The sequence below is a fragment of the Theobroma umbraticum genome, unplaced genomic scaffold, assembly GCF_002168275.2.
Source record: "Theobroma umbraticum cultivar Fairchild unplaced genomic scaffold, ASM216827v3 scaffold_56.0, whole genome shotgun sequence".
In the NCBI taxonomy this organism is placed as follows: domain Eukaryota; kingdom Viridiplantae; phylum Streptophyta; class Magnoliopsida; order Malvales; family Malvaceae; genus Theobroma; species Theobroma umbraticum.
The window spans coordinates 9,487,104-9,595,027 of NW_018397256.1; the positions used below are offsets into that span (position 1 = coordinate 9,487,104).

The 107,924-nt window shown below is 35.3% G+C and overlaps 14 protein-coding genes, 1 long non-coding RNA gene and 1 pseudogene across 30 annotated transcripts; 8 read left to right on the forward strand and 8 right to left on the reverse strand.

Moving 5' to 3' along the window:
- Positions 1–1,734: 1,734 nt before the first annotated feature.
- Positions 1,735–2,904, reverse strand: LOC110410937 (profilin-4). The gene is made up of 3 exons (XM_021420886.2): positions 2,661–2,904; positions 2,379–2,516; positions 1,735–2,223 (listed from the first exon to the last, which is right to left on the reverse strand). The coding sequence occupies exons 1-3, from the start codon at positions 2,787–2,789 to the stop codon at positions 2,089–2,091; spliced, it is 402 nt and encodes a 133-aa protein (XP_021276561.1). The 5' UTR covers positions 2,790–2,904; the 3' UTR covers positions 1,735–2,088.
- Positions 2,905–3,418: 514 nt separating this feature from the next.
- Positions 3,419–6,866, reverse strand: DER1 (DERLIN-1). The gene is made up of 7 exons (XM_021420851.2): positions 6,697–6,866; positions 5,622–5,757; positions 5,079–5,152; positions 4,841–4,934; positions 4,375–4,503; positions 4,100–4,260; positions 3,419–3,862 (listed from the first exon to the last, which is right to left on the reverse strand). Exons 1-7 carry the CDS (start codon positions 6,711–6,713, stop codon positions 3,745–3,747), a joined length of 729 nt encoding a protein of 242 aa, XP_021276526.1. The 5' UTR covers positions 6,714–6,866; the 3' UTR covers positions 3,419–3,744.
- Positions 6,867–11,370: 4,504 nt separating this feature from the next.
- On the forward strand, positions 11,371–14,633 carry LOC110411523 (DUF1005 family protein (DUF1005)). Its single transcript, XM_021421718.2, has 2 exons — positions 11,371–12,329; positions 13,467–14,633. The coding sequence occupies exons 1-2, from the start codon at positions 11,740–11,742 to the stop codon at positions 14,125–14,127; spliced, it is 1,251 nt and encodes a 416-aa protein (XP_021277393.1). The 5' UTR covers positions 11,371–11,739; the 3' UTR covers positions 14,128–14,633.
- A 2,523-nt stretch (positions 14,634–17,156) lies between these two features.
- Positions 17,157–21,247, forward strand: LOC149527538 (uncharacterized). Of its 6 annotated transcripts, XR_016350837.1 has the most exons (8): positions 17,157–17,430; positions 17,543–17,653; positions 17,751–18,067; positions 18,211–18,276; positions 18,414–18,672; positions 18,750–19,211; positions 19,394–19,490; positions 19,853–21,247. It is a non-coding gene; the product is annotated as an uncharacterized LOC149527538 (long non-coding RNA). The 6 variants fall into 6 exon arrangements; XR_016350833.1 differs by having other exon boundaries at positions 18,750–19,490; XR_016350834.1 differs by lacking the exon at positions 19,853–21,247 and having other exon boundaries at positions 17,158–17,430; positions 19,394–19,549.
- A 6-nt stretch (positions 21,248–21,253) lies between these two features.
- Positions 21,254–23,535, forward strand: LOC110411151 (HAD superfamily, subfamily IIIB acid phosphatase). Its single transcript, XM_021421184.2, has 3 exons — positions 21,254–21,753; positions 22,946–23,155; positions 23,285–23,535. Exons 1-3 carry the CDS (start codon positions 21,365–21,367, stop codon positions 23,460–23,462), a joined length of 777 nt encoding a protein of 258 aa, XP_021276859.1. The 5' UTR covers positions 21,254–21,364; the 3' UTR covers positions 23,463–23,535.
- Positions 21,762–25,721, reverse strand: LOC110411148 (leucine-rich repeat extensin-like protein 2). Of its 3 annotated transcripts, XR_002444733.2 has the most exons (3): positions 24,355–25,721; positions 23,955–24,184; positions 21,762–22,294 (listed from the first exon to the last, which is right to left on the reverse strand). XR_002444733.2 is itself a non-coding variant. In XM_021421182.2 (2 exons), exon 1 carries the CDS (start codon positions 25,609–25,611, stop codon positions 24,373–24,375), a length of 1,239 nt encoding a protein of 412 aa, XP_021276857.1. In that variant the 5' UTR covers positions 25,612–25,721; the 3' UTR covers positions 21,762–22,294; positions 24,355–24,372. The 3 variants fall into 3 exon arrangements, 2 of the variants coding, with proteins under 2 accessions (XP_021276857.1, XP_021276856.1); XM_021421182.2 differs by lacking the exon at positions 23,955–24,184; XM_021421181.2 differs by lacking the exon at positions 21,762–22,294 and having other exon boundaries at positions 23,715–24,184.
- A 3,710-nt stretch (positions 25,722–29,431) lies between these two features.
- LOC110411150 (Phosphotyrosine protein phosphatases superfamily protein) lies at positions 29,432–32,314 on the forward strand. Of its 2 annotated transcripts, none has more exons than XM_089782541.1 (7): positions 29,432–29,553; positions 29,971–30,197; positions 30,367–30,489; positions 30,731–30,824; positions 30,915–30,997; positions 31,122–31,211; positions 31,628–32,314. In XM_089782541.1, exons 1-7 carry the CDS (start codon positions 29,550–29,552, stop codon positions 31,886–31,888), a joined length of 882 nt encoding a protein of 293 aa, XP_089638667.1. In that variant the 5' UTR covers positions 29,432–29,549; the 3' UTR covers positions 31,889–32,314. The 2 variants fall into 2 exon arrangements, with proteins under 2 accessions (XP_089638667.1, XP_089638668.1); XM_089782542.1 differs by lacking the exon at positions 29,432–29,553 and adding an exon at positions 29,700–29,717.
- Positions 32,315–36,327: 4,013 nt separating this feature from the next.
- Positions 36,328–42,507, reverse strand: LOC110411196 (NAC domain-containing protein 75). Of its 5 annotated transcripts, none has more exons than XM_021421248.1 (7): positions 42,447–42,507; positions 40,932–41,227; positions 40,490–40,667; positions 39,657–40,222; positions 38,821–39,114; positions 38,097–38,207; positions 36,328–37,025 (listed from the first exon to the last, which is right to left on the reverse strand). In XM_021421248.1, the coding sequence occupies exons 2-7, from the start codon at positions 41,052–41,054 to the stop codon at positions 36,936–36,938; spliced, it is 1,362 nt and encodes a 453-aa protein (XP_021276923.1). In that variant the 5' UTR covers positions 41,055–41,227; positions 42,447–42,507; the 3' UTR covers positions 36,328–36,935. The 5 variants fall into 5 exon arrangements, with proteins under 5 accessions (XP_021276923.1, XP_021276921.1, XP_021276922.1 ...); XM_021421246.2 differs by lacking the exon at positions 42,447–42,507 and adding an exon at positions 41,728–42,279; XM_021421247.2 differs by lacking the exon at positions 42,447–42,507 and adding an exon at positions 41,538–42,279 and having other exon boundaries at positions 40,932–41,180.
- Positions 42,508–46,604: 4,097 nt separating this feature from the next.
- Positions 46,605–52,589, reverse strand: LOC110411193 (mitochondrial-processing peptidase subunit alpha-like). Of its 2 annotated transcripts, none has more exons than XM_021421239.2 (13): positions 52,342–52,589; positions 50,714–50,956; positions 50,302–50,598; positions 50,035–50,202; positions 49,739–49,906; positions 49,577–49,660; positions 49,315–49,381; positions 49,055–49,152; positions 47,824–47,896; positions 47,657–47,727; positions 47,490–47,539; positions 47,195–47,307; positions 46,605–47,096 (listed from the first exon to the last, which is right to left on the reverse strand). In XM_021421239.2, the coding sequence occupies exons 1-13, from the start codon at positions 52,378–52,380 to the stop codon at positions 47,050–47,052; spliced, it is 1,518 nt and encodes a 505-aa protein (XP_021276914.1). In that variant the 5' UTR covers positions 52,381–52,589; the 3' UTR covers positions 46,605–47,049. The 2 variants fall into 2 exon arrangements, with proteins under 2 accessions (XP_021276914.1, XP_021276913.1); XM_021421238.2 differs by having other exon boundaries at positions 52,333–52,589.
- Positions 52,590–56,811: 4,222 nt separating this feature from the next.
- On the forward strand, positions 56,812–58,723 carry LOC110411062 (nudix hydrolase 8-like). The gene is made up of 8 exons (XM_021421072.2): positions 56,812–56,923; positions 57,005–57,246; positions 57,686–57,751; positions 57,875–58,012; positions 58,108–58,182; positions 58,280–58,330; positions 58,403–58,437; positions 58,585–58,723. Exons 1-8 carry the CDS (start codon positions 56,812–56,814, stop codon positions 58,715–58,717), a joined length of 852 nt encoding a protein of 283 aa, XP_021276747.2. The 3' UTR covers positions 58,718–58,723.
- Positions 58,724–60,947: 2,224 nt separating this feature from the next.
- Positions 60,948–65,862, forward strand: LOC110411413 (ATP-dependent 6-phosphofructokinase 3). Of its 2 annotated transcripts, XM_021421552.2 has the most exons (13): positions 60,955–61,580; positions 61,935–61,981; positions 62,079–62,118; positions 62,191–62,253; positions 62,353–62,490; positions 62,828–62,986; positions 63,098–63,151; positions 63,236–63,304; positions 63,418–63,547; positions 63,843–64,108; positions 64,284–64,332; positions 64,465–64,619; positions 65,421–65,862. In XM_021421552.2, the coding sequence occupies exons 1-13, from the start codon at positions 61,194–61,196 to the stop codon at positions 65,616–65,618; spliced, it is 1,755 nt and encodes a 584-aa protein (XP_021277227.1). In that variant the 5' UTR covers positions 60,955–61,193; the 3' UTR covers positions 65,619–65,862. The 2 variants fall into 2 exon arrangements, with proteins under 2 accessions (XP_089638688.1, XP_021277227.1); XM_089782562.1 differs by having other exon boundaries at positions 60,948–61,580; positions 63,098–63,304.
- A 747-nt stretch (positions 65,863–66,609) lies between these two features.
- Positions 66,610–68,204, forward strand: LOC110411414 (SNARE-like superfamily protein). Its single transcript, XM_021421554.1, has 4 exons — positions 66,610–66,895; positions 67,258–67,344; positions 67,593–67,661; positions 67,808–68,204. The coding sequence occupies exons 1-4, from the start codon at positions 66,755–66,757 to the stop codon at positions 67,940–67,942; spliced, it is 432 nt and encodes a 143-aa protein (XP_021277229.1). The 5' UTR covers positions 66,610–66,754; the 3' UTR covers positions 67,943–68,204.
- A 499-nt stretch (positions 68,205–68,703) lies between these two features.
- GGT4 (gamma-glutamyl transpeptidase 4) lies at positions 68,704–72,840 on the reverse strand. The gene is made up of 7 exons (XM_021421551.2): positions 72,419–72,840; positions 71,080–71,417; positions 70,320–70,838; positions 69,903–70,138; positions 69,549–69,813; positions 69,294–69,431; positions 68,704–69,197 (listed from the first exon to the last, which is right to left on the reverse strand). Exons 1-7 carry the CDS (start codon positions 72,549–72,551, stop codon positions 68,931–68,933), a joined length of 1,896 nt encoding a protein of 631 aa, XP_021277226.1. The 5' UTR covers positions 72,552–72,840; the 3' UTR covers positions 68,704–68,930.
- Positions 72,841–75,054: 2,214 nt separating this feature from the next.
- On the reverse strand, positions 75,055–87,643 carry LOC110411618 (uncharacterized). Its single transcript, XM_021421851.1, has 22 exons — positions 86,563–87,643; positions 85,218–85,333; positions 84,662–84,870; positions 83,944–84,063; positions 83,604–83,732; positions 83,389–83,514; positions 82,953–83,008; positions 82,779–82,878; positions 82,537–82,654; positions 82,198–82,407; positions 80,933–81,263; positions 80,004–80,097; positions 79,493–79,601; positions 78,965–79,236; positions 78,712–78,839; positions 78,277–78,511; positions 77,398–77,586; positions 77,012–77,301; positions 76,743–76,911; positions 76,388–76,630; positions 75,780–75,865; positions 75,055–75,620 (listed from the first exon to the last, which is right to left on the reverse strand). The coding sequence occupies exons 1-22, from the start codon at positions 87,387–87,389 to the stop codon at positions 75,473–75,475; spliced, it is 4,305 nt and encodes a 1,434-aa protein (XP_021277526.1). The 5' UTR covers positions 87,390–87,643; the 3' UTR covers positions 75,055–75,472.
- A 2,258-nt stretch (positions 87,644–89,901) lies between these two features.
- Positions 89,902–92,430, reverse strand: LOC110411619 (inositol oxygenase 2-like). The gene is made up of 11 exons (XM_021421853.1): positions 92,270–92,430; positions 92,014–92,149; positions 91,812–91,893; positions 91,510–91,714; positions 91,166–91,225; positions 91,013–91,065; positions 90,779–90,901; positions 90,611–90,680; positions 90,432–90,510; positions 90,262–90,343; positions 89,902–90,165 (listed from the first exon to the last, which is right to left on the reverse strand). The coding sequence occupies exons 1-11, from the start codon at positions 92,298–92,300 to the stop codon at positions 90,139–90,141; spliced, it is 948 nt and encodes a 315-aa protein (XP_021277528.1). The 5' UTR covers positions 92,301–92,430; the 3' UTR covers positions 89,902–90,138.
- A 4,584-nt stretch (positions 92,431–97,014) lies between these two features.
- On the forward strand, positions 97,015–99,250 carry LOC110410669 (inositol oxygenase 1-like; annotated as a pseudogene). Its single transcript, XR_016350869.1, has 10 exons — positions 97,015–97,091; positions 97,188–97,269; positions 97,516–97,721; positions 97,836–97,895; positions 98,016–98,068; positions 98,164–98,287; positions 98,406–98,475; positions 98,583–98,655; positions 98,803–98,860; positions 98,988–99,250. The product of XR_016350869.1 is annotated as an inositol oxygenase 1-like (transcript).
- Positions 99,251–107,924: the final 8,674 nt, after the last annotated feature.

The following is a 107,924-nucleotide window of genomic DNA, read 5'->3' on the forward strand; positions in this document are numbered from 1 at the left end:
AATATATTATAATTTACATATTCTATACTTATTCCTTTAGAAAAATATTCTATATTTATTTAGTTAGTAAAATGGGATAACTATTTTATGAGAATATAATAAGATCTTAATACTTATTCCATAATTTGATTCTAAAATTATCATTTTGACATTATTCAAATATTTGATTGACAAAATAACTTTAAAATGAAAAAAGAATAAGTGATATATGACAACAATATCATTTATTATAATTTATGATTTGCAATTTGAAATATTATTATTTTTTGATAAGTTTTTTAAAATTATTAATAATTTATAAATAAAACTTTAATTTAAATTTTTCTATTTTCTATTTTCATTTTTTTCTTTTTTTCTTTTCCTTTTATATTGTCCCGAAAATGTAATCAAATGAAACGTTAGATCAACGCTTGCCTTTATTAAATGTGATTGTTAGAAGCGTCCATCTACCATTGCTGTCATCTTTTGATGACATAAGGAATAGAGAAAAAAAAAAGAAAAAAAATGAAATGCTTTTATATGTTAGGATTTAGTTTTATTATATACAAAATAGTAATTTTTCAAAATAATTAAAAATATTTTTATCTAAAATTTTTTTAATTCATTTTAATCTGAGAGAGATTGATAATAACTATTTGAACTTCTCTCCGAACGGTCATCTCATGAATCAATCATTAAAATTAATATATATATATATATATATATATTCCATTTTCCTAATCAAATATGTAGTATAAGAATTTTAGTCTTCTTTCCTTCGGGTAAGTGATGAAAGGAGCCTTTCCTCTTTACAATAAAAGGTTAAAGGAAAAGGTAGAACCTTTAGCTTAATTTATTGTTGGCATTATTTGTTAGTACTACTGAAAAGCAAGTGGAAATAGTGTGGCGAATGAAACAGCAAAGCATCTTATCCTAAGGCAAATGATTAACACAAAAGAGAAAAAGGAAAAAGGAAAGGAGGAAATCAAGCTTATTTGAGCTGAAATTGTTCCCCATTAAAGTCGAGACTAACATATGAAGATGACGTGTGTATTAGATATGTGAGCTACAGATTCAGATTTGTATCAAAATTTGCACCGACAAAAGCTAGCCATCTGAATAAAAGCAAAACATTGAGAATCAATCTCTCACACTTTCCTCGAAGCAAATCAATCTCAACTTTCTTGTTTGGGACTACCTTTTTTCCCCATCTTACCTAGAATCAGCACAGATTTCCTCACCCATCACTGTCCCAAGGATAGATCTGGTACGTCCGATAGATCATTGTTGACGGGATATCCGCATTCCACACCCAAATGCATGGGCCTCACAGTGCAATTCCGAATGCTTCCGGGTCCACCAGTTACTACAGGTCACTTTATTCCCCCACCGCTTCTCAAATTTTTTTTGCAAATTTAAATTTCTAAAAGTTAGAAATTTAAATTGGGACCAAACACAGATTTATACAAGGCATCTGGGCCAGGGAGAGGGATGTGAGAAATCAGCCCATGCAGGAAGCTGGAAGGAGATTGTGATTTTTAGGCAACTGATAAGAACAAGGGCCTCCACACTTGTTCCAGGTTTCTTTTAGTATTACGTTTTGGAAATAATTTTCCCAGTTCTCCCCAGATATAGTGTTGTTAGTTGAAGGTGTGTTGGCCTTTCACATAATCTTCTGAAGGGATTAAAATTCAAGATATGGAAATAACAAAATCACAGGATAAAGATTGCAGTGAGGAAAGCAAGTGGCGATCAGGACCTTCAAATTTGTTTCTCTCAATCTTCTCATTCACAAAAACACCAAATTGGCACGCTGTATTCAAACCAAAACATGGAAAAAATAAAAAACAAAAAAAAGGAAGAAGAAAACGACGATGGCATCAAACTGTGCCCAACAAAAAATAGATACCGGAACCACTGATGGGGATTACAAAGAGAACCAAAAAAACAAAGAAAATGCAGATATCATAAAGGTTAAGGAAGCAAGTCGATGAACCAAATGCCAAACAGCAAGCCATCTTAACAACCATAGTTTTCAATGGAAGTAGATGCAAACTTAGAACTCAAAACTTCAAAATGAAAAAGGCATTTAGTATTTGGAAGCTAGGTCTACAGGCCTTGATCAGCAAGATAATCACCCAACCTCTCAACAACCATGTTGCATTGTCCAGGAGTCACTGGTTCTTCATAGAGGCCAAAGACGAGAGCTTGTCCAGTCTTCTTAACAGTGATCCCTCCTGATCCCTGCCATGTCAACAGTACATACAGTTTCCGTATTAAATACACACTTGGTTAGGCTGTGCGCAAGTGGTTTGATCACAAATACTACTATATATTTTGAGTCGTAATGGTAATACTTTCTTTTGTAAATTTCAATTTGTGTACATTAAAAGCATCACCTTTTTGCCTCGAATGACAGCCCCAGGCTCACCCTGGATGACCATATATTTTGTGCCACCAAGGTGTAAGCCTGTAGGGGCAAGGTGGCCTGGTTCATCAAAATCTTTCATGATGTCAGTGATCTCATTAGGCTTGAACTGCGTACAAAACAACAAAGGAATTATATCAGATACCGAACTTATAACCAATTAGCGATCGGATCAATGCAACAGTATCAACTGAATCAGATCAGATCAAATATATATAAAGGAATTAGAAAAACAATAGTAGTAAATTACTACCTGAGGGAAGGTAGAGCTCTGAGCCCAGACACTACCATCATGGCCAATGATAGCAGCGGCAGTCAGGTGCTGGCCTTGGCCATCGATGTCACACATCAAGTGCTCATCTACGTAAGTTTGCCACGACATTGTTCTGGGTTACAGTATTTTTCTTTCTTGATATAAGTTGCTTTTCTTTACTACTAAGAAATGTTGTGTTGGGAGCTATGGGGGGGGTGGGGGAGTTTGGCAATGGTGAAGTGAAAGTTGAAGGGGAGGGACGATATTTAAGGAAGCGAGGAATAAGGTGGGGAAGGCTTTGAAAAAGCCGACTTGATGATTTCTCGGCCGTCCGTTTTGCTCCTTTTCATTACTGCCAGTCATGTCCGCCATTATTTTAGCACCCATGGCCATGACCCCTCCCTCCCAGCCCTTTCTTTCTTTCTTTATTTTTTTCCCTTTTTCTGTCTCTCTTTTCACGTGTCTTATTGCCCACATTCTTTTCTTCGATTTTTGCGTCTATTGAATTGCGCTTTGCACATTGTAAATTTGTAACGCTTATACTCTCTATTCTATTCTCTCTGTTATTACTTCCTATACTTCATTTTTGTTTTTCAATAACCATTAAAAATTTTACTTGTGTGACCAACAAGATAGACGATTATAGTTTTATTTGAAACAATTATATCTGAACTGATGTTTAGTTTTACAATTAACTTCATTTTTTCATTATAATACAATATGCAATGCTATCAATTTGAGTCCATGTAAAACTCTAGTTCAGATATTAACCACCTACTTATATTATACCAATGGTTTGTTTCAGAAATTTCCTCTCTGCACAATCTCTTCACAAAGTCAATTCCCTTAAGGAAATACATTAATAATGGAAAGTGAATTAAATGCTTAAAGAAAAAGGAATCACAACTTGGATAGTTAGGACCCCTTGAAAAATCACTTGTTATAAGCTGTCATTTAACACTTTGCTTCTCTGTCAGCGCTGAAAGAGAGAAAAACAATGGCGAGGTTGTCCATAGTGGGGACTTTAGATGATAATAGGTGAATCTTCCTGGTCTAGCTAAGGAGATATCAGAGAGTATAGCAATCATCCATTAAGTCGATTTGATCTTCCACTGAAAGCCACACCTGTGGATCTATCAGGCTGTGCACGACTGCTTGGCTGGGTTGGAGCTCCTATTCTCCACCTTGAAACCAGTTTGTGTCTATGTAACAGTAGTAGTCAAAGAAAATACAACATCAAGAAGCAAAGGTAAATACAAAAGAAATTGATGTTCTTATGAGATATATCTATAATCTATCAATAGCAGAATAACTGACAAATGACATAAGGAGTTGATAATTCATGTTGCGTTTCAGGAAACAGGGAAAAACAAAAAAAAGAAACCGTTAAACTACTAAACATGCTCTTCACATCAAGTAACCAAACAATGTAAGGATACACCCACATAGGAGTCTTCAGGATGACCTTTCCAGTTGCAAGAGGATGCAACACTGTCAAGAAGTAATATAGATGCCCAGCTATGATTCCTAGCAGATCTGGGATGGGAGATGAACCAAAAATAGCATCCAAAGCCAGCATTGCCCATGGTAGATAGAATGCCTGAAGCAATAAATATGGAAATAGTATGCATAGGAACTTAAAGTCTCAGACCCAGAAAGCTTGCAGATATATAGAATCCCAATTAAAATGTGCCAAAGTTACAATTAAGCTTACCTTAAGTCTCACAAGGCCATATATGTTGATTTGGGCATTTGGAAATTCTCTACTCCAGACATAAAGAAGCATAAACACGAGAGATACCCCTAAGAAACCGGACCGGAATATTGGGATTGCTGACAAAACCTAAAACCACAACAGAAGATAATGGAAGGGAAAAAACGTAGATGAAAAAAGAATTTATTTTAGCATACACATTCAGTAATGTAGCATATATTGTACATCAGTATTTACACAGAGAGGTGATCATTTACTAAACCAGACACCATTTGCGCCACCTGCTTTAAAAAGTGATTTTTAGCAAAGATACAAGGACAGTGAAGGTATTTCATTTTGCCCTTAGTTCTTAGAGCAACTCATGACTTCCCTACCATATGATGGTTTGCCCTCATCTCCACTAGAAATAATCAATTTAAGCCACCAAATTACAAAGTTGAATAAGAAGGAACATGGTCTCACTCACCAGTAATGACAATGCACCAAATATCATCATCCACAGGAAATCAGCTGTCCGCCTCTCAAATGGTCCCTTCTCTAGTTGAACTCCATATCTTGCTCTGCACAATCATAAAAGGTTGAGAAAAAGGGATTAGTGCTTGAAGCCCAGAAGTGTCAATGTTGCAGTTACCAAAGGACCATACCCTTCTCACACTAGAATAGATTATGGAAATGATTGTAAGTTTTCAGAAAGTGATACTTACATCATTAAAACGCGTATTCCAAAATTGATAGAGAAGTTCCCAAGGAAAAAGAAGTTTGTAACTAGCCTCCACACCTACAGACATATGTGATGCTATAAGAGAACTCTCTTGAGTAACTAACTTATATAAATAATCATGAATAAAAAGAGATTTCAAAATTTATACAGACAATCAACTTTCAAATTAAAGATCCTTTCATTGTTACAACTTTTTATCCTGGTTAATACAAAAATGCTATTTCCCATATAGAAGTCGGGAATAGAAACAATAAAATCCATTTAAATTTGTAAACAACTATTTATAATCCATTTAATATAAGAACCTTTTATTTTTCTTCTTTTTTTCCTTGGATAATAATAAAAATGCAATCACCTATAGGCTGCAGAATACATGCGATAAACAGCTGAACAACATTTCGTAATCCAGTTTGAGTAAAGTCATCTTCCATCAGAGAAAACATGTAATCAAACACTTTTTGCAAATTATTGGAATCTAGAAACTACAAATCTGTTCTTCACAATCAAGCTTATATAAATTTCTTACCTGAAAATGCTTGAACACATATTCATATATCAACGCAATGTGCATAATGTTATATAGTTTTAACTCAAAGGCTGCAGTGGCCAATAAGCATGCGGTCCCATAAGCTTTGCATATAGGTGGAAGAGAGTTATAAAATCTGAATCAAAGTAAGCAAACTAGTCAACAAAAGGAAAAGAAAAGCAAAGAAAGAAATAGATAATTAAATAATAATAATAACAAAAAAAACAGTACATTTGAAATAAGCAGACTATAACAACCCATCACAGGCAGTATTGCCACACAAATGAGAAAAACCAGTAGCCTCAACTATAATTCTGCTATAGATGGAGGTACTAATGCTCACTAACTTATGCGGCTGCTACTATCAAGCTGAAAAGGCATGGCAATTGAATACAACAAGTCCGTGGCCATCAGTTTGAAAAGGTCTTTAATGGTGGAGTACTCTAAAACTTTAACACGACAGCACGATAATGCTTTATCATGTGATAGTGCATTAGGAGATCCAACACCGTAACAGACTATCTTATATCAATAACCTAGTTTTCATTTTCTTTGTAAATGGATTGTTATTCTAAGAGTCACAATTAGCGGCAAGACAAGCTATCGTCAAACACAATTGGAATTCACATAGAAGGGCTTTGCCCCTCTGCCAACTTCATTTTGCCAAGATCAGACATAGCATTTTTATGAAACAGACAAATAAAACCACAACATAATGAAAGTTCCCAACGTTTTTCCAAAGCGCAATCTTGTACCCATCTTTTAGGACCAAAAGGAAAATTCCCTTTAACTGTGTGGAATAAAGAAAAACTTAAAACTTGAGATTTCGTTGCATCTTCAAGCAAGTTTTGTGTTGGATACATCTTATGGCTCTAAATTCTAAGTTTCTAACCACAACATATAAGTTTAACTGTGCAAAAGCTATACAGAATTACCCAAAAATACAAAACCATATAGCCAAGACAACAATTAACAAAATTCAGTGGAAATGGCAGAAAACACTGCCTAAAAACTATGAATCCAGAAAAAGGATCAAAAGAAACAAAAAAATCCAAGGAAGATGAATGGGTCTTACTCAGCAGGTGAAGACATTGCAATCCCAAAAGAAAACTTGTGAAATAAGAAAAAAGCAGCTCAAGATCCCTTTACTTATTTTTGTTTTCTGCTTCCAGAAACTACCGAAGAATTAGAAGGAGCTCGGCGTTTTTCCTAATTTGACCCAGAAAGTTCTGCTGGTTGTGTCAAACGTCTGCGAATGCTACCGTGTAATGCAGATTGGGCCGACGATAATCCAAGCTTGGCTACTGGGCTTCTCAAACTGACACAGGGATTGAAAACTTGGGTTCTGCTAAGCGAGCCGACAAAACAAGGCCCAACGGGAAAGGACTCTTTGACTACCACCAACCATCAAAAAAGAGAAGAGAATTGATGACTGAAGTGAAATAATTAAGTTTGACCTCGTTAAGCAAGTAATTGAAGCAATTATGATTTGAAATTCCGACAGTTTATTCATTTATAATCTTTTCCTAAAGTGACACAAGTCATTCAAACAGCTTTCTTTTTCACTTTTGTGCCCTACATGCTGGAATTCATGGTACCAAAACCAACCCACCCTTCTCTCTCTCCTCTCTTTAATTTTTCTGTTTTCTCTAATCTTTAATCAAAGAATGATACAATTTTTTAATACAAATTCAACAACGTCAAGTAAAAATATCGAACTTTAGGCGTATTGAAAATGTAGCAATCTTTGAACCAATATTGTCACAGAAGAAGTTTTTTATGTAATTGAAACACTTTCAAAGTGTACTGTTAATATTGTATAAGATAACACTAATCAATGATTTTTATTCACTCCAAGTAGCAGGACAGATGGTTAAGAGGCATGGACAGCGTGGTTAGGCAGTTCTTATAAGAGCTAATTATTGATCTTTGTTTAATATAAGCATGCAGCATATATAATTTTTGTTTGCCTTGTATAATAAAATCAGATACAACCCAAGATCATGATTTATGGTATAATTGACCGTGGTAGGTCCATGTAGAGATGGTGGTGGAGGGGACCTCTCTCTCTACTCAAAATCTGGTTTTGAGATACACCCATATGGCCGCTTGCCTGTCTGCCAACTCCATGTCTTCTAGATATCGAATTAATGCTGCCACTGGTTTGCCTCGATGGCTTTGCAATTTGCATGGATCGAATAGAATGTCCAAAACATAGACTGGTAGAGAGGCCCAGTGCTATCAAACAACTTTCGGTTCCTACGGCACGTGAGTAACACTTTCAGATTCTCTGTTTTCTCTCTCCAATCTCCCTATGAGGTCCGGCCAGGCCAGCTTGGTTGACAGAAAAGGAAAAAAAACATAATCAAAGGGGAGGAAAATACGAAGGGATTGTATTGTCCTGGTGCGAAGCTTGGTAACGTTAAAAAAACATTGATGTTACATCTAATGTTTGATATCTTCCTCAATACATATATATTTTAATGAGCAGACGACAATATTTTCACTCTGAAAGGATCTTTTGCTCTCGTTTTATAATGGGCGGCTAACAATGAAGAGTGACATGTATAGGCTTCAAGTCTGTAGGAATGAAGGTGGCCATGGCTGTGCATAGAGATGAATGGGGTTTGTAAATGGTACAATGGGTTTGAATCTTGTTCAATTTATCAAAGAATTTAGTCAGTTTTCCTACTTTATGGTAGTCAATTTTTATAATTTGACACTTTGATAAGATGGACTATATTCCTTAAACAGACTGAGAACAAATCATCAAGCATACTTGTGCACAATGATGATAACATGAAAAGGGTACTGATAGAAATTTCTATATATTAGAGATATAGTCGTATTTTTCTCTAAAAGAGGCAGCAGAAAGTAGTAGAAAAAACAGTGAAAGCAACCACATAGCTGGGCAACTGGGCCATAACATATAATCCTTCATTAATTCTCCTCCCCGTAAGTTATGAAAATATTGCCTAATGTTATCATGCCAGCAATATTCCACAAACTCCAATAGATATCCAATCTTATAGTGCCACGTCACTTTGCCACGCATGCATGACACCCTCGTGACGTGGCCATGTTCCAGCATGGCCCATTGAACAGTTGACGTGGCCCTCCTGGTTCTCTCGAGTCTCAAGCCCCTTTATCCAACCTGAAAAGCTCTCTTCAATGGAGGGTACCACGTCTTTGAAGATCCTCCTAATAGAATTCAACTTGCAGTGACACTTTTGCTTGGAGGGGTTGTTTTAGTTCTATTTTTTTTTAATAAATAACATTATTTTTTAAAAAACATTTCAAACTTAATTTTTAACTGTAATTTTTATTTCCACCTACCCTCTCCATATTAATTTGTGAAGGAAAGGTCTTGTGGTCTACAGGGGCTTGGCCAGCTCGCTTGACACTGAGGATGAACTGGAATAACGAGAAAGTCAATGGACCATGCATGAAGGATATTGGTAGCGTAGCAACGAAACAAAGATCATGCAGTGAATAGACTTCCAGAAAACAATGGGGATGCTACGCATACACGCTTGCCTCCCACGCTCCGGTCACCCGATAAATGCAAGGCCCCCACGCCCTTATGGAAGAATTAGCTGAGTCGCTCTCGGACTTAGGGAAGAAAAAATAAATAAATAAAGGGATAAGGTTTGAAAAAGAAGCAAAAAAGGACAGGTGAAATAATGAGAATTTTGACATGGTAACAATCATGTTGGGATTAGCAAAAGATTGGGCTCCATGAAAGGTGGGGATAAAGGGTAAAAGTGAAGGTTGCATCGATCCAAGACTTTGGGTCATTTTATCTTTTGGTCTTTTTAAGGTTAAAACTTCATTAAAAAAAGAGTACATTTCCACAAACAAAATCATTAAAAAAGTTCATACCCATAATAATATATAGCTTAGGCTATATATACAACTCTAGGTGGATTAAGCTCTCTCTCTCTCTCTCTCTCTCATCCTTCTTAATGCTGAAAAAAAAAGTTAATAATAGGTTATCAAGGAAAAGACTATTAATTTGTGTTCCTATTTATAATATTGACATAGTTTAACTACCAAACATATATTAATAAAATAAATAATGAAAATATTTTTTGAAGTGTCACATTCAATTAATTTTTTTCAAAATTGAATGGTGTCGTTTGGATTTGAATCAAAGACCTTCAATCTTTTGAAAATTCGCTTCATGTAATGCATAAAATTCATTCCATTAGTAACAGTATTAGTAAAACATTAGAAAATTTTGATTAGTGAAAAATTTTGACCAATATTATGAACATGTTGTGAATTAACTCACGCGTCACAAGGAGGTCAAAAAACTTTTTTTGAGTCCTTTTGCCTATGCATTAACCTTTCCTTAATTAACGTGAATTTGTTTTTCTTTTGTCTAGGTTTGGTGGATCAACAACTAGAAAAATTTAACAATATGACAACCCAAAAGCATATGAATCCAGTCTTTTGACTTATTTAAATATTTGCAATTTATTAGGTGTCTCTCCATTGCCATTAAAATGGTTTTCGTCATTTTTATTTATTACTTAGGAGTACGATTTTTAATACCTTATCCTTTAAATAACCAAAAGAAAAGAAAAGTGCAATAGGAAAAAGACAAAACAAAGTTGGAAACCTGACGTCTGGTGTCGGAGTTGCAGCTGTTGCGAAACCATAGCCTTTGTTACCCAACACTGAAGGAACAAAAAAGAAAAAGAAATTCTGTTAGCGCCGTCGAATTAGCCGTCCGAAAACGGCGAGTTTGGAAATCAGGAGGCGCCAGCGAATGCCACGTCAACGATCTTAATGGTGCTGATATTTAGGGAACTTGGAATAGAGGGAAAAATTCTCTCACCCAATCAAACTCCAGCTAGGCTTCCATTTTTGACAACGTGGTGACAGCCTTAACCCAGCTGTTAATGGCCCCACATTTGGGGCCATGCGTTTCCCGCCGAGACAAAACTCCCCCATTCTCTTTTCTCGTCAATTTATCATCACCTTTCCTCTTCTTTTTCCTTTTTTTAAATATATTACTTTTTTTTTATTTTGAAAAATACCTTTTGTTTTTTGATTGTCCCCAAATTTTATGTGATTAGCGAACTTGTGGATAATTAGTGTAGCAATTTATTTTCAAAATTGCTATAAAAATTTGTTCATTATTATGAATTATAATAACTCTAACACTTCTTCATTATATTATAATTTTTTTTTGTATATGAATTAAAGGGTTTCATAAGAGATGAATTTTCAAATGAAATTTATCTCTTATCAGCCAACCACTCAACAATAATTCTATAGAATGCATTCACTTGCAAAATATGTCCATACTATATCAATTATTCTAAATTTAAATATTTTTTCAGACTTTAATTCATTGTTTTTTTATAAAATAATTAAAATAGTGTAATATAAAATTTTATAATCAACAGTTTCGTCTAAACAAATTTACATCACAAATAAGCAATGAAAGGGGACACAATTAGAATAGCATTTGATTAGAAACATAAGGGAAATAATATTGAAATTTGAATCTTCTTGATAATCTATATTATTATGTGTAAATTGAACACAATTTGAAAATCAAATATATGGAAACATACAGCATTTGGAATTAAATATACAGCAACAATTACCAAATCAAGCTTCTTTTCTTCGGTTTATTACCAAATTTATTCTTTTTCTTTTGCCTATTACCAAATTAGGATTTGGAACTTATCATAGCCAACAATGATTATATAAACAGCAATTGACTTGATAAATCCTCAGGACAACAAGAACAGCAGTCAAGTTCCTCAAAACTCCTCGAGAAAATCAACCAAATTCCTTTTCCCATTCATTATCCCGCGAGATCAAAAACCAAAGCAGACCGACCCATAGGCCGAAACCCACCAAACTGCCAGTACGATAACAGAAGAAAGAAAAAAGAATGAAGTCCCTATAGAGCCAGGGAAAGTGAAACGTTAAACCAGGTTTGCTATTCGAGAGTATCTCCAGTTTTAAGTCCAACCGAAAAACGTAGATGTTTCCGAAGCTCTTCACTGTCTACGACGTTCATTTCGAGTTTCTTTCGTTCTTTTAAAAAAAACCGCCCCAAAGCCTCTCGAAACAGCGGCTACCGGCAAATTGTGTGATGGATCCGTGCCCATTTGTGCGTTTGATCGTCGAGTCTTTGGCTCTGAAACTCCCACAGGCCACCAAACCAGCCGGTTCCGGGGTTTACCCAACAACGACTCCGTGTTTTTGCAAGCTCAGGATAAAAAACTTCCCGTCTCAAACAGCTTTGTTACCTCTCAGCAACAGCTCCGGTGACTCACCGCCTGAGTCCTCCACATCTGCTGCTGGTTTCCACCTCGACGGTCTAACGCTCCGGCGTCTCTCTGGCAAGCCCTTGACGCTACGTATCGAAGTCTACACTGGGCGCATGGGCCGCACGTGTGGTGTCCGCTGTGGGAAGTTGGTGGGTCGGGTTCAGGTTAGTGTGGACTTGGGGGTGTCACAAACCAGGCCTTCGGTGTTCCAAAATGGGTGGATGAAACTCAGTAACGAGCCGGACAAGCCAACCGCTAAGCTTCACTTAACGGTCAGGGCTGAACCTGATCCCCGGTTCGTTTTCCAATTCGGTGGCGAACCAGAATGTAGCCCTGTCGTGTTTCAAATTCAAGGAAACATTAGACAACCCGTTTTCAGTTGCAAGTTTAGCGCCGATCGCTCAAGATCTCGGTAAGTTCCTTATGTCCTTTCGCACATTCAATGTTGTACATTTTAGTGAGTTATTGGAGGCTGTGCTAAAATGCGCGTCTAGTGGGGTCTTGGATTTGGGTCTCTGTAATTTTCCTTATGGGGAAATTGTAGTCTGTCCCATTAATTCCAGGAGTGTGAGTACTTTCCTGGATTTAGCCATGTGGTATTATGTCCTTTTTCCGTCAGCTGGTAATTGGAGTAGTAATTAACATAACATGCCCAAGATGCCCAACACCACTTGTTTATCACCTTATCTGTCTTTCCTGTTTTTTTTTTTTTGTTACTTTCCTGAAGGAGTTGAACTTGAAGATTGAGAGATCAATGGAACAAGTTTTTGCGTCTGTTGCCAACTTGATGATGGCATTGTCCATTTTTATAATACTGGCATTAATCGAAACTTCAATGTCTGGGATTTTATGAACAGAAAAAGATCCATAGATTGGTTGATCTACAGTGTCTAAACATGATAGTTGCTCAAGTACATACTTTTAATCAGAATCTGGTCAGGACTTCATTAGATATGGTAAAATCACAGCCTAAAGGAGCATGATTTCTTGTTATTGATGGAACCAGTTGGAGTTTTCCTGACCTTGCTTTAAAAATATTTGAAGTTCTTCATGATTTAATTATGATTAAGGGCTGAATATATACGTTTTATCTCTTCCCTCCTCTTCAACTATTATTCAGAGCACTGCTGTTAACTAATTTTTTCTTTGTCCCCAGCTTTTCTGGACAAATTTACAGGTTTTTAGCTCTAAGTTTAGTTATCAAAAGCCACAAGAAGAACCCTGCCTCCAGCAGCCTTGGCTGACCATGAACTCCAATTTCATTAGAAATATGATCTCTTCAAGAATAAAATCTCTTATTGCTGATACTTGGAAAATAAAATAATAGACTACACCTCTTAGTCGCATACTTAGTTTTGGTCAAACAGACAATTTCCTTTCGGACATCTCCCTAACTGTCAAACACAACCATGTGATTCCCCACCATGTGCATAAGCATTTGATGGCAGTTTTTTCGTTATTCCAATTTGATAGATTCATGCTAATTTAATTGATCTTCATTTTCAATGGTATTAATAGATTGTTTTTGCCTCCTTGTCATTGTGTGCAGATCACTCCCAACAGATTTTACCAACAAGAATAGAGGATGGATGAGAACATTGTCAGGAGAAAGGGAGAGGCAAGGAAGAGAGCGGAAGGGATGGATGATAATGATATATGATCTATCTGGCTCTCCTGTTGCAGCGGCCTCCATGATCACTCCATTTGTACCCTCCCCTGGCTCAGATCGTGTTTCTAGATCAAACCCTGGTGCATGGCTAATACTTCGACCTCATGGCTTCTCTGTCAGCAGCTGGAAACCATGGGGCCGTCTAGAGGCATGGCGAGAACGGGGTCCTATTGATGGCTTAGGCTACAAGTTTGAGCTTGTCACTGAGAATGGCCCAACAAATGGTATCCCCATTGCTGAATCTACAATGAGTGTCAAAAAGGGTGGCCAGTTTTGTATCGATAAGAGAGTATCAAGAGATTCTGCATTGAGTTCAAGGTCACCTGTTAAAGGATTTGTGATGGGTTCGACTGTTGAAGGTGAAGGAAAGGTTAGCAAGCCAGTGGTACAAGTAGGGATGCAGCATGTAACATGCATGGCTGATGCCGCACTGTTTATTGCACTTTCAGCTGCCGTTGATCTTAGCATGGATGCTTGCCGACTTTTCTCACGTAAACTCAGGAAGGAGCTTTGCCATGATGAACAGGATTCCTCTTCTTAAACCTTATTAAAACCCTAATTTACTGCTGCCGTGATAACCAGTTAGTTTCTAGCTTTTCTCCAGTAAGGCACTGATGGTTTGAGCAGAGAGCTGGACAAAATGCAATCTTTCTTCTCCTCATTTTTCCAACCCTTATTTAGTTTTTACCCCCCCACATCTTTCTCAAAAACTTTTCTGTTTGGAGGTGTGGCTGCTGATCTGGTTTTGGGAGGCTCTTTTCGGTTGACAACACCCTATTTATAATTCACAAAGTTTTTGATCGTTTCGATTCTGCTTTTAGTTTGCGTTTTGTCAACTCAATATACAGGGAACGTTTCTTTTGTTGTTGGGTTCATACCTTACAGACTGAAATTGTATAGACAAAAATTCAATTGTTTCATTGTTTGTTCATAGTTACTTTTTCATTAATTTTTGAACTCTGTCAACAGTTTTATCTTCATAACTATTGAATTCGCTTGGCTGATTCAAGTTTCAATCTATTTAATCCTGGCAATTTTAAGCCTCTACCATTATTCTATTTTTTATCAGATAATTTGCTAAGTTTGCCCACCAAATTCCTGTTCTGGCACTCAGGTTAGATTTAATCGGATGACCAACTAAATTAGATGAGCTAAGTGACAACGTTCAACAGCTATCTTCCTTTCAACATATGTCCTCCTCCATCAAAATCTAAATAACATGGACTTCCTCTATATATCCACACTCCCATCGCTGTCCTGGTGTTTGACAAGCTCCAACCCGCTGCTAATCGGCAAGTTTCCAACAAACATCGAAGCTGTATCATGGCAATCCATCAACTATTAGGTCCTTCAGTTGCTTGAATCTCACGTCACCGTTCAAGCCGGGATGGGCCGATGGCTACAGGGAGCTGTTATGGTGCCTGATTTGTTTAGCCGGTTTGGGCATTTTCTTTTAAAAAAACCTGAATGGGCCTGTGCCTGTCCATTTTTTGTTGTTTATGGGGACAGGAGAAAAGTCCTGTCAAACAGGCCAATCCTTGCATTAATGATGGATACATTTCTCAAACTCAGATCTATAGTAGTTTTTTTTGTCAAAATATTCATCAAATTTTTATATTTTATTTAATTTAATTTTTATATTTAAAATTAAAATAATTTAATTTTTTAATTATAAAAATTATTTTAATTTAATCAAATGGCATCTAATTTTACTATTATAAAGATGATATCACCATTCATGTGGTATATTTTGATGATATAGCACCCACATGATGACGTGAGATGTCATGTGGCACCAACTTGATGAAGTGGTAGTACTACGTGACTTTAATATGATGACGTGACAATGTTGACATGTCAACATATCAATTCCATGTGGTAAATAAAAAAATTTCTAATTTTTTTTTGAGTTATGTCATATGAATTAAATTGAACAAAAATATATAGTATAGAGATTAAATTGAACAAACTTGAGATGTTGAGGGACTAAATTGAAAAAAAATTAAAAAATAAAAATCTTTAAGTAGATGGTAAATATACTTATTAATAAGCTAAATATTTAAGTGTAAAAGATTTATAGTTTTAAAAAATATAGATAAATATTTTCATACTTAATTATTTGATTGTAGAATATATACATTAATTTATCGTTTTATAAAAAAATTCAAAAAAATTCATACTTAAAGTGAAATTTAGATAAATAACCTGCATTATGTTAAATGAAAGAATGGAAATATGAAGTTAGCGATGATTATAAAAATAATTCTTTATTTTAACTTGCTTAATTTGAGTATGACAAACTTCTTATTATAACTATAGAATTTGAGTTACTCTATCCCTTGAAATTTTTATTTATTTTTTGTGTTTGTTTTGTTTAATATTTCAAGTTATCTTCCTTAGGTTGAAATTTCTTTGATTAAATACTACATTTATGGTTGATAGAATTAATATATTTGTAAATATTTATACAATTGTATTTTGTATTTATAAATTTTTTTGTAGATCCAAATTAATAATGTAAATTTAAATTTAACAAAATTTGATTGTGATATTTGAACTTAAATAAAATTGTTTTATAAGAGATATTGAGTAAATTTAAATAAAAGATAAATGTGTAAGGGTTAAGTAATTCCAAAATAATGGATATTTGTAAATTGTACAGTTGTAACTAAATCAACTTATTTTATTTATTTTAATTCAAGTCAAGTAAAAACTAAGTCAAATAAATTTTAAATTTTTATATTATTATAAATAGAAAAAACTTATTTAGTCTTTTTATATTATTTTATTCAAATATAATTTAAGTTATTCATTTAAATTTGACTTTATCTATGAAATTTTTTTCAAATTTTTTTATGAAAAGAGAATTCAAATCTAATTTTTGGTAAAAAAGATAAAATAATATATATTTTAAAATCAAATAATCAAGTATGAAAATATTTATATATACTTTCTAACATCATAAATCTTTTGCACTTAAATATTTAGTTTATTAATAAGTATATCCACCATCTATTTAAATATTTATATTTTTTAAATATTTTTTCAATTTAATCTCTTAATATCTGAATTTTGTTTCATTTTGTTATTGTATTTTATATTTTTATTTAATTTAATTTATATGACTTGGCATAAAAAATTTTTTTGAAATTTTTTTATTTATTACGTGATTCTAACATGTCAATTTGTCAGTACCATATTAGCATTTTAAGGCCATGTGATATGCTATGTCATCAAATTGGTATAATGTGATATGCTACGTGATCGTGTGAGTGTTATGTCATCAAAATATGTCATGTCAGCATGATATTAATCTTTTTAATAATAAAATTAAATATTATTTGTGAAAGAGATTAAATTAAAATAATTTTTAAAATTAAATTATTTTAATTTTAAATATATAGAGTAAATTGAACAAAACGTATTAGTAAAAAACTTGATGGGTATTTTAACGGTTATTTTTCTAGTAAAATTGTTTATTTAATTATTCTTGAGGCATTTGCACTACTGTCATTATTATTATAATGAATCCTATGTACGTACATGTCTTTTTATCGTTTGACACTTGTTTTGATCTTTTGCAATTTTTATAGGGGTATTTTGGACTTTTCACATATTTTCTTCTATTCTCTTCTCCTTCCCCCTCTGCCGCGTTTTTGCTGCTATTCGGCCACTTGTTCTTATCAATGGAAAATTCTCAACAATCTCATACTTTCCTGGTCGAAGACCGCCGAGCCGATGCCCTCGGCAACCTCAAATCCCTACCCGACGAACTCATCTGCACCATCTTAGATTACGTCACTCCTCGAGACATAGCTCGTCTCGCTTGCGTCAGCAGTTTTTGGTTTTTTACTCTCTTTTTACTCTTTACTTTTCCAATTCCGATTTTGTCAATGTAGAATATTCTCTCTTTTGTTCAAATTTTCTGAATTCCTTTTTTGGTTTGAATTTGTTAGTGTTATGTATATATTCTGCAACGAAGAGCCGCTTTGGATGAGTCTTTGCCTCAAGAAGGTCAACCGTCCACTTCAATACAAAGGCTCCTGGAAAAAGACAGTATTGCATTTGTAAGCTCCATTTAACTGAAAATAGTTTTCTTAATTTTTTGTTTGTTTTCAATTTAGCAATTATCTTCTATCTGTGTTTTTGTTGGTAATGATGCAGAGAGAATTTGCCGAATGAATTTAAAGAATATTGCAGAAAACCATTCCAGTTTGGGTATTCCGTTTGTGATCAAGGGCCTTTTCGGGTTTTTGGGTTTTATATGGAGTGCTTATTCGGGTTTTACTATGATCGGAGGGTTATCTTCGGTTGTGCCGCCTATGTTCTTGCTAAAAAAATTTGTGCAACTCGGATATTGAATCAAAACACGGGGGTTTCATCGCAACCTATTCTGTTTTAGCATGGACGATGCATTGAGAAATGTTTATTCGGAGATGCAAGTGGCATGACTGAGATGCTTTGATGCAGGCAATGTTATGGTTGTTTTTGCTTAATGTTTTTTTGCTGATTATTTTTTTTTTATATTTCCTATCATTCAATTTTTTATATAAGTTGAACATTTTAATGATGATAAATGTGTTGGATTGACTTTTAACAGTTGCAACTACTGTTACGTTTGTAGAGTTGTCATGGACTGTACGCGAAGTTGTGAAGGCAGGTTTATTTCATTTAATTGGCATTTGTGAAGGTAAGTTTAATTCACTTGGAATCAGCCAGCTTATGATTATTGCTTTTTAGGGTTTCCTTGCGATTTGGATGTTATACAATGTCATTGCTTATGAGTGTAAAGGCCCTTTTCTTTTTTTTTCTTTTTTGAATTCCTAGGCAGATGGGTGGAAGAGCAGTTGGATTTTATCAATTGAAAAGGGAAGTGATGGAAAAGTCTTCAACTTTAATTTAGTACTTCAATTATTTGTTTATGTGATTATTACTTATTAGTTGATTGAATTTTGAAGATTTAGGTTAGTTAACGTTAAAGATTGATTAATTTTGGTTGGAAAATATTTCGCAGATAAAGTTGTCAAGAAATCGGAAAGAGATTGGTATAAAGCAAATGTGCCACGACATTGCCACTCAAATTCGGGTATATCCTTCGTTTTTTTGTTTATTAAATATTATTTAGTGATGTGCATATAGGTTTTTGATTTGGTTTTGAATCAGTTTGGTAGGTAGAATTCTGCAATGCAGCTAGGTGGATGATGTCAACTTTTCATCTGATTTAGGTTGAAGGATGGGACCAAATTTTTGTACAAAGCTTTTCGAGGTTGGGTGAAAAATTAGTTTGACCAAATTGTTCAGTCTGAGGATTTTCATTTAAAAGTATCAGTTACAACACCATGGATGAGGTCAAAGTATTTGTCATCATCTGATGATATGCTTATAAAACTTTGGGACTAGGAGAAGGTTTGGTGTGTACTTTTTCTCTATACTTCTTACTTCATTTAGTGTAATCATGCTACATTTGCATTGGCTCTGTTTGAAATTTCTACATTTGGAACCTTGGCTCTCTGACCCAAATTTTACTTTGAAATTTCTATCAAAATAATCGATGCTGCTATTGTCGAAGAAGAGGATGATATTGAAACACAAGTATGTTTCCTGCTTCAGGAAAGGTGCATTAATGTAATTCTAATTCCCTCACCTATTCTTTTGGACTCATATTCGATGGGCTAACCTACTGGTATGAGCCTTGCTGGAGAGGAGTTAAGAAAGAATTAATGATCCTGCAATATAGTTGTATAGGACTGTCGTATGTTATAATAATGGTTCTAACTATCCTGCTTCTTTCTTCCCATTGGCATCAGGTACATGATAACAAAAGAGGAACTGAAAACAAAATTTAAGGAGTGGATTTGTGACAAATCTGATGTTTAGAACTCCAGTAATCATGAAGAAGACAAGGTTTGAATATTTATGATATTGTCTATTCATTAAGTAATTTATTGTTATTTTTTTCGGTTTTCCTATCTTGTCACCCTTCTTTATTTCAGTGGAATTAGATTAAATGAATGGGAAAAAGGTGGTCTTCTTAATGCAGATCTTAGTTTAGCAGTAGCTTTCTTACACATTTGGTGGCTTAGTGTTTGAAGGATGATTGGAGTTCAAAAACTCTATTGAGGATATATTAAGTTTAGATCTTAGCATTTTAGTGTTTGAAGGATGATTGGAGTTCAAAAACTCTATCGAGGATATATTAAGTTTAGATCTTAGCATTTTATGATAATGAAAACAAAGGGGTAACAGTTTGTTGGATGCTATATCAGATCTTTGCTCAAGGAACATAAGCAAAAAGAGAAAGAATAAGGCAGGTCTGTAAAGCAGGCAGTTAGTTCCTTACTGCAAGCTAAAAGAAGTTGAAGGAACTCTTTAATAATTCTCTCTACTACTTTTTATGTAGGCTGTAGGCTGCTAAGATTTTTACAGTAATTTGAAAATACCTAAACTTCATATTGAATAGGGTCTATAGGGAAACCATGTACCTCTTGAACTCGAATCATGTAGCTTTTGAACTCTCATGCCTTGCTAGTGTATGGACAATACCTTTGTCCTGTTTTTCAAACATCATGCTCATTGATGTATATAAATCATTTTTTTACATTTTGTAACAAATGTTATTTGTTGATACGTGGAATATTTAATCGCTAGGATTGTTGTATTTTTGTTAACAATATTCTGTTTATTGATGAATGTAGAATAATTTTTGTACATATTATGATAGTTTTTGTGCATTTATTGACAAATTGTACTAATGTTAAATATTAATCAGTAAAATTATATCAATAACAACATTCACAATTTTTATCATTGATTCAAAATTTTCAACCTCAATTGTTTATAAAATTTTGTAAACCCACGGCGTAGCGTGCGGATTTCTCTAGTTATAAACAAAAATGAAGCACCAAACCAAACTGCCATTTGGCTTCGAAGTGATGAAACATAAAGAGTACAAAAGACGACTTGTAAGCTGTAGCTGTCAAAGGCAAATGAGGATTGCAAACAGCTAACATGCTATGTTTACAAATAAAATTAAAGAAGTACCGATTTTTTAATATTTAATTAATTAAACATTTTAAAAATAAAAATAAAACAAAATAATCATCATCAAACAAATAAGAAATAGAAATATGTTTAAACATTAGTAGTTTAATATATAAACAGTGTATAGTTTTTATATATTGTTAGATTATCAAATTTTGAACGAAATAAAAGTTGATATTAAAACTTAATGTATATTTTTATCTCATTAAACAAGTGTTAGAATTTGATGACTTGTTAATGAGTCAAAGATTAGATTTACATTGTTAACAAATTAAATTTTCATTCATGTTTTTATCTATATTTAAATCCGAAACTTATTTCTCTAACATAACATGATATCCCACTTCCCTGGTTTTTGAGCTGCTTGATTGATATTACGCTATATACTACTAGTGTTATAAATAGAATTGTTATTGCTATGCATCAAATGTGTTCAAGTTTGTTTGACTAATTATGCTTATAAATAAAAAAAACACATGGTTAATATTGAAGGAGCTTTTAAATATATATATATAAAGAAGGAATAAAACGAGAAATGAATGGTTAAAAATGGAGTGCTGCCAAACGGCGTCGTTAGCATCGACATTTTTTTCGTTAACAATACTGATGAAGTTTAAAGCAACCAGGCAATTTTCTCTCTTTTACCAGCCACTCCACGGGCGAGAGGGAGGGAGAGAGGCAAAACCCAGGAAAAAAAAAAAAAATAGCTCTCCACCAAATATATAAGCCATCTTCCGATGGCTTCTCATCCTCTCAGCCTCTCATTCCTCCTCCTCTCCGTTCTCATCTCCTCCGTCTCCTCATCTTCTCAACCCATCATCCAGCTGCCGACAACAACCGACCGGAAATCCAACATTGACGACGACCTTTACTGTGCCAGCTGGCATTTAGCCGTCGAGACCAACAACGCCGGAAGCTGGAAACAAATCCCCACCCGTTGCGAGTCCTTCGTCCAAGACTACATGACTGGTCCACGCTACATGTCGGATTCCGAGATCGTCGCTAACTACTCCCTCGCTTACGCCTTCTCCGTCGAGATCGGACGCAACGGGAAGGACGCCTGGGTCTTCGATATCGATGAGACTTTGTTGACGAATTTACCCTACTACCAGGCCCATGGATTCGGGTAATTACGTGAACTCTGTTATTTTTAGCTTTAATCAAATAGATTGGATGGATGTGCTTTGTCTTTGCTCAAGATATGATGAAGGTAGTTATTTGTGTAATGTTATTTGTGTCGGGGAAGGTTAGGTTAGGCTTGTGCGTCCACCATAATAAGGAAACCAATAGAAGAAATGCACGTGGAAGTGATAATGTTAAATAATGATGGAGTCTTATTGGATGCGTGCGAGCCCACTGCACTTGATCTGCTCTCTGTGTTTTTTTCTGCAAGATGCACTGGATGCGAGTCATGTGCTCATTAAAATATTAACAATATACTGCTAAGTAATTAGTACAATATACTTGATGTTACCCTATGAGCTCACATGGATACTTATAGACTTTGGCAATTGGAATCCAGTGCGGGACTCCTCATGCAAAATTCTTCTTCTTTGATCAGGAAGGTAAGTGGAAGATGATTCAGGCGTATTATAGTACTAAACTCTCGTCTTGATAACGGTTGCTTAGCCCCTGGGCTTCCACAGCTTGGAGTTGAAGGGTCAAACCTATTGTTGTGTGTGAACTAAACCATCATTAGTACTATTTACCAAGAAAAAATAAAGCAAACCATCATTACAAAAATCTTAGGTAATGCTTAAACATTGAACCATCGTGAAAAAATGACAATCTGGGATCTACCTTAAAAAAATGAAAGGTCCAGGGGCAGTTTAAGTGGTAAAAAGTAGAAGTACTAGTTGAATTTTGCTACCTGGCATGGAGAGTTAAACTCAGTATGTAGAGCTTTTTATAGTTCATTCTGCGTCAAGCTACTTATCTACTGTTGGCAGTTATTAGGTTGGGTGGTTTTGAGCATGCTTTCATATGACTTGCTTGTGTTCTTCCATGGGAAGAAGAACGTGAATGTACTATCACACTAGTTTCGAGCTTTGTTTGCTTGCTGTTGGTCTTGGTATGGCTTTTATGATGGTCGGTATATGACAATGAAACTGTTTCTTCTTGGGGGAGCGAGAAGAGAAAAGGGCTTGGAGTTGTGAATGGCTTATACGGCCTGCGATTGTGCAAATTTTGAATAGGGGAAATCATGTTTATTGTGTATTCTAAAATAGAGGAATTGTTAAATCTGCTTACTTTGACTGAAATTTATATGCTTGTGTTCATTGATTGAAATTACTAAGGCTATCCTGTTATGGACGTAGATCAGAAACTTTTGATGAGAATTCCTGGGATGTGTGGGTGGACTTGGCCGAGGCGCCCGCTATACCAGCGAGTTTGAAATTGTACAATGAGCTTAAGCAGATGGGATTTAAAATATTTGTGCTTACTGGGCGGAGTGAGAATCAGAGGAATGCCACGGCCAAGAATCTTCTGTTTGCAGGGTACACCGACTTGGACAGGCTTATCTTGAGGTATATTCAGCTTTCAGGCGTTCCCTGTATTCCTGATTTGGTTTTTATGAAAACCTATGTAACTAGTTTTCAGATAAGATTACTTGTTAAACGTAAGAATGGCTGATGGAATTTTGGTTTATGGTACAGAGGACCTTCAGACGAGGGAACACTGGCAACTGTATATAAATCTGAGAAGAGATCAGATCTGGTAAATGAAGGTTACACCATTCATGGGAGCTCGGGAGATCAGTGGAGTGACTTGCTGGGTTTTGCAGTGGCAAAACGTTCATTTAAACTGCCAAATCCCATGTATTACGTTTCCTAAACAATATAAAGTAATTGTGTCATATGTTGTAATTCTTTACTTCCAGTTATGTGGACCTATTTGCTTCTGTAAATTTCATGGCTAGTTAATACTTGTTACGTAGGAGAATCTTGGGAGGGTTCTCACAAGTCTAAGCAGGCTTTGCTGATGCCTCACCTTACTGGGTTTGAATTGGAAAAAAACACTGGCAATCGGAGTTCTAGAGGTTGGTTCTCGGTACTGACAGTTACAAGAGGGATGCCCCTCTAATGGACCCAACTTAGATCTGCAAAATTGAGTGCCTATTCTAGGTTGGCTTCTGCGTTTATAGAGAGACTAGTAGCTAGCTGCTGCTGTCTTGTATTGTTTCGTAAAGTGTAAGTCCTTTCAAGTCATCATATGCTTTGTCAAGAAATCAAGAAGGAAAAATCGATAGCATGATGCCGTCAGCAATGTCATCAGAACTTCTTAATCAGGCCATGAAAGTAAAGTTAGAAAGAATTAATTACTCACCGTTGCCATGGATATTTTAGCATTCTAAAATGTCCTAGCAAGACTCCTAGGCCATCGGGCAGGGAATTTGGACCCTTGAGATTCCAAGGGCTGAGGAGCTTGGAGAAAGGAGCTAATTGCACAGAAATAACAATATGACGCTAAAGGATACAGACAGGACGACAACGCATCCTGTCTTTTTAATCGGATTTTCTTTTGGCTAGCCAAGATACGATAAGTAGTATTCCTACCTGAAAATTTTATTATACTCTTCATCAATCCCTTTCTCAAATACCTGGGCATTTCTTATCCATTTAAAAACAGAGTATTGTGAAAAAGATGTAACTGGATCCATGACGCAAAGAATTTGGAAGCTCTAAATCGTAAATTGCTATTAATGAATGGGGCAACCATCACCAACCTGTTATACAACGAGATATCATGGGGATGATGAGGTTAGATTAACCTCCAAGTTCCCAAGCAACCCCCCACAAACTAGAGGCTGTGCAGCAGGAATTCTCAGACAACTCAACCCGCCTCCAGGGATCACAGAGCACTCTGGTTGTGGTCTCTGCATGTTTCTCCCAGGAATGCAATTAAGTGAGAAGTCAAAACCCACATTCCTAAAGAACAACTTGGAACATTCCTGGCTAAACCCAGAGAAGAAATTGTATGCAACAGTCAAATTCATAAGTGTCCTTAGAGAACAAACCACGTCAGGCAGTTCCCCAGATAGCTTATTGTGTGCCAAATTGAGAACCTCGATGTCATTCAGGCAAGATATCGTGTCAGGCAAATGACCCATGAGTGAATTGTGGCTCACATCAAAAACTTGCATCTCCGAGAAGAGCCCAACTCCTTCTGGAATGCAACCCGTTAACTGGTTATTAAGAAGCAAAATCTCCTTCAATTTAGAACTCATGAAGCCAAAACTAGCTGGGATGTTTCCACTGAATTTGTTATTAGCCAAATTTATCACCGAAGCTGGAGAATTAGCCAGATTTTGCGGAAGTTCTCCCTCAAACTGGTTGTTATTAAGGAAGATTGCATCAAGTCTCTTGCTGAATAGATCTTCAGGGACGGGTCCTGAGAAGCTGTTGAACCTTAGGTCCAAATAAACGAGATTTGGAATGTATAGAGTAACTATAGGGAAAGGACCTGAGAAATGGTTGTTACTAAGGTCTAACTCTTGAAGTGATAAAAGGTCTTTGAAAGTGTCGGGAACTGCTCCAGAAAACCTGTTGCTGTTGAGGTGGAGGATTGAAACATCTGTAAGGGCAGAGAGTTCCCTGACTAGAGTTCCCTGCAGATTTGCATGGTTGAGATCTATGCCTGCAACAAATTGTCCAGAAGCTGAATCCATTGCGCCTTGAGGATCTGCACAAAAGATCCCTTTATAAGAACACACATCTAAGCCAACCCAAGTCTTCAAAATCCCCAATGGGTCATCCGTGATTGCAGATTTCCATGCTTGGAGGGCAGTGTAAGCAGTGCTGAGCTTGGACACTGAAGGCCCAGATGGAGTTGGGCTGTTGATTCCTCCACCAATCCAAACACCTCCACCACCAACGCCACCAGCATTTCCAATATTAATGCCAACACCACCACCCACAGTGATCGCCGCTTCTGTTGAAATTGTCTGCCAGAGGATAAAAGCCAGGAGCCAGCTCTTCCCCATCTTTCTATGTTGAAGACACCAAGATGCTTACTATGATGGATTAGTTTGCTTGTAAGGTTGTGCAAATGAGGCTGCTGCATTGATGAGACGACATGGTGGGGTTGATTGCCCTTCAATGCTTTCTTACTTTTATTTTTATTGTCCTTTTTTATGTATGGTTACAGTTTTGGGCTTTTATTATTGTACGAGCAAACTTTTTCTGTGTAAATATTGACTTGAGACAGATGCTGCAAAAAGGGTGGCTATGGGTTGTGGCTGAGCTTATGCTGAGTTGCTTAGCAACAACCAAAAGTTCGGAATAATTAACCCTGTCAAATATATTAACGCATGGCTATGGTTCTTAAATAAGAAACTACTATGAAGCTCAGGAAAAGCTTGACCTGGGTCCCTAAACGAATTCATTAGAAAGACATGTATTATATATAATAACCCAAAAAGTGATTCATTTCAAAAGAGCGTACTAGCATGAGTTACTCTCAAATGGGACTATTGGTGGACGATATTTGCATTTCATTGGGTAAACTAACTGCCAAATAAGTAAGATAAAATGTTAATAGAGGTTAAATAAAGGGTCGTTATCTACCACTAGAATAGAACAATGTAAGGTAGCAATGCATGGGAATGGTGGGACTAGATTTTAGGGGTGGTTGATTTTCCATACTTGGGCCAAAACTAGGATTATAGAAAGGATATTAAGTGAAGCTCACGAATAGATTTTGCAGGACTAAAGAAGTGAAAGAGGATTTTGGATGTGATTAGAAGTTGCCAAACAACAGCAGACAATGGCATAGATTTGGTATAAAGATTCTCAATTCAACCTCCAACCATCAAACTTCACTCCCTTTTCCTTTTATTATTTTCCTTAATGGTGCGTTCCAAATATAACCTTTTATGCAAAGCAAACTAAATGAGGAAACGACCACTGCCTAACTCTGTTTACCAACTTAAAAACAAGTCAAAATGATGCTATTATACGCCTAATTAAGTTATGAACCTGGCTTCCGTTGAAATAGTTCAGAGTATAGACAGCTCTATCGGAAAAGCAGATATAACCAACTTACGAAATCAAAACATCGTTAACTTATCAGCCAATCCTGTCGGCAATTGAATCTCTAAACCTACAAATTTTTGCTCATCATTTATGAGGAACACACCCGACAGAGGTCACCTTCTCTCGTTTGCGCCTTGACGAGTGACGACTAGCTAGGTCACCACTAATCTTTTTTAGGTTTCAGCTAAGGCCTTTCCAGTACTACACACGCGATGTTTCTGTAAGTGGGTTAACGTGCAATGTTCCTTCCCTGTCTGATGGGTGGGAGTGTGGCACATAGTTCATCATACATTAGAAAAAAAAATTGGAGAATTCCATGTGAATGTGAATGAATAAAGCAAAACGCATGCAACTTTAATTTGATTTCCATATTGGATGGCAGCTAGCTTCCATGGCCAGTCGTTCGCGGCATTCACAGAACAAAAAAGGAGAAGATAGACCAAGCAAAAAAGGGGGAGAACCATGGATTCCCCTTTCAACTGTCACATTATTAGTGGCAGTCCTGCTAAGTATTTTGCATGTTAAAGATTAGCCACGGGAAGTTTCAACTCCGTTTACTTTCCTTTTACGGCATGGTTAAGCTGCTACTTCCCACTAGACCAGAAGTGGATGAAGATTCAGTTTTATACTGATACGTCAGTTAATAATAATCATATGAAGAAAAGGAAATTAAACAAAACTATTAATGGCCAAGCTCGGAATGGTTGGAAAAGATTAGAAAGAAAACCCTCCACACCTCCACCCCCACAGCCACCAAAGAGAGAGAAGGCCTAGACATCAGTTAGGTTTTAGCCACCATATCCCTGAAAAGCAGAAGGCAGTGTGTAGTTGCAAGCTTTAAATTCTTTAACAATAACACGAGTAGGTGCATACCGGAAATCCATTGCCAATGCAGTGTTTCCTTTCTTTACTTTTACACCTTATCTCAACACTTCTTTTGCTTTTATATTAAGGATAACCGAGATTTCTGGTTTCTTGATTGTTAAATCTGGTATCATCTATTTGAGTGAAGTGGTAAAGTCCGACATTGTTTTTTCTTGCTAGATCATTTGACTTTGTATCCTTGATGTTTACTGTTATGACGCGTAATTAATGTTCATTTTGCTGATACACATGCATGTTTCCCCTTCTTTCTCTTCGAGGGAATGCTCTTGAATAATGTAGTAGAGGCCAACTTTGGTCCATAATGGGATGAATTTGTAGTAAAACCGAAGGGTAATTTTCATTAGCAGTGAGTACTTACTTGCTGACTGCGTTTATTCCAGAAACAATGGATTTTTGGATTTGTCTTTTCCATGTCCACCCTTTATCAGTTATCACACCCGTGACAAATACAATCCAAAGGTTTCCTTGTCTTATAGCAATCAACCGGTTTAAAGCATCCATGTGTTACGTGAAATCAACACCAACTGGTTTAAACAGCTTCCAACAACTTTCATTTGATTGTGACAATCAACAACCATTGTGTTTTTGTTCTTGAATGTGATGTCCAAGAATCTGCCTGTGTAGAAAATCGGAGTTAGAACTTTCACAACGCATGTCTCGTCTCAAATGAATTGACCCCCTTGTTTTCACTAAGCTGCCAATAACTCTCCAACACATCAATATTCTGACAAAACCTATAGCTGAATTCTCTTCATTTTTCTGCTAAAACAGTTGGGCACCTTATTCTGGGTAATTAACATCTTGCTCAGTCATCTGTCATGCATTTAAGATTTGTACTCTCCAAAAGAGATTCACTATGCAGTATGCGTATCAATGGAGTTATGGAGATGGGTCAACTTTAATCGTTGAAATTAACCAGAGAGTGGAATGCAGCCCAATCCAGAGGGATGGTTATTGCTTATTGGTTAGTTAGTTGGTTGATGTTAAATTCAATAATTTAAAACCAGGAAAAAAGCTGGGATGCTGTAGGCTCAGTTGGATCCTGGTCTGCCAATTAATGGTGAGAGTGCTAAGCATTAAGATCCAACTAAATTCGTACTCATTAATTGGTGGACTTGAATTGTGGCACATGGCTCAATTTCGTGTCTGCCTCAATATATGGTGGAGCATTAAGGAGGCCATGCTACTTCTATCGGGTTATGAATGAGGAATAATTACAAGAAACAGGAAATTGTTTTACGTTTCTGTTTTTTCAAGTAAAAACAAGGTGAATCTCTTTTGTTCTTTTGGCTTTTTATGGATATCAATATTATGACTTCTGTAACGTATTTTTCCTTCAGGAGCTGCAGACAGGGGAAGAAGACTGGATCATTTCACTAGAATCGCATGCACGCATCAGTTTGCATCCATGAATCGAAACAGACCCGAATTGGTCAAATGGGCCACTCCCTACCAAAAATGGACTCCTTCTTATGGCTTGGGCCTTTGGGTTTTTTTCTTCCTTTCCTCGAGAACATTAGAACAAAAATTGACCATCTATGCCATGATATTCTTGAGATGGTGTGGTAGAGGGTAAGAACTCTACTTTAGTAGATTAGCATGAACAGTGGAGGAGCAATTGGGCAAGCAGACCATCGGCTCTTCCAATTATAAAGTCAGCAGTTGGGCTAGGTTAGAAGACAAGTGAGAGAAAGCAACTCTTTCAAATAAAAAACTTGCATCTAACCAATCCAATGCTGTTGGTCCAAAACGTGCCTCGCCCACAATTATTACTTGTCAAATGCTCATGAAGACAGACCAACCTAATCTGAAGAAGGTTCCCTGTCCTCCATTCATCACCCATACTCTTAAAATAAGCTTCTAGTGTGCAAAACAAATACGACTGCCATATAAAGAAAAAAAAACACACCCTGAATTTCATCGATTGAATTGTTAAAGATTGTCTTTACTTAACAAGCATTACTTAATCAACAAGAAATGATCCTTAAGAAAATAGTGTTAGATGGGTAAGTCAAGCTTAAACTTCTACCGATACGTGTATTAATATATATATATATATATATATATTTTTAGGGTAATAGTGTAAATTAAACCAATAGCAAGGGCTTATTAAATTTTTATTATATAATAATAATTCGTTCCTACCTGTATTTCATCGCCATTAGTCGAAGTTAAGTACAGTAATTATTTTCGGATATTTTTTTGTCTTGTTCACAAATCTAATCTTTTTTATTATTCGCATCAAAGTGAAACCCACGCTCTCTTCGTATCTTGTCAAATTCCCTTATAAATCCCTTTTGATTTCTTTTTCCATCGTCTGAATTCCATGCAATTATCTCCCGATTCTTCAAAACTAATTTTCGTTTCGTAAAATTTAATCAATTTGGGGGTTTTATTTTTATTTGTTTTTTTAAAAAATTCAGTTCCGGGTTTTGGTGAGATGAAGATCGAGGAGTTGGACGACGTGGAGAATGATCGGGAAACAGACGGTGTTTACGGTGTGAAGCAGCTTCAGATAGTTCGAGTCGACGATGCGAAGAGAGCTTTAGTCGGAGCGGGTGCTCGGATCCTTTTTTACCCGACCCTTTTATACAATGTCTTCCGCAACAAAATCCAATCTGAATTCAGATGGTGGGACGAAGTTGACCAGGTTTTTCCTTTGATCTTATCCTCAAATTTCCTTTTTTATTACTCATTTTCTTATAATATTTAATCCCATTTCAGTGATTCTCATTTTGATGATCGACTAAAACCTGTGACTTTCTTTGCTCTCTCTGTTTTTGTTGATGATGGGTGTTCTTTTTTCTTTTTGTTTCCAGTTTCTTTTGTTGGGGGCGGTTCCGTTTCCCAAGGATGTTCGGCGGTTGAAGCAGTTGGGCGTTGGTGGGGTCATCACTCTCAACGAGCCTTTTGAAACTCTGGTTTCCACTTCCTTATATCATGTAAGCTTTTCTCTGTTGAATTGGAAAAAACAAGAGTTTCCAAGTTGAGTTATTTACCTTAATTTTTTGATCATATATCTAGAGTAATTATGGAGATTGAAAATGGAAAAGAATTTCTAAAACTTATTTTTTTTATTTGAGGTGAATGGGTATTTCAAATTAGCTTATTTTTCGTTTTCTGAAAGTTTGTGTCTTGCTAGATATTGATGTTTACTTTTCATTGCTTTGTGGTTTTGTGCAGGCTTATGGAATTGATCACTTAGTAATTCCGACGAGAGATTATTTATTTGCTCCTTCAATTTCAGATATCAGCAGAGCTGTGGACTTCATTCATAGTGAGTAGACAATTCTTTCACCTCTCTCTGCTAGTCCCTGTGGCCTATTGGCCGTCTCCCGATTTCTTCTCTTTTCGTTTTTGGCTACAGAGAATGCATCTTGCGGTAGAACTACCTATGTACATTGTAAAGCTGGACGAGGAAGGAGTACCACCATTGTGCTTTGCTATTTGGTATATTTCTTTCTACTGCATAGTGCTTTGTTGACAACTGTTGGATACTAACCTTTGAGGCTAGAAATTCTCCCTGGGGCATTTTGATTTGTATGTGTGATTGAATTTGTTTTGAATTCTGCAGGTAGAGCATAAGCAGATGACACCTGCAGGTGCCCTTGAATATGTTCGATCCAGAAGGCCTCGAGTTTTGCTGGCCCCCACACAATGGAAGGTAAGTTTTATGTTGTTATTACGTGCAGAGCATGTTTATCCCACCTATCCCTCCCCTCCACATGAAGGAGGGAAATGAGGTTGATGACAATAAAGATGGTAGTAAAAGCACTGAGATTTTTATTTCTTTCTTTTTTTGAATTTTCTTATTTTCTCTATGGCTCTGTTATTGGTCAATTTTAGATTGTGCATGAATTGCACTTTTCACTTATTGCAAAAGATAAAAATCCCTATCTCCAATTGCATTTACTGTTTGCTCAGAAAAAGAACGAGATTTTACCTGCATTTTTAAAAGCCTGAGAGTAGTTATATGTTTCCATACGGCATTTTGTACCCAATTTCTTCTAGTCACGAGCATGAATGGTGAACTGTCTCTCCCCTCTTGTTTAGTCCTTGCTTGTCAATGGTTATACGCAGGCAGTTCAGGAATATAGCAGGCATCGACAACCAGCTACTATACACTCTCCTTCAGTGGATGCAGTTATGATTACAAAAGCAGATCTGGAAGGCTATCATAGTACTTTTGATGATATTGCTGGTAAGGAGCTTGTTGTTGTGCCCAGATTGGTGAGAGCCAGGCCCATGATAGCTAGATTGTCGTGCCTTTTTGCATCATTGAAAGTTTCTGGTGTGTCCGGACCCGTGACTGGGAGGCTGCCTGAGGCACGTGCTTGCTGAGTGTGCTACTCCTTCAAAACATTTTGTGGTTGTTGCTTGTACAGAAAAGCAAATAAATATAGATTGTAGGTGTCTGATAAATATCAGCTCCCGTAAGTGTGTACCACAAAACAGAAGGTAAATATAAAGCAAAGAAAGCTAGAAGAGTTCTTCAGTGATATGTATAGCATGGTATCTATCAATTATACAATCAACTCTGCTTTTCTATATATCCATATGTAAATCGTGTGACAGATTTCATTTTTGGAGTGATATGTGGAAAAAGCATATGCTCTGCATGATTTGTGCGCATGGACTAAGAAATGAAGGATTTTAGCAGTTTCCTGTGTCCTGGTGAGTCTGGTGAGAAGCATGCTCCCCTGTTTTTAGGTGGTGCCCATTGCTTTTGTTGTTTAGCTGACGTTCAATGAAAACAACTCTTCATTAGCCGTCTGGTTTCTGGCCTGTAGTTTTTTTTTTTTTTTGAAAAACTCTAGCCTGTAGTTCCTAACAGGTCTGGTGTGGGGTGAGTACTGTTGCATTATACAGTATCTTGCGAGTTGCCTAGCCCTATCTCATTTTGATGTGATGACTAATGAGCAATAGTACAATGGTCTTAACAAATAGCTGAAGCTTCTAGCCTGAAGCTTTTGCCGTATCCACCTATTTCCTGTTTTATAGATAGCTATGGGGCAAGGTCACACACCAATACAATCTGACGACCATTATTTCAAGCGTCAGTTCTTGCCTACTAATGACAAAGAGAAAATCAACTAGAAAGATTGACCTATGCGGTATCTACCAATTTCCTGTTTTATATGATCCGGAACTTGTTCGAAGGGGATTGCACGTTGAACAAGTGTAAAGAGAGAGCAACGTGGGAAGGAAGGAAACTTCATGATGCTTATGCAATGGGAGTATGGTTCTTAGCTAGTGAGGATAAGTTGGTTTGTCACATTATCTTTATTGAGCCATTTCCTAACAAGAAGAATGTGCCACCGGCTATACGGATAGAAAGGACCCAAACAAGTCTTTATTAAAGGAAGCTACTCGCAGCTACACTCCAGAATTGGCAATTCTTCGCTGGCAACCATTCGCCACAAAATGATACCAGCTGCTTCCCCTGTTTCTGCTGATTATTGCTTACAAAACCCATGTTCCTGCTCCTTTTCCAAAAGCCGGTTCGTTATGAGAAAAGGAGTCTGAGATGTTATGCTGTATGTACTTCACTTTCTTTTTCAAAGACTTTCTTGGTGCAAAAACACGATACAAAGTCATTTTGATACTGTTTGAAATTAATGGATTCCTGTTCATGTCTGCATACATTTTCAATGGAGATATAACCGATGCTGGCAAATTTAATTATTGTGTCTATCACAATCTTATCTAACCTTATCTTCATCCCACAATAGTATAATTCAGAGCTTTGTTTTCTTCATCCAAGGAACGTGAAGTTTTAACTGTCTTTCCAAAAACCTCATTCGTGGGTATATCATTTTCATATTATTGTTCGCAGAAAAAGGATATGTATACTTTCGGAAAGAAAATGGCTCAGTTGCCATCCCAATTGTTCCTTTCACCTTTTGTTGCGTCAATCACTTTTCCTTTTATAAATCTGCTAAGCTGTATAGGCAGTAGCATCAGTTACTTGTTACATCACTGACTATAGTGTGTTCGCCTTTGTTTTGGACCATTATTTAATTGTTGGATTATCTGCAACAGGAAACTAACTGTAGTAGGGCCATGTCTTTGATTATATTATTTTATCCATCTATGACATGCTCACCAAACTTTCCTAACCACAACCAATTTAACAGGGGAGAGCCGCCATCTCCCATGGAGGAGTTTTGTACAGCCAAATGGACCATGTCAGAGTACAAAAACAAAAGGTACAAAAAGGAAGGATACTTTAGTGTGAACTTCGCTGTCTTCAAGCAAACAGAGAGATTCACCATCAGAAAACTAACGAGCAGATCACTAATTCTCCAGCACCTCTAAATTCCTGTCCAAGCAAGTGATCAAAATCAGCTAAAACTTTCAAAAGAAGCAATGATTATTACGTTTCAGTACTGTGTTTATCTCTAACGGTCAAAATGTACATAGATGAGAATTCAGTGCCTAAGTGACGGCGAAAATGAATGAATCACTCTCCAATGTATTTCCTAAGAAGGACATAAATTGTCTCAAAAATAAGCTTCTAAGCTGACAGTGAGAAGGGAGGGAGGGAGGGAGGGGTGGGTTACTATTCGTTAAAAAGCACGCATGCTGAGCCTGGCCTTGCGTTGAAGAATCCAAAAAGGTGGGCATTTCATGTGTGATATTCCTTATTGCACTACACAATTCCTCCTGCAAGTTCTTTATGGGACCAAATCTCTGCAAACCCAGAAACCCTAACACTGCTAATACTTCTTTTAAAAGCACCCAAAATCTTCCATAAAGCGAAAGAATTGAATATCACCTTTTTAGGTTGAACAAGACATGTCATTCCTTTTATTTTCATTGCATGTGGAAAGAGACATTTCCTCTTCCCACTCTATTAATTATATCACCCCACCATCTGCTAGGATCTTCTTCTTTTTTGTTATTTTAGCTATATTTTATTACTAACCTCAGATATCTCTACACCACAGTATTTGGATTCTCCCAATCCTTCATCCCTTTTAATTTTTGCATATATATTGTTTTATTTCATCAGTATTTGATTAGCAAAGTTGTATATGGTCAATGTGGTGGTGAGTGTATTTCTATGGAGTATAACTTTCCTGTTACATTAATGAGCTAAACGTTTTCAGAGGTATATTTAGATGCTGGTACAAATTTGATATTTTTCATCTGTGAATTTCTCTGAGATATACATATACACACACACACACACACTGATAAATGGGGAAGCATATATAAAATGCAGTAAGATGCATGGATGTTTGAGAACAATACCATATATACCATAGTACATAGATAAATGTAAAGTATAGTATATAAATGACAAGATAAAAGAATTTTTTCCAATAAGTTATGAGAACGGTCATTTCAAGCTTAAAGGTTATTCTTGTCTGCTCATTCCCTTGTTCCATGCTTTATTCCTTTCAGAAACTACGATGAAGTTGCCTCGCCCCCATCTTGCGTTTAGCTTTATTTCATGCACGTCCCATGAAGGGAAAAGATAACATGCACGTTACTCTTTCTCTCTCTCTCTTTCTCTCTCTCTCTCTCTCTGTGTCTGTCTGTCTATGTAAGGATAGATAAGCTCATCTCTCATCTAAGGTCTATTTAATAGTAAAGAATACAGCAGAAAAAAGCTCGAATCTGAGGGAATAGATATAAAAGCATTAAAGAAGTTTCCCAAGTCACAAAAAACAAAGAGAGACTGACTTTAAAATGTAATTACTATAGAAAGATTCCAAGATTCCAACAAGAAAAAGATTTTAACAAAGCCCACATTCTCTTCTCTCCTCCTTTTGAAGTCCAAAGAACCAAACAAAACTCCTTTACTAAGAGTATGACAACCACTTACAGGGAAATAAAAAATCATGGAGCATGATATGAAGGTTGGTGCATTAAAAAAATGAAAAAACACATGCAAGTAAACTTCCTCGTGGCAATGTCCCATTTGTCACCTCAAAATGACGTGTATGATAGCTACTTTTTTAGAGAGTTGCAATTGTTAACGAGGGCAAAAACCTTCTATGTTTTAGACCTTTAAGAAAACTGTTTGGTGAGTGGATGATGGTGCATTGGAATGTCATTTAGTGAGGTTGTGAGGACCCATCATTTAAGCCAAAAACCAGCTAAAGTACATTTACTTTTCATTAGGGAAACATCAGTACCAATGCAAGCTCCAAAGGAGCTCTCATTTTAAGCCCCCAAAACGTCTCCCCCATTTGTCACTAAAGGTAAACAAAGGATGAAAAAGGATACTCAACACGCAAAATAAATATTGAAAAGAATACTTGACCTGATAAATCAATTGTACCAACTTTCCTCATGCATCATTAGCCATATAGGAGTTGTTTTTGACATTGATTTGGCGAGCATATAGAGTTCATCATAATGGTAGCACTGCTGTCGCCTTAGGTGCTTATGTTGTAGGGACAAAGCAAAGGAAGGAAACTAATTTTACTTCAAAGATGGGATTTGACTATGGAAAATATATAGATGATCATGATCTAGAATTCCTAATTATTGAAGGACTAACTCTTCTCCCTTTGGGGTATATGCAGATATATGGCCTGCCGACAAGTCATGATCCCTAGCTACTCGAGATTAGAAATGTGGATTAGGCAAATAAGTAAGCTTTAGCCTTAAAAACATATATATATTGCATACAGATTATACACTTTTAGAACCATGATATAAAATTCTTGTTCATTCAAATAATATGACAATTGGAGAACCTAAACCTGCTTTATGAAACTGTCTGCAAATATCAAAAGAAGTGGAAAAAAAGAGGCACACCGGTGTAATAAACAATTCTTTAACCAATATTTTCATTTCTATATAAAGGGAAATCGTGAATCCCCTATATGAATATTTTACTAGATAAAGTGACTAACAACAACACAATTAACAAAGTATTTGTTGCAATTTGCACAAACTCTTTGGTATTTTTCTTTGAAAAGAAGAAGAAAAGAAAATTATACAAGAGTCTTGAAATAATAAAATAATAAGAATAGCCATAAAGATGATATCGTAATCATAATGGTGATGATTTTCATGCAGGAGGGATTTGCTTTGGGTCTTTGGTTCTCCTTCTATTTTGTCAGTAGAGAGCAGCCTTTTCCTGGTTTTCTTTTCTTTGTTTTTCTTTCTTTCTTCTTTTTCCTTTTGTTCTTTCTCTTTCTTTCCAACATGGACTGTTGTACAGTTAGTTCAGTTGGGGACTTGAGACTTTGAGAGTCATATATATCAGGTCCCCCATTAGGAAAGAAAGAAAAAGAGCAAACTATAGATGGTTGGTTTCTTGGCCTCTCCTTGAAAAGAACTTCACCGAGGCTTAGCTTCAAGTACTAATAACGATGATAATAATGATGTCTGTAAGGTTTCGTTGGTTTGTCTATAATATTTGCTCCTACCCATGATGATCCTGGTTGTCAGGGTCAGGCCAGAAGGAGGAGTACTTCAACCATTCAGCCTCCTGTGGGTTGGTGATGGATGACTCCTGCGAGTGAAAAGCCATAAATAAAGTAAAAACAAAACCAAACCAAACTTAGGTTAGGGTTTTAACCACAAAATTTTCACCCAAAAACAACAAATGAAGAAGCTGCCTTTTTTTGTCCTCTCCCTCTCCCCCAATCCAATTGTTTGTTGCTGTATCTATCTTATGAGGCCACACATGATAAAAAAAGATTTCATGTTGCTATCATGCACCTTCTTCCCTCTTCCATATCCCCTTTCTGAACCCAACCAAAAGAATGTTAATAGCTGTTTTAATTATCTTTGCTTTTTAGCTATTTATTCTCTTTTCCTTTTTCTTTTTTTTTTTTTTGCCTGCTGCTTTCAGTCACAAAGGGGCTAGCTAATTTTCAAGAATACACAGCTCTTGTTAGCAAAATATTCAAAGAAAAACCAAAGGAGGTGTAGGGAAAGTATTATAGGCTTTAGTTTTCCACTACCTTTTTCGTCCAAAAGAGAAATATAAAAGAAGATTCTATTTCATTTCCGGATTTGATTTAATTTGAAGGTTATATATACATATATAATATATGGCTGGTTTCACATTCTGCTATAAGATACATTTTTGGAATTTCTGATTTTTGTTTATATGTTAAAAACCACATCAAAGGTGCCACATTAATTCCTACTGCGTCTAAAGGGAGCGGTAAAGGAAGGAAGAGGTTCTTCATGTCAAAAAGCAGCTTATGCTTATTTTTCTATGAAGAAAAAGCTCTACACTCTCTTTAACAGCGTTTTCTTGTAGCGATAATAGCTACGTGCATTTCTTTACAGGATGCTGAATGCCATACTTAGCTCTGATCAACACATGAAAAACGAAAAAAGAAAAATAAAATAAAAGAGATAAAGGGAAAAAGAAAAGGATTCTGGTTTCTCTCTTTATTTTTTTTATTATTACTAAAGAATTTGATACTATATATTTTTTCACTTCTTTTTATCTTTTTTTTTTTTTTAAATATCCTAGCCTTTACTTTTTCTTTCTTTCTTTCTTCTCTTGCTTAGTTGTATTATGACACACAAGGGTCATGGATTTCAGGGTCAAAAAGTTAATACTCACTTCTTTGATATCAGTTGAAGTGCAACCCATTATGAGTTCCTCCAAACCTGTTGCAGACCTTCCTCCCAGTTTATGATGCTGCTGCTGTTGTTGCTGTTGATGCTGTTGCTGCTGCATTTATTCAACAAAAATATAATAAACCAATATTACCTCTTCAACAAGTATTAAAAAGTGAAAAGGCAGTTCATTGTTCCCAACTTAGCTGACACTAAAAGTAGCATGACAAGACTGAGTCTGCCACATCTATATACCCCAAAATCAGACCCAGTTTCATGAACGAGCTGCACCCCATCAATTCTTTTTTAATTAAGGTCCTACTTAATTTTAAACATTCTTGATTGAGTTAACCATAAAAACATAAACAAGAAAACCCTTCAAAAAGTAGGAAAAAAAAGGGCCTCAGCTTAATAAGTATACTTAATATATAAATGTGGCATGCATGTGTAAAACACTGTGTCATTTTGTTCCCGCTGGGTACATAGAAATTATATCAGAAAAATGAATAAAAAAGAAATCCCACTTAAAAAACTGTGGTTTCGAGAGAAAGTTATTAATTACACTGAAAACTTCATTGATAGTTAACTTATGAAAAGCAGTTGTACTATCTCCTGATATTGTATACATAAATACCTTGTTCACACACAATTGTGACTGGTTTTAAACTTGGAGAATTACTGTATATGGAGAATAAAAGGAGCTTTATTTGATTGATAATGATGATTACCTGGAAACTTTCATTTTGAAGCATTATTCTGGAGACATGGAAGGAGTCCTCATCAAGAATGATGGAGGTGTGATGGAGGGGAGGTGGAGAGATGATGGTGGAGATAGGATGTGAAGGCCTGCTGATGTGGAAGGCCGTAGTAGCAAGCTGATGATGTGTGTGATGGTGTTGTTGTTGCTGCTGCTGATGCTGATGATCATGGGCCATATGATGTGGCCGCGGATGCTCGCGTATCTCCTCGCACGTGCCTTGAGTTGGGGCTTCCCTTGCCGCTGAAGCTTCCCCTATCCCCACCTGCAATGGACACCCCCAAAAACCAGTTTGCTAGCTAGTCCGTTTTCAAACACAACATTTTCCATCGCTTTAATTCCTTTTATTTTTTTCTTAGTTTTACTCTCGGTTTCAGTATTGGTCCTATTGGTGGGTAAACAAAGCTTAGGTAGCTCACAAAGATAATCAAGTCAGGTCCATTGATTTTTAATGCCGTATATGCAAGCAACGACTAAGACAAAAGCAACCCTAAAACTTTATGATCTCTTCGCTTTACTTTTATTTTATGTACGATAAGATACACTGACCACTTTGATGTTAAAACTTGTTGCGTATTTATGCTTGTCGAGTAACAACATGCTACCTAGTACAAATTAAAAATGCATTTTTTTTTTTGTATATCAAATTAATTTCTTTGTATTTAGGGCTAGGTGAGCTTACGTCAATGTCATTTTATGGTTTTATTTCGTGGTCGTTGATTAATGTTAAAAGTTGAGAAGGAAAAATTTTTTGAAGTTGTAAGAGGGAGAAATTAAACACATTTGCATGAATGAACAAAACTGTACCTCGTCGAAGCTTTTCCTAAATGGGGTGAAACTGAAATGATCAGATTTTAACTGTTGGATATCCATGGCGCCGGCATAACTTGATAAAGCAGCAGCAACCCCAGCTCCAGAAACTTCATCTCTATGAAGGATTACTTCCTTTGAAGAACAACTTCCACTGCCACTATCTCTTCTGCTATTCGGGTCATTGCTTCCTTCAACAGTTGTTGCACTTCGATCAGACCAGTTGCACTGTCTCGGTTGAGTCTGATAAAATATCTTGGACACTACAAGCTCTCCTTCTTTCTCTTCCTCGTGCTGACCAAGATGATATTGGTGCATCACCCAATTGGTTTTCTCGGGTTTTCGATTCTTGCCAAAATTTGTATAGAGAACTAGGATTTTCTTGCACCCTTTCTGTTTGCCATTGACCATGACTGGCCTTGTCTTACCGGTTTTGTGCCATCTTGTTTCTCCACCTTGTAAGTCACATTCGGTTTGAATTTTCCTTCTCTTTCTTGTTCCAGTCGTGTAGGCCTTTGATGGTCTGTGGAAGAAATGCCTGCTCAAGCCATCTCTGGTTACTCCTGCAAGAAATGTAGTAAAACATTGGCAAAATCAAAATTAGGTTGACGTAGGTGCAACAACTATAAGACAATGGCAATAATCTTGAAAGTCATAACCGAAAATTTTCAGCAGCAAGGGAAAAGCTATAAACAACCCCCCCAGGGAAAAAATGAGGTTGCAGCTTTATTTGAGACAACATAGTAAGACCTAACAGCATTGAATAATGAGGGAAGCAATCACACGAGAGAGAGAGAGAGGATGATACATAATTTATATTTTCCTATTACCTGGGAGTTTCTCAGGATGGGTATAACAAATCCCATCTTCTCCTTCGATAGTAGGAATGAACTCATCTATCAAAGGGTGAGACTTCATGTCTTTAGCTTCTACTTTTGCTTCAAGGTGTTCTATCAGTTCTTGGTCCGTCGGATCAAATTTCACTCCAGCTGGTAGACCTAACCAGTCCTGCAAATTTTCGTTATTCAGAAATTAGAATCAAGTTTAAACTAAAGCGAAAAGAAAAGAACAAACAAAATAAAGAGAAAAAGAAGAAAGCTTTAATCAAAATTTTTGAATGTAGTTTTTATTAAAGAAACAACATGACTATCAAAATTAACTTAACACCCTGAGAAAAAAACAGCAAGCAAGCATAATTCTCAGATTTTCCATGATTCTTCTTTTGTCAAAATCTTGCTGTTGAAGCCAAGAATATTATGAGACTACCCGTACCGGCTTTCCTTCAAGCTTGTGTCCGCAACCAGGGCACTGCTTGGATCCACACAGCTGATGCTCTTCAAGCTTCGCATCGATGAGATCAGAGCTGCTGACAGAGCCCAGATTATTCTTATTCATTGCTTCGTTTCCCTTTTTCTTTTTTGTTGTGGCAGATGCTATCTTCTTTCTCTCAAACTCTTAAAATCTTCTATGCAATAACCAACTTTATATAGCAGCCAACTACTCATATCCCAGTTAGCTTCTCTATATAACAGAAACCATAGCCCGTTTGAGATCTGATAATCCTTAAACTAGAAAAAAGGCAGAAAATAAACTGATGGGTTTGATAATAAAAAAAATAGTCCGTAAATGAAAATCAAAATGAAGAAAATGATTGAAACTATGTGATTGCAGTAACTTTAAACCTTATTTATCCATACCAAAAGAACACATCAAAGGTAGGGAGAAGAACATATCAAAAGCTCTAAATTAACTCAGAAAACAGGAATATAATTCAAGAACCCCAAAAGAAAAAAGCTTGTGGATTTTAAAATCTATATACATATATATAAATACACATGTTTTTCAACAAAAGGTTTCATCTTTGCAGGAGACGATTACCTCAACCAATCCAAAAACAAGAATTTTATGCCAGACCCAGGTAAGAAATATGTTTTATTCACCCACAAGGAAGAAGTGGTTAACAAGAGAGAAGAGAGAAGGGAGAGGAAGGGAAGAAGAGAAGAAGGAGAGGGTAGTGAGAGAGAGAGAGGAAAAGAGGAAACTGTCACAGTGGGATTGAGCTATAAACCTGCTTTAACCATTTGGAAAACACCAGAATTCCCTCTCTTAGCTACTTTAACTGAAGCCCAAGTGAGAAAAAGGAAAAGTTGCCCTTCCTAACCCACACACCACCTTTAAGCCTTTGCTAATTTAAGTAGCGCATGTAGCCAGGCGGTTTGAGAGAGAGAACAAAGATAGAAAGGAGAAAAAAAATACCCAGTTAGCTGTTTTTTTTTTTTTTTCTCCTTTCTTTCTTCTCTAAAGCTTAAGGCCTCCCACACCTTTGTTTTGGAGAGGTCTTGACTACTAAAGCAAAAGGGGAGAAACGGCCTTCACAGCTGTTACTTGAGGCACACATTCAAAAGCATGGCAACCCTATCTGTATTATACTTAAATATATAGTTTTTTTTTCTTAAAAAGATTAACCCCAGAAAAATGAGCTTTTTTTATACAGTATTAGATTAGATAATTAAAGAGTGAAATAAAGAATAAAATAAAAATAAAAATCAAACTTGAAGTTCTACGTGGCAGTGAAAAACCTTTGAGTAATCAAGACGATAGCTGGGAAAATTACAGTTTGTTTGATTAGTTTTCCCATATTTATATACAACAGATTAGAGTTTAGACCCTAGCAGGGAAAAAAGGGCAATTTTATTTCCTTTTAGAGGGAGAGAAAGATGGAGAGATTGTGGAAAAAGAAATAGAATTAGAGAAAGAAAGAGGAAAAAAAGATGACAAAGAACTCACATGGGCTTTGAGATGGAGTGCTGATCATGATTCTTTTGCCATGAATGTTGCAGAGAGAGATGGAAAGAGAAAGAGAAGAATTACGGGTTGCTTGATATACAAGGCAAATGAGCAGTGTACTCGATGGACCACCACCACCCCCTTCTAATTAAAACTATACAAAATCATATAAAATTATTTATTTATATATATATATATATATACAGATAAAAAAAATCTGTACGAAATCTTCCAGTAGAAGCACTTTGTTAAAATTTTTACTCATCTGGAAATAGATACAGTATTTAAATACCATATGAGTAATAATAATAATAATAATAATAATAATAATAATAATAATACAGTAGTCCTATTAAGCTTTTCTTTTGGCTTGTCTTTTGCTCTTGTTTTCATTTCAATATGTTTTCATGGGAGAGGGAAAATCTATAGTATATGCCACTGATACAATAATATAGTCCACATAAAGGAAACACTTGGAAGAAGACCCGCAATTACGTGGGCCCAAAATGGAAATCTTTTTGTTCCAAAAGTATATTGATCAGATGATGGTTAGGCTTCACGTTTATAACATTCTTTTTGGGGTTAGTCAAGAGTGAATGATGAAGGGACCAGCATTATGTTTGCAGAACAGATAGATGGCTATGATTGCCTCTTTGTCTGATATTTTGTTTTCTCTCCATGAGTTGAATGAATTATGTAATTTCATTGGACAGGGAAGAATATATCCGGGAAGGGGGATTTTCTTTTCGTCTTTTTTTTTTTTGGGTGAAAAAAATCAGAAAATAAATAAAAAAAAAAGAATGAAAAAACTGTGGGCCAAATACAATTCAAGTTGTGAGCAACCTTTGATTAGGTTTCTCTTTTTGTCCCAAAGGGAATGAGAGAATCAGATTGCTCTCAGATTATCCAATAAGTTGACTTTTGACTAATCAGGGCAAAAGGGACCAACAAATCTTAAGAGCACTGTTTTTGTGCCCTTTGATTCTCCTCATCTGCCACAAATATATATATACACACACACACATATATATATATATATAATCAATCTTTTTTTTTTCTTTAGCCTTACAAGAAAGTGGCTATTAATTTCCTTCTTATAAAGAAGAAATAAAAATGTATAGCTAGGAATTAATTGCAATGGACATGAAAATATTCCAAGAATTATGTCTGGGTGCATTTGGGAGCATCTTCTTAGTAGAAAAAACTTATATAATTCATGTATGAGAATATCTCTTACAGGAGAATAATGGCCCTTACATAACATTATTTGAGGAATTTGATAACATTATTTGAGGAATTTGAAGTCAACAAGGACTTTTTATGTGAAGAAACATATTCCACCAACAATTAATTTAAGTGATACTGATACAAAATTATATATATATAAAGTTAATTTTCTGTGCATTTTTTGATTAATTAGAAGAGCTGGATTTAACTTAGACTGTTTGATACACTAGCATTCACTAAAAAAGAAAGGTTAAAGCGGAAGCCTTAAAGAGGTTTAATATAAGAAATGAGGCAGAAGGCTACATTGTACGGTCAGTAATCAACTATGGTGCATTAAGATGATAATGCTTAGTTAATTAATTAAGGTTGACATTCCTATGCCCCCACTCTCTATTTTTTTTCTTTGGCATTCTGTACTAAAAAGATCTCTCACTACCAAAATGGACTTTGCTTTGCAATTATAAACTGCTCTGTGTAAACAAGCATTCTCAAAACTAGCAGTGTGTTAAGCATATAGATGGATAAAGCCAGAATCTTTCTAAAGCCTAATCACTTGCCAATATTTATATTTGTGTCCCACAAATATGGGTAGAGTCCTTTTGAAGTTGTGAAATGAGAAAGACTTCATATATATTTGGTCATGCAATTTTTTTTAAAGGAAAAGATTTGAACTCATACTCTTTAAGTAAAAAGATCATACACTAATTAATAAATCAAATATTTGAATGTTCAGTCATACAACTCCTATTGCTACTTTGATGATGTAAATTGCCATTATGTAACTTAAACCAATGGTGCTATTATCTAAATAGAAATTAGTTAATTTGATATTATATCAAGTTGATTCTTTTTAATCCACTGATTCCGGTATAGAGTGATTAAATCATTGTATTAACAAAGTGTCAGAAACTTTTATCACCAAAATGAAATGATTTGTAAAATTAACTATAGTCAATATTACTCTTCATTATGCAAATAAAAAACTTTCTTCCTCAGAAAATTGTAGTTATTTTATACATTAAGGTTTTTTTATTCTTTTTAATCTGGAACAACTCTCAGGGCACTTTATACATTAAGTTTTTTAACTTTTCATAATAATATTTATTGTATCAAATTTAAAAAAAAAGTACATTCTTTCATTGTAACTTTAATAGATTTAGTTTCATTAATTTTCTCTATCAAAGTTTTTTTACTAGAAGTTAGTTTATATATTAATAGAGATATTTTTATAGTTGTTAATTTAATAATTTAGTTACACCTTATGAAATAAATAAAACATTTACTAATATTTTACAAATTTTTATCTTTAAACAAAATTAAAATATTAGCTTTTCTAGCTATTACAATATGATAATTTTGGTACTCCAAACAAATAATATATGATTTTTTTTCAGCAATACCAAATATAGTTATTTTTAAATGTTAATAATTAATTATTGATAATCAAATACGATGATTCAAAATTACGGTGATAAGATCATTGTAATAGTAATAATAAAATAAAATCAGTGTAATGATTGGATTACGGTGACATGTTGGATATGATATCAAACTTATTTAAGTGATTGGTTTTCTCTTTTCTTGACCAAAGGGCAACTACAAAATAAAGGTCCTTCGTTCAGACAACAAAGGCATGCATCGCTGCCTTTGGGGACTTGGTTCAGACGCGTGAGATAAGCTTCTTTGGAGAATGAAAGGCACAAAAAATGTTTTGGGTTTGGACCCAAATAATTGCTAATTTGCTTATATACACTGTGCAGCACAATTTGCCCACCAATGCCAGCCTCCACTCTCTACAAAGATTGCAACCAATGGACTGAGTGCGTACCTGGTTAACAGAAATGTTTCACCAAATATTGTTAATTCATGTGCAAAATGATCTTAATATCTAAGTGGCAAAGAAAGAAAAGAGAAGAGAAGGACACATTGGAGAAGATCAGATGTGAAGCAATTCAAGAAGACCAAGCCACGAGGTCAGGGGGGACAAAGAAAAGAAGGTAAATAAGGTTTAACCTAAAGGAGAAGATAAAGAAAAGACAGAAGGATATAAGCTGCTGACCAACTTAATTTGATTGAGAAGGATGGTACTGTCACAGAGAGTGTTCACCAATTTCTGTTCATTAAATCATAAGAAAGGTTTCGCCATTTGAGCTGGGGTTGTGCTCCTAATGTAAAGATGTTAGGTTTATCTAATTTTGGCCCCTTGCTTTTGTTCCACTCCATCTTTTTTGTTTTGACTTTTGACCTTATACACTTTTCCATGTTATTTCTTCACAAATTCACCCCCACCACGGAAATTAGTCAGATTCATTTTGTCCTTCTAAAGAAATTATAATCGGGATTTCTGCCATTGTTTAATCTTGTCGAAATTAAATTAATAAATCTTTATTACATCAGATCAGAATTCTAATGATATTTTCTTTCAGACGTCGAGCAATGATCAAGGCTTACGCATTGATTTACAAGCTGATCAGTTGACATATTTTGATACACAGAATAGAGACCAGAGAGGAAGTGATAGCAATTATTTCAACATAACAAGAATAATGAAATAGCTTTTAGTTCGGTGACGACATCATTTCCAGTCCCTAATTAAACCCATTGTTGCGAGCACAGCACGACCATTCATGATGATACATACCTGTATTAATTTATACTTCAGCACTTGTGAGGTAAAAATGAAATATATTGCCCAGCAAAGAAGAGTTTTGGTCACGTAACATCCATATTAACCGAACATGTGCACTACATAATTATTAAGAACTAATTTCTTCCATCATAGTTGAACACGACATCCATATAAACTCTCTTGAGGGACTCGGACTCCATGAACGGTGTGTTTGGAATATTGGGCCTAAGGTTATAGCTAAAAATACAATCTTGCCTTCAAATAATACTTCTTCAAAGCATGTAACGAGATGAAAAAGCAGAAAATCAAATCGGCATAGGGAGCTGTAAGTTGTACCAAATAAACCTGAAAATTGTGCCATAATAGGCACATGTTCTAACATATACACCAAAAGTTTTCTGGTCAAAATGTCGGCTCTAAGTAGAGACCATTGTTGAATTGCTTTGGGTAATTGGCGAAACAGAAGGTGAAAAAGAATATGGTGACTTTTCTTCCCAACCATGACCCATAATCAAAACTCATGGAATACAGCAGAAAACATGCGAATCCCACTGTCTGCAGAAGCTATTTCGCTAATATGTTACTTGCTTGGGATAAACAATTTATTGTTAAAAATGGAAGCACCTAAACTCCTTATTTTCAACCGCATCTTGTTATAAAACAACTCAAAAGGTATGAAGATGCACAACACTGTGGAAACCAGTTAAATGCCCCGTCATATTTGACACAAGAAAGCAATTTCATTTTTCACTTGAACTTGCTGCTCACTGAATCGTAGCTTGGGACATTAATGACTGCAAAACCCGAGCAAAACCAATAAGTTAGTAAAAAATGCAATCTAATAAAACAACTGAAACCCAGTCTTTTATGTTTTAACTAGACTGAGAACTACCATTTCCATACGATGCCATTGTGAGAGGAGAGGATAGAAGCTTTTTGGCTACTGAAGAAATATCCTTCAGTGTAATATCATCAACAGCCTTCAAGAAATACTCCAAAGGTTTCCTAATAAATTGAAAATGATTTTATTAGGAAGAAGAAAAATAACATACTATACTTTTCTCATAAACAAAAAACCTAAATTGCAAACAGATATAGATGTAGAAATTAATGAGAAGCAACTAATTGGCAGCATCATAGCCCATCATAACAAAGGACAATGCTAAGAAGCTTAGAAACAGTCATACCTCTCACCATATGTCAAGACTTGTTTGCCAATATCTTCTGAAGCAACCATCTGCAGAGAACACCTCTTACATAAACAAGAGCAACACTTGGCTGGAGAATATGAATCCTTTACCAGCATAATCAAATTCATCTACAATCAAGAAACTAAAGAAAACAGTTTACATACTCTGGATTCCAAATTCATCAAAATGGCAGACTTGGTTGACTGTTTAGCACGGTCTAGTTGTTTCTGGTCAACTGCAAAGAACACCATGAAAAGCATTTCAGTAACAGGCCATTGAGTGAATGTTGCAAGCAAAGACAAAATAATTGCTGAAATAAAGAGCAGCCAACCTTGTCCAGGTGTTGCAACAGCAATAAGCTCCTTTACAGCTACATCAATGGCAGTTGGTACAAAATCAGAACCCTGAGTCCAAAAACATAAGTATCATCAAGAGTAGTACCATGATGCAGAAATTATAAGCAGACGGTCTCCACAGAATCAGAATTTTGGAATAAATTTAGTAAAGAGACAAGAATAAAAGTGTTGAGGGAACAGGTAGGTAATAATATATGCCAATAGGTTACACTAAGAAAAGTTTCAATTGCAGGTCATGTAACCTGCCAATTGCTAGCATTAACAAATAGACAGCTGGCATGAAAATCAGCTAGCAAATTAAGATTTAATTATGTGAGTCACCATCTAAAGAGAAGCTTGCAAAACAATTACATTTGGGCTCAAGGAGAAGAAAGCTCATGTATGGCATAGTTCAGCAGAATCATAACTAATTTCAAAGAGACAAACAGTTGAAAATCATATAGAAATGAACAAAAAATGATTATACATGGAAAATGACAACATTACTCTCTCATTGCTGTCATGAGTCATGACCTTCCATTTCTATCCAAAAAGTTTCCTAGTTTAAATCTACCAAAGGAAATATGATCTCCAGAACCCCCCTAGACACCATCTAAAGAGAGCTTGCAAAATAATTACATTTGGGCACAAGGAGAAGAAAGCTCATGTATGGCATAGTTCACCACAATCATAGTTTCAAAGAGATAAACAGTTGAAAAGCAAATAGAACTGAACAAAAAATGATTATACAGGGAAGATGACAGCATTAGTCTCTCATTGCTGTCATAAGTCACAACCTTCCATTTCTATCCAAAAAGTTTACTAATTGAAGCCTACCAAAGGAAATATGATCTCCAACACCCCCCATAACACATCAAACCTGAACTGAAGACATTATTTTCCAATAATTTTTGGCCAAACAAAGTGGCTTGAACATCACAAGTGCCCGACGAGAAGAGCCAAAAAAGACAATAAGAATGACATAAAGAAGAGTAGAGAGAGAAAGGGGAACAAAAAATTTGGAAGCCAAAAATCCCTTTTTCCAACAACTCAACAAAAAAAAGAACCCAATAAATCTATGCAGAACAATGTGAAAAAGAATAAAAGAAAGTTAAGATATCAACTTGAGCTCTTGCTACATGAAAACATATGGGGGTAGACAAAGATAGACATAGGAATAGAGAGCCATACTATAATCAGCAAGGGAAGGTTGAAGAGCAGACTTACAGTAGTAGCTTGGATTCCAAACATGCCGGTATGGTTGTAAATGTTGTTGAATGCTGAAAATGACTGAACTTGTGGATACTCATTCAAGACACGAACATCTGCTCACAATATAACAAGAATACTTTCATGCTAACTTTTAACAACATGGCTAAAAAACTAAAAGAAATTGAGTGTCTAGTTGCGGAAGAATTTTGTAAATGAAGGGATGCACTCTACATGTCATATCCTGAACGATAGAGTGTGCACCAAGATTAACTTACATAGTCTTGAATACATTCCTTTTCCAGGGCCGCCAGCTGAAAATGATCCACCTCCTCCCATTAGAATCTACAGGATAATTAGATTTATCATTGCTTCCTATCTTGAAATCATGGTATTAAGCAGGGAGAATGAAAAAATACAATAAAATATTAATCAAGCAATATAGTACAATCCTAGCAAGGTTTTTACGAACAATATTAAAAATTAAAACAAGGTAGGAACAAGAACATTGAGCAGATAGAGATATCCAATGTTGAAAACCTGAAGAACAGTCAAAATTATAGCTTCCTTCTCCTTGTGCCAACCACCAGGAAGTTCAAATGCAAGAGCAAAATGAGTTTGATCCTACAATCGAAAATCATTACCAACTCAGACTGGGAAAAAATATAAAAGCAAAACTCATTTAAGTATTTTGATACATACCCCTGAATCAGCCTGACAACGATAATCACCTCCAGTATACACGGATTTTGGCTCCTGAGGGCGAGGAACATTGGGAAGGTCTGACAAAAGTGGTTCTGCAATGGATAACAGTTCCTCATGTTCAACACCAGATGCTGCCAGTACCATCCGTGAAGCAGTAAAATTTTCCTAATATTATCATAGTAAACCAAGCTTACTTACTATCGAGAAGGATACATCAAAGACCAGCTACAATTTTAACTACAAAGACACAATTGGCACTGAACACATATTGGATAAAGTTTTCTTAGACTCACCGCAACAAAATCCTCTAAAGTTGTACCATTTAATAAATTTACGGCAGATTCTGAGGCTAAAAGAGGATTAGCCAATGCACCAGAATAACCAGCCGAGTGAATGGCCTCTGAAAGCAAACCATGAGGATTCTTTGCAGCTTCAGCGATTTCCTCTTTCAATTTCTGAAGCTGCAGAAGGTGACAAAATGGATTGTCATCTCATAAGGGCACTTAATCTGAAACTGCAGAACTATTTACCATGAAAACAACAAGATTAAGACGATTTACCTGTTCATTAACCTCCCAATCCAAGAAAACAGGGTTTCTCACACAGTCAATAAGCAGCTCTACCATTTCAGGAACATAAGTCTTCAAAGCATCAAAGGTATATCCAATCTGCTCCCGAGAAACTCCAGCATGCACATTGCCACCAATTGCCTCTACTTCCCTCACAATACGCAAATGACTGCGGTTTGTTGTGCTCTTGAAGGCCATACGCTCAAGCAGATGTGAGACCCCAAATGAGACTGGAGACTCATAGATTGAACCACAGTCCACGTATAATCCTATTGATGCTGCAGGGTTCTGCTTGGCAACATAATCAAATTGCCAGTTCCTCAATGAATTAGAAAATTACTCTTTTAAGAGAAGAGATCTTATATAAGAAAATGTTCTTCACAAGAAGCATAACCATACATACCGTTGAGGTCTCTGAAGCAATTTTGAGGCCATTCGGGAGAGTTGTAATCGTTGTTTTACCAGGTTCAACATAATCAGGCAATGGAACTGGTAGGGCAACACCTGGTAGGGGAAAATCTAGGGGTGGCATGGACTTGGACTGACTCCCAGTCAGCCAACTAAAGAAGCCACCCGAAGAGGATGAAGTTGTAGCAACAGCACTTGAACTTGCAAACCTTGCAGGTACTCCACGGCATGTGCTACCCTATACTCGCATTTTCATTCAGAACATGGCAGATTTCCAAGCAGTCAGACCATCAATATGTGAAAAAAAAAATTTACCAGATAAATCACAACGGAAGAATCAATTTTAAAAAATGCACATGAAACAGCTTAACATTAATAACCCATTACAATTGCTACCTTCACAACAATATTCCAGCTGAAGCTACTACATATAACTTGATGAAGTTTAAGAAAACTCCTCCCGAACAAATAAAACAATTATAAATGAAACAAGCAGAAGAAGAAATATCAATAAAAGAAAAATAAAAGTTTTTGGCAGGCTTCCATCCACAACTGTAGCTGGAGCTGAAGAAAACTATTAAGGCATGGCCTTCCTTAAGTATAACTGCAGAGATGACCAGACTCATCTCGGACAAGCTTCCTTCACCATACAGATTAAACTGTTTGACTATTTCTTTGCCTAATACTGGCAGCTTGCTAAGCAATCAGTTGGACAAAACAAGACAGCAGATGTTCTTCTAGTGCTCTTTAAACAGGTCAAGCAAAAGGCATTGCAAATCTCACCAACATAGAGGTCAGAAGTTGATCCTCAGAAATCCAACGGGCTAATAGGAAAGACACTGCCAGTTGAAGCCTAGGCTTGCAAGGGCCACTAATATCTACCTTTAGAGGGAGAGGGAGACAAACAATAAGAAATATGGCAAAAAGTCCACAACCAACTCCAAGCATATGTTGCTTCATCACTAAAATAGTGACACTTAGACTTAACTATCTTTCAGATATTGTGAATAATTGAGTTAACCAGTTACTTTATATGAATAAGGATTAAGGGAGGACATTCTAGCTCACTAGTCTCTCCTTTGTTTCTGGCTGTAATTCACATTTCTGGACTAGTAATCTTTTTTTGCAGTATGTACTTCTCCTAACAGGACCCCCGCTTCTTTCAATGAAGAAATTTAAATTACCATCCATAAACAAACCATCAAAAAAATTACTCTTCTTCTACCACATAGTCTGGTCACTCAATATATTCTTGAGATTAAGTATACATTTCCTTAACAATATTCTTTTATAAAAAAAAGACCATCACTCGGTAAACGAATAAAATCGAACTGCAGCACGAAGCTGCGGTTAACAATCAAACCAATTTCTCATTTCGTAACAGCAAAAGAGATAATTATATTTAATTAAAAAATCAAAGTAACAAGCGAAGCATCAGTAGTGAGTAAAAAAATGAAACAGATCTGTTGACTAAAAAAGAAAGCAATCAAAGACTCATGATTAAATAATCAAAGCAGAATCGAATTAAAGTAGCTTCGATACATTCGAGATAAGAGACATTTCGATAGCTAGATCGAATCAACAACGATCGTAAATTAGGGTTTCGGAAATTACCGCACTGACCTTGAGAGCCCGGAGGCGAGAAGCCGCGGTTCGGTACATCGTGATCGGTGGTCTCTGAGAAGAACTAGATTCTGCGGAAGCTGTGAAACTCCGTTCAGTTTGGACGCCGAAGGCTTTTGTGGGGAATGAGAGGAATTGGTTTGAGCCGTTGATGTTTTCTCTGCGTCAGAAGTGAGTGGGTTTGATTGGCCGATGAGGATATTGCCAAGTGCTGGTTTTCGCGAGACACGTGAGAGAAGAGAAGGGTTGCAATCTGAGTCGTCTATGAAGGAAGTCTCTGTGTCGTGGGATGATCAATATTAGCCGTCTGATTGGCATACAATCGGCGGGAGGTTTGAATTGGTTTTTTCATTTTCGTGTGTTTGATATTAAAGGTGAATTTTCTTACCCCTTTTTAACACTGACACTAGCAAGTGATTCGCATAATCAATCAACATTTGTTTTTAGTTAAAACAAAAGCAAAATTTTAAACTTCGATACTAACATTTCAAGCCACTCTTTCAAATGCACTGTTATTCTACTTTTTAAATAATTGAACTAAACCTTTTTAAATAATTGAACTAAATTTTGGTATTCAAGAAACAGTTATTTTAAGTTAAAGATAATTTTCTTTATTTAAAAACAAAAATAATGTCACTATGCTAATGTATTTGGTGTAAGTTCTACAAGACTAAGTATAAAGAAAGCTATAAAAGTATCAGATGTTTCATCATATAACAATATTGCATCAAATATAATACTTTGTTGATGATGATTAATATTAACAAATAAAGCAAAATGTCAACACCTTCTTTAGTTTTTTTAGATGTGGTATCAAAACATATCACATCTCCAAAAGATTGATTATCTAATTTCATCTTACCATCTATCTAGAAAATATTTATAATGAGATAATCACTATTAACTTAATACAACACAAGAAAAATTAAGGTTATTATGTCGCATATTTTGTAGATATTCTAAGACACTATTAGTATCTCCAACTTTCATAGCTTTTGTTCTTTTAGAACATAAGTAATTATTGTAGTTTTCAGGAATAAAATCAAGATTCTTAAGTCTACTAATTTTATTGTCAAAAACCCAACACTATGCTTCAATGATATTTAGGAGCAATCAACGATTTCAAATTTAACAGCTTGAGGGAGATTAATTACCTTTTTTATATATATTTGTTGGAAAATAAATATGCTTATTACATCATTTTGGGCCGAGAAACACCTATACTATAGACAAATAAAATTGTGGTTATATTGGATTTGCAGAATCCAATATGTGCAATCCTAAAGGTAAATTGTCATGGTGGGTGGTCATTCAATTCGTACATTGATTCGCTTTACGATGAATGCGAAGTATAATACAATCTCAAGATCGATGAAGTAACTCCCTAATGTGCTTAATAATTTGTATTTTCAGATCCAATTGCAAATTTTGATTGAAGATCTTCTGCAGAGTGAGCAAGGAGTCCGATTTTACTTAGACCTTCCTGAAGACTTTATCCCAACAAAGCTTTAAACCCCAGTATATAACCCATAGTTCTGTTTGTAGTGAGAAAGAAATACCTATTTTGTAGATAATGCATGTGAATGTTCTGCAACAAATTTCGTAACATGTAATTTACCATCATATCGTAAAAATTTTAATACAATTAAGCACCTAAATCTTATTTCTGGACGGTGACTTTTGATAGCATTATTTCTTTTATTGTTTATTCGAGTTCCTTGGCAAGAACAATAAAAAACCTTATTTACTGAATTACCATACTTATCCTTATGTCTTTTAGATCTTCAAATACTAAATCAAACTTTTTTGACATATCTATTGTAAAAATCATAAATATCTTATTCTGTTTTAAATTCCATTTGAACTTTTAGAATAATTTCTTCTAACATATTTACATGAGCTGAAATCATAATATTAATATTAGAATCAATCATGTTTGAACACTTATCTTGCTCTAAATTATGCTCTTCCATTGGTCCGACTAATTAGGGAATATCATATTCGGTAAATTTCAATTTTCTACACAATTGATCTTTATTCGTTATATTTGTAGTTTCTTTATCCATAACCTCAAAAATAAAAGTAAAAAATAAATTTTGTTGTCTTTTAATTAATAGTAGGATCATACCTTCTATTTATACTATTTCATTATACATGCTCAAAATGGATTAATTAAACACAATCAATGATTAAAATGCACCCAATTTGAATTAAACAATATATAAAGTTAAAAAAAAGAAAAACTTAAATAAAAAGGTTAATGAAAAGAGAACCACTTGCAACCAAATTTGATGTCAATATCTTCACTGAAGAATAAAATACACAATGGACTATGAACAACCATGAATAGGATATAAAAGACACTAAGGGTGTAACACAGTCTATGCTTTCAAATTGTCATATGTCTAAAGAAAAAATTGTATACTTTTCAAAAGAAAAATCTGAAAAAACAAAATTCAATAAAACATTATGTCTATGCATAAAATATAAATAATTAAATATGATATATATAATTAATAATTTCATCTTATATTTAAAATAATTTCCTTTCAACTAAATATAAAACGTAAAGCATATTAAAAACGTATACTCAAAATAATTTTTTCTTATATAATTAGAATTAATAAAAATAGTATATTACTGAAATTTTAAATAATAACCAATAATGCTATACTAAAACCTATATTTGAGAATTACATATACAATAATTTTTTAATTTTTAACAATTAAAATAATTAAAAATAAAGTTTACATAATAGAAAATAAAAAATTATGACAAGTAGGAGATATAACTTATATAACAAAAAAAAAGAATATAGTAGATGATTCGTAAAAATTTAAAAGAGAAAATTTATAAAAACTTAAAATATATGAACAAATAAAATAGAGTTGAAAAAAATAAATAATAATAATATAAATAAAATAAAAAAAAAGTTTTATTTTTTTATAATTTCACAATATAAAAACAAAAAAGAACAAAAACTATAGATGAAAAAATTTTAAAAATTTTAAAAATTTAAGAATTTGAATAAAATTAAATGAAGTTTATAAAATTATTTTATTATTTTTTAATTATATTAATTATTTAATAAAAAAATTATATATTTAAAAATTATTAAAAATATATAATATATAAAAAATTTCAAAAACTTTGAAAGCCAATGGCCCCTCCATGATAAAGGGACGCTCGGCCCGTCCCTGACTAACCTTTAGCAGAGTTTTTCCCAAAGAAAGTTATCGTTTGCGTACCCTCTGCTGCAAAACTGTCAACTTGATCAATGGCTTAGAGTCTATCATCATCTTGGTTTTCTTAAGTCAATATAATTCACAAGACTTCCATGGCCTTTGTCCAAAGGACATGTAAAATATACCTCAAAACTGATGCATGCAAACCGTCTCTCCTTACCCATTTCACCCTAGATTGAACAGTTTTATGCTGGATTATTGTTTAAACGGAAAATTCACCAACAAACTTTATCAAAACCCCATCTATGGTCTTGGATTCCCCAGAAGTTTATATTCTGCTTCAGCAATTGAACAAAAGAAACGTAAGCACCCAAATTTCTTCACAATACTTATGCTGATTCTAGTATGAGAAATTTGACAGCAGTTCTCATATGATTCCGCTTGAATATCGACCTGCATTCTTTTTCTTTCATTCGTCTTAATTACATTAATATGTTACCCAAGAGGCACAAAAAGTTTGATCATTCCTGTCCTGAAGAAAATTCAAGATAAACACGAGAATTAACAGAAAATGTGAAGACAGAATGTTTGAATGTTTGAGAACAATATATTCTAATGGCCCAACAACTACCAGGCAGTCCATCACCAACAAAGCGTCAAGGTGAAGCTCTATACACATCATGAAAGAAAATGAAAGGGAATCAAAACAGAGAAAGACAATCCCATGCATGATGCAAGTGCAACTACATCAAAGCTCTGATATCTAATCAACACGACCACATAAGAGGTGTCCATATCGAAAACGGAATATTGAATTCTCAAAAATGTTAATATTCCTTCACAGAGCCACAAGTTACCAAGGGATTATCTCAAAAAATACAAGGCAGAACAAGTCCATGATATTCTAATATTGGATAGAATATTCTCATCCTTTCTACAGTGGAAGTTGCACTGGTTGCTCCTGTCCATGCCATTGGCAAGTGTTTTATTTTTAAAAACAAAGGATAGATTACTTATTCTACAGTATTTTGGATGATGTGAATTTTGTTTTTTTTTTAAATATATAGCAGGCTCAGATTATTTAATGCAATCATAGTATCTAAAGCTTTCGGCTGCCATCTTCTTCCTTCTACTTGTCCAACACCAAGATGATTCTATTCTCTGTGATATTTATTCCTTCTCAATTCTTCTTATTTGGCAGACCCATACATTTGGGCATTTTAATGGCTATATATACTATTGAAGTTGAAGTTCTTTCTACAGTTCGCTTGAATGATGGAAATGATGGCAGCAGAGGTGGGTCTCCAGCAGTCTTCAGGATTTTATTGCCAGCAATTTCTAAGAGTGCCTAGAACTTCATGGACACAGAATTGCATCTTGCCAGGGCCGTCGAGCGGTAGGAAACTACTACTTTGAATCGCATGATCATCATATACGCATTATACCAATGATTTATTTGTTCTATTGAATCTTTCAGGTTTTTTGAGGAAGTCGTCACTCTCAATGTCCCCAAGTGCCAAATTTCGTTCCTGTCATGTGCCATCTATTAATGGCGGCATGATGTCTCCTGATCTAGCATCACCAGGCTTGGCAGTGGAGTTTCTTGATGCATGGGATGATGAGTATAATGGGGTCATCATCGACACAGAATGCTTACCCTCAAGTGCAAATGCTTTTGCATCTGCCCTTCGTGCTTCTCTAACCAACTGGAAGCTGAAGGTTTGATGCCTTTGCAGGGACAGAGCATTCATTAACCATGACGGTCAAAGATGTTTGCACATACGTGAAACATCATACACCATAAATTTCTAGCCATACAGTCTCAGATTCACCTAACTGTTTTTGGAAGATAATTAAACACATACTTAAGCAACTAAAGCCACTCAACTTAATTTTTACAGTGATTAAAACATTAGTTTGCACAAAGGGACCTTATTTTTTTACCCTAGCATGTTTCCCTCTTAAAAATTTCAAGGAAGGGAATATCTGCTTTCTTTGGAGTTTTGCTTATATCTGATTCTTTCAATAGCCAAGTTGTCCCCCTAGTGAATCTTCTCACAAGCATGTGCAAACCTTCATATAGTGTCAGTTAATTTTATGAAGTTATTTTAAAATTATAAAAGTAGATAATAACTTGGAAGTATAATGAAAAATGCAGGGGAAAAGGGGTATATGGCTCAAGATATTGTCAGAGCAAGCTGACCTTGTTCCAATTGCAATTCAGGTGATGGACTAACGATCAATAATTAATCTCAGCATCTACAAAAGAAAACTATCTGATCCATCGGTGCCTTAGATTTGTACAAAACAAAAACAACTGAGGTTTTCTGGGTTCACGGATTTCCAGGAGGGTTTTGACTACCACCACGCAGAACCAGGTTATGTTATGCTGACTTACTGGATTCCAGCTGAACCTTGCCTGCTCCCTGGCAGCCCTTCTCATCAAATTGGCATAGCAGGATTTGTCATCACTGACAAAAAAGAGGTCATTAATAAAATTACTAGCAGATTTCTTGTCCTTTCCTTTTTGTTTTTTTTTTCAGTTCTCCCACTACAAATCGCCAAATTTACAACATACAGGTCCTCGTGGTGAAAGAGAAATGCCCTTGCAGTTGCTCTGGGGTATGGAAATTGCCTACTGGCTATATCAGTAAGGTAATTATAGTCAATTATGTTTATTAGTAGAGCTTGGGGGAAATAATGTTTTCTGAAGGAAAATAACAAGATGTGGTTCTTTTTGGTTTCTCTCCAGTATGAAGATATATTTTCTGGAGCTGTAAGAGAAGTGAAAGAAGAAACTGGTGTGAGTGGTCTATAACTTACCCTTTACTAGTACACATGCTCTACAGACGATCATCATTTTCTCTTCTTGCAGGTGGATACAATTTTCCTGGAAATGGTTGCTTTCAGGTAAAAGTACTGCTTCTGGATTATTTCCACTCAACAAATGTTGGTCTTCTTTTTTACTCAAGGAAAAGAAAATAGTAACAATTTTGATAATTATATGACTACCAGTACACTTATAGAAGGTTTATCACTTTGTGTGAAATCTGATAGACATGCCCATCGGGTGGCTTTTGAGAAGTCGGATTTGCTCTTCGTCTGCATGCTAAAGCCCTTTTCTTCAGAAATCATAGTCGATGAGAAGGAAATTCAAGACGCTATGGTAATCGAGGTTTCGCTTCACTAATATAGCCATCAACAGCATCTGCCATTCCTCTCTAACTTAGTTAACGTTGGATGACCGATTAAATGAGTTCTGTTATCTAATTTATATGCTCAGTGGATGCCCCTTGGAGAATTCATTGAGCAGCCATTTTACCAAGAAGATCACATGTCCAGAAAGATGATCGAAATCTGCACCGCAGCACATGAAGATCGCTACGATGGATTCACTGCTCAACAGCTGATATCGAAACTTGATGGAAGACTTACTTACCTTTATTACAAAGGGTGAAGCAACATTTAGTTCCCTGTTGTGATCTAGTAAAAGGAACATGAAATGTACATATCTGCAATAACGACCCAAACCCAACCCCATGTGATCATGTTTTAGGAAGAACAAAAATAATAGTGTGAGACAAACAAGCTTAAACCAATAATAACGTTGAAAGAGAAAACCAAAACGCATGAACAAAAATTTAACTTCAAATTTTCTGGGTTTTTATAGAAAGTTCTGGAAAATCGTTGAAGGTGTGATACGTGGCATCATTGAGCAATCAAAAAGGGAAAAGGCTCACGTGCTTCAAATAAAACTCTGGATCGAAACGGTTGGCATTTGACAAGAGGAAGTCAGGGAAAGGCCAGAAAAATAAAGCTCTCCTGTAACATACAGCGTTGTAACCGCTAATTCTAGATGGATCCGAATCCTAATCTCTTGCTGCTGCTGTTGACCACCACACCTTCCATGAAGCCCGTGTCCTGTGACTTGTGGCTTTAGTTTTTTTTTTTTAATTATTTTTATTTCACTTTGACACGTCACGTTACCCTTGTGGGACTGTGGCCCATTTTTGTCTGAAACGGGCAAAGGCGTGCCGGCATACGACCATGGAAAATGACTGTCTGCATGTGTCAACTCTCTAGAAAATTAATCTGATCACGAAGGATGGTCGAGTTTTCCCTTTTAATATTCCAATCTTGATGAATAAACTATATGATATCTCATATTTCATCAATTTAATTTGGAAAATGAATTTTTCCCCTCTTTTCATCCTAATCTAAACTTTTTTTTTCTGTTCTTTCCTTTTTTTTTTAACTCATAAATTATTTACATAGCCACACAAATTAACGAACTAAATACGCAAAATAAATGTAAATAAATAAACACTGTGAAAACATAAACTCCCGGGGATTTGCACTTTGTCTGTAGTCAATAACTCCTGTCAAACCGATCATTCTATTTTACTTTTATTTGAATGAAGAAAAGAAAAAGTTATACATTGACTGAGAGATGAGAATAGTCATTAATTAGCGGCCTAAAAATATTTGAGAGAAAATAAATTAAGAAAAAGAAATGGAAATGAATCATTGAAGGAGTAATGTTGGAAATCTACTGAAATAAGCTTCCTATACTTCTTCTCCAAGTTCTGTTCCTTGGCGCAACAGAAAATCACACCACATTAATTTCTCTACTAATGATTGTTAAATTGGTAATCCATGTGAAAGAATCTTCCTACTAAGAAAGAGGGCAATAAAAGCAGGAACCAAAGTCTAACGAGCCGACCACCGAACATGCATAAAACCAGCAATTAGGCAACCCCTAACTGTGGTCGACAAACGTTGCCATTTCAAACAGCATAGTAATTTTGATTTTTCCCCGCAGGATGCAACAACTGAGCATTTGGACCACGTAGAACAAGCCCATTTACACATTTCCCATGCATCCCTCAATAGGATTTGTCTTATTTCAAAAAACAAAAAAATGACTATCAGCTTTGACATTATTTGTTAAAATTATCGTTTGAAAAAAGAACCAAATCATTAAAAGGGCATAACTGATCCCTCCTTGAGTGTCGTACAGATTTTTATTGTAATAATTAAATTACATTTTTCTAAAAATAGTATTATTAATCAATTAAAGAAAGCTAGGTTCATGCATAACCAGACCGAAAAGCATGTGTTTGGCGATGCCTTGTCTAGAATCTAATAGCTACAGAACGATATCCAATGTGCGCCATTAACCTGGTTTTGGACAACCCCTTAAGCCTAAAAAAACAGTCAGACCCGATCCGAATCCGATTTCTTTTTCCTTTTCACTTTTCACTAACCAAACAGAAAGCACTTCGGTTGTATTACTTATTTCCCGAAAAGGCCGAACCCAATTAAAATTTCCATAAAGCCAAACCTTTCTCTTTCCTGCGAACTTTCTTCTCCCAAAACAGAGTAATGAATAACAATACAAGGTGGGCAGCGAAGCCAAAAAGCCTAAGGCATAAGGTCTTTATCTCTGCGTCAAAAACCACACAATAATCACAGGCGGAACCAGGTTTTGCCAACTCTTCCCTCTGTTATTTAAAGCCATTTCCACCTCAAAACAACCAGAAACCAAACTTTTTTTTTAAAGAAAAGTCATCTGAGGTTCATTTTTAGTCAACAGTATCTCCTATAAATATGGATTTCGTTTTTTTCTCTTTTTGTTCGAAAAACCCGTCTCGATGTCCCGTTGAATGGATTCCGTCCTCGCCCCTTCTTCCACGTCGTCTTTCTCTTCTCCATTGAACAATAATAATAATCATCATCATCATCATAATAAGAATTTTTACAAAAGTAATATTAATAATAGTAAGAATAAATCGCGCTTCTCGGTGCCATCGAGTTCTGGAATCTGTAATTTGAGAAAGTTTAGTACGGTCAGTTTTGGCTACGGATACCGTTACGGTTGCGGTTGTCGTTTGAGGAGGAGTTCCGGCTGTTCGAAGATCCACGATTCGACGCGTGGCGTGATGGCTTCTTCTGCTTCGCCTGAGAATTCAAAGCCTAAGGTCGTGACCGGTCCTGGTGGTTATGTCCTTGAAGATGTTCCTCACTTGTCAGATTACATTGCCGATCTTCCTGTAAGCTTTTTCCTTCTTTGCTCCCCTTTTCTACGTATCATTATACGTACTTATTATTTTCGTTGAATTTGTTATCGTTTTTCCGTTGCCGATAATAAGGAATGGAGAAAAAAACAGAAGGCAGCTGTCTTTTCAAAAGCTTGATTTTCGCTGTGACTTTGTCGGCAACCAATTACAAAATTAGATTAAAAATGTTTTTTTATGAATATTATATTTATTTTATATTCATCTTCTCAGTTTTTTTCTTTAATGATGTTTCTGATTTTTAAAATTAATTGAGAACGAATCAGTTAATTTTTAAGATTTGATTTCTGTTATTAAATCTGATTTTGTCTTTCCTTTTTCCGATGACAGACTTATCCCAATCCGTTGCAAGACAATCCGGCATACTCAGTTGTTAAGTAAGCCCAATTTGACATCTTCTTTTTCAAATTTTATTTAATATTAGTATCTTTTAATTGTGCTAATGTTGCTGGATCGATTGCTCTGTTTCACCAGGCAATACTTTGTCCATGTAGATGATTCCGTTCCTCAAAAGGTTAGTTTTCCTTATATTTTCTTTAAAACTTTATTTGTTTCTATTTTAATGTTTCTCTTTTATTGTTTATAGATTGTTGTTCACAAGGACAGTCCAAGAGGAGTACATTTCCGACGAGCTGGACCACGTCAAAAGGTACGAGTTAATGTTATGTAACCTATGAATGAGATTTCGAATGATAAAATTCTGAGTTGTGTTTTACAGTATTGTGTTGGGTGTTTGATGGTTTCTTAGGTGTATTTTGACTCGGATGAAGTTCATGCCTGTATTGTGACGTGTGGTGGTCTATGCCCTGGACTCAATACTGTGATTAGAGAGATAGTATGCGGTTTACACCATATGTATGGCGTGAAGAAAGTTTTGGGGATAGATGTAAGTGATCATTTGACCTTTTTCGTTCTTTTTTGTGGAGTTCTCTTTCCTATTACTCCTTTTCATTTCCCCTCCAAAAGGTGAATAAATAAGTGAGAAGTTTCTCAAACCATTAATAGTCCCTGTCTCTTGAGTTGCTAATAAGAGCACCACATCTAGATGACTAAATAAAAGCATAAACTCATATCCTACATGGACTTGCATTATTAAATGTGTCAACCTACCACCTTCTTGCTGGTATAGGTTCCTTTTGCTTGATCAGAAGACACTGCAAAATATATATCCATCCTTTAATAAGTTGGTGCATTGGCAACTAACTAGTTTGATGTATTTTTAGGGAGGATACAGGGGATTTTATGCTAAAAATACCATACAATTAAATCCCAAGGTTGTCAATGATATCCATAAACGTGGTGGAACAATCCTTGGGACATCACGAGGTGGGCATGATACCTCAAAAATTGTTGACAGCATTCAGGATCGCGGAATTAATCAGGTCTGTTAAAAATACTATTTTTTATAATTTTTGCTCAAGTGGAAGTACAAGTAGTTGTTATGATCAAGACATACCAATCTAACTGACTTATGATCATTTGTCATAATTCAGGTGTACATTATTGGAGGAGATGGAACTCAGAGAGGTGCATCTGTGATATTTGAGGTGATTTCTTTAATAGAATATACACACATTGATTTGCTTTGCGAATTTGTGCATATTAAAGGAATTTTATCCCACACTTTACAGGAAATTAGAAGGCGTGGTCTCAAAGTTTCAGTTGCTGGAATCCCCAAAACCATTGACAATGACATTCCGGTACTCCTCTTGGCTTGGATAGAATGTTGTACCAAGTCTTTTAGGAATTGCAACCTATTTTATTTGGTTACTACACAGTCTCAAAGCTTTGACGGTGCTGTTGCACATGACAGGTTATTGACAAGTCCTTTGGCTTTGACACTGCTGTCGAGGAGGCTCAACGTGCCATTAATGCTGCTCATGTTGAATCTGAAAGTATTGAGAATGGTATTGGTCTTGTGAAGTTGATGGGTCGCTACAGTGGTAAGTTTCTCTTTCAGTTTGAAGTGTTAATCCTGCATTGCAAGAAGTGAGAGAATTACAAATTTTTTAAGTTATTGGTTTTAATTTAAATCTTTTCTATTTTAAATTGTGTCATTTAAAATTTCTATGGTTTGTTCCTTTCTCTCATCAATATGGTGATTGAGTATTATTCATTTAATTTTTTTGTTCTGCAGATGAGTTTACATTCCCCTTAATTATGCTTCTCTGTTTCCTGAAACTTTGTCAGAATGTTTTTTTTTTTTTATTGATGCATCTAAACCTGACTGATGGGCAGGTTTTATTGCAATGTATGCTACTCTTGCAAGTCGAGATGTGGATTGTTGCTTGATTCCAGAGTCACCCTTTTATCTTGAAGGACCTGGTGGACTTTTTGAATACATTGAAAGACGACTTAAAGAAAATGGGCATATGGTTATTGTGATAGCCGAGGGTGCAGGACAGGAGCTACTTTCTGAGAGTATGCAATCAATGACTCAGAAAGATGCTTCAGGGAACAAGCTTCTCCTGGATGTTGGGCTATGGATATCACAGAGGATCAAGGTATGCCATATGGGTTCAACCTAGGTACAATTTACAAGCTTTTGAGATAGCAATATGGTAAAAAGCTCCAGGGTGTGCATTTGAGCAAAACTCCCATCTGAGCAGACATGTGTCATGACATATAAGATGGAATTTTTTGATGTGACATTCGTTGTTTTTTTCCTGTCATTTTCAGGACTACTTTTTAAAACAAAGGAAGATGCCCATAAACCTCAAATATATAGGTTTGTAGAATAAATATATAAGATGTTTTTTGAGAACTTTTTTTCACCAAAGAAAACGATCATGGGTGTTTTCGAGTAAAGTAGTTAGCTGTTGGCAGAAGTTATTGAGAATTGTACTTTGTCCACTGGCAGATCCTACTTATATGATTCGTGCTATTCCAAGCAATGCATCTGACAATGTTTACTGCACACTTCTTGCCCAAAGTGCTGTGCATGGAGCGATGGCAGGGTACACTGGCTTTACAAGTGGTCTTGTTAATGGCAGGCAGACATACATTCCCTTCAATGTGAGTTCATCCTGAAATGACTTAAAGAGTTTTAGTTTGGAAATTTCTTTTAGAAAATCATTGTTTTTTTTGCATGCTTTATGAATTCGAAGTATTTAAAGATTGTGTGATTTTAGTGTCCCGTCTGTGATGTTGACACTTCCTGTTTCTTTGCATGTATAACTTCTGTTGACGGTCAGTTAATTGTTTGTGTGTTTTCTGATGTTCACATCCTTTGTAGCATTCCTCAAGCTTCTATTGTTCTTTTCTTATATCTATTATTCCCATAAGCACTTACCTCAACTCTTCTGGAATACATGGATGCCCTATGATAATCGAGTCTCTCACAGAACCTGCTTTGATGTTTATTTTTTCACTGGGGTGAGGTTAGATATATGCCATTTAGTAATAAATCTTCCCCAAAGAACATGCCTTGTTTATTTTTCCTCTAGGGGGTGGTAAATGAGTCTATCTCTGTTCACTAGTAATTTTTCTTGAGGCTGCTGGCAGAGTATATGAAGAGTTAGTTGTTCAAAACATCACTTGCACTGTATTCTATGACAACTCGGTCTCAGTTTCCACATTTAAGAAGTATGAGATTGAAATTTGAAAACTTCAAATTGTTTTTTTTTTAAAGTAGCTTTCCCCTTATGCCTTCATGGTTGAACTGATGGCAAAGGTAATCACAAGAGTGGCAATGAAAGATTTGTTGAGACGGTCATACTAGGTTTTATATTTTTCTTTAGCAATAATGTTGATAGATGCAACAACTGAAAACTTTTATATTTGAGATGGAGTTAATTTTCTGATGATTCTCTGCAGCGAGTTATTGAGAAACAAAACAAGGTTGTGATTACAGATAGGATGTGGGCAAGGCTTCTATCTTCAACAAATCAACCTAGCTTTTGGAGTGCTAAAGATGTCATTGAAGACAAAGTTGACGGAGAAGAATCAAACCAATTGTTGGATAATGGAAATTGTAGCGAAGAGAGTTTGGTTTGCAAGGAGATAACCAATTGAAGTCAGTAGTATACCACCGCTACTGCTTTAGCCCGGAGTTAAAGATAGCCGGCTGCCTAGTGTTCTTCCATAAGCCCTGAATTATTCTGTTATATGTAATTTTCAGCGGTTTGATTTTTTTTTCACTTGCTGAAGCTTAAGAGCAAAACTTATATGGGTCTATCCCTCATTATCTGCTGCAATAGTGTCCATTTCTGATGACAATGTTCAATGGAAGTAATAATATCTAGCGTGCTTATCTCAAGGCAGTTGTGATTCTATTTTGGGTGTGGGAACGAGTTATATAATGCTTGTGAAAGCCTGGTACTCGCTATTATGCAGGCAGCGGGACAGCAGGCGAACAGGGACCAGAGTATCAGGATGATCCAGGACCAAAAGAATTGAACTTTTGAAAAGATCGTAACAAAAATAAGAATAATAGTTCATGCTAGTTCTATTCTAGGGAAAACGAATGTCAAAGTTGCGATTCATTAGTTCAAAAATAACAAAAGAAAGAGTGAAAGAATTGGGAATCTGAAGAGTTATTAACGGAAATTATTGTTGAATGCATAGATTTCATGCTCTACTCGTGTAAATGATTGTTCTTTTGATTCAAGCCAACAAAACTTTAGAGTGATATTAGTACATTAATTTGAAAATTTTAGCAAACGCACCATTTCGATCATGTCAACCTACGAGCCATGGACCGTCCTTTGTACACATTAAAGTTTTATGTATTTCATTGTCACCAAAGCATCATTCGGCAAACGTTGAACACAATCATAAAAGTTCCTCATATTAGAGTGGGTGGGGCACCTATCTTGTCTACTTTTATGAGAGAATTTGTAAATATCTTCTTCGTAAGTCAACTTGAAATAAATTACATGAGATGGCTTTTTCTTATTTTCTATAGCAAATAAGATGACTGAAACCCATTTATGAGCAAGAGTTATCGGCCCAGGCCCAACTAATGGTGGAGCAATCTATAAAAATTGAATATTGAAGAAAAAAGCGAAAAGTAAAACTATTTGTTCCTAATCTGCAATTTTACCATTAAGTACAGGAACAGAAAAGAAAGAAAGAAAAAAAAAGGGGAGTGCGATCCATTTTGCTGTTCCAGTGTAGAGATACAGATCCAGGTAGAAAGAAAGAAAGAGATGGGGATTAGATTCATATTGATGGTGAATAAGCAAGGGCAGACTCGTCTCGCCCAATACTACGAATGGCTCACCCTCGAGGAACGCCGTGCCCTCGAAGGCGAGATCGTCCGCAAATGCTTAGCTCGCACCGAGCAACAGGTTCTTCGTATTTCCCCTCTGATGCCCGCTGCCTTCATTCTATAAATTGCAGCTGGAAAAAAGAAAAACATTGCATGCAACTTTTGAATCTAAATCTTATATTAATTTGATTAAATTATCCACAATTATTACCTTCTCCGATCTTTCTTCTTTTCATGTTGAATCAGAACAATTTAATCCGTTCGTGATTTGAACTTTGTAATTTCTAATTCCATAATTCAATTCAAGAATGTCTAGCTGCTAGAGAATTGTGCCCTATCTGAATCGTTTCCAGTCATCATTTTGTTTTATGTAAATCATTTATTGACGTACGGTTTTTCATATACTTAATTTCAATTTTTTTTTGGGTTTAATTATGACAGTGTTCATTTGTTGAGCATCGAAATTACAAAATTGTATATAGGCGATACGCTTCACTGTTTTTCTTGGTTGGAGTTGACAATGATGAGGTAACTCCCATTTCTCTCCTTAACTCTAAGATTGTTTTGGTAATAAAAATTCTGGCAATACATGCTTAAATCAAACTCAAGGTAAAACCTGATTAAGCATCAAAAGGATGTTCTTGACATTGTCTGAAATGTGAAAGAATTTTGGATGAGCTTTCTCCAACTCGGGTTATAATATGAGCCAAGACTTAATTCAAGCTTACATGTTTCCAGTATGCTTATTGCTTGCCCACTTGTATTTGATGTGGCAGAATGAGCTTGCAATTTTGGAATTTATACATCTCTTAGTTGAAACCATGGACCGTCATTTTGGCAATGTGGTAAGTTCTTTCCAAAGAAGATTGGGTTAATTTCTAACCCTTTCAAAGTCACTGGACTTGTGTATTTGTGTCTCTTAACAATTCGTATTATTAGGATTCAAGATACCTAATTACTGTTATCTCTTGTTTATATTTTTTTATTGCAGTGTGAGCTAGATATCATGTTCCATTTAGAGAAAGCGCATTTCATGCTGGAGGAAATGGTTATGAATGGCTCCGTTGTTGAAACCAGCAAGACTAACATTCTGACTCCAATTCAGTTGATGGACAAAGCATCATGATGGCAAAAAAGGGGTAACTTGTTAGATTGGGAATGGTGATTTTCTTTGAGAATCCTGGCAAGTTGTTTATTACTTTCTCCCTGTTTTTCTTCCCCTTTTCTCTTCTCTTTTCAAGCTTTTGAAGTTTTGCCTGTTGTACAATAAGCTAAATAGTGCACAAAGCTTCAACAGTTTCCTTCATACTGAATTATATTTAGTGGTTGCTTGTATTATACTATCAACCATCATTCATGATAGAAGTGGCTTAGTGACATTTGATTTTTCTTTATAGCTTGGCACTCTATGGTCCATTGAAATTGGCACAAAAACTGGTCACTTATCAAAGTAGTTTCAGGGAATCTGGCCAAGAATAAGTTTACACACCTAGCTCTTAGCACCCAGCTTTCTCCCTCACCTTTAATCAATTTACACCCAGCCTAATGCTTGCTCATGTTAGTACCATGGATTCAACGGCTGAATCTGTCTTTTCTCACTGGATACAACGTATGCTCTAGTTTTATTGTATTAAGATGACCTTGTGACCATACGTTCAGATCAGGGGCCTTGAGATGGTATTTTGGATTCTAGACGACACTGGTGTTCCTCTTCCCAAAGGTTAAGTCAGGAAATGGCAGACTGCCGAGATTCCTATGAAAAACTGAAACTGTGCGAGTTATTCAAATATGTTATGATACTTGACTTGAGTTCTTACGGGAAGCTTGTGTCTTGATGGGAGATACAGTATTTATTCACCCTGAAAAGAAGCTACGAGGGACAAGACATTGTTTCCAAATGAGGACTGACTACCCTTGGGCGAATGTTTATTTACAAATTTTGAGTTAAAATGGTTCGCAAGAATGAAATTATACACGACTGATCTTATCCGAAAACAGTCCAGTGAATGAACAGTCCTGTTCCTCATGATTACATAATTATCTGGTAAGTGATTAATTCGATGATCGCTCTGTTCCCTTAGGACGTCTAAACCCCCTGAAAGAAAACAAACGGATCAAAGTGCCGCAGGCTTCCCATCTTTTCTAGGGTCACTAACGGCAGTTAGTGTCCCATAATATATATTGGAACCTTTTCCATATTTTCGGCCCATTTCGATGGGGTTTTGGAGGGTTTGAACAACAAACTGGACGATAGCCCCACTCGACTTAGCCTGCAGCTGATGACCCTTCTCTGCCAAGAAAGTCTTTGTCTCCTCGGCAAGCTCGATATGCTCACCATCAATCACAGTCCAGTTTTCATATGAAACTACATTTGGTATTAGCTGCAGGAAACCAAGATAAAATTCATCCGATACTTTTTCATATACAGGATACGAATTACACCTATTATGTCTTCATGTATTCAAACTCAGTCATACCTTGTGGTAGATCCTTGGATGTTGAACCGCGGCTAAAGGTTCCGTCCCCAAGAGAAAATGATTTAGGAAAACCTGGATTACTGCTGGTATTATGCTCATTCCACCACTGCCACCAATGACGCCGGCCAGCTGATTATCCTGCCAAAAAAGGTCCTATGGTTAGTCAAAGAGAAAATGATTCGGAAGTTGGATCATCTTAACTTCTTATGATGCTTAAAATTAGAAACTGCAAGCGCTGCATCGAATTTTCTAAACCTTGGTAATAATAAGTGGTGTCATGGAAGATAGAGGCCTCTTTTTTGGGCGAATAAAATTTGCTGGAGCAGGAGGGAGCATGTCAGGAGAAATCTCTGTTGGTGCTGAGAAATCACCCATCTCATTGTTAACCACGATACCAGTGGAAGGAGAGAGCACCCCAGCTCCAAAAGGATAATTTACAGTGGTTGTCATTGATACAGCATTGCGGTCCGCATCTACAACACAAAAATGGCTAGTTCCATGGTCTCTAAGTTGACTCCATCTGGTAACGAAAGATTAGAAAGCTCAGAATCATCACTTCATGAAAAGAATCTAAGTTCTGTTTGCGTCATTAAGTGTATAATTTTATACCTGTACAGATAGTAGTCTGCTGGGAAAGTAGTGTTGTCAAGTATCTTTTGCTGAATTTGCTTTGCATAAGAAATGGAGAGCATTTCAGATGTATATTTGGTTATGTCCACAAAATCAGGATCACCCAAGTTCATTCGTTCAGCAAACATGTGTTTCAATGCTTCAATCAGGCGATGCAGGCCAAGATCCCCCTTTGCAGCATCAGCACTTCCATAGCTCCCAAGGATGTTCATAACCTGTTTCATATCATCATGTTTAGAAGACCCAGTCCTAATGCTACTGTGATCCAAAGCATGGAATTTGAATTCAATAAAAGTAAACATCCATTATTCTAAAACACAGAATAGCCAGACACAAGCTCTAAGGCGTTCAGCCCTATGATGTATCAGATAACTAAGAAGAAAGTATATTACGCACCAGAGACAGCCCAAGTGTTCCACTTGAAGGAGGTGGCATTCCATATATAGTGTAGTCCATTACATTTGCAACCATTGCATCTGTAACTTCTACCTTGTAATTCCGTAAATCTTCCATTGTCAAAATCCCACCACCCTGTTTCACATCTTCTACCAATTTCTCTCCAATGGTTCCATTATAAAGAGCATCTGGTCCTTGTTCTGCCACTACCTCAAGGCTTTGCGCTAGCTCCACATTATAGCACTTTTCACCTGCTTGTAACAACTTCCCCTTTGGTGCAAACACCTGCCTTAAGCCAGGGTCATTCATGATCATCCTCCCATTGCTAGCAATGCTTAATCCGAGATACGGAGCAACCACAAATCCCTCTTTAGCAAGTTTTATTGCAGGCTCAAATAATGTCCTCCAAGTTAATCGTCCATATCTCAACCAAGCTTCATGAAGGCCAGCAATCTCACCAGGAACTCCCATTGATAATGCACCTCTATACTTGGCTTTGATATCATTCATATACATATCCTGCATGTTAACAATTACAGTCTTGAGAGGCAGAATGATGGCAAAAACTAGTTTCATTATGCTTTTGTGTGTCTAAGCTTATGTTATTCCCAACATTCAATGGCCAACTGACTCAAACAATAACTACTTGATCATTACCGTATTTGTGAAGCAATACTTAATTACTTATGAAAGATTAAACCAATAATACCATAACACATCAACTTGTCTTGAAATATTGTTTAAAGAGAGAATTCTGTACCTGTGAAGCGGCTAAGGGAGCAGTTTCTCTCGAATCAAAAGCTTGGGTTTGTGAAGTTGATGAAGACCTGACAATCATGAATGCTCCACCTCCAATTCCACTTGACATTGGATTAACAACTCCGACGCACAGTGCTGTTGCCACTGCAGCATCCACTGCATGCCCGCCTTTCTTAAGCATGAGTACACCAATTTCAGAACAACGACCATCATCGGCAGCAACAACACCTTGTTCTGACTCGACACAGTCAGGGCCACGGACTTGAATCCTTTCATCGTACTTGTATCCTCCTTTGACTACCAAGTAACTCCAGTTGTCTCTGAATATTAGGCCTACAACTGAAACATAAAACCATATGCCCAGCATCAAATAAAGTACACTCGCATAATTATAAACTATATGCAAATGCAACAAGAAGTATCAATCTTCATTAAAAGGAATTTCATTAAAGGATTTAGTGAAAGGGGAATAACTTCTTAACAAGCAAGAAGTCAGGACCTTTGCTAAATGGTAACTTCTTCTCACAAATGTGCAAGGTTAAAAAAAAAAAAAATCGATGGTATCAAATCACTATAGCGTCCAGGTTCACAAGGCTGTAATAAAGTTTTCGACCATAACAAAATGATTACTGTAAATTTTATTGAACGGAAACATATCTTAGCAGAACCTAATTCAACCATTCAATGTGAGCTGGAACATGACCAGCAAACATGTTCCTCCAATTTTACGGTCAAAAATAAAGGACCAATAAAGAAACTTGGGATTGTTTTTGTAAACATCGGCAGAATAATGAGAAAATGATCTGGCACTCCTTCTATATGTAAATATCAAGGCTTCTTGCCATTTAAAACCCGAAATAATCCCCCACTCAGAACTTAGAACTTTTACAGTTCTCACATGGTGGTAGATTTTAGAAATGTTTATGAAACTTGATCTGAGAGAGAAAGGCAGAAATTCAGACGTAAACCTGGAGACTGTAAACAAAATTCGCATATTTTTGAAAACTAATGAACCCAAGAACAAAATTCTGCTTCACTATTATCACCCTCTTATCTAAACAGAACCGAGTCAAATTGCAGCAGAGTCTTCATTCTAAGCGCATTTAACTTCTAGCAAGGGGCAATCAAGCACAAAATGGGTCCTTTATAGTAGTAAATTTTTGGTTTCTAAATTCTTATGGCAGAGAACAGAGAATCATTGACTTTTACATAAATAGACAAAACCAGGGGAACAGCCTTTCAAGGTAGAAACCCAGCGAAAAACAGCTGAGGAAATAAAAAGGCAATCAAGATACCAGAAAACAGAAAACGACAACAAAAAACGAGAGTAAAAGTCTGACTTGAGAAGGTTAACAAAACGAAGAAGAAGCGAAGAGCTCTGTTCCAATTCTTGTTTCCCTTCTTCTCATTTGCCACCAACAAATGCACATGATCACTGTCCAAAAGCGGAGCTTCCATGTTCTGTCGCCCCATGTCTCTGTCCTTTTTAGCCTTCTCCTTCCAGAGCAAAGAGGTTAGGTGCAGTGGTGGACCGGTAGAGATATCGACATCATCATCATCAGAAGTTATATAATTAGGAAAGACGTAACAATGAATTGTCGCTGGCCCCAATCTACCTCAGCCAACAAGCCAAAAATATCGGAAAAGAAATATAATATTATATTATATATAGCATTAAGAACTCTTCTCTTTCTGGACAGCGGACTCGGGCAAGCTTCCTCGCCCTTTTCTTTACCATTTATGTATTGCCGCGTTTAGAATGAGCTTGGTTCTTTTCACTCTCTGCGAATCTAGAAGGCTGATTTGGATTTTTGGACCCTGACGTTCATGCATGAGGAGTAAATTTTTTAGTAATTATCTCGGGGTCTGGTAACTGCTAATGTCAGGAACCACAAGTTATTAACACAGGAGATAGATATTGTACTTATGAATAAAGATTTTTCAGATTAATAAATAGTGATAAGTGATATCAAAAATTAATTTAATTTTTCACTCTTTAAAAATATTATGAGAGATATTATAATTGAAGTAAATTCAAATCAAAATAAGTTACTCTAGATAATATAATAACGTCGTTATATAATTAAATATGATAGAATATTATAAATTTTATATTTATTAAAAAATAAAATAAAATTTAAATTTAGAAGTAATATTTTTTTAATTTTAAAATATATATTTTAAATCAAAAGTGCGAATTTATTGGACTGCAGACAAGCTACGTTGCGCAGTCTTGCAAGACATTGGGCAGAACCTAGTCGCACAAGACAGCCAGTCAAATGTAGAGAAGATTGCACAAGCAACCCAACTTTAAGAGGACCACTCAAATACGGTCGTTGGTTCAGGATAAAATTTTATATAATTATTTATTACATAAAATATTTCAAATTTTTAAATTTTAGTCAAAATTTTTAGTAAATTTATTCATTTTTAAAATAAATATTTCATTCAAAAATATAAATATTATTAATAGAGATTAAAAAGATTAAAAATTTTTATATTAATTTAAAAAAACAAAACAAAAAAAACACTAACCGGTGCTCCTCAAGGGAGGGGAGCACCGAAGCATCAAGCTCCCCAAGGGGAGCACCAGGTGCTCTCATCTTGAGAGTTTTTTTTTTAATTAATAAATAAATAAAATTATATAATAATAAATTTAAAAATTTATTAAAAATAAAATTATTTTTTTATTTTTATCTTATTATAAGTTGATAAAATATTAACTATTAACAAATGGTTAAATTTATGCGTTTAATGAAAAATATTTTTGTGAAACAAACTATTCATTTTAAAAATGATTAGACTTTTATATAATTTGAGTCAAAATTTTAAAAAATAAAAGTATTTAACCTTTATTTATTTTATTTATCCTAGAACTTTAGGCTAGTGAGTGTTATAATAAGTTTAGGACACCTATTTCTTTTAAACTTCTTGTTTACCGGCTATTGTTGTACTAGACCAATAGAAATAGAGTTACTTTAGGATTAGAAAAAACTATTACAAATAGGAGCTTAGGGTTTTAGGCATAAAATAAGATAGTCAATTGCCCGTGTAGTCTAAATTCAAGCAATTTTAAACAATTCTAACAATTTAATATTTTTGTTTAAAATTTTAAAAATTTATATTTTTCTTAAAAATAATATGATTATTCTTACCCACAATCTTTTCTTCAAACTTAATAAGTTTAAGTTTCCACGTCCTTACGTAATATTGTGACTAGGCTTTCAATCCATTAGGCTAAAGGCCAACATCCAACTACCAATAAAAGGTCATGGGGTATTTGTTGTCATGAGAAACGCAATTATTAAAGGTTTTTAAATAGAGTAGAATATTGAAACTGACGGTGCCTTGTTACTTGTTTATATTATGTTGGAGGAAAATAGGAAATCTGAAACCTTTTCTTTTGGCCCTTTGTGCAAAAAATGAAAAACCTTTTGGTAATTCACTTTCATTAGGAAAATGAATTACTGGTAATTGTCCAATTGCGAATACACACCAAAACCCAAGGTGTGCATATAAAAATTAAGACAAGTTTCATCAATTTGCAATGGAAATTGTGGCTTCCACGTCATCTCTATCACATTACACCACCTAAAGTCCATATTTAATAATGATCAATGCTTGTGCCCAACGAACCCAGAATTTGATGGAAAAAGCATCTACCAAACATCAGAAAAAGTTTTTGCCTATGGTAAATGCTATAGAAAAGGAAAACATGTATCACATTCCTGCACCTTATATCAGAAACAAATGAATACAAATTTAACCTGGAAATTCAACGGTTGAATCCATTTGTTTTTGTTTTTTTTCCTCAATACACATCACAAATAGAACACCGACACATCATCTCATAGTCCATAAAAGTTGCAATGAGACAGATGAACATAAAGAGAGACTAAATGGGGGTAGAGCCTTTAGATTCCTTTATGTCAATTTTTCGCTTAACTAGAGAAATTACTATAAAAGAAACTCAAGCAAGTAGAAATTATCCATCGGTTTATTATGGAAAAAGGAAAACCCATTTCCATAGTACTGAAAAGAATAGAAACCTAAGTTGGGAGGCAAACAATGATTCATTTCCTTGTTTCTGTGATTACCTAATTACAAGTACAAATTATACACTGAGGTACCAAATCCATCATTTACACTCAGTCGGCAGTCATACTTCCTTCACTTATATACCATTTTGCTATTCAACAATCCATCACACTCAATTACAAGGAAACCCATAATGGCTCTACAAAAACTAAGTATATCCTATTTATACTGCCTAACTCACATTAAGAAGAACTACATGTCAACAACCAACACCAAAAAACGGAGAAGAATGGGGTAAGTTTCCTAAAAGGCTGGCCATCTTTCTAACTTCTGCTCTAAGTATTCAAAAAAATCCTTCATGATTGCCAGAACACATCAGGATCACTGCTATATAATGATTGATCTTGAATTTCTTGGTTAGCCACATGGCAATCAATAAGTCGTGCTTGGATCATTTTACACAGCGCTAATCCAGAAGGAAGCATCCACCATTCACTTTCATCCCTGCACCAGCAAAAATGCCATAACAACAGCATAAAAATTTCAGCAAACACAAACTAGTAGCTTATCCTTGAAATCAGAAATGGTATTTTTCATTACTAGTAAGGCAAGTATATTTTACAGAGTTAACCATGACCATGATAGCAGATAAAACATGCTTACATGCTTAAATTCCATGACTGAAAATTTATATGCTTTTTGCTTGAGTGGCTCCAGTAATGTAGAAATCCACAGACAAAGGCAGTTACCTGTCACAAAAGAGAAATCTGATTTGAGAAATCAGGATAGCAAATGCTTGAAATCTCTTTGCCATTCTACTAAGAGAGATGCGACAGGACAGGGTTCGAAAGTAACTTATCGCTTTACTTATACTCGCAAGTAGTGACATGCAAGTTTGAGTAGTATAACTGCCTATAAACCCTTTATTTTGTCATGTATATCTATTACAGCAATCGCTACAGCAGTGCAAACAAGTACAAGCAATACTAATTGTGCATAAGCTTTATTGACTTTTCCTCCAAAGAATCAAAAGATCATGACATCTCTTCCGTTAATCACACAAAAAAATCAGCACAGTTGCCTCTGGTGCTCATTATCAAATTGAAATTAATGGCAAAAACAGCATATCTTTCATTCTTGTATTATTAGATGCTAAGGCAATATTTGTGCAGCTACCATTTTCATGCACGTTCAATGATATCTTGTTTTAAACCATGCATTATTTATTGAACATTAAGAATTAGATTAAAAGTAACCTCACAACAACTTACCACATTGATCAAGGATGTAATATTCCATAGAGCATATACACGTGCAAGGCCAGCAGATCGTCTCGGTCCATGGCTAAACAAGGCACTGATACCAGCTGGGAATGGAAAGAGTATTGCAAGAGGAAGGAAGAACAAAACTAAAAAGAAGTCCAGCAGTGATATCGAATACAACTGTAGCAAAGTAAGCAAACCTAAGCTAAAATCTCCTAGAAGTAATATAGAGATAAGCAAACCGACAAGATCCTGCCAATAATAAGGAAGAGGAACGTTAGAAGTTCATCCTAAGATTTCAACCAAATGTAAGTCAAGGAAAGGATAAATAACCTAATTGTCTACTCCAAAGAAAATGAACAACCTGATGACCAACAGGCTTGGTATTGTAAACTATAAAGGAAAAGGGATAACAAATTGCCCTCTTCATTTTAAGCGTTCGTAAGCTTTTTGCGTGCAATATCCCTCCAGATATCCTTTGACATGTCCTTAAATGTTCACTGGCTCCTGAGCAACCAACTGAGTCTCTCCTACTAGCACCACACCAATTGCAAATCCCCAAAAAAAAATTAAGTTAAGGCAAATTTTATATTTGAACTAACTGCCAAAGAATCACTATCAAACAATTAATACCATGAATGCTCCATGGGTGGCAAACATCTATCTTGACCTTCAGTCCAGTACCGCACACTTTCATTGCCAGTAGCACATACTATAAGCCCAAACTGACAATAACCAGAAGAAGTTGGCTGAAACCACCCAAGATCAACACATACACCATATGTAATTAAGGTAGGGTTTGCATGTGTTTCAAGCCAGCTAATAACATGACCAAAAGTAAGTTTCAAGTGTCCACAGCGAACTAGGCGCAATTGACAATTTAAACCAGCCACTAATCGATACCATATGGTTGGCGGAACAGACTGAAAGAAAAAAGGAAAAAATAGCACTCAACCATTAAAAGAAATTATCAATCAAATTTTTCTGAACAACCATTTAACAACTAATTAACTGCAAACCTGACTCATCAAGCTAGTAAGAATGTTATCACTTTGAAGAGAGAAAGGAGCCATGTAACTTCCATCTCCTCCAAAAACCAAAGACATTGGAAATCTTTGTTGAAGACGAGGAGGAAGGTCATTCCTTTTTTCATCTCCACCAAGGAAAAAGTCCACATATGCAACCATTAGATCTGTGGTTGCAGCGACCTGCACAGTGACACAGTAATTATCAGGGATAAAATTTTCAATTTCATCGGTACGATATAAATGACACAGCCGGTTAAGGAACTAAAAGATATCAACAAAAAAAATAGATCTCAACTTGTAGAGCTCTTATGCCTACAAGTACATACAGTGCAATATTTTCTCTGTTTCAATCACAGAGGACATTTTAAACGATAAGACCAATGAAAGAATAAATTGATCCATGATATACAAGAGAAACAAGATTTTAGAGTGAAACACGCCAATCAATCACAATGATAAATCAAACCCTCTTCAATTTCTTCCACAGCATTGATTAACAAGCCATGCCCAAATAGCAACAATCTTATAATACCTCAAGGAATTTAGATTTCAAAGACAGGACCAGATACGTCCTCATGATTTCATCTGGAAGTATTCACTTGCTATTTAAGACATACCCATTCCACTTCATCTGAGCAAGCACATTCTACAGGAAAAGAAAAAACCTTATACAAGTAAAACAGTATTTTTTTTTTTTTTTGCAAGAGGAGAAATTCTAACTCCATAATCATTGAAAATCCTTTTTGATTTTCAAACAGCTTCCCTCCAATTACAGCATCCATATTGATATCCCAACATATAACAAGTCTAAAGAAAAGCCTTATGCAATATAATAGAATAAATTTGAGAATATTTTTTGGAAGAAGGTACCTTGAGCCCTTCATATAAAGCACGTGAACGGCAAGAACGCAGGCAAGAATGATCATATTCAGATCGAACAAATTCACGTAGCTGTTGCAATTTATTTTTTCGGCATTGCTGTAGCCAGGACCATGCAAGTGGATACGCAAGAATAGAAAGAATGCTGTAGATTGATCCTTCCCACCACTGATATGCAGCTAAACCATTAATCTCATCCACAAATCTATTGAAGGCATCCTCATATCTGCCATGTAAATGAATTCCAGAACTCTTTTACAAAACTTAAAATAATTTCTACCTATTAAACTTTTAAAAACAATTAGTATACTTCACAGCTGCTCATAAAGAAGTGATGAACGAAACCTGTAATTATGCACTAGCATTTAAGTGAAAATTGACCACCAAACTATAATGCATCAAGGAGGCAAAAAAATAAGAACTTACACAATTTCAATCACTTGCTCTGGTGGAGAATGAGGTAGATGCCAAGGTTCAGTAAATGTATTTGGTCCCATAAAATACATTCTGTGCACATGAGTTTGAGATTCCTCAGTTCTATTTGTCTCCAGAACCTGATAGATAAAAGAATCAAATCCTTGAGAACACCATCTAAAAAGTAGCCAGCTCGGGTTTGTATTTTGATTAGCATGACAGACAAATCATCAAATGTAATACTGAAGAAACTAGAAAAGATGACCTCATTCAATGACTCCAGGAAAGGGAATGAGTGATCTATGCGAGAGCCACGACGGGCAGGCACGAGAGCTGGTAATTCATCCCCACCAACATATTTCATCCTTGCGACACTAAGAACTAGTGCTAAAAGGACGAGGAGGCCTAAAAGAATAAGACCAAACAACCATGGTCCACCAAAAGTATATACCAGCTCTTCAAGTGCAGTGTAACAGTGTGGCATATGATATCTTTCAGAAATGCACTTATAAGGGCAGGGGCTTTCAGTGACACCACCTGTAGAAAAGATCAGGTTGAGACCAATGAGAAGAGTTATTACCCAAAAAAGAAGAAAAAAAAAAGCAGAACCTCCAACTATGCAAGCCTTGAATGCAATATATTCTTGACAGCAATGAGAAAAGAAATACCACACTAACCAAAAACTCTTAAATTTCATAAAGTAAAAAACTGAGAAAGCTCCACACTAATGTGTGCAGCAAGAGAAGGCCATGCTTCAACATCTATAAGCGCTAGAGTTAAATCTTATAAATACCTCGAACATTAACATATAAGGCTCGACTTGGAAGCTTATTAGATGGGCAATCAAGACAAAGGACTCTATCAGATCCACTGACATTCTTAAAAGTCCCAACAGGGCATTCCTGCAGTGGAAGTACTCAATTTGTGAAAAAAAAAAATAGACGAACAATTGCGACAAATAACCAATTATGCCTCTGATTACTCCATTATCATGGGAAGATATGTGTGTGAGAAGAAATCAAGCGCTATCTTGGCGACCAGGAAACATTTAGAAATAGCTACAGTGTTGCAAACAAGTAAATTTTTTTCAAAAAGCAGGCAACATTCATTTCATGAAGAAAACCTTTAATATAGCAGTCAACAAAAGAGAACATTATTTCAACTGAAAGTTCTCTTAAGCACACTACTTTAAAAAATTCCAAAATGAAAGGCACACTTAACTTCTTCAGAAAATTACACAATGACTAAAAGTAGCCCCTAAAACAAGTCCAAAATAAAGCGACACAGTGCATTTGCAAATCTACCTCACAAAAGATACCATAAAGCCCTTTAGGACAGGCCTTTCCAGTGATAGTTCCATTTTCCCCAGTGTGACCCTGACCTTTGCCAAAGCCTCCTCTGCAATAAGGAAACAAAAAGCACTAATAATCTGAATCATTTCATGAAGAATCCACAACCAAGCTAGTTGAAAACCAATCCACAGGCAAGGTATTAATAGTATTGCAAGTTTAGTACAGCTTCAAAAGGTAAATGGAGGATTCTGTCACTTATGAACAAGAAATGCTTCATTTCCAGTTCTATTAACTTAATCAGCCAAGGAAGAGGATATCCTTTATTAAGAACATGAATACTATGAAGTATCTTAACTACATAAGAATCAGACGATCCTTAATGGCTAGCACTTAGCAACCATGATCCAAAAAATTCAAAGTTGACAGCAGTGTGCAGTTGTCCCATCATTCTTCCTTGCTTTCTTGTTCCTCCAGCATTCCATAATATACCTCATAACACAAGGGCCCACATGTCCAGACCCACTTTTCAACATGCTATCCTATCTGCACTATGTGGGATTTAGAGGCCATTGAAAGACAGAATGAGCTAGTAACCAAACCTTTTTGCTCAGTTAGTTAAACTGAGAGCTGAATAAAGATTAAGTAACCATTATGATTTCAGGATTAAAATTGGAGAAGCATACTAAAATGGGAGTGATCACCATTTATTAGCTACTAAACCATTCAAAGAATATAAGTGTAATATATGTTGTTATCAAGGCAAATCAGATTATGCATTTAAATTTTCCTCCCTCGAACGCCAAATCCAATTCATCAATAGTACACAATTATAACATGGCAGATCTTGGGGGTTGGCGGTGTTGGGTAGGGAAGCTGGCAACTTAAGCCTTCATTTGATGCAAAACGTATGAAGCAAGTTACATGACTCATTAACTACAAACCTGGTGATAATGCTTCCTTTCACACTTGCTATGGGAAGATACTCATCCCCAGTTGGTATATCTGACCAATGAAAGTGAACCCGTCCACCACCTCCACCGCCACCACCACTTGGGCTGCCATGTCCTCCAGCAGTCGAGATAACCGAAGAATCACCAAGCACAATTGTGTGAACAAATAAAAGGATAGTTCCACCAGATCCACCACCAGGACCTATGTTTGAAACAGTGCTATGGGCCTGCTTCCTGATAGCTTCCCCAAAGCTTTCTCCATCAGCTCTAAGGGAACCATAGACAGTCAAACTTGATAGTGAGTGCTCCAATGAACCCATCACTGCTCGGGCAAACAATGATTGAAATATTAATACGAGTACAGATTGCCAAACCAAATTATATCAGCAAAAGTCACCACAGGAGAGCAGCAAAATAATCACCCAACTTCAATGATGCACATAAAACCTGGCAGAAGTAACTCACCTTTTCTTCTTTGTATCAATATCGGAAAACAAAAGAAAAAGTTCAGAACCATTATCTAAATAATTACTTACAAATAATAGGATATCTGAAATTCAACTTATCCTTGGACTGTACCCACCACTCAGAAAATGAGTTGGACAAAGCCAAGAACTGAATCGAATTAAGGCAACTGATCATATTACCAAAAAAAAAACCATCCACATTAAAGTTTACTTGAATGCAATTTCTCATACTGAATGAAAGTTAATCTACATTTCTGCATTGGATCAACTTTATGAGAGCCAATGAAATGTGTCACACATGTATAGAGAATAAAGGAATAATACTACAATAGATTTACCATATTATGTTGAACTATCAAGTTGATGCAGTTAGAATTGATGCAAATAATTTTCCTAACAAAGGTTTACAGCCGTTAAATAATTGGAAATAATTGTGTCAAAAATGTTGATTAAATAAATTTAAAAAAGAAAATGGAATTAGATGCCCATTGCACCAAGGACCAGCAAAATATTCAATAGCCTCACAAAAGATTATACATGTGCCATTGGCAGCAGCACTTAAAGGCTTAAGCCTCTGGCATCAAGCCCTATGGCTACAGCATGAGTAAATGTCAATTATATATATGAACAAGTCTCCAAGGTTGACGTGATAAAATCATTTAGTCTCATCCAACTAAAGTACAAAACAAAAACATCAACAACCTAACCATTTTCCTATGCTCTATCTCATCAAAAGAACATGAAATAATTAATAAAAAGATTAGAATCTCATCAGATTCAGAAGCTTACCTATTATTCCACCACCAGCGGTTGTGCCAGCAAGACTATCATTTCCGCTACCACTACCAAGTTCACAAGGCAAATCAGCATCTCCATATGAAACACCACCTTCAATAAAACTGCCATCAAAATATCCCTCCCCACCTTTGCCACCGTGTCCTCCACCTCCACCAAGACCATTATTGAGTACTTTTCCCCTACCCACCCCACCAGTGCAACCTAGAGCAGTCCAAATCAGAATGCTTGGCCAAATAATCGAATTCTAGAATGTTCTAACATTATTCCATATTAAAAATGACCAGCTCCTCACATTAAAAGTTCAAACCAAAAATTAGGTAAAAGCCATACCCAGAGCAGACGTGGTAATTGCTCCAGAAGAATGGACAATGATACTTCTAACCCAGTGAAATTGAACAACAGATCCTGTTATAACGCCCTCAATAATAATATCTTCAACACGACATATCTGCAATGCCATTCCAATGCAACAATTGATTAGCAAGCTAAACAAACAAAACCTTCAAAGCAGTGAATTCTACTCTAATCTGACCAAGATGTATGACTTAGAATTCAAGGTGGCTAACAAACACCTGGAGGGTGAAGGATAATGAAGAATTCACGTTGCAATCCTCAGGTGGATGAACAAGTTCCATGGGGCAATCCTGAAGTTCACAGTAGAGCCGTGGGGTCCTGCCAGTTACCAAAACTTAATATTTAACAAGATAAGCACAGCAGCAATAAACTGTTTTAAATAAATAACTTACATATCATTGTTACTGGCATTTTCCAAGGGACCTCGAAGAATAGATCCACGTCCAACCTTCATATCATTAAGGAAAAGTTAGTGCATGAAAAAGTAAGGAGAATGCAAAAATTAAATGAAACATCAACTCAAGTAGCAAAGTTTTCAATTTTCAAATTTCTATTCAATTCAAAAGAAAAAAAAAAGGGGGGGGGCGGCGGCGGCGGGGGGGAACCTAAAAGACCAGCTGGCACCTAGTTCCACTAAAGAAGTAGGAGCAAACTATACCCAAACTTTGGTCCCATAGTTGTCAATTATGTAGAACACACGGTTGTGTGCACTACCCATCTACCCATATGTAACAAAAATGACTAACAAGACCCCTTCAACACTGAATTGGGAACTTTGGTTCACAAGGCTATATGCATATGCCAAACCAAAGAGAACATTCAGCTTACATTGATACTGAAAAATAATGAGAGGATCAAACGCTGTGCTTCAATGATATCCCCTGGTCCAGACAAATTCAAAAAACCTTGTCCATGAACTCCCAAATTTGCATTAGATTGTATCACTGAAGATTCCTAAAAACCAGAAAGCACCATATCATACCAGGATGCAACATAAGTTAGGGTTATTTTGTTAAAATGTAAACATAAGTGAGGTTAGTTACCCTGAGAACCACCAAATTGCTGGCCTCAAGCAAGGACGTCGCTACAATAGCATCAGCACCACCATCTATAAGCACTTTGGAATTCCACATCAGGTGCATTTTGACGGACATGCGAAGAGCCCCGTATATCTATAATTTAAATTGAAAGAAGTAAAGTGAAGACTATCATCAACATAATAACAACATAGTGGACAATGACAATCTAGATTGTAGCTAGTTCACATGGCAAAAGATCGAGGCAGAGCCCAGTAGTATCTAAACTAAACAGAAATAGAAAAAAGTAAAGCTGTTAGATCATTGAGAAATGCTCCACTTGTGCAGCAAAGCAACAATTACTTGCCTTGACAATTGAATCACTCATTAAAAGTTCTTCTGCCATCAATTCAAACTCAGATGAAGCATAATGAGCAAGGCCAAAGCTTAGAACTGCACCACATGATAAGTGAATTTGTCCCCTAACCTATGTAAGGAATTAAAATGTCAAAATTATGGAATACATAAGATTAAATTGGACAAACATGATTTACAAGACTAGAAATGCATTGAATGATATCTTAGGAAGAGTCATCCATAAAACTTTTTGCACATACGTACATACAAAGGTCTGTACACGTATCTAACTTTGTTACATTAACTTGGATACAGGTTTAGTGTACCTCTGTTTTTTGACAAGTATTCCCATTAATTTTGAGGATCTAAGTGTCTATACCCATTAACATTTCAAGATTTTCAACTGGCGTTCAACATGGTTACATTAGGGTAATAGTCCAATATGCCAGCCATTAGAAGTTGACACATCCCAATTCCTAAATACCATTTTAATCACTTAATTTTCAACAACTGACTCAAGCAACCACATCTGATTCAACCTTTTAGAGAGGAGATAAACAGATCAAGCAATTGCAAAATAATTTTCCTGACCTCTATAAGAATAACTACTTAAATGCATGATTTGAAAAGATCTAAACCAAAGAAACATGATTCTACTGATGCTCAATTTACAGCAATAATTATATAGTATATTCAAATAAGAACACAAGATTTAGTTGTCCAATGACCTGAACACGGCTCCAAAATAAAGGAACAGAAGCCTTGGCATGATCTCGAATATAAACATTTGTCCAAAGAGGTTGTTTAGGGAACTCCATTAAAAGTGTGTCAGTGCTTGTTGACATGTTGTGATTGCTAACTATTAGACTCCGAGGCACAGCATCATAATATGTACCTGCAGCACCTGCATTATCTTTACAGCCAAAACTTGTTCCTCCTGCAAAAAAAAAAAAAAAGATGGCATAATGGAATTAACAGATATTAGACAATATCTTTTCAGTAAGAGTACATATTTACAAACAGGATGGAGTTTTGGCTCCAAGCAACTTTCGCTCTTCAACATTTAACATTTAATTGTTTTTTGTAAGTTGACATATAAAATTTTTGTAGATAAAAGATACTCTTAATCAAGCTTACACTTGTATTTTCAACAACGACCAAAACAGCTTCCAATAGTGATTTAGAACAATTCAGAAAAGAACTTCTACTTAGGATCACTGAACAGGCAGTTTAGTGAGCCATTTATTTAAGCCTAAGAAGTTTACATAGAAACTCAACACATACCATGAATAAAGAATTCTGTATCATCATGCCTACTAAAAACATCAATTGAAATTCTTCCACCACCACCTCCTGCAAATCCATCCCCCCCAGAGGCACTTATCCTGCCACTTCCAGTCCTGTCTTTCATGAGAAGGTCATTATTAGAAAATTCATAATCCATTTATTTAGAAAAATTTACAGTGAAACTTGTAGCGACATACTATAAATAGACCAAAAAGGAGTATACTGCAGGAAAAATATGAGTATTAAACAGAAGGAAATGGAGCAACATGCAACCACCTTTTTTCTCTGAAACAAAGTCCAAATAAATTAAAGCATACAAGAGGCATCACAGCAACATAGAGTTCAATATGACATTAATAGTAGATTGAATGAGCGAATGACCTTTTAACTTTGTCAGAAATTCCATTCAATGTGCTGATCGTACAGTGCTAAAATTATTAACTTATGCATCGATAATATATTTTAATAATAAAAGAAAAGTCTGAAGGAAACCAAACTACAGCAGTAGTGAAAATTTGAAGAGACTCTGCCATCAATTTCAAGCATACGAAGCATACAATAACTTCAACACCAATAAGTATGGGAGAAAAAGTTTAGAATTTCTCCACATTTTGGTCCACATAAATGTCATCTATTTTGTGGAAGCGTGAGAGCTAAGAAAGAAAAATATCTGGAAATGCAAGTATGGCAATCCAAGTAATCGTATCTCAACACTAATTTAAATCATTATTCTACTTTGTAGCCTAATTCTGATTGTCCTTAATATATTTATACATTCACTCAACTCTCTCTGTTCTAAAAATGCCGCAAGTTCCTCCAGAAGATAATTCAGCTTCTCTATTCAAACGTCATATTCACTTTGAGTCTCTCATTTTTTATTTTCATCCTCACTCTTATTCTCACCCAATGCCCGGTGACCTCCCAACATATAACCACAACATCCTCCATTACAGAAACAAATACAATGCAAGATATCACTTTTCAAAAAAGAATAAAATGCAAGGCATATACATTAGACATGCATAAGGAAATGGGACCACTTGACAAAGTTATTGACTGAAAATGATAGATACTGATCCAAAGACAAACTAAAAGCATCACAAATTAATCATAAACCTTGATTACAGAATCAAATACAATGCAAGATACACATGTCTATGCAAGAGGAAATGGGACTATTTGACAAAGTCATTTACTGAAAATGATAGATACCAATCCAGAGACAAACTAAAGGCTTCATAAATCAATCATAAACTATAGAAAACAAATATATCATCATAGCAATTAAAACTCACGTGAATCCTATAAACTGATGAGCAGGGGGGAAAGCAAATTAAATTACATTCTATGAGCCTTGATATAAATGCTCCCACCAGAGCCTCCACCCCCATTTACCCCCCCATCACCTCCATTTGCCAATAAACTCCCGCCAACGTCAACCGTCTCCTCCACCTCAAACCTTATCCTCCCACCTCCTTCCCCTCCATAATCCTCCTCTTTACTAGTCGTCCCTCCTTTACTCCCATAACTCCATGGCTTCTCCAACGATGACCAAGAGTAAGCATCTCCTCCCCACACGTCATCCGGCAGTTTGGTGTTATCTGTCACGCAACTTGCGCCTCTCCCTCCGTGGCCCCCGCCCGCGCCCTGAATCCCCGAAGGGGTTCCACTGGTCTGAGCCGGGGGTTGACCAGCTAAGCCACTTACGTTTACCACTGAACCTTTAAAGAAACTTGCATTCCAAGCCGCAATGAATACTGTCCCGGCAAACACGCCGGAGTTTTGACCCAAACTGAATTCCCCATGACTCACATTAATGGATATCGAGCAACCCTTTATAGGGCAACTCAAAACGACACCAGGAAGTACGTGGAAGCTGCCGCTTCCTGCTATATACACATCTTTGTGAAAATTCAAGCTGGAATTGAGCTCGCAGACTGTGTCGAGAGAGCCAACTCCCTTTAAATCTTCTTCGCACGAGAGAGAAGGTGGAAGCGGTGGCAGTGAAGGAGGCGGAGGCGACGGGGGAGTGTAGTCTCCGTGAAAAGAGTCGACATCGAAGGCGATGATCGAGAATTCATCAATTTGACCAACGGAAAAACAAGGGTTTATAGTGAAAATAAAGAAAAAAATTAGAAAATTGAGCCATTTAAAAGAAGCGAGATTCATTTACAAAGAAAAACCCAACATGAAAAACAAATTGGGTTTATAAAAAAAAAAGAAAATTAAAACTTGATCGTGCAAACCGGTAGTTTGAATTATCAGTTTACCAGTAGGGGTTTAATTGAAATGAAAAGGGGATAGAACTGAAAATACGTAGAAGCTGCGCGGCTATGTCTGGAAATCAGGATGGAGGATAAATTCCTGTATGTAGAAGAGAAAAAGACAGTGGTGATTGAGGGAGGGAAATTGAAGCGAAAGATCACAGAGAGAGGAGGAGGAACAAGTAGACGCTGACCGCTCCCACGTGGGTGGCACGTGGCAGTTATTTGGGTTTCTCAAGGCCTTTTCTTGGGCTTCAGCCCGAACTTCAGGCCCAATTCAAGTTTCATTAATACTAGTAACTTTTTTTTTATTTTGAGGTTTTCTTTCCTTTTGGTTGACTCTGCTCATGTTTATTTCATTAGTAAATACTAAAAAGAAGAAAATAACCTAATTTGCTATTCCATTGATATATGAAATTATTATGAATTAATCCTAAGATTTGCAGCTTCAACCTTCAATGATTAATGTAATGTAATTTAAAAAAAATTAAAAGGCAGAGAACCCATCATAAATAATTATAGTGTAGAGCTTGTATTACAAGTTCCAAGATTGTCTGGCATTTTTAAAGATAATATACTTACATTTAAACTAATTATCAACAACATTTAATTATTTAGAAAAAGATAGCATGGCTTCAACTGTTCAAGGTCGTGGTGCTCTTTGCTCTTGCTGAAGAGATCATATTTGCTTCATAAGATCTACAAACAAATTAACTTCTGTTGATGTAAAATGAAAAAGGAAAGGTTATGAATTCGGCATTGAAGCGTATTCGAAAGTATGATGCCATTTCAGATTCTCATTCTCCTCCTCATTTTAGCAGGTACATTAAAAGCATTCCATTATATGTTTGAAATGTTAATTGTAGAAATAATAAAAGTCTTCAAAGGTAACGCTTACCATGAAAGGAGTGGAATCGGATGATGAATAGCCCAGGAGAAGGTAGAGCTGATCCGTGTTCCTTAACCACCTGCAGATATAAGAAGGCAAATTGATTAACTGATGGTTTATTATTATTTCAACCACATTTAAAGGAGAAATTAAGGATGCAGGAGGCTATACCAGGTACATGTAATCATCATGCCCCCATGATATTTACATGTTCTTCTCTACTACTGCTGCTTCATATTTTTATGACTGAGTAGCTATTATATATATATATATATATGTATATTTAAAATGATCCTCTATATTATTAATAAAAAAATTTCCTCTGATTGAGCAACAGCCAACAGAGTAAACTCCCAAAGTAGTCAGGCTCAGTAAACATTAGATTCATGGAAAGTGAATCGAATAGGGAAAGCATCTCCTGCAATATGTTGATTTGGCCATTCAATCAAATAAAATCACAATAAAGAAAATATAAGAATAATAGTAACGCTAATTGAATAAATCCCATTTTTCGATTGGCCAAAACAGAATACTAACCAACAACAGCCCATTGAGGAAGCCCTCCAAATTGAGGCAGATTAAGAATCTTTGGAGATCCCAAATCCAGGCAAGAACAAGCTGATTAATTAGCTGCTTACGCAAGGAATTTTATACATGTCAAACTCTTTAGAACCATTTGTTTCTTTCCTGATATAGTATATAGGAATTCTGATAGGTTATTTAATTACCATGAATAAGAGCTGTCAAGGACAACCTGTCTTCATTAGGGTAATCCTTTCTGATTGGTTCGGCTGTCTGCAGACTGCAGTGCCTGCTAAATTTGAGGTTCATCAAAGTCAGGGTCACTATCATCTACAATGGTATTGAGAATCTCACAGCATTCCCATATGCTGATTTCTGCATCAATTTAGTGATAAATCAATGAAAGGGTAAAGAAAAAACAAACGAAAGGTAGAATGGAACTAAAACTCTAATGCCAAGTTTTGACCAGAATGGAACTCTAAAAGAAGTGAGAAGAAAGCTAGATTAATGATTTGTGATAGGAGATGTCAAACGAAAGGCAGTAAGATGATATATATATATATATAGATAGATTAATATTATATGACGAGAGGAAGAAAATGTTTCCTTGATGGAAGCAAAATTTTGGTTTCTCTCCTATCAATAACTTTGTTCAGAAGAAGCGGTCGAAACAAAGAAGATCAAACGGGCCATAAAATTGTGGAATCTCCTCACAAGGCATATGACTTGTCATCTTTTATTTAAATTAAATGATTTTGGTAAGGGTGCAGGCGGTGAAAACCACTTGTATTCTGTATTTATGTGGTTGAAAATCAGAGAATGAGAGGCAACGCATATGGAATCTTTGGGCATCATTTAGGGGACAGGGCTATATTATATATAGATTCATTTAACTAGCCAATTAATCCCTTAATTTATATAAATTAATAGTGTCCTATATCAGGTTTTTCTCCCGTAATTCTTGATTAACCATGCGCCTAAGTTAAGCCATCCGATGCCAAAGGAATTATTAAAGGAATAATATTTTTATATTAATTTTCTCCATTGAGCAATAGTGTACACAACTTTGTTTACAAAGGGGGAAAAAGAAAAAAAAAACACACGACTTTTGAATTTATTTTTTACATAACTCAAAAACACATGATTTAAATCATATAATTGGTTGCAAAAATGAAGAACCAAGGCTCTTATAATTCCCCTTTACGCAGCACATCCTTCAGAAAACTTGAGCTAATCAAAGTTTTCACCACTTGAGCTTGGACGGAAAATACTGAAACAAAAAGTCAATCAATCAACTTTCAGGTAACAAAAGAACTCAAAGGTGGAAATTTAGCAGACAAAAAAGTGATATAAAATAGGCACTCACTTTTTCAATAAGTGAAAGATAATATGGTTTGACATTTTCAACGTCAACAAGGACTTTGCTCTTGCTATAAAGGTCATATTTGCTGCAACAAAATAAATATTAATTTGGGTTTTAATAATTAACCATATATGTAAAACAAAAATAAAAAGTCAAATAAATTTGAGGCTTACTTGAATATTCTGAGCCACTTCAAATTTTCCTTATCCTCATCATTTAGTAAGTGCATGTATGCTTCTTCTTTATGTAAAGCTGCAGAATTAGGGTTGAAAATATTTGCATTAAATACTAATTAATACAATTTAAATTGTACATTTATAAGAAATATTAATGACCAAATATGAGTGCTTACGATAAAGGGAATGATATCGGATAATGAACAACCCGGCTGAAGGTAGAGTAGTTCCATTTTCCTTAGCTACCTGCATAAATTGAAAACACACGACCATTAATTATTATTATAAAATTTTAATTTAAGTAATTAAAAATTTGAGAAGTTAAACAAAGAGGTATCACGTACCAAGTACATATAGTCATCGTGCCCCCATGAAATCGTTACATTGTCTAGTCCACAGCCATCGGAATAAATCCCATTCTTAGTGTTGTAAGCGGGATTGTTACAATCTGGGTTTTCCTTGAAATACTGAACCAAAAAAAAAAAAAGATTGTGGATTTATTTTAGCTGATTATGCATTATCGTAACAGATATTGATTTGGCTAGCTGGCATAGTTTTGGGGGGAAAAGAAAAAAGACCTTGTGGTGAATATTGGCCTCATCAAAAGCACATCCAAGAGGGAATGTGTCTCCTGCAATATTGACATTACGTTGATTGTTTAATTGGAATCATTCAAACCAATGAAAATAATCTTATAAATTAATTTGCATGACTGTAAAGTCGATACTCACCAACAACTGCCCATTGGGGAAGCCCTCCAAACTTAGGTAGAAGAAGAACCTTTCCAAGATCTGGCATCCATGGAACAAGTTGATTAATTCCTTTTTCTTGTTGTAGTAGCCGTTTTAGATAAACCCATTGTTTTTTTATCTATTTTATTTAAGTTTCAAGGGGGCTATTATTCTGGCAGTTATCCAATAAGGCAGGACCATCTCTATGAAGATTTGGTGGGATAGCTCCATGGATAGAGTCAAAATATGGCTACGGATTTACATGAATATAATGGAAGTTGCGTTAATTATCAAAATACTGTTGCCTTGGGATATAACAAAGGGAATTTTCATCGGGTATATACCATGAATAAGAGCAGTCAAATGCAGCCAGTCTTCGTCAGGATAATCCTTTCTAATTGCTTCAGCTGATTGCAACAAGTGCTGAATTTGTGGTTCATCCAGATCAGGATCACTGTCATCCACGACCTCATTGAGGAGTTCGCAGCACTCCCATATGCTCATCTCCATTCTGTTCAGTTTGGAGTACTCTTTCCTCATCTGTTGCACCTGCATTAATTTTCATTGGAAGTTCACAAATATCAGACCACGGACAGAGCTCCCTTGTTAAAAATTATTTGCAGCCATGTTTTCCAAGTTTGCTTACAAAGTCATATGTCTGGTTAATGTGCTGCTGCCTATAGAATTCCTCCACGCTCTTTTGCCTTTCACTTTCTGCATTGTAGTCCCTGCAAAGCGCAAATCATTTCAACTTTTCTTGTTGTCCCATTTAAGATTTTCTCTCAATGGAAACTAAACCACCGGGAGTCCGGGACATTCAAAGATAAGTTCTTGGTCAGTTCATATACCTAAAGGAGTGGCCAAATGAATTGATTTCTGGTGCCAAAAATCCATTATCTGACAGGCACGTTGGCATTGGAAATCCACCATCCAACACCAACTCATTATCTTCCTCGACATGCCTCTGGCACTCTGCTTGAGACTCTGTTAAACATTAAAAGCAAAAACCAATAAATTGCAGACAATTAGTGACTGTTACTTGTTTCCCGAACTCATTTTTAGTACAGACTCCATGACCAAAGGAAAAAAAAAAAGGGAATATACCTATCTCAGGCTTCTCAATAAGGATAGTCATTTTCCCTCTGTAGCCAAAAAAAAAATCTACCAGAAAAGCTCAAGAAACCAATAGAAAAGCTCAATTGAATGACTTGTGTTATGTGTGGCAGGTGATGTTGCAATGAGGGGGGAGTTTTTATAGTCACATAGAAAAAGTCCTTCCTTGTCAATTGGAATGTTTCATGTCCTCAACTGAAAATCTTACTTTCTTTCCCCTAACTATTTTATTCAAAAAATAGAAACGTTGACGATAATCCAAACATCAGATCTAATCACGCCAGACTCACGCCTTAGGAATGAGCGTGGCCCTCAACTTCCAATCATTTTCTTCCACCTGTAAATTTATCCGAAAATATGTTTTTATCCGGTCTATCTCTTTTATCCAACTTTGAAATATCTGGGTCGATAAGATTATCACACGTAAACCCAGTTATCTTAAACCATTTTTATGATAAGAATAGCTTAATTTCTTTGATTAGTCAATTATCTAGAAATTAAGATTAACTCATATAAAGATTTTCATAGGCTTAAATTTGAGTTTCTGATTCAAGGATGAAAGATAATAAAATGAGAATGCGTTTACCTTAAGATTACTCACAAGTCCTAAAAAGAAATAAAAAAAAAATTGGAGGAGCCTGACTCAGCTCTACGTGGATAACGTATCTTATGGTAAGTTGGTTCAAACTGACGCGGCATCTAGTCATGGCCAACGAGTCGATTTGACTTCTTCTGATGGAAACTCGAAGTGGAGTGGGTTTATTTCAACGGCTGAGCTCTGTTATTGCATTTAATCACAGCTCAAAAACACGTGGGAGAAAAAAAGTGAACGGACGGTTGAGATTATGCCACGTCATTCACCGACAAATACACTTAAAAGATGTTTTTTTCACGAGGGGTTGTTCCATTGTCAGTAGATGAGCAAGTTGCTTCCTCGGATCAGAGAGGATGCCAGCGGAGATATTTTTGTTAATTCATTCAGCCAGCTGCCGCTTTTCTTTATATTTGGAAACCGACGCGTAGCTTTGCTTTCGCTAATAAACATGGTAGTTGGTGCGTTACCAAAGGAAAACATGTTTCTTTAATTTGGCATGTTAGGCATCATGGGAAGTGGAAAGATGTTAGAATAATGGCATGCACCAAGGCAAAGAAACTACAAATGCGAAGGTGAGATGAACCTGTGAGAAATTGAGGGGGTGCTTCTTGTTAAAGCATTGAAGTTTCTATCTACATAAGTTTTACATTTATGTAATATTTAAATTACGGTACTAGAGTAGTGCCATATTTGGCTAATAGATTATTATGTTAATTTGATTTGATTCGAGAGTTGTTATGAAAATTACCTAAAAAAATAATAAAGATAAAATTTAGAGAAATCAAGCAAACAGAAAAATATAAAAATTTACGTGATTCGATCTCTTACCTACATCCACGAAGTAAAACTATTCTTATATTATTAAAAAATTAAATATAATAAATTGACTTATATGTCTTCTCAAACCAACCCAAAATTAATTGCACACTCTTTTTCAATAACCTCCCAATCACCCAAACCACTTTAGCTCGACTTAGAATTTCACTTAGAGCAAAAGACAAAGTTACAAAGTGTCATTTCTCTAAGACTCTCAAAACGCAATTCTAAAACTTAGAGATTTCAAAGCAGCTTAGAGATTTCAAAGCACTATTTGCAATTCTAAAGCTTAAAAAAATTTACTTTTATCGTATAAAAGTTTAAAGTAAAATGTGATTAAGACTTTATGTGGAATAAGAAGTTTAAAACCATACAACTACTTAATATTGTACATAAACAAAAATCCTAATTAAATAAGATCTATAATTCTAGTTAACCTAAACTCAACAAGAGTTATAAAGTTGTCTGATGCTTACAATTACAAATTGTTAATATGTGGATGCTTAATAATTTTTTATTAATTTTGGCATAAATTAAATATATATTATATATATATAACATGTATTGACGAATTTAAATTTTTATATAAACAATAATTAAAAGATAATTTTATAAAATTTTGAATTTATATATTTTAAATTTTATATATAAAAAAATTAAAAACTAAGAGTGACGCCACCACCTTAACTTTGCCTCTTATAACATGCTCATGAAAGAGTTCTTTGTGTTAAAGGAAATAAATAAAAGAATTAAATAACCTTTTTTTTATTGGGGTTTCATTGACCGGAAATGAGAGTTTCGTGGTGGGATATGGCTGTTGTTTTCGATTTATGAATAAACTTATGCGATTTAAGGAGAAACTAGGACGGCCCGAGCTGGACGAGAAGAAGAAGCAAGAAAGATAAAGATGAAAGAATTTGATGGAGTTTAAGTATTTTACAAAACAATTGCTTAGCTGTGATCAAAGTCAAACTGTCGTGTACAAGACTTGTGTGTTAGAAATTAATTGTCCATTGGTAGTCAAATTGATTCGTTATAGGATAATTTTTACCTTGTTCCGCTCTTGTAATATATGACTTAACAAATTAGTACGAATAATTCATGTGTCATTTTCGCTTATTTATATATAAGAATTAACATCCCTTTATTTTCAAGATGTTTGTCACTTAATTTGGTCATTTCCTGGAAAGATAATTTTGAAATCCATCCCTTTCTCAGAATTGAGTTGGGACTTGAATCCATGCGTAAATGATGCGAGACAAGAAAATTGAAATCTATAAGCAACAAATTAAAGTTGTCATGACATCGACCCAATATTAAAATTAACTTAATTAATAATACTATATACCATTAATGATATGAAAATATTAAAACAATATTCACGCAAGTCTTATTTTATGAATTAATAATATAACAATGATAGTGATAAAGATAACCTATCATATTAAAGAGCATGGTTTCACGAGTTTTAATTAGAGCAAGGGTTTTTCTAAAAGGTCAAGCTCAACTCATTTAATTAAACATTTCAAACTCAAGATTAGTTCCCTTTTCTTAAAAGGAGACAGGTCAAGTCCTTTGTCATTAACCCGCAAAGCCTAAGGAGTATTTTCTTTGTGGTAAGAGTTTTGGGATATTTTCGCATTTACGTTTCAATTATTAATATCTTCTTTAGCAAATAATAATAATAATCATAAAAGAATTATCTCAATGATATAAATTATTTTCACATGTGGTAATTCCATTTGCAGATGAAATTTTATTCGAACTTATTTATTCATGTTTTTTTTAGAATTAAAATAGAAGAAATTAGTGAAAGCCACCTTTGGACAAGGCGTGCCAGGCGTATCAGAGCAGAGAGGGTGAAGGGCAACGTGGCAGAGGAGGTTGAGAATTAACAGGGATTGAGGGCTTAGCAAATGGACACGTAAGATCTGTTTAATTCTTTAGGTTGATGAAAACCAACAAAAGTCTGACGTGTAATTTTCACATGTGCATTTAATTGGATTTAGGGAAAGACAACCTTAGATTGTCACTATCTCCATCGTTTTCCTTAATTACATTTCTACCCTAAACGTTATTTGGAACTGCCACAATGCCACTATTTGGTACTGTCTCTAGTTGAAGGCACCGGGTCGAAAAACCGCCTTCATCTTAGTTCTATGGTTAGAATGAGGTTTAGGGAAAAATATTAAAATTTTTCTTTATTTATATTTATATTAAAACTATGACTCTATATATGAGATTACTATATTTTATTATTTTTCTCATACATATTTTTTATGATATATATTTAATATTATGTTTATTTAATAAAATTAATAAGATAATGATATGAATACTACAATTAATATGTTACGTGTTTTTTTAATTTTAACATTTTTTTAATTAAACCGTTATAAGATGAGGTCATGGAATTTCATGTCATCATTTGTTTTCGTCATAAATTAAAATTTTTAAGTTTTTTAATATTAATTTTATAAATGCATTTTCATATTTTGTCAAAATAAATTTGTATTTGATTCATTAGGAATTATCGATTATAATTAAAGAAATCACATTGTGTTACCTTATCAAAATTTAATTCATTAAGTAAAACTTTTAAATATTTTAATGATGTAGCTAGTTGTAGCCAACATTTGCTTGTTAGAATCAACATTTACCTCCTAATTTTTATTTATTTATTCTTTTGCCAATACAATCTGGATGCAGCAAAACAGATGATTGATCATTTCTTTTTCTTTGCAGGCATAAATCAAATATAACATTTAAAACATAAAACTTACCAAAACCACGCATGATCTCTAACCCTGAATTGTTTTAAAGAACATCACAGGAAAGATGAGGACTATTCCCGTGCATTGGCTAACAAAAGTGGCATAAGTCGTAATTTCATCTCAACAACATGCCCCTTTGCTAAAGTCTCAACCAAGCCATGCCAAGAACCTAGCCTGCAATAAGGGAGCCTCTTCGTTGTGCTCACCATAGTTCCTTTCCTTTGCCTCTCGCTTGCAATATTTTCCATCCCCTTTGATATCCTTTTGCCACCATGACGGTTATTGTTCCTGGTACACTGTCTCTTTCATTTGGTCTCAGCTCTTATTCTTCTGTCAAAACCCTTTTAATCTTTCTATCAGCCAACGTAAACGTTATGCTTTTTGTATGTTTTCAATATTCAGTTCGGTTCCACGTTGTAAGATATATTTTTCTGATGTTAAATCAGTTTGATGTTTCTCTCCCGTTGTTCTGATGAGAGCCCGTTATTGACAATGCGAACACCGCCGCCACTGCCACCGTAGTTGAAAACCAGAAATATGAAGAGAGGGCGGAAGCTGCAAGTGAGAGAAATGCAGCTTGTGGTGGCCTTGTTCATCCGGAGAGCAATGCCTTTGGCCATAGCTTCAGGTTTAACGCTCAGTTTCAATTTGATAGCTAGTACATTTTCCGTTTATACAATCTCCGGATGACTTATGGAGAAATGCCTGTCTCAATCGTTCCTAGGGACTATGAGAAGGAAAGCTTGAGAAGAGAGATCGTCCTGGAAATTTACAGAAAGAATCACATCAATCCAACCTATGAATTTGTGAAGCCTTCTTCTCTGGCTATATTTAGTTCCTTATTTTTTTTTTTTTGGATAACTTTCTTTGGTTATATCGTAACAACATTTTATTCGCTATTAATGCACCGAATGTGATTCATTTTTCCTGTATTACATATTTAGCAACAGCCAATTCATTAGTTGTTATCTACTCAGTGATTACGAGCCCTTTTTTTTTTTGTACAAGTGCAAGACGAATTGCTGATGTTGATATTATAAATAATGTCACAGGCTAAGAAGAAGAAAGAGGAGTACGAGAAACTTGACAAGGCAGTGATGAGCATCTGGGAATGCTGCGAGCTACTCAACGAATTCGTTGACGAGAGTGACCCCGATCTCGACGAGCCTCAACTCGAGCACCTCCTCCAGAGTAGCCGAGGCCATCCAGAAGGACTACCCTGACGACGACTGGCTCCATCTCACAGCCCTCATCGACGGTCCATAATTAGTCCCACCAACCAATATTCACTGCATGCATATAGTAACAAATATTACACATACAACGATTGCACGTGCAAAATGCTAATGTTTAAAATGTGCACACGTTGCAGATTTGGGGAAAGTTCTGCTGCATCCCTCATTCGGTGCTCAGCCACAATGGGCTGTCGTTGGTACGTTTGATCTTTCGTCATCAGCTTAGTGAGCCAAACTTTTGATGATAAATCAATGGGACATAGGCTCTCTAAAGCTTGAGTGTAACTTGGTGGCGTGTGTTTCTAATTAACTGCTAGGTGACACGTTTCCTCTCGGATATGCTCTTGACGAGGCCATTGTGCACCACCATGTGTAAATTTATCTCCTTACAGTTCACAGTTCAATGTTCTCTTTCAGAATTAATGTGATGGAAAACCAATTTCAACTAATTTCCTTTACCGTCAGTTTTTCAAGGAAAATCCGGACTATCAGAACCCAGCACTCAACACAGAGTTGGGCGTCTACACGAGAGAACTCTGGGCCTGATAATGTTACTATGTCATGGGGCCATGATGAATATATGTATCTGGTGAGTGACTCCTCTGACGTTATATCAGCTCTAACTTCTTTTCTTTTGCTTTTATCGTATCAAGTTCTTCTATTTACTTGCTAGTGATATGACATTGGAACTTTTTATAAATTGACAGGTTGCCAAGGGTAACAACGCCACTCTCCCACCAGCTGGTCTCTTTATCATCAGGTTCCATTCCTTCTATGGTAAGTCCTGTAATTCAAAGATTTCCCATTAGAGAGCAAGGATTGGAGCAAACTTTTACTTGCTGGGATGATTTTATTGAAAATTTTTGGTAATTTGATTCGGACAGCCCTACACCGATCTGGATCTTATACTTACCTGATGAATGATGAGGACAAGGAGATGATGACGTGGCTCGAAGTGTTCAACTATGATCTTCCCTTTCCATTTTGTGCACAAAAGAAATGACAGAATTAACTTACAACGAAAGCTAATTAACCTAGAAATTCATTGGATTAACAACATAAATTGGTTGGAACATCGTTTTAACTTGACTGCCTTACATGCAGCAAATATGACCTGTATAGCAAAAGCAAGGAGCCATACTATCCCTACCTCATCCAGAAGGTACATAAATAGCACCCTACTCTATGCAGCCACACAGCTGACTTCAAATGTTATTAATGTTAATTATTAACTATTTGTAGTATTACGATATGCCGAACTGATCTTTTATTTCTTCATTTCCTTGCAGCACTTCCCTGAGAAACTCAAGCCGTGAAAGAAAAGGCCAAGGAAATAAAGCTCTGTAGCAATTCCAGTATCTGTGCATAGAGTGGTTTTTCATGCCATCATTTGCATCTTTACATCGTCTAGTTTAATGAAAGTATGCGCTCTTGTTTGTCCTTGTTGTAAGTGTGGAATAACATGTAATCCTTATCCAGGCATAGCCTGATCGAGTTATGTAACCCTCCCTTTGTTACTTTTATGAAAAACCTTTAAATCCTTAATTGAGTAGCTAATCAATTGTCTTAATATATGCTATCTAAAAACTGAATCTGACTATTAAGCTTGTGACTGCAAATTTTCAAGTAGTCAATAACAGTATGCTAAAACCAGTGAATATCTGACGATGGCTGAAGGAACTGATCGCGAGCCACCATGACACTGGGATTTGGGGCTTAAGCCTCGCTTCTTTTCCCTTTTTTTGGATTAGAGATGAGCCCGCCTGCGCATGGGCCCTTGTCGTAAGGAGAGATAAACTATTTTCCAAGGGCCCAATTCTGGTCCAAAATGATCTGATCTCGGCCTATTTAATTTGTTGCCAGGAATATTCATACCCACTTTCAAATTAGAATGGCTTCTTGACGCTTTACTATAGCATGGGCCAGTATAATTTTGTTCATAGATTATTAACAGGTTTAGAAGCTACACCAAGAAACCATGGACCTGGGCAGTCGGCATTGTCCAACCTAGTAGCTTTAGGTGGAATCAATACTCTCCTTAACATTATCAAAAGCAAAAAGCTTGTATTTGTTTTCTAGGCAATTGGTTCAACAAAAGGCAATCATTCCCTTGAGCTTTAAAGTAGGAGTTTCTACCTAGTTCTACCCACTTTGCTGCCAGAGTCTTTAGAAAGAAGGCAACTTTAAGGATTCAGACAGTGCAAGCAAGGCATTATAGTTCACATGCATATGTTTTGTACTCAAGTACTATAGAGCCACCATTATATGCAGTTGCACATAGATATTTCTTGCAAAAACAACCTTATCTGTCTCCTCTCTGATTGCTTTGACAACTTGTGTGTTGCATTTTGGGGCCCTCTTGCAGTATTTTCAGGAAACAACCATTCTGATCCCAGTTTAAGTGGGTAGATTTAACCCCACTTTCTGGTTTTAATAGAATATATAGCTTCATTTGCACTCTATATTTTATCCTCTTTTCTCCACTTGAATAAGATAAGTTCTATTGTTTTCATCTTTTTCTTGGGGCGGACAGGGAGAATTTAATTCTACGAGAAACCCCATGCCTGGCTGCCAATTTATATTTGGTCCTTGAACTATTCTGATTCCAAGCACTGGCAAATCACAAAAAAAGAAAACAATGAAAGTTGCCAAGTAAGGTAAGAATCTTAATAAACGAACCTTGAGTAGCTCAGCAGTATATGCTACAGAGTGCCCTGCCATCAAGCCCCGCAAAGTCATGAGCTCTCCTTGGAGATTTGTCACCTTTACGTGTCAGACCATGAAAACTCTCAAGTTTTAAGTCACGATCCGGGGGAATCCTGGGGGAGTTCTCTAGCCGAGGGAAGGACGAGACAAATTTGTAAAGACGAAAAATAATTCCTCCAAGATAGATCCAAATCCTTCACAAATTTCATATAGTCACTTCTACACGAGCTGCCTCCCTCTGCCACATCTCGCTGTAAATTAAGTATATATACTATATAACCCATCAAAATTCAAGCAGCTACTCTCATGAACTTGATAATGTTGAAACTAGTGATTTACTTGTCATAATTTATCGATCAGCTCAGGCCATTTAACACTCAACTCAACTAAGAAATTGTAAAATGACGCGATCAAAGGGTCCCTGTGTTTTATCATGACAGAAAGTCAAGCAAACCAAACCTATATAATCCTGCCTACCATGAAAAGAGCATTAATCGTGAACCCTACAGTGTTGACTATGACATCCAACGGTGGCAGAATCTCTCCAAATCAAACTCACCAAGTTTTAGACAAATTGCAAATTATATGTCTAATCTTTCATGGGGGACCTGCAGTCATGATTTTGGAGCATAGCGTTGAGAACCCATTTCTGGACTCAGTCAACAGCTTCTCATTGCAATAATTTCTTTCAAGTTTATGGGATTGTCTTTCTAAGCAAAAAACCACAGTTTATGATGCTCCATCTTCCATAGGGGACAAATGCCGGAAGTAATGACGACCCTTTCTTGAAAGAAAGATATATATATATATATAATCTAATGCTATTAAATTTATTGTAAAGTCATTCATATCACATATTATATGCTTAGTATAAATGGTTTCCATAGATAATAACTCATTTTCTTTATTAAACTGGGGGCTTTTGTCCTAATCATTACCTAAAAGCAGAAGGAGAACCAACAAAACTTGGGTCGAATCTCAAGTCCTGCCCCCCAAGAGATTCTATGCCCCAGTAAGTCTGGTAAAAAAAATTTTTTTGCCTGTTTTTGGAAAAGACAAATCGAATCCAATAATCAAGAAAAATATATTCATATTTACAATTAAATTAAATACTTAAAAAAAAAGAAATAATTTTTCTATTCTGTATTTCTCTTTTCTCATATTTTTCTTTCTTAGATAATTTAAAACATTTTAATAATAAAAATAACTATCACTTACTTTAAAATAAAAAGAAATAAAATATGCACTATGTATCACAAATAGATTGTGTTTAATATTCAATCCGTAAAATTTTATGTTACTTCTAAATCGTATTTGGATATATAATAATATTTATATTTAGAAAAAGCGTAAAATTCAGATCTAAAATACTTTTAAATTGTTTTAAAAAAATTATTAGTATAAATTTCACTAGGCTGCAAATTGGTCCCGATAGAATTGTGCTTTTTCTCTGAGCACGGGCGCTAGAAACCGATGGGTTGCATCTTTTTATACTTTTGGTGTCGCATCTAGACTTTTGCTAGGTTAATGGATAAGTGTCACATCTTGCAACTTTCATTTAGACTCTTATTTTATAGTATTATTCTCATAGTATTTCCCACATTTGTACCATCAATACTTTATTCTTGCATAAATTATGTTTCATTGGAATTTTTTATAGAATAAAATGGAATTCATGATTTATTAAGTCCTGTTGTGTTATATCCGCTTGCAAAATTCCACCAAGTGTATGATTATTTCCTCGCCTTGCACTCAAAACATTTCTTGCAAACTTTGATATTACATGCCAACCACTTATGCATTAGTCTATCTGCATGTGAATTGGGAGGCATGATGCTCTCTTCAAAGTCTTTCAGCATAGGACCGATGGGCAGTCTTCTTCCTTTCTGTCATGTTTCATTACTAATAAGTCAGATTGTCATTTTGCTCTGGTGAATGGTGATGTCGAATCACCACCATAATCTTGTGTTCAAGCTCTACAGCTACGATTAAAAAAAGAAAAAGAAGCCAAAGACATGACAGAATGTCATGAATCATGTGCAAAATGTACTTGAGGATCAGCATGAACCACAAACAGGGTTGTTCAAACGTTTCTCACGGAAATAATCAAATCAGTAATTTGCTTCTGTTTTTTCGCAGTTAAATTCCAATAAACTAAATCTGTCAAAGTAAATTTAAATTTTATCATATCAAAACATTTTAATTATTAATACTTGAGATTTCATTTCAGGAGTTTTAAATTTACTTTTTAAGATAAGTAGAGTTTATATGGTTAAAAAATAATTGATATAATATTTTAAAAAAATCTTTGTATTGTTTAAAAAATTTTAAATTAAATAAAAATTAATATGATTAATAATATTAATTAAATTATTATTTTTTATTTTTTATATATGTATATGATATTGATATAATATTATTATAAAAAATAAAAATTTTATTCAATCATGTTACGTGATCTATTATGATGTATTAATATATTATTTAATATATAAATAATAAATAATAATTTAATTAATAATATTAATTATAAAAGTTTATTAATTAAAAATAAAATATAGAAATTTAATTAAATATAATAAAAATATTAAATTTTAATAAATAATTCAAAAAATTTAAACATTATATCAAAATAATTATTTATTCGTGTAATTCCAAAATTATATGTAATCTTAAGTGAGAAAATAATAATAATAATAATAATATAAAAGTTGAGCTGTCTCAATTAACGTGATGTAAGGTCACATCGCGGCTCCTGTCTTGGACTTGTCTGTATATGATGGCATGGGATGTGGGACTGGGAACATCATTTTCTTGCTGATGGTTATCCACAACAGTCAATCATGGACCAATTTGTGCTCAAAATCGACTGTTTGTTTTAGGCAAGTGACCCAAAGGGGAAATGAGAATCCGCTCTCTGCCATCCCACATTAAGGAACCCCCTGGAGGACGACACTCCTCAAATCAAATCATCACTCTCCCATGCCCATGCCTTCCCTCCAAGACAAACCGACTCATCAAATTTCAAACTAAATTAATTACACTATGCTTATTGCCAACTTGATGAAAGTTATAGCCAATTAGAGAAGGTAGCAAGTGGAAGTGTATTTCTGATAGTAGTAGTAGTAGTAGTAGTAAGAGGCAAAGGGAATGCATCTAAGCAACGTCGTTAAAGGTACCTAGATAATTAAGATAGGGAAAGGCTAAGGAAAGTAGTTATGTGAATTAGGGTAACCAATAGAAATAATAATGAAAAAAAAAAAGATTTCAAGAAAGAGAAAGTGAAAGTAAATTTTATAGGATAAAGGTGCCATTGATATGACTAATTAATGGGATATACTAACAGGATAAATAAGACTATTAATTGATATAAATAGCACTCATTATTTCAAAAAAAATATTAAGAGAAAAAGGGATTATTTAACTACTATTATCATATAGATACAAATTTATCAAATCAACTTTTTACAATATCTTAAAATCTGAAACTAATTCAATAATCGACATTTCAATGATTTGGAAGTTATGGTAGTCAAAGATATAATTAACTCCAAGAAAAATTCCTAGGTAAATTAGTATATATATGTTGAAGAAATTTGCATATAGCACTCGGAGCATGCATCTATACAAATTATATAAATTGAATTCTATCATGATGAAACTCAATTAGGTACCAATGGGTCCCATGACTTTGATTTATATATATATATATATATATATTGTGTATTATGTCATCTAAACTTGAGGAGAAGTAGGTTAGACCTGTAAACTTTTATAAATAAAAATCAAATTTCTTGCTGATCATCTTTTGATCAAAATCAGCTCTCTGCCCAGAAAATTTCGTCTAGAATTGCTCGAAACTTTCTCGCCCTCTTTCAAGCTAAAAACATAATTGCAAAACATTGGAGCTAGGGATACCTTTTGTTGGTATATTGTTGGTTAATCCCAAAGTGGTGCCCCAAGATAAAAGTTGGATATGAAATTGATAGGACATATATATATATATATATTGATTTTTTCCTATTGTGATCTTTCATCATCAATCAGCTTTCCTTCTTCATTGCTGACATTGGATATAATCATGTTTTATAATGTAATTGTAAAAATATCTTCCCCAGCCACACACTTGAGCTATGACCTATCTTTCAAGTTGGAAACCTTTTGGTAATTAAGGAGAGTCCTCCCTATCGAATCACTCAAAACAATCTAATTTTGTTTTGAGGAAGGATTTCAGCTTTTAAACATTAATTTCTCAAAACAAAAAAAAAAACCCGAGTAACACACGCACGTGACAAAATGTGGATGTTTGAATTATGCAGTCGGAAAGTGTTAGAGAGTTAGGGTATGCATGTATCGGAATTATGTAATCTGAATGTTTGGGTAACATACGCACATGGGTAATCCTCATCATGAATACATGATTTATTAGGCAATTTACGTTAGAGACAAGATGTGGCTTGTAGCTTTTTATCTTCAGTCACATCAAATCACCGGTATCCTACTCCCTCTGAATTTAATTCCTCTGATGTGGAAACCAAGTATCTGTTTCTATTCTATTCATGTTTACACCCATGAATGGTGATCAACTGTGGAATGTTGATTCAATGTAATGGTGAGTAGAGCTTGTTTTCGCCAAGCACATAAAGAAATGGGAACCACTTGAAACATCTGTACGAACCCACACTTGGAAATTCACAAGTTTACAATAATTTAATGGAACACCAAAGGAAAGAGAAACAAGTACCCTTCTTCTTGAAATAACCTCTCCTCTTTTCTTTAAAACAGATATAGTATCTGATTAAATTTATTAAGTTTTTATTTATAAAGGTCCTTTTTCTGTTCTTTAAGGAGACAAAGTGCCCTTTAGCAGGTTGAGAGTTTCAAATTGGTGTCAATATCTACATGATGTAATGTTCTCCTTTATGGACTTTTTAAATACCAAACTGATTAGTTCTCTGTTAAAAAAAAGGAAGGTCAGGACTTAAATTAAAAAACTTTTATGTGATAAAGGTACATTTGACTCAATGATAAAATATATATTTTATTTAATAATAAGTGTATATATTATGTTATTAAAATAATTGAATATGAATTCTTTTTTAAAATTACAATAAAAAAAACATGTTCATTGAATTCCAAAAATATTAATAATTACCTTCTTTTGAGACCAACAGTGGAAGAAAGATAGGCATATATATATATATATATATATATTAAGTAAGTATGAAACGTAGCAGTTGGATTATCAACCAATTATAAATTGTATAAAAAAATCTAAAATAGTTAGCCGTTAGTGAATTTTTTCTCGCATGCGTGTGTACGTATGCACATAAAAGTGACCCTTTTGATGCTGTCACCTTTCACCCCCAGCAATTTTTTTGGCTCACTTGTTTCACCATGGAATCGATCTATCCAAAAATATTGGATTAGGGTAAAATTTACTATTATACTAACTTTATTAAATATTTTCATCAGTTGAATTATTTTATATTAAAAATTGAACAAAACTAAGAATATACTAACAAAATTCAACAAAATTAAAAGTATAATAACAAAATTCAACATCAACCCTTACCGTAAAAACCGATTTTACTTTAATCTGTAAAATATCAAAGAAGGCTAGTTTAATAGTAAATTATTACATTCTCCCCAAGCTTTCACTTTCAACTAAACACCCCACCAGATCTTGGAAATCCTTGAAACGTTGACAGCCCCTTGGTGCTTCGCCCCTTGAGTGAAAATGCAATATATTTTTCTCGTGGTTGTGATTTTTAGCAGCTTCAATCCTCAATCTGGATAGGAGGGTTTAGACCGGAGAGGGCCATCTGAATTTGCTCCTTGACTCGTGGCACCAAATGGATTGCTTCGATAATAGTGTCGTTTTTCTTTTTCCTTCCCATTGCTTTCATTTTCAGTCGTTTTTAATGCACTCCACGCCTTCGGCCATGAGCCCAGTTCTGAAAAAGTCTTTCCTGAATTATTACATCACTTCTCCACTAAGTCTAAAGTCTCTTTGAATCCCTTGAAAGATCATTTTGAGTCGGTTTAATTAATTAAGGGATTATATTTTCACTTAAGGAAAAGGGCAAAGAGGCTTTGATTTTCCCCACAAATATATTAAGTTTTTGACTATTGAAATTGCGTTTGATTGAATGAGAATTTATAGTTATTATAAGGAAAGAGTAGCTATTCAAGGTACTTAATTAACCCAAACGGACAAAAGTTTAAATTAAAAAATGAAATAAAGTATCAAAAGATTTAGAAATTAACCTATAAAGTCATTGGCAAACTACATGCATCACGTCTTTTAAGTAAAATAGAAGATTACTATATAGGTGTCATATTTAATAGTTTCTATTATTGGTTACCCTCGGATACCTTTTGAATCCATTATTTCACTATATAATTCTTTTGTATACAGTGCCAAGGATTAAGCTGATCACCTAATCAATATAATTATATTTTATAATTAATTTTTCATTTCACATGTAGCAAAATTAATTGATCTTGTTTCACCCTTGTGCAATTGATTTGCTTCGAGTGAAAAAAGGATCAAAGAGTTCATAATTAAGTAAATGGCTTGTGTCTAGCTGGCGGAAAGAGGAAAGGTATAAAAGATTTGCTTCCAAGTACATATAATATAAAGGGCTCAAGTGTATAATATAATTGTTTTTTGTTATTTTATAGGTTTCTTTGTCCAAATCAAGTCATTATGTCACCAAAAATTTCATGAGATTAATAAATATATATTTTTTAAAATAATAATATAAAACAGAAAGAATCCAAAAGAAATGGACGTAGATCAAAGATTATATAGGTTAAATCAGTAAAGCGTTTGAAAAAGAGCTTCCATTAATGCAAAGGTGAAAAGTTTTAAGCCGAGAGAGTAAGATTAAATGAAATAAGGCAGTGATACAAAGAAAGAGAGTGAAAACGTTAAATGTACATCAGTTTGATGGATCAAAAGTGTACACCGAACATAGAGGCAGCCAAGTAAAACGATGTGATTTGATTGCATTTAAGTGGAGAAAACTAAACACTTTCATTGTCAAAAAGAAAAGATTTTTATTATGGGAGATGACCCAGTTCATACGCCACCGAAAAACTCACGAGAAAATCCAATGTTGGATATAATTTAAGAATCCAAGACACGAACGATGCATGTATTTTGTTGTGTAATAGTTACATGCAATAATTTCTCTCCTACTAGAATTAAGTGTATATATATATATATATCCAATTTCGTAAAAATAAAAATTAAATTCAATGTTTTCATCCATTTATGGAAAGTGCTGCTCCTCCGTTTTGCAGATTCATGCACTCTTTCAATGGTTTAAAAGTAATCTCTCTTGAATCACGTGAGAGTTTGTGCATGTCTGCACCTTGCATCAAGGGAAGCAACAGCTTTTGACCTAATAACAATTTAAAATTAACAAACAATCAATAATAAGATATATTTAGTTTTATTTAAAATAAAAAAAAAACTATTTAGTGCGAAGTTAAGATAGATTGGTGTTAGA

Excerpts from the sequence above, each read along its gene's own strand:
- GGT4 (XM_021421551.2), bottom strand. The coding sequence starts at position 72,551 with ATGGGGCGACAGAACATGGAAGCTCCGCTTTTGGACAGTGATCATGTG. Across the intron at positions 70,839-71,079 it reads CTCCCTTAGCCGCTTCACAG|GATATGTATATGAATGATAT; the intron begins GTACAGAATTCT and ends GTTAACATGCAG. Across the intron at positions 69,432-69,548 it reads CACCACTTATTATTACCAAG|GATAATCAGCTGGCCGGCGT; the intron begins GTTTAGAAAATT and ends CTTTTTTGGCAG.
- LOC110410937 (XM_021420886.2), bottom strand. The coding sequence starts at position 2,789 with ATGTCGTGGCAAACTTACGTAGATGAGCACTTGATGTGTGACATCGAT. Across the intron at positions 2,517-2,660 it reads AGAGCTCTACCTTCCCTCAG|TTCAAGCCTAATGAGATCAC; the intron begins GTAGTAATTTAC and ends TTTTGTACGCAG. Across the intron at positions 2,224-2,378 it reads CTGTCATTCGAGGCAAAAAG|GGATCAGGAGGGATCACTGT; the intron begins GTGATGCTTTTA and ends TTGACATGGCAG.
- LOC110411151 (XM_021421184.2), top strand. The coding sequence starts at position 21,365 with ATGGCTTCTCATCCTCTCAGCCTCTCATTCCTCCTCCTCTCCGTTCTC. Across the intron at positions 21,754-22,945 it reads TACCAGGCCCATGGATTCGG|ATCAGAAACTTTTGATGAGA; the intron begins GTAATTACGTGA and ends TTATGGACGTAG. Across the intron at positions 23,156-23,284 it reads TTGGACAGGCTTATCTTGAG|AGGACCTTCAGACGAGGGAA; the intron begins GTATATTCAGCT and ends TTTATGGTACAG.
- LOC110411414 (XM_021421554.1), top strand. The coding sequence starts at position 66,755 with ATGGGGATTAGATTCATATTGATGGTGAATAAGCAAGGGCAGACTCGT. Across the intron at positions 67,345-67,592 it reads TTGGAGTTGACAATGATGAG|AATGAGCTTGCAATTTTGGA; the intron begins GTAACTCCCATT and ends TTGATGTGGCAG. Across the intron at positions 67,662-67,807 it reads ACCGTCATTTTGGCAATGTG|TGTGAGCTAGATATCATGTT; the intron begins GTAAGTTCTTTC and ends TTTTTATTGCAG.
- LOC110411193 (XM_021421238.2), bottom strand. The coding sequence starts at position 52,380 with ATGTACCGAACCGCGGCTTCTCGCCTCCGGGCTCTCAAGGTCAGTGCG. Across the intron at positions 49,382-49,576 it reads TAATTTTGACTGTTCTTCAG|ATTCTAATGGGAGGAGGTGG; the intron begins GTTTTCAACATT and ends ATTATCCTGTAG. Across the intron at positions 47,540-47,656 it reads TGATGAATTTGGAATCCAGA|ATGGTTGCTTCAGAAGATAT; the intron begins GTATGTAAACTG and ends TGTTCTCTGCAG.
- LOC110411148 (XM_021421182.2), bottom strand. The coding sequence starts at position 25,611 with ATGGGGAAGAGCTGGCTCCTGGCTTTTATCCTCTGGCAGACAATTTCA.
- DER1 (XM_021420851.2), bottom strand. Across the intron at positions 4,935-5,078 it reads GGAATACGCGTTTTAATGAT|AGCAAGATATGGAGTTCAAC; the intron begins GTAAGTATCACT and ends ATGATTGTGCAG. Across the intron at positions 4,261-4,374 it reads ATGGCCTTGTGAGACTTAAG|GCATTCTATCTACCATGGGC; the intron begins GTAAGCTTAATT and ends TTATTGCTTCAG.
- LOC110411150 (XM_089782541.1), top strand. Across the intron at positions 30,998-31,121 it reads CCATTGTGCTTTGCTATTTG|GTAGAGCATAAGCAGATGAC; the intron begins GTATATTTCTTT and ends TGAATTCTGCAG. Across the intron at positions 31,212-31,627 it reads TGGCCCCCACACAATGGAAG|GCAGTTCAGGAATATAGCAG; the intron begins GTAAGTTTTATG and ends GGTTATACGCAG.
- LOC110411413 (XM_089782562.1), top strand. The coding sequence starts at position 61,194 with ATGGATTCCGTCCTCGCCCCTTCTTCCACGTCGTCTTTCTCTTCTCCA. Across the intron at positions 62,119-62,190 it reads ATGATTCCGTTCCTCAAAAG|ATTGTTGTTCACAAGGACAG; the intron begins GTTAGTTTTCCT and ends TATTGTTTATAG. Across the intron at positions 62,987-63,097 it reads AGGATCGCGGAATTAATCAG|GTGTACATTATTGGAGGAGA; the intron begins GTCTGTTAAAAA and ends GTCATAATTCAG.
- LOC110411618 (XM_021421851.1), bottom strand. The coding sequence starts at position 87,389 with ATGAATCTCGCTTCTTTTAAATGGCTCAATTTTCTAATTTTTTTCTTT. Across the intron at positions 82,879-82,952 it reads AATGCCAGTAACAATGATAT|GACCCCACGGCTCTACTGTG; the intron begins GTAAGTTATTTA and ends GGTAACTGGCAG. Across the intron at positions 80,098-80,932 it reads AAAGGAAGCATTATCACCAG|AGGAGGCTTTGGCAAAGGTC; the intron begins GTTTGTAGTTAA and ends TCCTTATTGCAG.
- LOC110411619 (XM_021421853.1), bottom strand. The coding sequence starts at position 92,300 with ATGACTATCCTTATTGAGAAGCCTGAGATAG. Across the intron at positions 91,066-91,165 it reads TCCCCAATGGGCAGTTGTTG|GAGACACATTCCCTCTTGGA; the intron begins GTGAGTATCGAC and ends TCAATATTGCAG. Across the intron at positions 90,681-90,778 it reads ACGATGACTATATGTACTTG|GTAGCTAAGGAAAATGGAAC; the intron begins GTACGTGATACC and ends CAATTTATGCAG.
- LOC110411523 (XM_021421718.2), top strand. The coding sequence starts at position 11,740 with ATGGATCCGTGCCCATTTGTGCGTTTGATCGTCGAGTCTTTGGCTCTG. Across the intron at positions 12,330-13,466 it reads GCCGATCGCTCAAGATCTCG|ATCACTCCCAACAGATTTTA; the intron begins GTAAGTTCCTTA and ends CATTGTGTGCAG.
- LOC110411196 (XM_021421248.1), bottom strand. The coding sequence starts at position 41,054 with ATGAATAAGAATAATCTGGGCTCTGTCAGCAGCTCTGATCTCATCGAT. Across the intron at positions 40,223-40,489 it reads CCATCCTGAGAAACTCCCAG|GAGTAACCAGAGATGGCTTG; the intron begins GTAATAGGAAAA and ends CATTTCTTGCAG. Across the intron at positions 39,115-39,656 it reads TTAGGAAAAGCTTCGACGAG|GTGGGGATAGGGGAAGCTTC; the intron begins GTACAGTTTTGT and ends TGTCCATTGCAG.
- LOC110411062 (XM_021421072.2), top strand. The coding sequence starts at position 56,812 with ATGGCAGCAGAGGTGGGTCTCCAGCAGTCTTCAGGATTTTATTGCCAG. Across the intron at positions 57,247-57,685 it reads TAACCAACTGGAAGCTGAAG|GGGAAAAGGGGTATATGGCT; the intron begins GTTTGATGCCTT and ends TGAAAAATGCAG. Across the intron at positions 58,331-58,402 it reads AAGTGAAAGAAGAAACTGGT|GTGGATACAATTTTCCTGGA; the intron begins GTGAGTGGTCTA and ends CTCTTCTTGCAG.